At 36.8% G+C, this 118,046-nt stretch overlaps 4 protein-coding genes across 14 annotated transcripts; 3 read left to right on the forward strand and 1 right to left on the reverse strand.

Annotated features, from left to right (window-relative positions):
* Positions 1-3,205: 3,205 nt before the first annotated feature.
* LOC124157451 (NADH dehydrogenase [ubiquinone] 1 beta subcomplex subunit 6) lies at positions 3,206-4,088 on the forward strand. Its single transcript, XM_046532153.1, has 3 exons — positions 3,206-3,542; positions 3,622-3,723; positions 3,800-4,088. Exons 1-3 carry the CDS (start codon positions 3,297-3,299, stop codon positions 3,938-3,940), a joined length of 489 nt encoding a protein of 162 aa, XP_046388109.1. The 5' UTR covers positions 3,206-3,296; the 3' UTR covers positions 3,941-4,088.
* A 7,287-nt stretch (positions 4,089-11,375) lies between these two features.
* LOC124157450 (2-oxoisovalerate dehydrogenase subunit beta, mitochondrial) lies at positions 11,376-23,818 on the forward strand. Its single transcript, XM_046532152.1, has 7 exons — positions 11,376-11,578; positions 11,694-11,771; positions 11,853-12,055; positions 14,562-14,889; positions 17,026-17,171; positions 23,269-23,355; positions 23,449-23,818. Exons 1-7 carry the CDS (start codon positions 11,413-11,415, stop codon positions 23,587-23,589), a joined length of 1,149 nt encoding a protein of 382 aa, XP_046388108.1. The 5' UTR covers positions 11,376-11,412; the 3' UTR covers positions 23,590-23,818.
* A 5,243-nt stretch (positions 23,819-29,061) lies between these two features.
* Positions 29,062-52,907, reverse strand: LOC124157455 (vacuolar fusion protein CCZ1 homolog). The gene is made up of 11 exons (XM_046532167.1): positions 52,754-52,907; positions 52,573-52,673; positions 52,384-52,477; positions 50,059-50,328; positions 48,425-48,645; positions 46,753-46,899; positions 43,590-43,807; positions 38,550-38,833; positions 36,695-36,846; positions 36,189-36,331; positions 29,062-29,318 (listed from the first exon to the last, which is right to left on the reverse strand). The coding sequence occupies exons 1-11, from the start codon at positions 52,826-52,828 to the stop codon at positions 29,263-29,265; spliced, it is 1,761 nt and encodes a 586-aa protein (XP_046388123.1). The 5' UTR covers positions 52,829-52,907; the 3' UTR covers positions 29,062-29,262.
* A 316-nt stretch (positions 52,908-53,223) lies between these two features.
* LOC124157454 (golgin subfamily A member 6-like protein 6) lies at positions 53,224-112,071 on the forward strand. 11 transcript variants are annotated; one of them, XM_046532155.1, is made up of 27 exons: positions 53,224-53,485; positions 78,341-78,409; positions 78,509-78,577; positions 78,918-78,986; positions 79,126-79,194; positions 79,293-79,361; positions 85,268-85,339; positions 85,510-85,578; positions 86,058-86,126; positions 86,238-86,306; positions 88,675-88,764; positions 90,500-90,568; positions 90,990-91,058; positions 91,230-91,298; positions 91,709-91,774; positions 94,024-94,092; positions 94,212-94,283; positions 94,413-94,469; positions 96,638-96,703; positions 96,822-96,890; positions 99,136-99,195; positions 99,309-99,374; positions 99,495-99,563; positions 99,990-100,058; positions 100,203-100,271; positions 105,273-105,338; positions 108,118-112,071. In XM_046532155.1, the coding sequence occupies exons 2-27, from the start codon at positions 78,342-78,344 to the stop codon at positions 110,561-110,563; spliced, it is 4,164 nt and encodes a 1,387-aa protein (XP_046388111.1). In that variant the 5' UTR covers positions 53,224-53,485; position 78,341; the 3' UTR covers positions 110,564-112,071. The 11 variants fall into 11 exon arrangements, with proteins under 11 accessions (XP_046388111.1, XP_046388112.1, XP_046388113.1 ...); XM_046532156.1 differs by lacking the exon at positions 99,136-99,195; XM_046532157.1 differs by lacking the exon at positions 91,709-91,774.
* Positions 112,072-118,046: the final 5,975 nt, after the last annotated feature.

Genomic DNA, 118,046 nt, shown 5'->3' on the forward strand with positions numbered 1-118,046 from the left:
AGTAGGAATTCATGGTGTGGTATAATTTAAAAATTCTATCTACAGCTGACGAAAGAGGTAACTAGCGCGTTTTACTGTAACCAAGTATTTTCTTATACATGCGACTTCCGCATTTTCACAAAATTCGTTCAGCATTTGAAGACGCACAGTGTAATGTAGAAATAGAAATATATTTTAATGACAATATTTTCCACATCTGCGGGCAACAAAACAGCAGCTGTTTGAACGGCCTTATGCATCATGTGCGCTGCAAAACCGATTTGATAACTTGTGATGTACAGACCTTAGATCTGAAGGAATGACTATAAAAAATAGAATGGAAATACATCCTTCTGCTAATGCTAGTTTCTTTTCTTCGTTTTCATAAATTGTTTTTACTTAAAATTTCCGTATTTTGGAGGAAGATAGAGCAGTATTTAAGTATCTTTTATGGTCTTGCGTCTCCAAGTGCTTCGAAATATCATACTGCCGTGAAAAATAGAAATTTATCCGTTACATTTCACACATTTGATAGAGTAATCGCGTCTGGATTTTTTTAATAAAATGAGATTCACTTCTTAGATGATCTTTGAATCCACATCCTCTTTTCTTACGTATTGTGACAAGAATATAAAAAATTAAATTATGTCGTAAATTGTTTAAAGAATTTAATTGAAAACTCTGTAAGTACATACGTACAAAATTACATAAAAATATTTAATAAGTTATTCAATATATTAAATATAATTGATTGTTATAAAGCAAATTTATTTTTAAAATTATTTTAATCCAATCCTCTCTTTCTTTCTAATTTTAAATATGTTAATAGGTATTATTTATTCCCAGAATTTTCCGTAGCGTACGTAAATCGTAGGTGTCACTTGCAAAGCCGGCGACCTTTTTCCACCATCGCAAAATATATATAACACGAGAGCTGTCTGCTAAGTAAAAAATTATGCATTTATGAAATAACTAAATTACTTACCTAAATAATATGAATGCTGATTTGTTGACATCCCTTTTTAGTAGCGCTAGCGCGCAGCTCAATTTGCATCGCATAATTGACCGTTTAAAAATTACTATATGCGAAGGCGTTGCCGCGTTACTTCGTGGACGACCGGCAAATTCTTTACACCATGACCCTTTTCCTCTCTAAAATTCCCCCGGTTACAACTTTTGTGCAAGATTTCATGTTTTTATAACGATGTTCCGAATGATGCTAGATCGCTAACGAGATAAGAAAAAAATCTGCGGAAGTTTACAAAGGGCTTTGTCTTCATTTTACTGCCACAATATTTTTTCGTCGCTGCCAATGACGAAAAAAACCACTGTTCATTAATTGTAAATTCACCAATCCAACCATGGCTGAGAGAATACTTCTCGTACATAACGCAATATATATTAGTACTTTTAATTGAAAAATCGCGAAGAAAATGGTCAAAATACCGCAGTGATACAGTGAATCCCCATTCGTTGCCATGCGCTACGACGATGAGCGTCCCAACCGTTACGTCACGCCCCTTTAAAAGTGGGTGGGGAAGGAAGGGAGCGGAGGGGAGATGTTGGCCACACGGCGAGACATGGGTAGGGGTGGGGAATGGCGGGTCTAGTTCTTATATGGTCTAAGGACCAAGGGGGCGACAAAACTGCGATATATCGTATGGAAAACCTCTTTTGTTTTGATTTTTCCGGAGCCCCAGTGGTCCAACGGCCTACCCAACATAGAGGCGCTGGTGTAGCCTGTTTTTCTGAGCAGTAACGGCAGTAACGAACTGGGGGCTGCCATATTGAATCTCGCTGTAAACAAACGTGATATTGAGGCTTATTGATAGTCATTAGTGTTAACTGCAGACTTTTTTTATTGCTTACAGTGTCCCTTACGATTTTGGAATGTGCTCGATGAAGGATACGAGTCTCAATGATCTTGGTTATTGCTAAATTGCGTGGGTATGAAATGTATTTGGTGATGAAAATGTGAGTAATTCTGTTTCCTTCATTATTTCATTTTGATTTCAGCCTGTGATTAGCTAACCTTTTCTCATGTTTTCAAAATTTTATGGTGTCTTGTATTCCTTATATTTCAATATGTTTTTCATTGTACTTGCAGTTTTTCTAGTGTTCAAACTACTCATTTATCGCTAGTGCTATTCTTAGGTTTGTTTAATGCTAATCATTTTGTTGGTTATGTATGTAATTTGCTATTTCAACTCTGTCCTTTCAACTGTTTAATTGTCATTAATTGAGCATTATTCATTAAGTGTTCTACGATGTTTACATTTCTTAAAACTTTAATCTCTTTCCCTTTGAAGTAAGAACTTAATTTCTACTACATTGGTATAAAATATTCTTCACTTTTCTTGTTTTCTACTTTTGGGATACTTTCTTTCGTATAAGTGATGGATATTAACTTATAAGAACCTTTCATTTTAAGACTCCTCTGCCTACATATGCTATCTTAATGGGTACTCGTCATGAACTACCTCCTACGAAATAATGTCCTTCTCCTTTCATAATTAAATAATTATCTTCCATGAAATGATATTCAAAATTGCATGCTTATTTCTAGTGAAGTAATGTTATGGTCTATGGTTTCAGGATTAGCATTATTTTCCCTGTCCCAGAGGTGTTGCAAGATACATCTACCTCAAGGAATACTGGGTCACCCTCTTTGTCTGTAACTGTGGAGTGTTTACTTAAGTAATGGAATCTTTCTCCTATTACGCAAAGGCTGCTATCTCATGTTGTAATTGATATTTGTTGCTTGTGCATCTCATGTGCTTGTATAATTGTTAACTTCCACAGATTTCATCTCTAGTATGTCATATTGAAATTGTTATTGTTGTATTTCTTTTACCAGTTATTGTATCAATAAATACCAATGTCCACTAAAGTAAGTTTCCGAGATCATTATTCTTACCAACCACCAGATCGCCAGTTGACTTTGTACATGAATCTTGTATTATGGTTACTAGTTAAGTAACCTGGGGAAGTTCATCAGGAAGATTTTCCTACATTCATTGCTTTTAAGTTTCTCGCAATCGCAGTAGCATTATTAAGCCTGAATAGCACGCCCTATCGTGACGCGTAAAAGAACAGGCGCCGAGATGTCCATTCAAATTTCGCGGCAGCCTTGGACCACTGGCATAGATGGCACTGATGTATCAAAACCTATACGCATTATCCTTATGGGTATGTCGCCCCCTTGCTAAGGACATATACGAAAACATATGAGTGGCGATATCTTCCTGCTAGAACGAAGGACGGCCTGTTAACATCGGTCGGAAATTACCGTTTGAAAGCCAACTAAAAACTTGAAAATGGCTTCACCAACTGGTGGTGTTAGGCCTTTCCCTATAGAGGGTCGAGTGGGCCGTGAAAGGGAAAGGTTAATGGGTATGACCGATGAAGAACGAGCTTGGAGAAAACAGTGGCTCAAAGATCAAGAGTTAACTCCCCGTGAACCACTATATCAGTCAGAAGATCATCCAGATTTGATCAATCCAATAAGGAGAGTTTACCGTTTTCCTCTTGACAAAGCTTTCGGAGCACTAGCACCAGTGTTGGTGAGTATTGTGTCATATTACCGTAGTTCTATTACCCCCCATGTGTGAATTTTCCCTGATGGGTTTCAATCTTTTTCAGGGGAAGGAACGGGCGATGAAAACGCGCTGGTGGACTGGTAAAATTCTGCTGGGCCTTTTTTCAGTTTACGCCACTGCTTACTACTTCAAATACAACCAAAATGTATGTTCTTGGTCTCTTGGTATAAGATGTGGTAGTTAGGTTTCCAATGTAAACAACTGTGATTGCTATGTTCTAGGATTGGACTAGACGTGGAGGTTGGAGAGTAATATCAGCTCGTCCATCTGTATATCCAGGCGACCCTACTTTTCCTGCAAAATCCGAACGATCAGTTCCCTCGGATTATGCTGACCGAAAGTTCAAAACATCGGTTATATGAACTGTTTGGAAACCAGTGAAGTGGCTAGTACGCTGTTTTTCCCTTAATAGTCCGGTAGGTTTCATGTCCTGTGAAATTTTTATTGCGGTGGAATGCAAAGTGTGCGGAGAGAATTTAGTTTGTAAATAAAGAGTTTATTTAATATCAACAGGGTATGTCATTTATGCCACTCTTATTCCACCCGAAGGTAATTCAGTGCATTCCGCTTTTCATAATGATTTCAAGGTTTGTTGGCCGCATAAAATTCCTTGGGAATGCAATTGTGAATGTAGGTTGCTTTTTTCATAAGATGTGTGCCATCAAAACTTAGTTTAACGAAGGAAAATATTGCTTATTTAAATCGTTTGAAGGATTATTGACGAAATATTTAAGAGAAATTTATTGTTCGTCGAGGACTTCGCATGAGTATTCCATCTGCAAATTCATGAAGTGAGTGGGTGAACAGTTAAGGGTGTGATGTTCTTCTGGGACCCGTGAGGTGAAAGTCATTTACATTGCTAGTAGGAAATGAGAAATTCGTAAAATACGATCGAACTACAGTTGTAAGGTCAATTCACTGTTCTCTTTCAGGGTTTGAATTTATGCCAACTTTGCCTCTACCTTCCTGCTACTCTCACCTTCATCTGTTGTCTTTGTGCTCAGTCAGCCATTCAAAGTGTGTGGAGACTTCTCATGTTTCCTGCTGGGTCCATGGATTGATTGCTTCTGTTTTGAAACTAGTGATGTGTCTAGTATGAAGGCAGTTTGTTTTTCTGCAAATACGTGCATAGTCCTATATGTTTCAATTTCTTGAGGAATTTCCTCTGAATGGGCTCATTACCAGTTTTTGTTAATTGACGATTATATTACAGTTTTGAAAATTAAGTCTGGAATTTCTCAATGCCCTCAATGCTTCTCAAGCTATTTTCGATGAAATATCAACAGCCATAACCCTTTCACAGGTAAGTTGATGATTTCATGAACTCTTGCCCAGCTTCATGTAAATTGACGTGAGAAAAAATTCCCCAAGACCGGGAGTCGAACCACAAACATTTGGCTTTATTAACATTTTCTAACACTGTGTTAGAATAAAACCTGGATAGCATAGTGGTCTCCACTCAGGCCCGGAAAGCCATGAAGGTCTGTGGTTCGATTCTTGGAGTTAAAATGAATTTCACCACAGTTCACACAGCAGGATCGAAATGTTACACATCTTCCCTTCTCTTCAACTCCTCTAACTCATGCATTGGCCTCATATGGCTGGTCATTGCCTGCACACAGGCAAGCAATTCCATCTCTTGATGTGCGGCCCTCCCTGAAGAAATGAGTCTAATGACATTACCAACCCAAGTAGCGGCTACTTCACTTTTTTACTGTATACTGATGAGAGAATGGCTAAATGGGGCGATCGTGTTGGTATGGTGGCTAGTGTGTTGGCTTCCACTTCCTGTGGGATCCAGTTCAATTCCCGGCTATGGCTGAGAATTTTCATAGACTGCCTGACAAGTGACAACTCATGAAAAGTAGCAGCTTCTTTACTTTTTTAATGTGTACTCATGAGAGAATGGCTAAATGGGGCGATCGTGTTGGTGAGGTGGCTACAGTGTTGGCTTCCATTTCCTGTGGGGTCCAGTTCAAATCCCAGCTGTGGCAGAGAATTTTCATAGACTGCCTGATCCGCACTTGAATGAAGTGAGGAGGATACATATTTGAAATATCATCATATTTCAGTGTTGACTTCGTTCCTAATTATATGGAATTTTCTCTTCTCCTTTGCTATTTAATAGCTGTCTTAATAATATTTGTTCAAGGTGGTGATTACTTATTTGACTTACTCATTAATGCTCAATGCTGTGAATGTGGTAGTTTCATTGCAAATCATACAAAATTGGTCGGAATTTAAATCTTGTATAAATTATTATTAGTCTGCTGCAATGATTTCTTCTGTGGGTTATGTGAATTCTAAACCACGTAAGTATGTATGCCTATTTACATGTGGGCATACTGAGCTATAGGGGTGAATCCAGCCAGATAGGGAAGTGAGGAGGAGGTAGTACCCCCCCCCCTCCCAGGTATCCTTCCATCATTAGTTGTCGTATGCAAGTGAAAGTGGCTCTGTAAGTTGTACTGAAGAAGGACTAAATGGGCTGTGACCAAATGGATGGATGCACTGCATGTATAGGCCACTATACAGGTTGTTCCAAACCATTACATTGGCCATTTCTGTGACTATACATGCCATGTAGGCAGATATACGGCAACTACATAGTGTGTGTAGGTGACTACTAGGGCTGTGAAAGAGGTGTGGCATTTTTAAAGCCTCCATCACTTTTTCCTTGGAACTAAGTCTACTCTCCATGGAGCATGTCAGAGTTAGCCTCTAGAATTAGTCACAGGACTTCAGTAACAGACAGTGAGCAAGAGATACTGAAGAAAAGAGCATCAAATGAGACTCTGACTCAAATAGCCGGAGACTTAAAATTGACAACTGCAATTGATAGAAACTTCATACCCAGCCATACTGGTTGTCACGACTTAAATGAGAGAGAGGTCTATGCCTAACTTCCCTTCTTATACATTCTCAATGATGGAATCCATCCATAGGTCAATGGTCTTGGCCGAGAGGCTCCTGCCTTGATTTCCTTAGTAGTAACGAGAATTATTCCCCAATACTCCAACCAAAATTTCCCACTTCTTTCAACTGCTAATCCTCCTTTTCTTCTAGGTAACCTATGGCATACTTAAATGGATTCCCTCATTCCACCTAGCAATCAGGTATGCCAAATAAGCCAGAACTGTCAAAATTGTAAATACGTACACTGTCAGAAATGAAATGAACTTAGGGTCTGAAGTCACAATCCAATGTTATTAGGTTTTGGAATTCTTTTAATTTTTTTTGGCAAAAAGGTGGGCTGATTTCCTAAAAAATCATGAGGCCATTAGGCTAAAAGGAGAATAAAGTCATGGTAAACTCAAGCCTTCTTTGAAGTTGGCTGTTGTATGATTACTCTTGCATGGGGCCCATAGCTCTCTTCTTTGGGTTGCAAACACTATCGCTCCAATCCTCTCCAAAATTTTGATCTGGTTGACTTACCAATGCAGAAGTTTCTGACCTGCTTCTTCTCAGTCTGCTCATATCCATATGGTGCCTCTTCTTGGCTTTCCTCTGGTACCTCTCACAATCATCCTCCACCTTTAGATGAGGACAGTCACTAAGGGCGCTGAGAATATCTGGGATGGTGACACATGCAGTCTTGTGCAAATCTGCTTGGTCAACTTTCTCTTCCGAGTGCGCTCTACGTCTTTTACGTGTAATTCTCTTCTCCCCAGCATCACAATTCAGGAGTGAGGGACTTGGTTCATCATCATCTATCGTTAGGTCTATGATCTCTGGTGTTGGTGGCTTGTACATCCCTATCATGATGCAATCATTGGAAGAGGAGGTGCTGATTATGTCGAGGGTCTCCTCATTTCTCAGTTGTATTAGTGGGTTTAAATGCTGGTCCATCCTCACTATCACTACACGTGGTGTCCTGATTAGTAGGATTTAGAACAGAGCTTATTTTTACTGTTGAAAAAATATTTGGTAATTGTTAATTGCAGTGACTCACTGTATTTTTTCTGATGGCCTTCAATTTGGCTCTTGAGTATGTAATATATTTTTTTGGTGCAATGATGCAGAATAAATCAAGAAATGCAATTTTCCAGCAAAAAAATCTTTTCTTTTGGAATGGCTTTTTGGATCTATGGAAGCCATGCAAGGTGTAGAAAAGGTTGAAACAGCCACCTGTGTCACCCAAGAGATTACATTCATTCAACATAATCAGTACATATTATGATTTTAGCATCTCATGTTCTGTTTGATGAGAAAAATAGTAGTTCAGCTTAAACTATATGTATTCATGAATAAATAATGGGTTACATTACAAATGTGAAAATAAAGAGTCTAAACATGGAGTACATTAAAATGTATGAAGGATAATAAACAAAGGAATGAGAACATATGATGATCCCTTTAACCCAATTTGATGATTGCCCTGGTGATGGAATGAATGGACAGGTAAACTAAGTGAGAATATTAGTGCTACATACATGCTAAGACTCTCCAGCCAAAGCAATTTCATATATCATACCTGATACAATGGAGCAGAATAATTAATCTCCAACTCTCATCCACTGATATCTGGTTCTTATAGTTTAAGGTACCTATTAGTGTATGAAGCCAACAAGGGTCTTGAGGTCTCTGTCATAGGAAATTTTTATGGAGACTTGTCAAAGTATCCCTCAATGAAAGAGAAAAAATGAAGTGATGAAATAGGATCTTGGAATAATGTTGCAATGGTGAGGGCAGTTTGGCTATAAAATCTGAAACAGGAAATGGAAAATAGATACATAAGGATTGTTATAAGTTGAGATGGAAGGAGGGGTGGGGTTTACTGTAGTGATATAGTTTAATTTAGAGGTTTGGACCACAGTTAATGAAGGGTAGCTTTGGTATTAAATGGGAAACTCAGTGATAGTAATTGACTTGGAGCTGGACAGTGGTGTAGCCAGGAATTTCATTAGTGGGGTCCAAAACCAGGGGGAGAAATTTTTTTAAAACAGCATTTCCTATCGTACTGCCCATTTCGTATTGTTTCTTCCCACTCCACGCTGCTAATATGCCGACGACAAGTGCCCAAAAGGAGACCGATTGGTTGGTAAGAAAAAGAGAAGAGTTGCCTCAGATTATAAGGGTTTGCTCCTTGCAATACACTGTACCAGACTAGAGGGCAAAATATTTCTTGGTTCTCTCCCTCACAGAATGGTTTCCTATTATATTTTTATTGCCTAAATCGAAAGATTATTACTCCTGGAGTGCGTATTTCATGCTTTTAAATTTTTAAATGGTGAGATCTATTTTTTGCGATTAAATGAAAAGTGAAAAATTTCAAGCGAGTGGAAATGTCACGGCTAAGTATGAATGCTAGGAAAAGCCCATGTGACATCGTTCTGGTTCCCTCTGCCGCCGTGTAGGGTGACCTTGGGGCGAGGATATGTGGGCCGCAGCGATGCAGGCTGCTATCAGGTAGCAGAGTACCCTGCTAGATGGTAGCGCTTGGCTTAAATAAGGATTATTAATACCTTATCAAACGAAGGAAACTTTCCGACCATTGGCAATTTTAATAGGTGCCTATTAAGAGATGTTTCCCTGAGCTCTGTGCCTCATGCATGCATTGGTAATCTCAGACGTTGTAAAACTCTTATCTACTCGTATAGAAACTAGGTCCCTTTCACGTCACGTGGGGTGGCATCTGATGGGCGCCAATCTGGCCTTTTTCAAATGCGGTTAAAATTGACCATTGCCATTCGTCTAAACAGGGATTTGTAAAACCAAATAACTTGTATATTATGAATACACCAATGGTGGGTAACGAATCGCAATCAATGCCTTTCGTTTTCTTTGATGAAGGAAACTACCCTATTAAAATCATGTACTTCCGTAGCTAAAGGGTTAAATAATTGCAAACTTTAATTACTGTCTATTCTCAGTGATAGCTTCATTGAACTTTGGCCACTCACGATGGGTGGATATTTGTTGCATTGTGAATGCTAGATTTGGGAAAACCATGACAGCCAGCATCGAGTCAACATCAACTGGACATCAACTAATACCAGCTACTGTTGCTGGTGACAGGGAAAGCTGATGAAGTAATTTTCCATGTACAATCACCTCCTCCATTAAAATGCCAGTGAATGAAAAAAGTAGGTAATGCTTACGATAAAAGGAGAATTGAACATGCTGATTCTGAAATTTGATGAAGGATCATTTCTTGAAAGCTTTTCATTAACCCATCACTGCAGCTTATGCACTTTGTGAACTTAAAAGAGTAATTAAATTTTTATTCTTTTATGTCCTGCCAAGTGACTGGTCGTGTATTGATTGCTGAGCTCTATTCTGCCACTCAGCCGGGACTGAAGTGAATGGATTAAAAATTTTAGTGTCACACTCAATGACCCATGTTTCGATCAGTCATTAGATATACTTTGTATGGGGTTACTACGACTTTTTGTATCTTCATTTATCCAATAATTTACTTCCTTTACGTGACCAAACTGTGCCATGAATTCCCAAGTGTAATACACTCTCATGCATAGCGTCATGCGCGTACCCAGCGAGGGGCAGGAGGGCAGCTGCCCCCCTTAGAAGCAAAAATTGCAAATATCTTTAAGAAAATTAGTACTGAATTGAAACGAAAGCATTCAACAAACTTTCTTTAAACCCACGAAAAATGATATGTATTAGTATAAGATATGTAACTAAAATAAAACTATTTTTTCAAGGAAATAATCTCATAAACTAATGTCATAATTTGGTTTGCCCCCCCACTAGACCATGGCTTGCCCCCTCCCCCCTATGTTATGATCCTGGGTACGCCCTTGCATAACATGCAGATCAAACTTTGGTTGTTCTCTGCTTGTCTCCAAAATTCACTTATAAGGCCTCGTTATATGATCCATTCAGTGGCGCCGACTCCATGGGGCCTGAGGGGGCCTAGCCCCCTCAAAAATTCGTTGTGGGTGTGAGGAAAAATGTGTCAGGCTTGTCAATTTTCTCCGGAGTGTCCAGATAACGAGATTGGAGTTATCAGGGTTCTAATGTTGATCATATGACTCTTTCTAAAATGCTGAAAAAACTTAAAACTCACCACTTATAAAATTTCCCAGGACAGGATCCCCGGTTTGGGCCCCCCCAATATTTTTTGTAAGTCGGCACCCCTGGATCCATTAACACATACGAGTTAAAATCTAAATGTATGAATGCGTGAATGATCACAAAAATGCACCTTGTAACTAGGTCTTAACGTGCAGTCGCGTCTTGTTTGCAAGGCACCCACAAAACCTTGACTACTGAAATTCATGTTTTTGGTACCCTTGAAATAAGCAAGCAGTAATATCATTCATTGATTAAATAATTGGATGATTGAAAAAAATATGAAGTACCCACCCATTAATTATTTTATTCAACGAGCAATAATTCATCCTATTTATAATGTGCATCAAATAGCTTTAAAATTCCGCAAAAAAAACATGTAGTATGTACTCATTAAACTTGAGAATTTTGGATTATTAGCATCAATATTGCAAAATACTTCCTATGCATCGAGAAATATTTAAGTGGTAATTACGTTTAAACCTAGATTCATTTAAATTGGTATACTTACCGTTTGTTCCAGTCAACTTGCATCCTCAAATAAAAGTTTGGGCATATTTACAAGTTCATTTTAGGCGATTTTACTCAGATCTGTTAAAATTAAGTTAAGATGTATGAACTTGAAATCAAATATAAGTTACCGATCCTAATGTTATCCTAAATATTTTTTGTGCTTACTGAGTGCGTTTAAGCTTGATATTACACAGAAAGAGTTTTGGTGGCGCAATTGACATGAAATCAAACGGGCCGGGCAAAAATTACAAAAAAAAAGACAAACGGTATTAATTTAGTCGTAAATATGGCTGTTCATTTCAAAAGTTTTGCTCAAATTGGCTCTAAATTGCGAATAACAGGGTCGAATTGCAACCTTTTTGGAAAGAAGAGTCCTATAAACAGTCTCAAGACATATGTCCGCTATTCTTCACATTTTACTTTCATGCCGGACAAACCTTCACCATCAGACGGTGAGTTGAAGTTTTTGCAAATTTTACTTTGCAACATATGGGATCTATTAAATCATACGCAATTTCGTTTACCTCCTCTTAACACATCTCATTGTATGTAACTTTCAATTTTTAGGTGAGACTAAGACTTTGAATCTCTTCCAATCTATCAACGATGCAATGGATATTGCACTTCGTACCGACCCCACAGCTGGTGAGCATGGAAAAATTCGTTTTTGCCCGTAGATTGATCGATGTCGCTTAGCTGAGTGACCAGTTAATGTTCTCTTTTCAGTTTTGTTTGGTGAAGATGTCGCGTTTGGAGGAGTATTTCGCTGCAGTATGGGCCTTCAGGAAAAGTATGGCAGTGATCGGGTTTTTAACACTCCATTGTGCGAACAAGGAATAGCAGGCTTCGGCATTGGTTTGGCGACCGCAGGGGCTACAGCTATTGCTGAAATGCAGTTTGCTGATTACATATTTCCAGGATTCGATCAGGTGATCGCGTGTGTTGATAATAGCGTTGTTAAACGAGCTGTCGACAGTATATTAACATTAGACCAAGTATTAATACCAAAAACCTACGCATTAGATCGACGAATATTCGTCAGACAGAATATAACATGGTTATTATATGGCTTGCTTTGTGTTTCATTATTCAGAAATGTCACTTTGTTCATAACTTAAAACAATAGTGAACTCACCATACACATTATCAGTATTCAGGCTGGGAAATTACTGAAGCACTGGAATTATGACTTTGCCATCAATCCACACTATTATTACGACATGTCAGAGTTAAATGCCGCCAAAGCACTTTTATGTGTAGGAGTACAAGAGGTTAAAAATTGGGATTAAAGGAGAATACATTAATATAACAATTTTTTCGCAACAAATAACAGACTATATTATATAATTCTTCCCTGGCGAATTATTTTTATGAATCATACATTACACCTTAAGTCCTCATAAGATTTCCACTGGTTTAAATCAGTCATATCACCAAAGTTTCAACAAATGACTCAATCATTGTCTTGAGAGAGAGTGGAAGCTCATGTCGCCTTTGTGACGGTGTGGATATTCAATCATCCCTCTCCCTTCTACCCTATCCCTAAACCTATGGTGTCATCAGGCTCTCATCACGGCGGCGCCTCCTTTCCCCTTTTCACTTTGGCATTACAAAGGTAGTGGCTGAGGTGTTAACCATTAACTAATCACCGCAAAACAGCTGAATGCAAACAATTGTCTAGAATTTCAACTCCCTGACATGATCCACCTGGATTTCAAGGAATCTGATTGTGGCACAAATCTGCTTAAAGCCTGATCAGTTCTTAATGAAGGGTGTGTTGGGAAGAAGTGCTTTTCAATATGATTAACGTCGTGGAAAAAATTATAATTAATGGATTTTTATGACTTTATTTTTGAATGTGGCAAAGGTGTATTTTTTCTTAAAACTTAAGTAATTTCTTGTATTTCAGTTAAAAATGATAATGTTGGGATCTATGAGTTATGAGAATTTTCTGAATAAGATCACTTATTGCTGTGGCTTCTCAAGATCTTCTTTTGAGTTAAAAATTTCTCAGTGGATCACCAGTTTATATTTGTTGTGTGAGAGGCCATTGTAATGCACTTCCTAGGGTGAATATTTCCTAACATTCTTGCTTGTCACAAATTTACATAAATCCCAATAAGCAGAATCTTGATGCAGCAGCATAACACATGCTCACAGTGAGATATTAATAGGATACAGTGCACTCCCAATTGTTAGGGCCAATGATGGTGGAGATTGCAAAAATAATTGGAAAATATGGATAACCCAAATTTTCACTTTAATTACTTGTAATGTTCGTAATTTTCGTAAAACAAACAATGTATTATTATTTGTGCACTTATTGTTATTTTAGAGTGCTTCCCAGACTAGTTGAAAGCTTCCTTTGCCAATATTGCGATATTTTTAGCGGCGATAACATGATTGTATGTATCCGTATTCCTACTGCTCCATATAAGACCTGGCTTCGAAAACCACACATCCGTGGCTAATCATGGGTACAGAAAATTGGTTTGCACGAATGCTTCAAAACCAGCTACCACCATACCTTTTACATAACCTGAAAGTATTTCTCTTACTTAAACCATTGTACTTAGTCCATAAATTATATACACTGTGCTGGGAAGAGTCCAAAATTTGCCATCACTAAACAGATTAGTTTTAACATTAATTTCTATTTGTATCTGTCTTTTTATTTTTTCGTGTTTTATGTAACCTCAGAATTATTTTCTTTTTGGAAATTTGGCTTTTTTTGGTCCCGTGTAATGAAACTATGCAGTACTTTAGATAACAGTGAATGAAGAATTATTATTATTAATTATAGGATCGCCAACTCCTACTCAACTCAACGCCAAATATTTGTAGTATGTATCATAAATGTGCGTGGGCACAAGCTCAGCTTCAGTTGGTGGCAGATATTCTGGATGCACAAGTGCCCTTTACCTTGACTTGTTTGATTAAGTGTGTGACTTTTATTTTGTTATAAATCCCATTCTGTTATCAATTTGTCTCTGTTGGTGTTTGGGATTTATTAATCAGCTCAAAATTTGAAAGCTCATTTTTATTGCGTACATTTTTTTACTGATTTACCCAATCCTAGTATACCACCTTGTATACTCACGTTTACTAAGTTGTGGATTGTAATAAAAATCATTGTGTCAGATATGTATCATTTCTCGTGCCTGATTTGTAGTTAAATGGTAAGGTAATCTTAATTTTTTACTGTTTTACGCAACCTCAGTCCTTGACTAAGTATGCAGACATTCACTTTCAAACTCATGGATGGGAATGATTATGGAGATGTCCTATGTATATTATTTTTCCTGCCCTAATCTCATTGTATGGTGGGAGATTAACTTAATTGCAATGCTCTCTGTTACTTTCTGGGAAATATTTTGTCTGAGAATTTAACCCTAGACATGTTGTAATCCATATCATTTTCACTTTTTTTGACAGTTAATCAATGAGGCTGCTAAGTATCGATACCGCAGTGGTGGTTTGTTTGACTGCGGAGCTCTCACCGTACGGGCACCATGTGGTGCAGTTGGCCATGGTGCCCTGTACCATTCTCAGAGTCCGGAGGCATACTTTGCACACACCCCAGGGTTGAAGATTGTGGTGCCTCGTGGACCTATTAAAGCCAAAGGCCTGCTCTTATCTTGCATCAGGGATAAAGATCCATGCATTTTCTTTGAGCCGAAAACACTTTACCGTGCTGCAAAAGAAGATGTTCCTGTGAAGGATTATACCTTGCCTATTGGACAAGCAGATGTGTTAAGAGAAGGTTAGATCGAATTTTATTTTCTATGCATATTTGATACTATGTTTGTATTATTTAGGAGAAAAGGGATGTACCTAATTCAATGTGATGGTCAGTGTTTGATGTGAAATTGACTATTTCTATTTATTTTAATTGAATTGACAGTGGAAATTTCATTCCTGTGAAAAATAGAGTCTTCTGAGCCTTTTGGGAGATGTCAGATAGATAGTGTTGCAAGCTCATGCAGACAATCAGCAATGGCATCTCATTAAAAATGCCGTTGCGGGAATGATTTTCAGCTAAAAACAGTTTTTATAGTGCTTACCTCGATGATATAGGTACTGTGCTTTAATGAGAGAATTCTTTTCTGCATTATGAATTGTCCTACCCTTCGGTGTAATGGCATTGTAGTAAATAACCGGGTGTCGTACTTTGAGGCTTATATCACATCGATATACAGACTGTCCCACAGGTCGTGTGTCATTTTTGACCTTGAATTTTAGTAACTTCGCAGCGAGCAATATACATGAAAATTGGCATACTAATGGGGAAAGGTCCTAAGTTTTGTTGGGTGTAAGCAAAATTTTACAATTTTGACCTTTTGACCTCACAATGTGTGTCCAAACGAAAAATTTGAATTTGCCTTATGGGGTTTCAATGTTAATAAAATCGAGATAGAAAAAAGTTTGAATTTCATTTACCTATATGTCAGTTCATAGGCTTTCGGCCACGAGAAAACCGAAAATAGCACTTTTATGTACCAAAATTCAACTGTTGACCCAGTAAGGTCACAATCAAGGTCCTAAGCGAGGCAAAAAGAATAACCAACAAAGGTTTCAGTCCATGGGTTTTAACCCTAATATGGGCAACATATTTTTCTGACGTAATCAGGCAAGGTGAGTCCAATTGGACTCTTTCAACTTATGCTTTTAATTTAAACTATTAAAGAGTGAAAAATATTACTTTTCACATCTATATGTACATATTGTGCACTATAGAACCATTTAACATAAAATAGATTATTTTTTGTTTAACAAAAGTTTTACATCACTTATTAATTTCATACATAGTCAAAAAGCGAGTACAGTAGACTCTTTTGACTAATTCTTTCTGTTTTCGCTATATATTTATCGTTACATGTACATGGTGATAATTTTACATTAATTTGACAATTCAAACCAAATATTTGTAAAATGCGCATTGCTTTTTACATTTCGTGCAAATAGACTCACCTTGCCCGGATTTGAGGAAATTCAGGGAAAAAAATTATTTTTTAAGTTACTTTAATTCCGTAACAAGTTTGAATTACTCTAATGTATAGGAAATATACAATTAGAAGAAGTAAAAAATTTACAACATGCTGAAATTTCAATAACATAATAAAATTCTCAAAAATGTGATGCGATGAGTCCAAGAGACTCACCTTGCCCATATTAGGGTTAAAGGGTGCCCAAGTCAATGGTATTGTCCTATTACCCATATTATCCACTAATTGACCTCCAAGGTTAATACGGTGGTCAAAGGTTGTAGAGGTAAACGTCGTGCATACTTAGATGCTTATGATATTCTACATGGTTTTTGAGGCCACGAAATCCACTTTCTCTCACAATCTGAGCTTCCTATCATGAAACCAGAATCTAAAGCTTTTTATCCCTCTCCCTGAAAACCTTTTCCTTTAGTTAAAAATAGTGGAGTTGGCAGTAGGTTTGTTGCTATGTTAGTGGAAGGAAACTGATAGCTTATTCCCGACAGGAATAAAACATATAGTAGATGAAAACAATTGGTCCCTTTGCTATGCAGAGAAGCTCTTTTTTTCTGGTGGATTCCAGTATGATATGTTATACCTTAGCTTTGAGTAATGATAATATTTTTTGAAGATGTCAACTCATGTTCAGGCTTTCCTGTCTACAAGGAATCCTAAAAAATTACAATAATTTATATTATATTGTGAATATTTTTCACATGAGATGCTACTGTCTGGGAACAGAAATTTTTTGTTCAAAGATTAGCTAATTTAAGAGATAGCTAATTTATCGAGAAAGCAATTAGTTTTATTATAGCTTGTTCTGATGAATTTGTGATAATTGTATGTATTTTGATTTATGTAAAACTGATAGTGGGTTTTGCGTGAGATTGATAACATGTCATTCACTTTCACAGGTAGTCATATAACTTTAGTTGGTTGGGGTACTCAGGTCCATGTTCTCTTGGAAGTTGCTGAACTTGCCAAGGAGAAGCATAATATCAGTTGTGAGGTCATTGACCTTGTTTCAATCCTGCCATTTGACAAGAAAACAGTTTGTGAGGTAAGTGTATTCATCAGCAAAAATTCCTGTCCATTCAGTCAGAAATAATAATGAGAATACCTAAGATTATTGGATAGTATTCAGTGATTAAAAAATATACAATTACCCAATCTTAAAAAAACTAAAATTTATTGAAAAAAAAACTCATTGAAAAATCAACTGGCAAAGAGTATAAGAGTATCTATCTATACTAGACTTTACAAGAATGTTAAAAATGGGGGTAGGCAGTGATATAATTATAAAATCAAAGGTTGCATGTTAACAAGTTGAGGAAGATTTGTGTCTAGGAACCTTAATTAGTCAAAAAAATGAACTTGACACTGAATTTTACAAGAATTTATGTCATAATGAAGCAAATCTCCATGTTCATACATTGTCTTTGTGGCTGGGAAATAATTTATTAAAGGCCACTATCATCTGAGAGAAAATTCTTGTCTCTGCTTCTATGTGCATTGATGTGTCTATTATCAGATTGCAAATTTTAATAGAAAATAATGACAAAACAGGGATAGGAAAAGCATCAGTAAAAGATTGCACGACAGATTTGACTGTTTTTATATCCTCAGTGATTGAACATGTTTTAGACATTAGCTTTCAGCCAATTTTCAGTTTAAATTGACCAACAGATGTTTTACCAACTCTAAATTAAAATAACATTCAAAATCTTTTTATTAACCTTCGTAATGCTGACTCTTTCCATAGGTAATTAGTAAGAAATGTGGGGGGGGGGGGATTATTCGAGGAGATGTTGGAACTCAAGAAAATAATTGGGCTATGTAATTAGTTTAAGATTGTTGATCCAATTGTGTTTATAGATCATATTTAACCTAAATAAGCTTGTAATGATGTATCTATTTCACATCTTCAGAAACCCAAGTGTTATTTCTAGGGATGGTCGGATCACATACCTCGGATCCAAATATCCACATCCTTCACCGGATACTTCGGATCCAAAGTCGCAGAAGGCATCAGATCTAGATCCAAAAATTTTAAATTTATGCTTCAGTGAATGCAGCGTCCCATATAAACGAGTGGAAAGAGTTCCGATCCTCTCTTCACATGTGCTGATGCACTGCAAAGCTTGTTCTACTCATGAACCATTTTGTTTTATGCTCAGGTTCAAAGAACGATGAGACCAAACGCATAGCATTTCTAACATTCTTAAGTTTTTTTTTAAGCTGTAATTGATTGATTCAAAGTTTTTTTAGTTACAACAACACTACACTGATATTCAACATTGTCCAAACAGCACAATTTTCAAAGATACAAGCGTAGCATCAGCACCGTCAAACAAGAAGATACTGCCTGGAAAAACCAGCTGCATATATCACTAAGCTTACCTGGCTTCACTTTGAAGGCAACGACGTCACAAAAGGGCAAGATCTGACATGTTTGTCCTTGACTTTCTCATTTATATCCTCATAGCTTGAAAGAATGAGGGAGTGCACTCCTTTCTCTCCACCTATCCTTTACGTGCTTCTTCTGCTTCTTTCATAGAGTAGAAACATTTTCGTAGACTTAAAGAGAGCCATGTGCATGCACTGTGGTGTGAAACTGTCGCGAGGAAGTGAAAAATCTACCTCACCACAATTAAAGCATTTGCAGGTGAAACACAAGTATGCGCTGAGAAAGTGACAAAATTTGGGGGAAACTCATATGAGGAAAATTAAAATTCAGTCAATGGTTTATCTGAAGATTGAAACCTATTTTCATTTCCAAACGCAAGCGTAACAGTTTAGATCATGAGGGTGTATAAAGATATTTGTGTTTTTAAATAATAACTTTAAAGCTTGTAAAAATAATTTTTTATCAGTAAAAGTATTAAAATGTATGAAAATCTAAAAAGCATTCCTTTGATTGTACGTATCCTGAAGAAACTTGAACAATTACATCGTTGAATAGCAGGCTATTTCAAATTCATTTGGATCCAAAAATATCCGAAGATCGGACCCCTGAAATCAAGTATCCGATCTGGATCTGGATACAAAAAAATCATGAATCCATCCATCCCTAGTTATTTCGTAATGGAATGAAGTATTTTAGTAAGCCGATTATCAGTTTGACACAGTTCAAGTTGGGAAAGCCAATGATTCAATTTGCTTTGCTAGGAGGGTTAGTTTCTCATAATCATACATGCCAGTGCAAGTAATGACACCTGTCTCACCTGACACCTTTGGTTTTGAATTCTCATGGGAAACCTGCAATGTCATATTGAGTTATAGATTATCAATCATTTAAGTGATGAAAACAAATCTCAGTTAAGATTGCAAAGCTTACCAGTAAAAAGAAAATGCTTATCAACAGGGGCGCCGACTTATAAAAAATATTGGGGGGGCCCATACCGCGGGTCTTGCCTCGGGAAATTTTCTAAATTTTAGATGAAAAATAGTGAGTTTTAAAGTTTTTTAAAAGCCTTTTCGAGGGGTCATATGATCAATATTAGAACCCCGAAAACTCGACTCTCTATAACTCGACACTTCGGGAAACTCTACAAGCCTGACACATTTTTAATGTCATTCTTCCGTTCTTATAAAATTAGTCATTCTTCCATTTAAATCAACCGGGAGGCAGCTTACATCCCTCTTGGCCCGCCAGTTTGTACATGAAGGTTCACGCACCGGGAAAAGTTCAAAGTGTGTCACAGCCCCGAAACACTATCACGATTCACACCACTTTTTTCAAATAACCTGTTTACTACCGTAATAATTATTTGTTTTATATCATCACTGAATTTATTTTAAAAGGTAACTATCGTCAAACAAGGAAAATAAAAAATACCAACATATTTTTGTGATTTTACAAAGCATAACATAACTTAATTAATTTCTTGAATTATTGGGGGGGCTCCGCCCCCCCAAACGAATTATTGAGGGGGCTCGAGCCCCCTCAGGCCCCATGGAGTCGGCGCCTATGCTTATCAAATATAATTCTAGCCTATTATTGGCTGCATCTTTGGAGAGACAGGAATAATGTTCTTATAGGTTCTTAAACAAGTAAGACCTGTGTCTAACCTCTTTATGTGTCTCAATGGCAGTGATAATATCACTCCCATAGAGTTCCCCTATCTCTAACTTGGGAATTTATTTATGTCCAATGGGAACCTATAAAATATTAAGCGGCCATGAATGCATAGCAATACTTGAAATGATCTCTTCTAATTTAGAAACTCAATGCCCTAAGGGGGATCTGAATAGCATTTTGAAGAGTTTTAATTAATAAAAACTAGAGATGGGTCGAATAGCAGATTTCTCGAATTCGAATATCGAATTCGAATATTAAATCATTGCTCGAATATTCGAATACCTCGAATCTCGAATACCTCGAATACTAAATGATGAATGCTGGAATGTTTGACTCGGTTGCCTATGCAGCAGGTAACACAAGATTTTGGGGAGTAATTTTGATTTCCTTTAAATGATTCGAACAGGAATTTAGCTGATTAATGAATATTTTAATTTTATGGAAACAATTTGGCATATAATTAATTCAACTAACATCGCTTTACCCCCACTCCTGCTGCCAAGTGCTAGCTAACAATCTGAGGCATTTTGCAAAATACAAGCTCTTTTCCACCGGATTTTCTTCAATTATTTTCAGTCCATCTTTGGGAATTCTCACGAGATAAGAAGATGAATTGGAATTCCTATCAGGGAGAAACCAAATATTCTGAGAAAATATCCCTTTGTCTGGGACTGTAACAATAAAGATTTATAGCACCATTCATAAATTGAAACTTGATATATGTTTTCGGAAAAAAATACCGCATCAACTTCCGAGAAGCTCTGCTGCTCATATCGAGTTTCGCCAGAATGCTAAGTCTCCGTCGTATTTTGACATTTATTTCTTTGCGTAAAATGCTTAAATAAACTCAGAAATATGTCGTGTTTGGTCTTATTCTTTTTGAAATTACGCGCACGTTACTAATATTTCAATTCAATAAAGGTGTGACATCAATTGACGAAAGTCATTCTTAGACACCTTTTGTGCTAATAGATGACTCATGCAGCGGTTGACCTCCACAGAAATGGGGAACTTCGAAGCTGGTAGGAAAAAAAAGGTCAGTGGGGGAGAAAAGGGAGGGCCCGAAACACGTTTCTATTGTTCTCGTGTAACTTGGTATTTTTTCGAAGCTAAGGTCTTCGTAATATGATCCCTGCGCGAGCTGTGACCTTTTTTTTATTTCGAAGAAGAGGAAAGCCTCAGAGGGGGGGCTAGTGCTGAATGGAGGGGGATACCGGATCTTGGGAAATGCGCTAATGTAAGTATCCCACGGTACTCACGCAGCAGTTGACCTCCAGAAATGGGGAACTTCGAAGCAGGTAGCCAGAAAAAGGTCAGTGGGTGAGAAAAGGGGGGAGGGCGTGAAACACGTTTTTATTGTTCTCGTAACTCGATATTTGTTTCGAAGCGAGAGTCTTCGTAATGCGATCCCTGCGCGAGCTGGGACCTTTTGTTTGATTTCGGAGAAGAGGAAAGCGTCAGAGTGGTTGAGGCGAGTGCTGAATGGAGGGGGATAGCGGATCGTGGGAAATGCCCTAAGGTTGCTATCCCACGGCACGGAGGTTCTCCTGGTGGGGGGAATCGGGGATTTTTGGATTTTTTCACCCGACCATTTTCGGTTCCCCTTGACGAACTCTTTTCACCGCTAAAATCCACCAATAGGGTAGTTTCCTTCATCAAAGAAAACGAAAGGTATTGATTGCGATTCGTTATCCACCATTAGTGTATTCATAATACACAAATTATTTGGTTTTTGAAATACCGGTTTTGACGAATGGCAAGGGTCAAATTTTATCCTCATTTGAAAAAGGCCAGATTGGCGCCAATGCGATTCCACTCCGCATGACGTCACAGGGACCTAGTTTCTACACGAGAGGATAGGAGTTATACATCGTCTGAGGTTACCAATGCATGCGTGAAGCACAGAGCTCAGGGAAACATGTCTTAATAATCACCTATTAAAACTGGCTAGGTTCGGAAAGTTTTCTTCGTTTGATAAGGTATTAATAAACCTTTTTTAAGCCAAGCGCTACCTTGCAGCAAGGTACTCAGCTATCCGCTAGCATCCTGCGACGTATCAGCGCTAAGCCTCGCCTCAAGGTCACCTCACCGGGCGGGAGGGGGAACCAGAAATACGACGCACGGAGATATTTCCCGTCATTCATACTTAAGCGTCGCGTTTTCGCGCGCTTGAAAATTTTCACTTTTCATTTAATCGCGAAAAATAGATGTTGTCATTTAAAAATCTAAAAGCGTGAAATACGTACTCCAGGAGTAATAATCTTTCTATTAAAGCAAAAAAAAAATAATAGGAAACCACCCTATTTGATGTAAATCGACAACGTGAGTATCACGGCGCTGCGAGCACTAAATGACTATACAGTTCTCTACATTTTTCCGAGTCAACTACCAACGACGTGTGTGCGACAGTGTATGATGCGAAATTTAAAGTATTCGAGGTATTCGAGGCGGTACTTTTCGCATAACTATTCGAAACCTCGAATATCGAATACTTTCTAGTATTCGAGGTATTCGAGTATTCGCGGATACTATTCGCACATCTCTAATAAAAACACCAATCTGTGGCCTGCTAAAATTATTGCTTCATTCACAAATGAAATGGAATTTATGTATTAGAAATCGTGGTAGATTATGATATATACCAGTTTTTTTTGCACAGAAATGATTATAGGGTAATATTTATTTTAACTCATTCCTGAAATCTTTGCATCTGTTACCTTTATTCAGTGATCATCTCTTCCACCAGCCACTTTTCTGTAACTGGCACAGTGGCTGCTTAAGACAGGTTTATATCTTTATTGATGAAGCAAACATCCTGGAAGAGGATTATTTTAACTGCAATGGACCATAATTTATTGAAAATATATGAAAAAATAATTAGTAAAGCCTTGAATTCTCATGTGTAAGTGTTGAGCACCATGATTTGTATCATTCATAACTTACGGACTACCTATTACTATAATAATACCAACTGTGGTGCTATTTTGTGGAGGAAATCCTATTTTTTTAATTAAAACACCTGGGAAATGGTGTAATTAATGTTCTACACTGTGTGGCCATGTGTTTTTTTTTGCAGTCAGTGAAGAAAACTGGGCGTTTGATCATTGCTCATGAAGCTCCTTTGACTGGAGGGTTTGGTGCTGAACTTTCTGCCTCGATTCAGGTAATTCATGGTTTTCGTTGATTAAATTTTTTCTCAGCGGCACTTTTTTTAATTTCTCATAATGACGTAACATGACTCATTTGAATTCAACAGGAGGAGTGCTTCCTTTACTTGGAAGCTCCCATCACTCGTGTGGCTGGTTTTGACACCCCATTCCCCCATGTCTTTGAGCCGTTTTACATACCCACGAAATGGAGATGTTTGGAAGCAGTGAACAAAGTTGTAAACTTTTGAACTCATCCAAACAAAAAGTGCTCTCTCAAGTGAAGGAAGAAGGGTGATGAATCTGCATCTTATCGTGTGCCAATGCTTGATGAGTTTAGCAAACCAAGTTTGATATTGTTGAATTTTATATTTGTATTGTTAACTATATGTGGACCAATGAAATTGATTTACTCTAAGGATTTTACAATGTGGATAGAATTTTGTATTTATTATTAATAAATGAAATCTGTTTATGTTACTATTTACCTTATCATATTAACTGCCGCCATCCAAACTATTACAGTAGACCCTATATTATTATAGTATTATATATAATATATATATATATATATGTAGCTCACCACTCACCAAGGGAAGGAATGGACGAGGACACAAGGATGAAAGGAAAGGTACACACTCACACGATAGTGGGAAAGAGACAGGAACATGCATTTCGGGGCACGCAGAGCCCAAGTGAAATAAGCCAATATGGCCGATACACTACTTCATTCATTCACACGGCGCCTTAAGCGCAAACATACGTATAAATTCAGAGGTGAGGAAAGAAAGGGATAGGAACATATAATGGAAAAAGGACGAGGACAACGGTGCTGTGGTAGGTGGAAAAAAGCCAGAAATCAGAGGGTAAAAATGCGGCTATGTTCCTATCCCTTTCTTTCCTCACCTCTGAATTTATACGTATGTTTGCGCTTAAGGCGCCGTGTGAATGAATGAAGTAGTATATTGACCAAATATTGATCATCTGAGACCCTTCCTATGATAGTTACGTACTCGAGCAATGTCACCGACAATTAGTAAATGAATATGGAGGAAATACAGGGTCATTTGAAGTACTAAAGGGCGACATAATTATAAAATTTTGACATATAATTGTCTTGTTATTAATAGTGGAGCACATTATACCTTTTTAATTTCGTGATGCATTAAGGGATAATAAACTAATTATCTGTCTATATCTTTGGCATTGTGGAATTTGTAATGAAGACTGCAACCGCTGCGCCATAAAATCTGCCCGTTTGTAGGTGGAAGTCAAATGAAGGTGAAAATTAGGGAGGTTTTTTGGGAAATGCATGCGTACAATATCAGCCAAAGTTAAATCAGTCATATTATCACCCATAACATTACTTCCTGGTAATCGCGAAAATATAATGGGAAGCTAAATTTTTTTGAACAAGAAAACCAGGCAGAAACATGAGGAAATAAGTCACTCAAGGTCAAATTCCGGTAAGGTGTGGGGAAGAGCAATAGCAAGGAGTTGGTGAGGGTCAAGTTTGAGCAACTGAGGGACATATTTGCCAAGTAAAAATGAAATATGTAATGGCAAATATTTTTAACTTGGACATTTGAAAAGAGCAAAAGTAATTTAGGTATCAGAGAAGTAGAAATTATAAAAGGTACAAAAAAGAAAGATGAAAAACGTGAATAGCCCTTTATGCTTTTCCAACACAAAGTTACCGCTGATTTGAAATGGAGTCATCCAATCACATCTTATTCTACTGTGGTCAACATGCACTTACCTCAAACTATCTTCTCTCAACACAATCCAGAAATTCTCATTTGTCTCCTAACATTGCAGGCACGTTGAAAGAGAACTTTTGTAGCCCAAAGCAGCAATCTGCATTTTGAAAGTCGTAATTATCAACAAACAAGATGCCAGTTATTGCAAGGAGTGATATTCCCTAAATAAGTGTCATTCAATCCCAAAGCTTTCTTGGATTAAAATTTAACAGCTATGCTTGATGTGAACCTCACTCATCTCTAATTTCACCATTCTATCATATCACCCTTACCATGAACGAAGGCTAAAGGATGCTTCAAACAAGATAAGTAACTGTTAAAGGTTACATTAAAAAAATTAAGGAAAAATTTTTCAATGAAGCAACTATATTTGCAGTACTTGGTTTCCAACATTCCTCCTTAAGATGAACCGACGCCAGTGGTGGATACACATGGGGGGTGTAGGGTGTGCGAGCACCCCCCCTTGCGGGGCGAATTGGATTGCCTAGCGATGCAGAACCACAATTTTATTTTTTTAAATCATAAGATAGCATAATCTTGTATATGTGTATAATCAGCTTAAATGAAACTATCTCAAACTTTGCATGCGACTTATTTTTCATTCCTATTATAATTCTCAAGAAATATTTTGTGCCCCTTTAGTTTTCTCTGCGTACGCTACTGTCCTCACGGCAAGAACAATGTGTCAGAAGGTATGTATACAGTGGCGCCGACTCCATGGCGCCTGTGGGGCCCGAGCCCCCTCAAAAATTGGTTATGGGTGTGACGAAATAATGTGTCAGGATTGTCACTTCCCCCGGAGTGTCCAGATATCAGGATTCGAGTCATCAGGGTTCTAATGCTGATCATATGACTCTTCTAAAATGCTTAAAAAACTAAATGTCACCACTTACATAATTTCCTGGGGCAAGATCCCCAGTTTGGGCCCCCCCAATATTTTTTGTAAGTCGGCACCCCTGTATGTAAACCTAAAAGTTCCCCTAATTGACTTGAGCTGTTGACATTGTTGGACGACCTCTACTTTTGAAGGCTTTATTTCCATTTATCTGGCGAGGTAATACACTAAAAAAGGATGAGCGCAAGGGGGTGCATTATAACCATACATTGTGGGTAGTGATGAAAAGGTGATCAGTGGAAAAACGTAAAAAAATTCTAATGATACCATTTACAAAGATACCTTCTGACATAATATATGACAGTAATAGCTGGCCCTTTTTTTAGGCAAAAATGACGTGGCAGATCCAAAATCTTCGAGATTCACGGGTTGCATCCCCACGGCGAGAATAACGTGTAAGAAGGTATACCTGTAGGTTGCCCTACTTGACTTCACCTGTTGTCATTGGCAGACGACATTCACTTTTTTTAAATGGTCTGTTGGCCATTGTCATGAGTGGAACACAGCGGGAAGCGGGTGAGCGCAGGGGGTTCATTACGACTAGCTAGTTTTTGTGGGGAGGGATGATAAGGCGATCAGTGAACACTCAACAACGACGCAAGCTACGAAATGCAATAAAAAAAGTAAACAAAATATAATGATACCATTTACGAGGAGACCTTCTGACATAACATACGACACTAATACCTGGCTTCCAAAAATCCCTTTTATAAGGTAAAAATGACGTACCAGAGCCAAAATCTACGAGATTCACGGCTTGCATCCCAACGGCGAGAATGACGTGTAAGAAGGTATACTTGTAGGTTGCCCTACTTGACTCGTCACTACGTCACTAATACCTGGCTTTTAAAAAGCCTTAGAGATTTTTCCTTATGAAATGGGGGATACATATGGGAGATGCAGGAGGCGAGCTCCTCCCCTTCAGGAGGCACCTGCACTGCCTAATGTAATAGAACCATAATTCTAACTTTTTTATATCATATGATAGCATTATATTGTGTCCCTGTATAATCATTGAAATGAAACTCTCTCAAACTTTGAATACGACTTATTTTATATTCTGATAAAAGTTCTCAAGAAATATTTTGTGCCACCCTTGAGTTTTTTCTGTATCCGCTACTGACTGACTTCAAAGAAATTCCAGAATCTAATTTTGATAATTCCAATGTTTAGTGATATAGAATATAATTTCACTTTCAAACAATAATTTTTTTCAGACATTCGACTTCCATTATATATCTCCTGAATTGGTTTAACTTAATTCCTACATTACGGGCGTACCCAGGATCATAACTTGGGGGGTGCGAGTTAAGTAATGACATTTTGTATGGAAAAGGTGAATGAAACCAACATTTTAAGAAAATTATAACTGCGCTTTAATAGTTTATGAGATTATTTCCTTGAAAAAATAGTTTTATTTTAGGTACTTATCTTATACTAATACATACATGCAATTTTTCGTGGGTTTAAAGAAAATTTGTTGAATACTTTCATTTCACTTCAGTACTGATTTTGCCTTAAGACTTTTGCGATCTTAGTTCCCTCCCTGCCCCTCGCTGGGTATGCCCATGACATGTTTGGTTATAACTACAGATGAGTCGAATAGCAGATTTCTCGAACTCGAATATCGAATTTGAATATTAAATCATTGCTCGAATACTAGAATTGCGCAAAGCATATTAAACGTATGATTTATCTTCTATTGCACTTGATGAATGTATAAATAAAATATATTTCAATAATCAACTTTTTATTTTGAATTAATTCCCAACGTTGATTGTTGTTGCTCTACATCAGATATTTTCAGCTGCACTTTTTCTAAGGTGTCATGTTTTTACTAGGTGACTTGTTTTGTTGAACTTGTCATCTCCAAAGCCAACTGATTTTTTATCATCTCAACTTTATTTGGATCTTGGAAATCACTAGTTTTGAACCGTACATCAAGAATTTTGGCAAAAGTGAATATGAACCTAATTGCTTTTTTTTCCAGAAATTCATGCCAACTTTAAATGGAAAACAGCAAATCATTGACGAAACCTATTAGTCAACAGTGCGAAAACTTCTTAGTTTCTAGGAAATTAATAACGCAATTCACAAAGGGGACAACTTAAGAAACTGTGACTGCACTTCCACTAGCAAGAAATGTTGCTCCTTCAAAACATCAAGAACATCAATCAATTGCTTGATAGCATTGCCCTGTGGTGGAGTTATGTTTACATTAAAACTCAGGTTGGAGGCAGCTAATTTTATGGCTTATTTCTGTTACAGAAGATGCCTCATCATTTAAAAAAGGGAGTTCCATCTTGTGGGTTCATCCTGGATGAGCATAGAATGAGAAGTGGTGAAAATAATTTTTTGAATATTGGTCTATTGATGCATTAAGCAAGGGTCCCGTGCATTTGCAGTTTTTTTTACCATTATGTATTTTAATGAAAATTTCGATCCTTTTTCAACTTTGACGCATCATTGCGGAGCCGTCGTTCGGCATAAAGAAACAAAACTGACATAAGGGGAAGCCCGCATCCTTTCTGCCTTTGAATTCGTGACGATCTTCCCGATGAGTGGAATGGTTTGGGAATAGTAGCTCAATGCGTAACAGAACGTGCCCAAAAGTCGCCATTTTCAATTTTTTGAAGGGGTTTCGAGGGGGAAACTGGGAATTTTTGGATTTTTTCCCCCATTTTCGGTTCCCCACGTCGAGTGATATCTTTTCACCACTCTAATCCACGAATTTGATGTAGTTCTTAAACTTGCCTAAAACTGCACTGCATGCACAAATTGACTACAGTCCTCTTATGTTTTTCCAAGTCAACTACCAATGAAATGCATGCGACAGTGTATGATGCGAAATTCAAAGTATTCGAGATCACACTTTTAGCATCATTATTCAAGATCTCGGTTATTGAATACTTTCTAGTATTCGAGTATCCGTGGATACTATTCGCACATCTCTAGTTATAACCACTTTATATGCCATACATTTATCCCATAGGGTACCCACAAACCCCAACTTGCAAAGTCATCAGATTTAGCATACTTTCACCAAACCCAAATCAAATTAAAATACATATCTGCATATTTATACTTTATTATAGACATTCTATTTACATTCATTTTCAGCATGATGTTCATCATTGATCAATAAATATTACCACAATATACAGTCTTGGAATGTATTTTCTTAGAATTCTTTTATAGATATCCTCAGAAGGGTAAGATATCAAGTTATAGTTCTCGATCTCAAAGAATACCAATGGTGTGAAGCCAAGTCAGTCATGAAAGAAAATGCATTTGAATTGACTTTCACAAAGCCTTCGCACTTCCTCTGAAAAAAAAACAAAATGATATGAATTAGAGCTTTTATTGAAACTGTGAAATATCTCTGCATGATACTTCATTCAACTAGAATTCCCATTCACCTCAGAATATGATATTACATCAATTAACTCATGCAAGAGCTCATGAAAAATGCCATATGGCTCCAAAAAATTTATTCATACGGATGTGGTTAAATTAAATTTAAAAAGCAATAACATAGAGATATAACTGCATAGTATTCACAATTAACAATCGAAAACAAATTTTTGGTAATGACCAACTTTTTCATGAAAATACCTCATTTTTACACTTAAAACACATTTTCTTCAATCTGCTTTCTAGTCTGAGCATTTTTGGCAAACATTTTGTACGGCTACTTACAGTTGATGGTAAAACAAGCTTCAGTAATTAAATAAAAAAATAACAAATTTCATCTATTATTTAACAAATGAAGTAATGAGGTCTCAAACACTGTTGCTATAACCTTGAAAATATGTAACACGCGACACAGGAGGGCGAATGGGGTAACATATATTCATGGGGCTATCATGCTTGAAATGGAATATGATAAGTTCATACACTCAAGTTTGTTTAGACTAAAAATTATGTTCAAAAAAGCGCTATTATTCTTCATACAATCCATGAACCCTGTTCCCTTCTGCTTCCTACCTCAGTAACAGAACATCATTCACACTTTTTCACATACTCTCTCCCCACAATAAATACTCCAACCTCACCCTTCCCTTATCTACTTAACAGGGTGCACTCTGAATTTTCATTTTTGGTTTCTCTCAATTTTTCCTTATTCCCTGTTCGAATTTTTTAAAACTTCCCTGACTTCATATCAATGGTAAAGGAGTCGTAAACAGTTCAGCACACCCACATCCAGAATTCGCTAATCCAGGAACACCCAGAAAATGGCGATATAGTGAGTCCTCGTTCTACGTCACCCCGTTTAACGTCATTTCGCGATAACGTCATGAAAATTTTGAGACCGTCAATCGTTTATCGCACCTTCGCTTCGCGATAACGTCAAGGCTTTTAAATTTCGCGCTAGAAAAAAACACGAAGCGGCGGGCGTTACAGGTTGTTCGTTTTGCGGGCTGTAATACAGTCAGTCTAAACAAAGTGTAAAACGATGCGTTTATTGTTAATTGCAATTACAGTTTTAGCAAATTTTCTGCTAAATGAATTCTTAGGTAGGTGCGCAAGGTTTTACTTGACATAATGGTTTTCAGGAACCTAAAAAGTTATTTCAAAGAATTTTTCCGTGTAGAACTCTGGAGTTTTTGTCGTCACTTTTTTCGCCGTGTTCACAATAATTTTGGTTCCTGTAACTGCGACGATGTTTAAGCGATGATGATGCCCAGGCGACGCTCGCCTGGGCGACCACCATAGCGAAGCCGAAAAGCAAATGTAGGATGATACAAAAATGGAGAAGGATTTTTCGTCACTGCTGCTATTGTCATCGATGAAGACAGGAACACGTATTTATGCCATAGTTTGGAATTCCCATCGTAAAAAATGCCCCAGATATTATACGCTAAAATTTTTTCGCATAGGAATTGTGAGGTCTAGGAGCCGATACTCACTTTTTACATTGTTTCTTATAGGATATTATGTTTCGATTAACGTCATTTCGTTTATCGTCACATTTTTCAGGAACGGTAAGTGACGTTAAACGAGGACTCACTGTATATTCAAGGCGTACTACATTGAATTTGTTATAATTCATCAAATTCCCGAATAAAATTTCTCTATTTCCTTACTTTAAGTTGAGTGAACATATATTTCTTCATCTTATACATTTTATTTGTATCTAGAGTAATTTACAATTTTATGTAAAGGGTTTATCCCATTGATCTCAATGAATAAATAAACATTCATCCCAGACCCCCATAAAAACAATAGTAACTAAAATCTGTCAGATTCAGATGGATGGGATCCAGTGTGCTCAACTGTACAGGGATTTTAAGGAAAATTACAGCACGGTGTGTTGTGAAATAAAGTCAAGCAGGAGTATTAGTAGAAATCAAATCTAGTAGTCCCAAGCCTGCGCTACCCCATGCCGCCCAGCCAGGACAGCAATGATATTCCCATCATCTCATTCCGATCAAATTTGCTTGAATGCAGCAACATTCAGCATGTTCAGCCATTCATCTCTTTACTGCACCACTGGAGTTTTTCCCTGACCATAGTATAATTTCCCAAACATTTCCTTGACATTCCTGACTGGCATGGATCCTGATCAAGCAGATATATCCCTTTTTTCAAGGATTTTACCTCCTGCAATTGACTACAACAGGATTTAGTAAAAATACCAGTTTTTGATGGATGATCACCAAATTTAAGATTCGTCACTTACTTCACAATCTGTACAATATTAAACATGGATGAGCACACGGAGAAAATAATTGAAACATAGAGTAAAACCTCTTTATATCGTAACGGTGGGGACAAAAATTTGGGCATTTTGATGTATGGAGGTTCACTATAGAGAGGTTTTAGTGATAGGCACCATTTTTTCATATCATTCAGAAATGAAAGGCACTACTGTCTATAAAACCATTATATGTATGTTCTTAAACAAACATGCATGGATTAGTGAACATATATTTATTACCTATATACATAATAATTACAGAAAGCGTGTGCTATCACATGATTTTTACTACGATTTGAGAAAAAATTATGAGATCTCTCTTAATTCAACAGTCATTTAAAATGATTAGGATAGTTAGATACCTTTGTTCTTATTTACCGTTAGGTATGCTCTCATATGGAACAAAATGGCCACAACTAATGATTAACGTGAAAATTACAGCATATTAAAGGTACTATCATTTGCAAAAGTCTTGCAACAAATCGAGCGGCGCCACTTTCGCTCCATTGTCGATTTCTGGCCACCATTATGTTTGAATGATCACTATCTAGGTATGAATCTTCATGGTAGCTCGGGAACGACTCACGAACGGGTCATCGTGACACGGGAGTGAGACGTAGGAAATCATTACGATGTTCAGTTGAGTAAACGAGCGTAGATGTTGTTAAGTCGTCGCGGCGTTTGAGATTATTTTTGTACCCGTAGTTGACTGGAGTAGATAATTGAAAATATTTACCCGTTAAAAGAGTGGGTACCTATGACGCCTGGCTTCCAATGGTAAACCCCATAAGGCCGGCTGGGGGCACGATTTCGCCATTAGGAACACGGAAATCAACTCGCTCGTAACCCTTTTTTTAGGGATTCAACGTCGTTCAGGAGACTTTATATTAAGTTGTTGAAATATTTGTTCGATATAGAAGAATTAATAAATGAAAAAAAATTAACTGGCAATTTTCCGGAAAAAAAACACGACTCTGTCGTCTCCACCATATTTAATTGATTGGCATTAAATAGTTCTTTACGTAGGTTGAAGCTGATAAAGATAGCTCCATAAGCTTTCTTCTTCATTAATTACCAATTTTTTAATTGGATAAATATATTTACACCGATGGAAATGTTTATTCGGAAAAAAATGGAATTTTGATTGCCAAAAAAATCGCAAGGCCTCATCGTTGCTAGCAGAATGTGTCTCTATTTTTACTGTTTACATATCTAGGAGAGGCTTCAATTTTTACGATAGCACTAACATATTTAGTGATCACGTCGCATTAATCTTCTTATTGTTATAATAAATTAGTTATTGTTTCGATTTTAATATTTCGGCCATTATTATATTATTAAGGACAACCAACTTAAAGAGTGACTTAATAGTACGTCTTTTCCCTATCCATGAATGCCTCCATTGGTAAGGTTTCCATTAACAACAACGGACGGAGATTAAATTGAAAGTCAATTTAAACCAATATTCGCCCTTTTTTAGGGAGGGAAATACTTTGCGCATCTATTAGGGAGGTAAAATACTTTGCGCATAATTTAGCCGCTCCCTCAGCTCTTAACGCTGAATCGGGTGCTCCCGGGCCGTAGTTTTGGTCAGCTAATAGGCCCTGCACCTCGTCTTGCCCTACATCTTTATCGCAGCTTTACCAGCCAGGGACGAGGAAGTAGGTTACCTGGAGTAAAACTTGCAGGCCGTAAGTGATTCTCACGTACTTCCAAAATAGTGTAAATAGGGCCAATTTGTAGCACTATCATATACATGTTGATGTCACAATTTGCTTGAAGAAAGTACTCACTAGAAAAATAGTTGATAAATACCTCAAGATAAGCCTGTCCTATATTTAAAAATAAGCGCCGTGGTGCGTGCGCGATTAAGGATTACCATTACATAGGTTATTCCTAGGATTGTACTTAGTAGATCAGCTAGTCTCACATTCTGTCCCTTTCCAACAAAATTACTGTATTAAAAAACACTGATTGTAGAATACTGAAGCCTAAAGTTTAAAAATAAAATTCTTCACTTAATCTATATCTTTTTCTATCTCTAAGAAAAGTTTCCGTCACTGCTCATTTACGAAACGAAAAAGTGTAAAATTGTTCTGAAAAACTTTACGGGAGAAATTAACTTGGTAGGAAATGGCGACAAGTTGATGACAAATAGGCAGCATACTACATAGACGGACAGCATAATCGCTGCAAAATATCATTCATAATTTTCTTTTTAATCAGATAAAATTGATCTATTTAAGAAATTACGTATATGGAACCTTACATTATTATTGCGATAGATCTCATTCCAAAGGTTAATAATGTTGAGCAGTTACGGACCTGTAAAGGAAACCATATAGCACTAGTAATTACATTCACCAGTGATTCTGATTGGAGTTCCTTCAAGAAAACGCAATTGATTCGTCCTACCGCGCTAACTACGCATGATTCCCGTCGCACGGTCATTTAAATAAGAAATTGTTGCAAAAAATGCTCAAATTCAACAGCTGGTACCCTCTTAACATAAATTTCAAAAATAAAAAACTATAAAATAAAATACTGAGGATCAAAAATTTTCGGCCACGGGAAGGACTCGAACGCGGGCCCTTCTGTCACCAGCCCGAATGCTTATCCGCTGAGCTATTTCTATCTCAAGGTCGTCATGCAGTAATTTTGATTATTTAGTGTTATTGTAACACTGAGCTCCTTCATGTGCTTCTCCTACGGCTTCTCACTTGAACGAATTTGATCAAAATAATCACTTTCTCGGTATATTAGTCTTTTATTCGTTTATATGATTATAACTTGAGCACGGAGGCTTTCGCATACTCTATGTTTCGGCTGGTTAGTATATACAATAGGAATATTATGATGTTGTCGCCTGCGACTTCGGTATGGTATCGTCTTTGTAAGCTATTATTATTTGTTATTATGTTTTAAACTTGGTATTTGTATTTCTAATGAAGCAAGCGTATACATTCATTACAAACAGAGATTCTGTTAGGATTTGCTTACGTCCTTCTTACTCGACTTGAAAGGTTTTATGAAATGAGCTGCAGTTCCACTGATGCCTTAAACATAAAACGTATTGCCAACAAACACATTTCCTAATACAATGTAACCTACTCAATGCAAGTAGATAATTCAATTAATAATGCTAAGTAAGTATCCTACATTATCCCGAATTCATCAGTGTATATGTAAATGATTGCATCTAAATAAGATAGCTTAATCATCAACGACATAGCAGCTTAGAGTTATTATTCGCATTCACACTAATTCAGCAGTAGAACATTTTATCAAACAATACCTGTTGAAATCCGACAATCATTAAAAATGTGACTTTTACCTGGAATTAAGTTTTCCTCGTCATACTTTGAATAAGTGGAAAGGAACACATCTTTACCGATTGACGGACGTCGGAGAACTCTGTTATTACTTACGCAACGATTAATGCCGATCAGCTTAACTAATTCATATTTTACGTGTTTGCTCAGATATTTATATGATGAAACACTGGGAATTTCAAAGCTGCCTCGTATCATATGTCGTAGATATTGTATTAAAACGTCAACCCGAGTCGATAGATGTAAACAAAAGTCTGCCATGTTCACAGTGAACGACTCGTGATTTCCAGCTCTCTGAAAAGAGCTGAGATCACTCAAAAAGAGCCAAGCTACCAACATTTTAAAATCTCTCCGAGGAATTACCTTCGATCTTTCCTACTGCATTAAATGCTACAATGTGTTTGGGGGAATATCATGAACATTAATTTCACTTAAATGGAAGCGGTCAAATCCCGAGACTGAAAAGGATGACAAAATACCTCACCCATCCAATGACCTGTTCTCCATGCATTGAACCATGAAGACTAGTATTGGATTGTTGCATACACCCGAAAACCATACAATTTCCGGGCACAATCTTTGTGGAGCGAAAGTGGCGCCGCTCGATTTGTTGCAAGACTTTTGCAAATGATAGTACATAAGAAAAAAATAATAAGGGTGAAACATTTATCACTGAAAATGCCATTCCATGTACATAATCGAGGCTGCATTAATGGTGTCTAGTTGTCTCGGTTTGATTTGAAGAGGTAGTTAGGCCGTCTCGGGGGTATCTCCTTGGTATGATAAGTGGAGGTTTTACGATATAAAGAGGTTCACTACAAAGAGGTTTGCCTATAAATTTACATGTAAATCTGACGGGACCGTAGGGATGGTATGATGTACAGAGGTTTATGATGTAAAGAGATTCACTACATAGAGGTTTTACTGTATATCAATTGTATGGTACCTATTTTGATTATAAAGGGTGCCTTCTTTATTTCAGCTTCCATAACAGAGGGCAATAGACAATCAGTGGAAAAAAATGATTGGGTGATTCAGGCTTCATAATTATCTCAATAAATTGAATATGATAAGACGATAAGATAATGTGGTGCCCATCACAGAAGACATTCATAAACATTTCTTTAAAAAAAACAATTACAACTTGGGTAATAATACTCACCGTTGACAGCAATAAGATCTCCCTTCTTTGGGCTCAAGACCACATAAAACTCCCTCTGATCAGACAGTTTGCCCACCACCCACGCATCATTGTACGTCTTCATCATGATCTCAGCAGAAACTGACCTTGAAGAGTTACGCTCCCTTTAATGAAGAAATAGAATTCCAACAAATTACCAATAATTCTCACTTTAAAATATCCCTGAAATTCAATAGGCAATAAAAAATAAACTATTTCTGAAATGTAAATGAAAGGCAGGCTATAAAATGAATTGGACAGTCAATCAATAGACAATGCTTAATTAGAAACAAGGACATTTTTAATTGTAAATGAAGGAAAACTATAAGAAAATTAGGTTGTTCAAACCCATATTAATATTACACTGTGGCAAAAAAGGTACATGCACGTTCAAGCAATTATGTTTGCCAACCCTTCCTACATGTAGATAGTCAGATCAAAAAATCCCACAGCAGTCAATGACTTTACTTCCAATCTTAGTCCAGTACCTTTTCTGCAGATTTCTATCATGATTGTCATTCCGTCCAGTATCATCATAGTTATGAGGATAGCCTCGGAGATCAGCATTGATGTCAGCCAGCATCATCAAAATATCCCTAGACACAGCTACATTCCCAACTCCTCTGTTGTCCAAATGTATCTGTTACAAGAGAAAAAAACAACACAGTTACTCAAGGGGTTAATATTTAATTCAATGCACAAATCAATACAACTCTTAACCAAAGTAAGCCAAGCTTCCCTATTCTCTGTGGATGTGTACATAGGGCCTGAGGAGCAGCACCATGCTAATATTTAACAGGATGAAAAATGAAGGCAAACTTCGGTCACAAACATCACGAGTAGGGACAAAATTATACATATTTGCCTGGTCAGTCAGAAAAAATAGGTACTGTAAGAGGCGGCTGTCGTATTTCTCCCGTCATTTCCTTTCTCACCCAAAGTCGGTGTTTTCCCGTTCCTATCGCTTCCCACGTTCCCAACCACCCAACCCTTTCGGCCGCAGGAAGTGCTGGCACGTAAGGTAAGTCATGCTGTTAATGTGATCTTTCCATGCACCCGATTCAATAACGGAAGCGCTGACGAGAGGGAGACGACGGCTCTTGGGAAGTCGGCGTGGGATTGTGAATGAAGTAACAATAAAGTGTGATTGTTCCGACATGCGATTTCTTCCTTTTTCTGCACAACTTTCCCCATAACTCCATTGGATGCGAGGACGAGAGAGCCATGGTGACTTACAGTACAACAATTTTCAATGAAAGGATACAAAATTGGGTTTAAAAAAAACATTGACTACAGCAACCAACAAGACTGCTTGCTTTTACATCATTACAACAGAAAATGAATTGGGACCTCAGAAAGTAAATGGTAAATGTGGAAAAACATTAAATGCAAATTTTGAAAAAATGAAAAACATTAAATGCATTTTGTTTACGCCACAAAATTAAAGAGAATATAATTTTTAGATAATTGAATTATTTTTTTGTAACTGCAGGGAAAGAGCCATTTTTTATCACCACCTCCTAAGAGTAACTGTAATCTGTACTTTTAATGCTTGATTACTAAAAGACAGAGTCATGCCCCAAACGAGAATCACTCACTGATAACTTCCCTCTTCAACTCACAATAATGCCTATTCCTGTTCTTTCTATCCATAAATCTTTTTCTCTTCCACCCCCTTCCCTGTTTACCCAAAATTCTTCCCTCTATCACGGTATTGCACACCTGTTACACATTATTTTCCATGATCGATTACAGGTTGTTTATAATTAAAAAAAAATATTTTACATAAACATTTACAGTTATGCCCACCAATTTTATCCCATTAAGTCATTCCGTTTTATAATTCATTAAGTCCTCGGCATATGAACTCATAGAATTTGTTATCAAGATTAAAAACCCAAAGCAGGCATTGAAAAAGTGAAGTTTTACTGCTGCAAGTAGCACTGCTTAACAACTTTGCATTAACTCTATCAGTTTGATCTTCAATTCCTCCCAGCAAGTGAAAAGAAGTGAATGCCCAAATACTATCAAATGAGTGATGTTTGAATGAACTCAATAATATGCTGCTTTTGTAGAAGAAGACTATAGAGAGTGTAACATATACATATATCACATGTAAACGTCTTTCAAAAAAATAATAATTTCTTTTAATTAGCACAAAGGAATTATTTTCCAAAACAATATTCCATCTTTTTTCATAAATGCCCTGCTCACAAATCTAAACAAAACTTTGGCAACTCTATGCACACACATTAAATGTCTTCAAATGCAACCCCACCAACTCATCAAACACATCAGCATAAAAGAGCGTGCAGTCAGACATTACTTAAAGCTAAGACTCACCGATGACTTGAATGCCAAGTTCAAACGGTTGAAGTACAGGAATCTGTGAGGACCGGATGATCCATGGATGGTTGGCGGAGGCAAATGAGGTGCGAATCCTGGTGAGACAGATGCTGGGGAGGACGAGGATGCTGGTGAAGAGTGTGCCGATGAAGGCGTGGTAGGAGAGGAGGCCGAGAGACCTCCCCCAATCGTCTCTGCGACTTGTGATGCAAGGGACGTGAGACCAGGGCCCAGTGCTGCATCTATGTCCCGGAAGTCCTGCAGCGTAAGGCTGTAGGAATCTGAAACAACGTGGCATTGGAGAGGCAGAGAATACACAAGATAAATTAACCCGGAAACGTCTGGATTAAAAATTTCATCCCAACTTTTTCGTAATATTCAATTTTAAAATCTGATTGATTAGATGCAAATTTATACTTTTAGCACTAATAGTCTCGAAGACACAGCCTGGTACAATGTGGTACCGCTAGGCCCTTAAGGGGTCAAAAATTGAAATTAAATAGGCGTTAGTAATTTCACATTTTAATGCCAGAAACGTTAAAAAATTTATTTTGAACAATAAATTATAAAAATTACTCAAAAATTTCAAATCTTGCTTAAAAAAGCAAACTTTTCTGAAAAACGTAATTATGAATATGCTTATCAGTTTAAAACTATCAAAATCCCGAACAAATTACAATAAATAACAAAAAAAGTTCGTTTAGTATTGCACTACCAGCTGGTACCATACGGTACCGCTAGGCGTTAACGGGTTAACCCTTTTACTGCCAGCGAGGGCCGATGTATCAGCCCTCGCTGGTTAAGCGAAAACTGCCAGGGGCCGATTTATCGGCCCGAATTATTTTACTTTTGTTGTGATTGTGGCCTTTTCAATGGCAGTAATTTAAGTAAACCCCCATAATCTATCTATGGTTATAAGATGTAAATGTATCTTAAGAATTGGGAAAAAAATCTAGACGTATTAAATAAAATTAAGTAGCTGAAAAATTTATAAATCTGAAAGTTGCTAATTCCGGAAAACAGCCTTGGCAGTCTTCGTACATTCCACCTGAAATGGGCTGGCAGTAAAAGGGTTAACAAAAAATTGCAGGCTCATTAATTTGACATTATTTATTGATAAAATCACCCTTTAAACCATAGAAAGACTTTCGGAAAGATTGCTGTCTCACCTTCTTTTGCCATAAGTGCCCGTGAGCCATATTATATCCCTCCTTTTGCATTATTCAATTATGTATATATATGTATTACGTAGAAGTATATGTTCATACTTTTTATCATGCTCCTATTCTTTGATACTATGTATCATCTAGCAAAAACATATCTTAACAATAACACGTACGGTAAAAGGCTGCTGGACTATGTTGTACCTCATACCTTGAATGGTATGCCAAAATAACGCGAGAAAAAAAGGGTTAATTCACGGTGAGCATAATTTTTCCTTCTTCAACTCTCTAAAGTGAATCATTTGCTAAGTAAAATTCTTGAATTCAATTGATAAGTTATAAGATTAATACATGGCAAAAATGTGAGAATATTCTTCGTAGATCTACTGCATAAGCACTAACATAAAGACAAAAGGGGACGGTTGAAAGGCAAAATTTGAATTTTGTGAGGTTTTCCTTATCTTTTACACCTGCTCCCAAAAGTTGACAAAATTCAATTCTGAAAGTGAATCACCAATAGGGTGGTTTCCTATTATTTTTTTATTGCCTAAATCCTAAGATTATTAATCCTGGAGTACGCATTTCACGATCTTAGATTTTTAAATGAGGATATCTATTTTTCCCGATTAAATGAAAAGTGAAAATTTACAAGTATGAATGTTGGGAAAAGCCCGTGTGATGTCATCATAGTTCCGGGTGCTGCCGTGTGAGGCCACCTTGGTGCGATGCTATCAGTGGCGCCGACTCCATGGGGCCTGAGGGGGCCCGAGCCCCCTCAAAGATTCGTTTGGGGGGGCCGAGCCCCCTCAATAATTCAAGAAAATAATTAAGTTATATTATGCTTTGTGAAATCACAAAAATATATCAGTAATTTTTTTCCCCATGCTTGACGATAGTTACCTTTTAAAAAACATTCAGTAATGAATTTAAACGAATAATTAATACGGTAGAAGGCAGGTTAGCTGAAAAAAAGTGGTGTGAATCATGATAGTGTTTCGGTGCTGCGACACACTTTGAATTTAACCTCTTCCCGGAGCAAGACCTCCGATATGGGCCCCCCCAATATTTTTTACAAGTCGGCGCCCCTGGATGCTATGAGCACTACCACAATGCAGACTGCTAGCAGGTAGCGCTTGGCTTAAATAAGGATTATTAATACCCTATCAAGCGAAGGAAACTTTCCGACCATAGGCAATTTTAATAGGTGATTATTAAGAGATGTTTCCCTGAGCTCTGTGCCTCATGCATGCATTGGTATTCTCAGATGATGTAAAAATCCTGACTACTCGTATAGAATCTAAGTCCCTGTGATGTGGAGTGGCATCACATGGGTGCCAATCTGGCCTTTTTCAAATTAGGTTAAAATGGACCATTAGCATTCCTCTAAACTGGGATTACTAAAACCTATATTAAACTACCCTATTGTCTCTTTCAAGGCAGTTTTACATTATCAAATTCCGTTCCAAACTCGTTGAACAAGCTTTCTCGAATCGGAGTGACGTCATGCCAATTGACATTTTTTTTTTAATGCTCTTTAATTCCTTCGATTCTATCAAAGTCGTCTTGTCCAGAAGAGTTCTAATTTCCATTGAATCTCTAACGGTGTTGAAGCATTTCGACCAATTAGTGAAGATTTTCTAGAGTTCTCAGAGCTATCTTGGAGATGGGATGAGTATTGATATCATGGCCGCTTGGAAGAGAAATGTTGTGGAAGCCCATATTAAATTTTATAAGGAGCTAAAGATATAAGTTCGGCACTGCAAAAAATTTGTCAACTGTTAGTAATTATTATTGTACTTGTCTCGGTCAGGCTTTACGTTATTCCTTTGTCGATCATGTTGACCAATGTTATTCAAGTTGATTGAAGCTTTCTGCGACAGAGTGAAAAGCCATTCAACTCGGTCCAAGATAATTTAGCCAATCACTCTCGAAAGACCATCTCAAAATGGTCTTTAATCTGATTTTAGCGTTCATGACGATTTTTCCCAAGTTCCTTATTCGAGACATCTTGAGTAATTTGAAAGACGCTTCAGTAATGAAAAACTTGTAGCAGAACACAGTTTCCATTGAGGCAAAGGGCACACACACTGGAGCAAACACACCATTCAAATTTTCATGAGCGTTAATGAGCAACCAGTGGGGCCGACTCCATGGGGCTTCAGGGGGCCCGAGCCCCCTCAAAAATTCGTTATGGGTGTGAGGAAAAAATGTGTCAGGCTTGTCGATTTTCCCCGGAGTGTCCAGATATCAAGATTCGAGTTATCAGGGTTCTAATGTTGATCATATGACTCTTCTAAAATGCTTAAAAAACTTAAAACTCACTACTTATAAAATTTCCCAGGGCAAGATCCCTGGTTAGGGGCCCCCCAATATTTATTGTAAGCCTGTGAGCAACCACAGAGCATTATACTGAATCAGTATCTCAAACTTTAAATATGTATAGCTAATGTAGAACAGCACTAATTAGAACAGTGTTAATCATGAAGTGGGCACATTTCCAAATGTTCAATTATGAATTAAGGCAGTGTTAGGTAGAGTCATCGCTCGACCATAGTTTTCCCTTTTCTACAATCACAGGGTCTAACCTTCACTTACAACTGCTCAAATGATAAAATGATCAGAAAATCATGAGAATTTTTTTATATCACCATAATTTACAGAAGTAATCTGCCTCACATAAAAAATATGGTAATATTCCTGTCCCTACACATTGTAATATTACCCATGGCTAACATTCGGGTAAAGGCAATTAGCAACTACAGTGAGTCCTCGTTCTACGTCACCCCGTTTAACGTCATTTCGCGATAACGTCACGAAAATTTTACAACCGTGATTCGTTTATCGTCCCTTCGCTTCGCGATAACGTCACGTATTTTAAATTTCGCGCGAGAAAAAAGGCGGGCGTTGCAGGTTGTTTGTTACGTGGGCGGTAATACGGTCAGTCCATTTAAAGTGTAAAACGGTGTGTATATTGTTAATTGCGATTACGTTTTTGGCAAATTTTAGCATTAGAGACATTTCCACGACAATGTCCAAGAGAACAATGTTCACATTAATTTTGGTTCCTGTTACTGCGACGATGTTTCAGCGATGATGATACCCAGGCGACGCCCGCCCGCCTCAATTCGCAATTAAAACCATCTCTTCGATTTCATAATCCCAGTTTGCCCGCCCTCGCTCATTTCCGTCATTTTGATTTCGCTCCTGACCGGTCCGAAAAGAAATTCTCGTAGCGAGGGTAGGGCCTATGGACCGGAGCACCCGATCCCCGGTCTGTGGCGTCTGGTAGCATTCATTCATTCATTCAAGGTTTTACTTGACATAATGGTTTTCAGGAAACTAAAAATCAATTTCAAGGCATTTTTCCGTGTAGAACTCGGAGTTTTTGTCGTCACTTTTTTGCCGAGTTCACAATAATTTTGGTTCCTGTAACTGCGACGATGCTTCAGCGATGATGATGCCGAGGCGACGCTCGGCCGGGCGACCACCATAGCGAAGCCGAAAAGCAAATGCGGGAAGATACAAAAATGGAGAAGGATTTACGTCACTGCTGCTATTGTCGTCGATGAAGACAGGAACTCGTATTTATGCCATAGTTTGGCATTCCCATCGAAAAAAATGCCCCAGATATGATACGACAAAATTTTTTCGCATAGGAATTGTGAGGTCTAGGAACCGATATTCAATTTTTACATTGTTTTTATGGGATATTATGCTTCGATTAACGTCATTTCGTTTATCGTCACATTTTTCAGGAACGGTATGTGACGTTAAACGAGGACTCACTGTACAAGTACAAAAAAAACCATATACATATAATATTGATGAAAATGAGAACTCGTAACAACCCTAAACACCGTATTGAGTCACTCACCTGAAATGATCAGGCATAGCGTGGCACTCAGTGCACGGTAAACAAGGAGATGAAATGGTTCCTCTTTAAACTTGTTACCAGACCTCTCAGAGTTGAATGATCCAAAATTACTCTTCCCCTCTGAGAAGCTCTGTTTCGGTATTTGAGGTGACAGGAAGATCAATGGAAGTTTCCCAATTGGTGCCCCGTCACATAAACTGGATGGCCCAGTGACAAACCTACGTTGTTTACATGATAAAAAAATATTAAACGTTAGTCTCCAGTCCTAAGATGTGAAACAAAATCGTATATAAGATTAAAATAACAATAGGAAAGCCAATACAGATGCAAAAAGTTAAAAAGTATTAACGGTTTAGGTTTTCCATGACATTAACCCCTTGTGCTGTAATGATGAGTCTAGCTCGTCATGAACTTTCGACGTCCAACCATGCAATGACATGTGTATCTTGTCATCGAATTTTCATAAATTTAGCACTATTTAGAAGAATAACATAATTATATTGAAAGCATAACAATGTTAAAATATACATAGTATACATAAATAATTCATATTTCACGAAACATGATGCATTGGAAGGATTAAAATGATTTTATTAGAGTAATGATAGCTGTGTTCTCCATGTTTAATAATAACATTGTATATCACGGTTCTACCTTTATTACAAATTACAAATTATCATTTCATTACCTACCATTTAAAAGAGAACCACAGAAAAAAAATACATAGGGAATAGGAGCACAATATTCGGAAAATTATTCAAATTGGAAGGGGTTAAGATCACTTGCTGGCAACTGGGTGGTCACACTAGCCAATGAGTTAAACAAGTTCTGGGCGGTATGACTCATGCTATTTAAATTCTCGTCACACCACTCAAGTTACCATATAAAGTATAGATACACCAAGTTTTGTCTCTTATATCTCATTTCACTAAATTTTGACAGTACCAAAATGAAGAAAAATAGTAAATTTGCCGGAGCCCATTGGTGGATCATACCAAAGCAAATGTGAAAAGAATACTTCCCTGAGAATAATTTTTCCTTTTCACTGAATAGTGAAGTTTTTTCTATCCTTGGTTTTGCCACTGGCTTGGCTTGTTAAAAGTACCGCATGAAAATTAATTAATTACAGCCAAACTAAGGCCCATTCAATGGAACCACTACCATTTCAGAGATGTGTTCGCTATTCCAAATGCCATAAAAAATACGGCATTGAAAAAGGCTGAGCAGGGCATGTGGTCTCCCTTGTCAGTAAACTGTCAGTAACTAGCTTCCACCCTATGTGCATGTTCACAAAGGTACAAATTAGTGAGAGAAAATTATTCTATTTAACAATGTTAGTTATCATCTCTAAAAATTAATTTATACAATGATAACATTTCATTATTAAGTACTCTCTTAAGAGTATTTTTTTGTTGTTGATATCCAACATTTCATTCTGTATGGTGGTGAATTATAGATATTTGCATCAATTTTGGAGACTTTGGGAAATGAAAATCACAAAAATAACCATGAGATAAAATTTGTCCGCCTGCATGCTCGGTACAACAAGGTATATCTCTCCAGATTGGAACAAAACTAGACATCTTGAAAGTGATCAAGGGCTCCCATTTTACTAGTGACAGTGAAAATAACAACTCCTAACACAGTTGTAAGATGTTGATTTTGATAACCTCTAATGCCAGCTAAGAGAAGACTCAGTTTGCGCTCTGGGCTATGAGTCATCGTTTGGGCTGTTGAGAGCTTGCTGAGGCTGTGTGCAGGACTGATCAGCATAGCGCTGAGCCGATCGTCACTGTGCTGGAGCTGGGCAGAAATCAGAAATTACAACAGGCTTACGCATATTTTAGAAGGATTATTATTAATCAACAACATGTTAAAATGTAAAATGTTTCTTGAATGGTCTGAGCATTGCCTTAATATCGAAAACTTGTCTATGACTCGGTGTGACTGCTTTAGCATTACATTCAAATCCAACATGTGATGCTCACTATATCATTTTATCACTTGGAATTAATTTTGTTTTCCACTTGGTTTTTCTTGGAGCTATAGTCCTGGTCTTCAATCACCAATTCATGCTGAATAAATCCACGGTAACTGAAGTGTTGGATCATGCATAAAAAATACGTGGAGACATGATCCTCGCACGGAATATCTATAGAATTCCCGCGGGTATTCTGGATGTGATTGCAGTATTCTATATTCCTTTTTCAAGAATCCGAAGGCACGGAGTTTGAGGCACCCAGCCAATTAAATAACAGCTGAGAGCGATGATGCAGGTGAAGAGGAGCGTTGTGCCTGGTTTGCTAGACTGCTCATAAAACAGATGATCAGACAACAATCTAGTGGCAATCAGTCTGCACCTTCCCTACACCATCATTTGATTTGCTTTATAACTGCCTTCTGTCAGTTCCCTCCCGCAAGAATATCTGCATATTTTACGCAAATACACAAGTTAAGGCAAATGCAGTGTTATTCCTACATGAAATTGCAGCATTACAAAATAAAAAGCGGCAATATGGGAATTGAGAGGCATCATGCTCACCTACCAATATAACAAGTGCTCGGCATAGCAAGCAATAGTCTGCGGATTAAGAGCACTCACATGGGCATACCCAGCGAGGGGTAGCTGCTCCCCCCCTCCCCCTAGAAGCAAAATTTGCAAATGTCTTTAAGGAAAATAATATTTTTTCAAGCGAATAATTTTAAAAACTAATATAGAGCTGTTACAGGTTCCTTAAAATGTTGATTTCATTCACCTTTTACATGCTTAAATCTTACCTACAACTTGAACAACCATGGCTTGCCCCCCCCCCTAGTTTTGATCCTGGGTACCCTCTAGAGCACTCATTAAACCAATCTTCCACTGTATTCTATTTGTACTCGACGATTTATTTCATATACCGTATATCGCCGAATATAGTCCCCCCCCCATAATTTTGAGGCTTCAGCTTCGGGAAAATTTTAAGAAATGCGTTTGAATATGGTCCCCCCCTTTACTTTTACCATGGGTATTTTTGGATAAAAAGGGGGGACTATTTTCAGACTAATACGGTACTTTAAACTGACGAATCCAATACCTACACTTGTAAGGTCTGAAGAGAGTGAATTATTATTATTATTTCTATAAAATTCAACAAATGGATAAGAGGACAGACAGACCCACCTCCCATAGTGAGAAGACGAAGAAGGGTAACTGCCATGCCTTGGTATGGAACCTCCCTGCAACTCCGTTCTCTCCAGATGGGCTGGGAGCAGACTTCCAACTAAAAATCTGTAGAGCACTTGAGTCTCATCGGCACTGAGCCCACTCCTGAAGTGGATGAAAAAACAAATCACACATATTTTAAACTTCAATATTATCCTTCTGGATTTGTAGCAATGAATTATGCTCATCAATGCTAGAAAATTTTCCAGGATAAAAAGACTTTTTTAAATTTCCAAGGACCAAATTTTCAATGCACCATTTTTTACCAACCAAACAATAAATGTTGTAAGTTAAACTCATAGGATACAGTCAGCTTACAGCAAATACATTTGCATGGCAATCCATAGCATCAATATGACAACTGAAAGACTTTTAGCTATATCAATCTAAATGAAGTTCTGCCAATTGGATCAATTAAATGGGTAACTTAGATACAAAAATAAGAAAATTCAGCAGTGAAAATGCTTTGAATGAAACAGATAACAAACACGAACAAAAGTTGATATTAAAAGTGAGAATTAATGAAAACAATGTAATGAATTCCAACATACCAATACTGATTTGGAAGGACTATAAATAAAATTACTGAGAAAATTCATAGCACCTATTCTCCCTAAACCTAATTTCTTCCTTAAATTTATAGGGATACTTCAGTTTCCTTGGTTATCATTGTGCCAAATGCTCTATTACTTCAATACAAAGTGTAGGGAAGAATTTCCAATTACAACTTTATATGTACTAAGAGCAATTCTCATGTTTTCTTTATTTCATCATGTTCATGAATTCTTCTTACCTCATGAAAGTCTGAATCACACTATCATTTTCTTTCTTTCTAGTGCAATCGCTTTTAGCGACGGGAAAAGTGATTGCTCCAGTGATCATTTTTCTGAATCACACGGTCCCTCCCACCTTCGCCTTTCACATCACTTTCAATATCAAAGCTCGTTGTCATAGGACCGCATAACGAAAATATATAGTGAGTTTGTTTATCTATGTCGTTCCCACAATTGTCAAATGTTGTGCTGCAATAGCTCCTTACAGGCATGGGTTCCAATTGGCTGATATGGGGTTTTAGTGACGGTTTTAGCGACGGGAAAAGCGACCGGATGGGTGATGAAAAATGGAGATGGGAATCCTCATCGCAATCGTGATCGTGAAAACCAATAGCCAGCGATGATCATTTACGGATGATCACTCTAGTGATCGCGATAGTGATTACTATGAAATGATGGATAAAATGATCGTGTGATTCAGGCTTAAGCACTTGAGTTGGATTTTAATCTTTGAGGTACATAATAGTAAAGGACCATTACAGATATCTTATAGAATGAAATAAGAAAATGACTTATGTATCTGTGAGTTAAAAAAAGTGCAATAATAAAATATAACATAAATGTGTACGCATAAAAATGTTGAGTATCAACCAATATTGACACCCAATAACACACGAGAGCACAGTATACACATATAACTGAATACTTAAGAGGGACAGGATTAAAATCAAAATTATTGAAATGCTGTATAACATGGAACATTGTTAGTGCCATCATCTCGAGGCAAATAAAAGTTATAATTATCAGCACCGCTCATTTATCCAAGTCTTACTATGTACAGAGATATTTCAACTTACCATAAAAGCTGGTCATTGTACAGAAATAAGGAGGCAAGTGGGGTAGTTGAAGTAGATGACTGCTTCTCATATTTCTGCAGCACCCAGTCCACTTCTTCCTCTGCCCGTGACAGGAAGCATCGAACCCTTAGGAATGAACGCCTGTCCAATGGCAGGAATGAAACCCCTTGGAAAACTTCTAGCAAGTCGGCATGGTTCAGGTGAAGTGACTGACTCAAGTACTATGAAGAAACGAGGAGAAGCAGAACATGATATTCAAGTTAACCTATTCACTCACTCACTTTATACTTCAATAAGGGAGTTGACTGTGCAGTAATAACAAAGTCCCAAGTATTTACAGGGGAGATATGCTCGTTTTCACAGGGTGAAACTCAGTACAAAAAATAAGCATTTCTGGCTCATTGCTCATGGAGTAGAAATTTCAGACCACAATTTTTCACATTATTTAATGCTGTGCGCAAAAAAAAAATAGATTTTCTCTCAGTCCTAAGTAAAGTAAAACCTCTATGCAGTGAACCTCTTTACATGGTAAATCTCCATACTTCATACCACCTCTACAGTCCCGTTTGATTTACATGTAAATTTATAGGCAAACCTCTTTATCTCGTAAAACTTCCACTTATCATACAAAGGAGACATCCCCAAGATGGCCAAACTACCTCCGCAAATCATACCGAGACAACTAGAGACCATTAATGCAGCGGCGATTAGGTACACAGAATGACATTTTCAGCGATAAATGTTACACGCCCATTTTTTTCTTATACACCTTTAATATGCTGTAACAAATAATTATAACGGTTAAAAAGAAAGTAGTACCTTTCATTTCCGAAGGATATGAAAAAATGGTGCCTATCACTAAAACCTCTCTATAGTGAACCTCCATGCATCAAATTACCCAAATTTCGGTCCCCTCCATTACGATATAAAGAGGTTTTACTGTAATAACTTGCATTTGAACACCCTGGAGAAAAACCACTTCAGAAGAGACGAAGCCCTGTGACCTTTTCTGGTCGCTCTGCCAGTTTTTACAATTACTGTAGAACCCTATGATGCAACACCATATCTTCCTCTGTTGCCGAGATAATAATTCATGAAATAGTGAAATTGCAGGCTTTGGCCAAAATTAAGAGATGGGTCTGAAAATTCCTTTCTCAGCGTATCACATGGTCTAGATTAAAAAAAAAGACATAAAAAAATGATTTTTTGAGCCTAAAAAGTAGAGGCATAGAGGAAGCTCGTGACTAATACTGTAACAGATTTAAAATTTGGTATTTTCACAATTATTCCTAGGGTTTCAGATGAATAAAAAGGGGTCTTTCTACAGCTTATTGTCGTATCTTGTCTCATTCAAATTTGTATGAGTCTGTCCGTGGTCCAAAGTGGGTTACAAAGTATTGCGATAACGATTTTTCCACATGCAACCTAACTACTTCAAAATTTCCTCTCCTATAATTAGACGAACCTTAAATCTATTATCAAGAGTCTACTATAAAGTACCAATATAAAATTAATTTTTTAAGCAATAACAACCCAAAAATACCCATATAAAGTTTTCCACTCATTATGTAGCTTGGGGGCGACAACCAAGGCTGATGCCATGTTGAGGTTCTACTGTACTTAAATAAACTTACCGAAGAGAAAAAATGTTCCAAGCGATTCCTAAGGAGATAATAATGGTCATCAACATCTCCAGCAGCCTTGTTCAGGACTTTGATTTGACCCTTCTCCACGAGAGATGCAAATGACCCCGAGAAGAGACGAAAAGTCCTGTATGCATGACGAAGGATTCCCAAATAGACTCGATCTTGAACTTCCTCCTCACCCCTCACCAATGTGGGCTCCTTAGGATTGCCACTCGGGTTGTTCACTGTTGTGCGCGTCACCCACGGGAGGCTGACAGTCTGGAAAGGAAATGGCATGCACGAGTGATAGATTGACGGTAGGTGGGGTAGCTTCATGAAGAAGGTGCCAAGGCTCTAACGAGGGAAGGAACCCACGCATTACCAACAAATCACATTCAAACTCCGCACAGTGATAGAAAATATAATTTAGAGAGGAAAGTTTCCATGTTCAAGCATTCAATCAGCCATGGTTTCCAAGATATTAATGATAGAACGTACTAGAAAAACACCTAGATGCTACCTCAAATGAAATATTGAGTACTAAGTGTATTTGCTCGTGCACTTGTTTTGCACCTCATCTCTAATACTCACTGATGTGCTTCATATCTGTATCAATTTACTCATTGCTTTCTGATCACATGGCAAAAAAAGATTTATATTTATTATTGCAACATTATATTGATCTATATTAGCAATATATGTAGTCCCTTCCACATTCTTCCTTCAGTCTAGTCACAAAGAAGTCTTCATTAATATGGATGGGGAAAATTACACATGAGAGGAAAGTTTCCATGTTCAAGCATTCAATCAGCCATGGTTTCCAAGATATTAATGATAGAACGTACTAGAAAAACACCTAGATGCTACCTCAAATGAAATATTGAGTACTAAGTGTATTTGCTCGTGCACTTGTTTTGCACCTCATCTCTAATACTAATCCTAACTCTGAAATATACACTAATTCACAGCTAAACGATTTTAATTTCTCCTGGTGAATACTATTGAGGAATGCTTCTCGGGTTCTCAGCCGGGTTAATTCTTTCGTATAAGTCGATGTTTCGAGAGACAACTTGTCACCCATCTTCAAGGCCGTGCAATGCAAAACAAATGTGTAATACACAATATTAAAAAGCCAGTTCTGATTACAAACTTGTAATACATGCAAGGAAGATCTAAGACTAAATGGTAATGAGCCATAAAAGATGCCATCCTAATCCATTTAAATAAAACATATCTGGTAAAATATCCCTAACTGGTCCCATAGCCAAAAATATAAAAATAATGTGATGGAAATTTTGCAACTTAAAAATTTTCAAATTCAATATTTGATGAATAAAATATCATTTTCCATTTTATATGTTCACAGCAGCTAATAAGGAAAGCATAAATTGGTCATGGTCACTTCAAGAGCTATAATTCATAGGCGTTAATAATAAATGGCTAAGATTTAATTGAAGAGTTGAAAGCAAGCTATTACATTTGGCAATTAAGTCAGCATATCCAAAGATGTCATGTACTAACAAACTAGGTAAAACAAAAGAGGATACACTGAAAGACTTTTGAACCAGAAAATACCTATAGAGTGGAAGGTATATTAATAAAAATAAGGGTCATAGTCATGACTCTACAAAAATCTATATTGAGCCACAAAAATAAAATAATTCGAGGGAAAATTTGGTTACTTGAAAATGCTTGAACACGTAAGTTGGTAGCTATCATACAAATTATATGTACACACCATCTAATTGGGATATTAATCAAATTTAAACCCAAGATCCTGTTCATGACCGTTGAAATACACATAAATAATTGACACCTATAATATAGGTTCCAATAATCTGGTTATCCAAGACCATACAGGGGATATAAGAATAGAAGATTAATATTAAGACAGTGGCATATCTATAACTGACAATGACCAATTAAGTTATGATAGAAAAAGCAAATAACAAAACTAATACCGATTAGCCTATCCACTAATTCCATTCAGTATAGACGCTAATCTGGATGCACCATTTAATTTTTAATAAAGCAAGCCTTGCCAGTTGTTACTCATATATACAAGCTGTTACAATGATTAAAATATTCCCGAATGATATCAGTTTTTGCTTTCTATAGATGCATGCAGCCTCAACTTTCAGAGAAGATAACAAACAAAGAAAAATAGTATTCCCATTCAGAGAGAAAAAAGGATTACCCTTCCCAAACTGCATAAATGTTCACTTTCACCCCACGACAATATTCGACTTGAATAATACGTTGTTTACCAATGAAAATTAGATCAAAATTAAAGGTAACCCCAAAATTATTAAAGAGGAGCGGAGTTGAATATACCATCACAATCCAAAATCCTTTTTCGGGGTTGAGATACAGCTGACGGGTTTTCTGAGTATGAAGGGCTTCACATGGATGACCTGGGTTAAATGTCCTGGAAAATTTTTCGATATTTTTAGACCGTACTGAAACGGTAATTCCCAATTCACTTTTGATGCATGCTTACGAGGAAAATGAAAGGGCACTTACTCGGAAAACTTTATAATCGCTTCACTCAGACCAACATTTTTCATCTGAGTATCCAGATCTACATCTGATGGATAGTAGTACATTATCTTTTTTTCTTCATTCTAAATAAAGGAGTTAAATAATTAGTAAGTGTCCGACGTTCAACATTATATGATTACTAAGACAAATTATCATGGCAAACCTCTCCTTCGTTATGGCCCAAATTTGTGTTTATAACATAAAAGTTGAGCAATCGAATTTCTGTATCAGATGACATTTTCCATTTTATAAGAAATTTTTAATTTAGCACAAAACTCCCGTCAACTGCCATCACCTTGATTGACGCAGTGCGATCTTTACTTGTTTATCAAAAATAAAAAAGCAGCGAAATAGCCACGCGCAGTTGCGAATACAGTGCAAGGCGCTCTAATTAAACGTTGTATAAAAAACTAGAAAAAATATAAGTTATCTTGATTATGACGTCTTCTCCCCATTTAAGACACCTTTTTTAAAATCAAAGTTTTGAAACCCACTTCTTGCATAGAAAATTTCCCGGTGTTTCAATGGGCTAAAATGGAATTCTGACGGAAAGTCTTGTGTGTCGTCTGCTACCGGACCTTACCTCACATTCCTTATCAGGGGGATTTAAAAATAGCTCCCCAGAGAACTGAAAAAATACGACCCGCCAAAACTGAGTTATGCTGTCATTTCTTCTTTTTTCTTACATTGGTTTGGTTTTAATAATCGCATTGTGGCTCAATGACCGTGAAAGTCTGGCATCGATGATTATATAAAGGCTAGCCTTCGTCCACCCAAGATATAGCGAGACGTAAGAATTACTCTCCAGTCAAGACGCGAGATCGCCGCAACGATCCAACGACTTACTGGCTACCGCACTCTTATACATCGGGACATTTAGGATTGGCGGATAGAAGTGAGTAAAGATTTTCTGTCCTTTATCTATCAAATATCTAATCAAGAGTATCAATACTAATAAATAATAATCATAGCTACTTTTGATATCGCTTCAACTCGATTTTCAGCAAAGAGTCTTTTTATTTTATTGTAATGGTAAAGTGAAATTGAGAGATATGTTATGTCATACGATAATATTTTATTCCACTAGTAATAAAATAATGTTTTTACGTATTTTAAAAATCTAGGAACCTCGATCATCAATTTCATTCGGGAGTCTTTGAAAGATATGATCGGTTAACATTTTGATTACCTTGAAGCGATACGGAGTAATCTGGAAATCGGTTAAATTTTAGAACAAATAACTATGATTGCGATGATACATGAAAACGTGTAGTTCATTTTGAGGCGTGGTAAATTGCAAGGCGGCGGAAATAGCAGGCCAGGAAATAGAGATATTCCTCTCGAAGTAAGGGAGGGTGTACTTAGAAACTCACAGCGATAATTCGAAGAGATAAATCTAATTAAAAATGACATCTTAAATGACGTCTTCTTACCTTAAGCAAAAAATAATAGAACCATATTTTGAGGGCTTACGCCAATTTTATGCGACAGAAAACGTAGTTTCAAAGACTGTTTTTAAAAGCATTTTACACAATTTCTTCGCGACGCTTTCCAATTTTTTCAAACGCCAGGAATGAAAAATCTATGTGCTTCCTATAAGTATTCCGAGGGTATTATTTCGTATTGATATTATAAAGAATAAAATAAGCATAGAATAAAGCATATCCGTGGGAAAAAGTGGGAGATGGAGGGATATTCAGGGAAATGATGCCACTGATCATAAGACACCATGGGCGTAGCCAGGAGGAGGATGAGGGGGAGGGCGAAGCGGCTGCCCCTAAAAATGGATGTTGTTTATTCAGTTCAATCCAAATCTTCTGGACAAGGCCGGAGGAAGATTATAACGGGTTTATTGTTCTCCCCCATGAGGATACTGTTCAATGGTAATCCTGTGCGTACCAATTTCGGTTCAAACGCATGAAAATGGGAATCGCTATCGCTCGGGACTGCTGAAAGATGTGCTTTCGTAAGTGCGAGGATACTTTAGTAGGTGACTACATTCGCATCTCAGCTTATACTAGGATAAGAAAATAATCCGTGTACATTTAAATATTCTTTGCAAATACAGTTGATCTTTCTCAAAATTTACCTATATCTCATATATATAAGTTTAACGAAGGAGAAACTTAGAGGAATGTCAAATACGGTCAAATTTTGAAAAGTGTCTACTTTTTGAAAATTATAAAATTTGAATATGATAGCACACGCTTCAAAAGAGTAATATGCCATGAAAAAGGACATAAAAGTGTGAGAGTGAAGTGTCCTATAAATGGTAAAGTTTAGCTTCAGGAAATGAGATGGTTATTAGAAATAGAAAAAAATAAACTGAGCGCCATATTTTGAGCACACGCGACATTATAGTAAATGATTTTACTCGCCAAGTCAAAGATAAATTGTGGCTAGTGAATTTCGTAAAGCATATCCTCCGGAAAAATCACTGGGTTTCATCAACAGAGGAAAAACCGTATGGCTTTTCGCATTGCACACTTCCTTTCTAGGGCATGTTCCTCTGGTTTTATTACGAAAGTTTGCAATTTGAAATTTAGTACAGATGCCGCATTTAAATTTGCAGAAAACAGATAAATGTCCTTCAGCTTTCAAAAATTGAAACTGTTTCCACAAAAGAAACTTGTTCTCTTTGAATAATTGACGTATATTTTAAGATATTTTTTCATTTGTTATTACCGATTAGCTGCAGGAATGAAAGGGACGATCGTGAGGGAGAAAAATTGAGTGCCGCAGTGAATTGAAGAAAGGACGTTGCAATAAGTAATTTTACTCGCCAAATTTCTCAAGCCAAAGCCAAGCCGTTTTTGCTGAAACCATCTTTTTCTAAACGATGCGAATAGAAATTTAAGAGATTTGCTATTATAATTATTTCAACGGAAAAGTCAACACATTTATTGGTTCATGTACAACGTAAAAGGTCGACAAGAGCCACCTTTGTCGATTAATAGACTAAAATACGCTATATTATATAAAATATCGCTTTTTCTTCGCCTGCATAACAGGCTACGTCCTTCGGAAGCTACAGCCTACTTCCGCGAGAGGTTGAGGAAGCGGTCTCGTAAGCGAAATGTTTTGGATCGGCGGCATGTGAGGTTATTTTCGTGGATAAGGAAACCTGAATTAGTTAGATAAGTCATGGAGTTGGTGAAGGATTCCTGGGGAATGGAGGAAGAGGACGTTACCCGGTGTCTCAAGGCTTGAGAAGAACCCGCACCGGTACTAGTCTGTTCGTAATAAATTCTTAGAAACTTACGTGATGAATATTTTTCAAACTCTCCTATACAAATCGGCTTGTCAAGCCCAACGTTAGGCTTCAATTTGGAAAGGTTGAACGTATTGTTTTTTGATGAACTCGTGAAAGACCGAAATAATTTTATTGAAATCACTCAACAGCCGCAGGAATACAATTCAATAATTACATTACCCGCAAATATTCAAATAATTATCATATAACAGTTCAAATAATTCTATAATTATTTTGCTATCGCACAGAATAGAATATTTACCAACATCATTACTAGATCACGAAATAATTGGTTTTAAGCACCATATTTGCGTAGTTTCTGCGCTTGGAATTCTATCATCTTCTTTACGTTGCATGACAACAAACTTGGAAGCATTCGGTTGTTTTATCTTTTAATTTAAGTGCCAAAATGTCTTTCAACATACTCCATAGATGAAGCTAACAACAATAAGGGAACAAATTTGAAAGTATTCCACGCAATCTATTTGAAGTTTTGATATTTTTCAATGGATACTAAATATTAAGATACAGAATATTTTTTCCACAGATGTTTCACTAACCGACCTTTTAGGCTGCGACGAAATCAATTAATTAGGTATTTTCAATAAAGTTTCGACGGTGTTAGAGAAAATAACTCTGTACATATTTTCGTATTTTCTATGCAGTATATTTGTGTTACAGTTGTAGAATTCAACCATTGTGCGCTCAGTCATGCATGGAGAAGCAATAGCAGGTATTACTTTTCGAGCGCTGGTCTAAACTTGCCGCTGAGGTTGTGAACTCCTGAAATCCAGCCAAATCAGCAAATTAACTTTTAATAAATACCTACGTGTTGAAGACTTAAAATATTTTTAAATAATAGGGTAGTTTCCTTCATCAAAGAAAACGAAAGGCATTGATTGCGATTCGTTACTCACCATTAGTGCATTCATAAAACACAAATTATTTGGTTTTTGAAATACCGGTTTAGACGAATGGCAAGGGTCAATTTTATCCTTATTTGAAAAAGGCCAGATTGGCGCCCATGCGATTCCATTCCAGGTGACGTCACAGGGACCTAGTTTCTACACGAGAAGATAGGAGTTATACATCGTCTGAGGTTACCAATGCATGCATGAGGCACAGAGCTCAGGGAAACATGTCTTAATAATCACCTATTAAAACTGGCTAAGGTCGGAAAGTTTTCTTCGTTTGATAAGGTATTAATAAACCTTTTTTAAGCCAAGCGCTACCAGCCAGCAAGGTACTCAGCTACCCGCTAGCATCCTGCGTCCTATCAGCGCTCAGAGCCTCGATCAAGGTCACCTCACAAGGCGGGAAGGGGAACCAGAAATGCGTCGCACGGACTTTTTCCCATCATTCCTACTTACGCGTCGCGTTTTCGCGCGCTTGAAAATTTTCACTTTTTTAAATAATCGCGAAAAATAGATATCCTCATTTAAAAATCTAAAAGCGTGAAATACGTACCTACTCCAGGAGTAATAATCTTTCGATTTAGGCAATAAAAAAATAATAGGAAACCACCCTATTACGTACTAAATAATTACCTTTCACCACGTAAATGCTTTCAATTTGTTCCTCACCCTTTTGCTGTACTTGCAAAATGGGCGCGTATTATAGTTAGGGAAGTCGAATTACTAGTTTAAACTTACGTTATCATGTTAAAAGCTTGAGATCATAGGATGGAGTACGGTAATCGAGTCCACTTCCCTTTTCTACTGATAGGGTTATCTCTGCCCGGAAATAAATTTTTATAAAATTGTATAATTTTATTCATTCTGGTTATTTACAAAATATTGAGCATCAATCATAATGTGAAACTTGAAGATATCCCTAAGGCAATACCTTCGAGCCATTTCAGCAATAAGGACACATAATATGGACGTACAAATGTAATGGTACAAACAGCTATTGCAATTTTTCACACTTTTTAGCCCTTTCTAACCCAGGACTGCTTCTGGGAGAAATTAAATTTCAAGACTTCTCATTTTAAAAATGTGAAAAATTTCTAATTAATCATAATTATTATGGCAGGTGCATATATCGCCATTAAACTTTACAGCAAAGAGGGGCGCGTAGTTTAAATCTTTCCTGAAAAGCACTGAAAATGTACACAGTTTTGGTGTTACTTACAATTAAAAGCGACGTTGGGTTATAATGGGTTAATTTGCTCAATCGGTTTCAATTTACACATAGTTATCAAGAGCTGTCTCCAATTGGGAAAAGAAATAAAAGTTATCCACAAAAATTTATTTTAATGCCGTTAAAATTTAAACTTCAGTCGCCCTACCGGGAAGAGCGATTGAGATAAATTGTGTTTCGAGACTGTTATATCCACAGATACTTCGAGGGAAGGAAGGTATTTGAAATTATTTCCACCTGGACACGGTCCCCAAACACTTGTCACTCGACAGTGACTACGCAGGCTTGCCGAAAACTATAGACTAACAAATTCGACCGGTATACTTTTAAACCCTTCAGAGTGAACAAAAATAAGTGCGCGTTCCTCTTTCTACGCATACGACCATGATTAAAATGTCAAATCCCGAGATCACGTGATGGATTTGATTGGCTGACTACGACGATAGCGTTTGTTTTCACTTGTTTATCTCGCTTTTTAATCTAATTTGCATTAAAGTTAACTATAATGAATAACGAGAAGTATGGGGATTTTTAATCATATCTGTTTATGAATAATTCTTTGGTAGAATTTGTTCATTTCCCACGTTAATACTTAAGTTGGGGTGTACAATGTACATGTTAGCCTCAGATTTTGGTTATTAGGCTGTAGGCCGGCCCTTATTTTTCAGAATTTGGAAAATGTATACTTTCTCAGTCTCAAAATGATCGTGAATGAAGTTCTCATTCGTGCTCTAAAATTTGGTTCCTCTAAAATAACTGGATGCTGTGCCACAAGGGGCCCCCAAGTACCAAGTGACCAAATTTCGTATTTTTTATGGGGTGGCAAACAAGTTATTCAATTAAAAACGTGAAGGAGAAGTCCTTCGATATCGAAATTTAGTTTATTTCGAAGTATTTCAGAGGTTTTCTAAGATGCCCTCCACCTCCCCCCCCTAACCCGGCAGAATTAATGTTTCTTGTGCAAAATACTATCTAACCTCTGAAGGCTTGCGCTTATTTTGAGACGATTTAAATTGAAATTCCAACAACTTCAAGTACGATCAATGCATTTTCACTATGCCCATATACGATTCTACAATGAACCAAAATGAAGATTATTTTCACTGCATCACTAATGTAGTACTAAAATTCGATACTTGGGAGCTTAAGTTCCTCACACAAATTAAAGGTTGTGATGCGGTGAAAACTGACACTCAGAAATGAAATTTCTCTTCCTTCTTAGTCTTGAAATTTTGACGTTACACGCGCCTCTTTGTAAAATCTTTGGTTAAATTAAAACTTAACAACTCGCGAGGCGTTCTTGCCAGAAGTTTCATGCGTGGGGGCATGGACGTTCTCAGCGAGGGGCAGGAGGGGGCAGCTGCCCCCCCTAGAAGCAAAAATCGCATATGTCTTTAAGGAAAATAATATTTTTTCAAGCAAATAATTTTAAAAACTGAAAGAGAGCCGTTACAGTTTCCTAAAAATGCTGATTTCATTCACCTTTTCCATGCTTAAATCTTACCTACAACTTCCACCCCCTAGTTTTGATCCTGGGTACGCCCTTGTGCGTCGGTACATTAAAGAATGCAGTGAATTTCCAGAATGTAAAAGAGTTTCCTCGAATTAATAGAATAGTAGAGTGGTGTATAATTATAGTTATAGTATCAAGGGCGGATACTGGATTTTTTTCTGGAGGGGGCACAAGGGTCTGACGAGCAAACGAAAAATGAGATTATGAAAAATTTGAGATTAAGAGCAACATATTACAATGACTGTACGAAATATACTTTTCATTATAATATAAAAGTTATTTATATGAAAATATAAATAAGTTAAGTACCAATATGATAACGACAATCATCTTTCATGTTTCCTCTAGACAGCTTGTATTTATTCATTATTAACTCGCTATCAATCGGATGAGTCAGCACGGATTGTTTTAATCTTTGCATGGCATGCTCTCCGTCGCCTAGATGGTTTTCTGACTTTTGCATCATATCATCTCGGTTCGCCACCTCCTTTTTTATTTTACTAGGGAAATAACTTTTGATACGTGGATTTACGTTCGAAAGAAAAGCTTTTCGAGTACCCTCTACATTTAAATCTATTGCTGATTACACGAATTACATTAAGCGATTACATTTAAATTTATTACAAAAAAACGAACGTAATGATAACGGGACCGTATTAAAAAGCATGTCATTATTTTAAACGTTTTGGGGTGGGAGGAATGGAGGCCCTCTCATGTAAAATTCTTGGTAAGGGCCGTACATTCTTTCGGCAACATTGCAAAGTCGCGGTCGTCTGATTAGTTGAGTGACTTGCGTATGTGAGCTTGATCCTGCCAAATTTTCCCTTATATAATTTTCTTTCGTGATCATTTCTGCAGCAATAATGTGCACACCGCACCTAATTTTGACCAATATTGTTTTTTCCACGAAAATTTCGATGGAAGATTCTCTTGCAGCTACATATGTGCTCAAAGATCGTGCATTTAAATTGGTTTTCTAAAGTCACCACTGGCGTTGCGCTTTCGGGCAGAGCGGTCCGAACACCAAGGTGAAATAAACTATAGTTGGGGTTGTTAACCGTTATCAATGTTCAAAAAAAATGTGATCGATCGTTTTCATGCTTTCCGATGATATTCCTTGCGATTATGAATATGTTATCGCATATATCGAGAAAATAACTAATCGATCTGCACTCATCTTCGATCTGTGAATATTGTTGACGATCAATTACAACGCCTCCTTGGTAAAAAAATTTTAGTATATACCGAACGGACTAGGATGATATGGTCTTTGGAGGAGGCGACCGACAGCTGAGGTCATTTGCGCCGTGAGGGAAGAGTTGGTAAGGAAGGGTGGAGAAAAACAAAGTTGAACGATGGTATTAGCCTGAATTCATGGATTCTTCCGGTTGAAAAACAAAAATAATAATTTATTGTCATACCTAAGTAAAATTCATCATTGATGGACGCCAGTGCGATCAAGAAATATTATGTTGTAATTTATCAGTGGGCCTCAAGCTATTTATTTTCTTGAATTGCGTGGCATAACGTCGGCATTAGCCTGCTCTTAACGAAAGGCGCCAAGGGGACCACGGCTTAACGTCCCATCCGACGGACGGAGTGCTGAGTTTGAACTGTCCTCAACACAACATTCAAGCAGGGATCGAGCAGTCTCTGAAAATTCTCTGCCACCACCTGGATTTGAACCCGGACCTACGAGGCGGGATGCTAAACGGGCTAGGACCACCTCTATGTTGTCCCCTTTGTATTTTTCATTCAAGAGTATCATGCAGTGTTGGAACCCCAAACCAAAGCCCCAAACTTTCCGTATTATTGTGGAAAATGAGACAAAGTTAGCCAATGGAATTACTTTTATCACTCACAAGGTCAGAGGTTCTTGGCTCACTATCGACGCAAAAGGAATGGAAAAAAGACCGTGGCACAGGTAAAATTGTATGTTTAAAAGTTTGATACGCACTTCGTGGTGGAGATCCACAAGTTGACCACATTATTGGAGCACAGAAGGAAACGTATTTCGAAAGTGGAGAATAAGTCATTGAAATAATTCATTGAATTTCTAATACGGCATATAAAATTATGAAAACAGGGAAAGAAATAAAATAAATAAAATGTTGAGGTTATAATTCAATATAAAAGTAACAGAATCAGACGATATATAGTGGAATCACATCCTGTAAGCATTGAAAGAACAGAGAGATGGCACTTTTCCACATGGTTATTTTTGAAAGGACGACGCGTTTCGACCGTAGGTCATTATAAGTACAATGAGGATTTTTGGTTCCCGAGATGTATGTATGTTATATTATATTATGTTATAATTCAAAGTTTGCAATAAATTATCAGTCCTGAGCCGATAATCCTGAGCAATCGTTCACACGCTTTGGCGTTATTTTACTGAAAGAACAAAAGAGTAACCATTAGAGATATAACCATTAAAGCCGTGTCATGCCAATATCGAAGTGCAAATATGAGCATATGAACAAGCAATTCAAATGAATAAATAGCCTGAGGCCCTCAGATGTATTACATCATAATATTTCTTGATCGCACGGGCGTCCAACAGTGATCAATTTTACTTCGGTGCGGCAATTGAATTTTTGTTTGTGTTTTTCCACCGGAAGAATCCATGAATAGTTAACCTATTTACATTAGTCAACGTAATCATTTATCGTCTCGTCGTTAATGATTTGTAGGAATTTAAACCGACTACGCCCGAGGTAATAAAATTTTTGACGTAGGTAAGTAAGCTTAACGACTCGGTTAGACACGAGCAAGTAGATATCCTTCCATAATCAAGACATACCTTTGCAAGGAATTACTGCCAACATTATATGCGTTTCATGAGGGGCTTGGCAGGTAAATGGACGTCACACGATTTATTTACGTCTGCGAGCCGCATATGAATCCTCGAAGCTTCAGATTTGCATTTTTATTAGAACAGACGTGGGCTGTTATGAAACCAGCATCGACGAAAAGAAACTTACTCCTCTAACTACCTTCCATTTCAAAATAAGATGATAATGTGAATTAGCAGCGACCTTAGAGTGTATGGCGACCTTCAGAGTAATTATAAGATCATTCGCCACCCTTGAGCAGTACATAACCAAACGCTGAGACCAACTTGAAGCTTGGCGACTGTTTATTGATTATTAAGTGATTAGTATTTAAGTACAGAATTGAAGAATGGTGCCGTTTTCTGCCGAGATCGAACAAAAGGGTCAAGATCGAATTTGAAAAATCGAGTTTGGATCGAAACTCGAAGATAAGTACAATGAAACTTATTTGAGGGCCTCAAGCTATTTATTTTCTTGAATTGTGTGACATAATGTCGGCATTAGCCTGCTCTTAACGAAAGACGCCAAGGGGACCACGGCTTAACGTCCCATCCGACGGACGGAGTGTTGAGTTTGAATTCTCCTCAACACAACATTTCCACTATCTCGATTTCCTCGATCTTTGATTAATTAACGAAACTCGATTTTTAATTTTAACCGAAATGGATTTTTCCATCACTACATTCGATCGACTTCCTACGGCCCGTCGGACAACATGTGGCACTCAACGCTTTTATCTGATTACTATTTTAACGTTTCCAATCAGAAATCGGCAATCCCCGGGCCACATGCGATTCCCGAATCAATGGAGGTCATAGAAACTCATTCGATATAGAAACTCATTACACAATCAGATGGCGTAGGGGAAAAATCAATTACGACAAAAAATACCTCCTCCTTCAACCATTCTCACACGAGTTCACAATAAATCAAGACGTGAAAGTCGCCGCTCATTTATAATGAGTTGGTGACATCATTAAGAGTCCATTGACTCGTTGAGGAAGACCCGCTCATCAACGAAAGGATTCACTCAACAAAATGATAACTACGAGGAGCCACGCGAAACCGATGCGGGATGCGATAGAGGATCAGCTGGGACGAGATGACAAACTTGGTAGGAGCTTGTGACGTCATCAACTCAGTCTGTAATAGGGTGGAGGCAATTGATTTTTTGCCGCGCGAATAGTACTAGAAGTAATCGACGGGTTGCAAAAACGAAAAAATACGTGTTTCTATGTTTTTAAACTATCTTAATCGGTAAGTTAAAAAAATCAGGAAGGAGCCCATTGAATTCGGACGGCAAGATCAATAGACAACGATTATGTTTTTAGTCCTTGAGCAGTTCCGTGAGGTAAAATAACTAATAATGTACATAAATTTTTGCCGCGTTGTTAGCCATAGGGTGACAACAATTTCACCAGAATTCCACCAGGCGCCTTCAGGTCGAATGCCTCGTTCAGATTACGAATGTCCCAGCAATCGTTGGAGCTACTTACTACTACTACTTATCTTACTACTTATCATAATATTTATTTACTTAAATTAGGTCATTAATTATAATTTTATGAAAATGTCTCCGGAAAATATAGGTACTTGCGATTTGCGTGGTCAAACCATTGTGAAAATGAGAATGCAAATAAGCGAAAAGGTTTCAAACCTACACTCGATATGGAGTATCTAATTTACACTAGATTAAATGGTAATTTTGTTCAGTTGTTGAATAAATATAGAGACAATGGAAGCCCCGAAAACTATTAAATTCACGGATAACTCCATGCGCATTACAGAAAGTTACCGCGAGGTAAAATATCTAAAAATGTACATAAAATTTTTATTAAAAAAAATTAAATTCTTTGGAAAATAAATAAAGAGACAACCTTGTGTTGCGCTGCGTTATTTCAAGAATCGAAATTCTCAAAACTTTTATTTATCCTTCCGGACCCCCACAATAACTGGGAGATTATCCTTACCTGCCCCCCCCCCCCTCGTCCCTATTCTGGATCCGCCACTGTGAGAGAAGAACAACTTTTGAGCGATGTAACTTCATCTCGCGAGTGACAGTTTTCGGTGAGTAACAAGTTTTCAGGCGTGGTTGTTAGTAAGTACATTCACACTTACGAGTTTCTGTGTGAATGCACGAATGATTTTGGTGGACCGGAACGGAGCATGTAAGAATCCACAAAGCTAATGAAAACAGGCTCTTTTTTCTTTCGGTGATCTATCCATCTTTCGGGTTTTCGCCGCGTTGTTAGCCATAGGGTGACAACATTTTCACCGGAATTCCACTAGGCATCTTCAGGTCGAATGCTTCGTTCAGATTACGATTGTCCCAGCAATCGTTGGAACTACCGTGCAATCACACTACGATGGTTAAAACCTGTGCTGCCCTCGAGTGCTGAAATATAAAGTGAACGAGAAATTGACGGTTAGCAAAGCTGTTGAGGTATGCAGGGTCATGATATTACTGTGTTCAACGAGTATTTAACGAATAATTTTTCTTCCGCCCACATTCTTCCTTGCTTGGACAAATCCATGAAAAAAATAGAGCAAAGGGAGCTTAACGAACTTTTCATCTTTCTCTTGTCGCTTCCTCTTCCGGTCTCCCAGCGCCTAACCATCGTAAAGTGGCAAATGCCTCGTTTACATTACGATTGTCCAAGCGATCGTCCTAACGATATTTGGCCGAACTAGCAGTGTGAATGCATGTCCTGACAATATTTCACGTAGTTCCGAACGTCGCCACTTTACGATGATTAGGCGCTGGGAGACCGGAAACGGAAGCGACAAGAGAAAGACGAAAAGTTCGTGAAGCTCTCTTCGTGAAAATCGTCGTCTGAACGAGGCAGAAGTTTCGCTTACTGGCAGCTCCGAAGGCGCGAACGTTGAAACTGTACCGGTGAGCCAATCACACCTCAACCAGTCAGATAACAGAAGCACAAAAGGTGAAGTGCGCATAAGTTCTGTTGCCGTCTGTATTATTATTTGTGTGAAGATGAAACTTAAAAAATAAATAATACTTGAGGTATTTCAACAGAAGAAGAAACATTAATTTTTTTATTATCATTGCTTTTTTGGTAAAATTGTTGAATATTAACAATTGATTATTATATTTTTTATTCTTTCATTATTTTTTTGTGATATTTCATTCTTTTTTGTATTTGTTTCATTTATTTTTTTAATAAGTTCGCCGCAGCGAATTCAAGGATTTGAAAATGAGATACAAATGCAATTTTTTGATAAACGTGATTTGAAGGAGGGTGAGACATAGCAAATACTCATGGGAGAGACATTTGTTGAGGCAGTTGATGTCGAACTGCCGATGTCGGTATTTTAGCCGTGTTTATGCAGCCCTCGATCCTCGCTGGTGCATTGTAATTGGTCGGATTCTATCGCCCTTTGTGCTGTGATTAGCCGGTTACTGAAACACTCACTTACCAGCATTATTTAAATAGCATCCGTCTTCCCAGTTAAAATTTGTTGGCGATTTTGCTATTTCGATTGACTTCTTTATCGGCCTGGGATAATATCTTTTCTCCTTGATTTGATGATTTAGGCTTCGTCAAATTTCATTTCGTGCCCAAGTTTGCTCCAAGAATGCTCGGCGATTGTTGATAGGCTGAGTTTCTAGTTCGTGCATTCGCACAAGGTTGGTGGTTACTCAGTGAAATTTCGCGTATATTCTCGCGTTCGCACATTTAGACATTGTCTCGTACAGGTTAGTGTAAGTACCGTATAACCAGGCCTTTAGACTCGGTGGATAAACCATCTCCGCGGCAATGTCCCGAACCTGGCCTTCGAATACCGGGAAAAAATAGTGCTTTAACCTACTTCACGATCGCGATCTTCGTTTCGCGAAATACGAGGAAGACGAAACCACGTGATCTTGGCTACGGGGGTCGAAGATTTTACGTAACAAGCCTTGAATCACACATCGCAATGCCACTTCATCCGTGTCCAAGCGGGAGAGGGACACACAACATGTATTTGCTTAGATAACACCTGATGATGAAGTGACCATCGATGCCTGCCGCCCAGGTCGAAGTAGATGGTTCTCCTTTACCAATCTTTGGCACGTTTGCACTTGATGCGAACTCTTTTTCGCCAGTTCCTTGTAGGCGATAGCCAAGTCAGTTCCCTTCTTGTGCGTAATCAATTTACGTAACCAATGATTAAATTATGTAATGAGGTACTCAATTCTCCATTCATCGAAAGGAAAAAAAGTTGACAGCTCTTTTTTTTGGCATCGAAACAAGGAAGAGAGCAGTTTCATCGCATGAAAATGGGAATTGTTTGTAAAAAATTATTTTTATCTAGGTAAACGATAATCATATTAATTTTAATATAAGCCATTTAATGATTTATTTACGCACTCTAGTATCAATAATAACTCTTATTTTTCAATATTCAGCTTGCTCCATTCATTAATATTTTTCTTCGTCAAAGTCATAGATGCTCCAATATGTTTCAGCCAATGGAGATGATGATGAATTAATTTAAGATCCAATAGATTTGGCCTAGTTGAGGAAAAATTCAGAACGAAAGTTAACCAAAACATTAGCAAATATTATCGGGAAGCGACAAGAAATTATAAGTTATAGTAGAAGACAATCCCACACTTAATTTATAAAGTTATTGAATTTTTATTGTGAAAGATTTTTAATGTGATGAGTTACATCAATGAATGCTCACTTAACCAGATATCAAATGAAAGGGTTCTATATCTTACGGAAAGCCATACATAGTCCGGTAATACGGATATTGGAAACCCTTTGCTTCGTCAGCCTTTGGCCTCAACATCAGCGATACATTACGATGAAGATTTATGTCCACGAAGCAAGTTGCATTTGTTTACCTTTCCTGAGACAAATCTGAAGGAAACACAAGAATAATTTCAACGTACGCCACAGTTTAATAAGTAAAATTCCCTTAAAATGTTTTAGCTACGCTTTTGTTAACATCTATTAGCCGTGTATGAACGTGCACATGTGAACACACGTGGACATGTCAGGACGTGCGACGCAAAGTTTACCGCCTATTACCATCTGTTGTTAGGCCAAAGAACTTTGATATTACATCTTGCACCAAAATATCCAATGATGCTTTCAGTATAACATAAATTGACTTTAATTTCAATATTCAGCGTCAAAGACTGAGTTTTATAAATCACCCTTCAATTAAGTCAACAATTCAGATCATTAAAATAATTTCCATTCTCAGGACTGCAATTGATTTCTGATAATTGCAATTGGAATTGGAAATAAAAAAGTCCTGGATCAAGGATTTGATTTTTATTTTATTATCTTGACTGGGCCTTAAGATGTAAAACTAAGAATTTTTTGTTGACGCTGTACTGCGGAAAGTGTTCCTAAAAAGTTGGCCGTTTAGTAACAGGTAAAGATTCTAAAACGGGTATCTTGAGAATTTTTGTAGGTTTCTCTCACAATTTAAGTCTAAGAAACTGATGTATGAAGGATATTAGCGGATAAGAGGATATATTCGCGACTTAGAGATCTTTATACAGGGTGATAAATACCGCATGTGGATGAAATAGAGTACTAATTATTCTAGCTCGTGAGAATTACCTATTTTCTACTATCAATTTTTAATATCAGACTTTTACGTAACTTGCCGATCTTCAATGAGCGCACTAGAATTTAGTGGTTTCAGTTTACCTGATAAAGATACAAAATATTGACGTATTCTAAATAACTTCCTATGGGAGAAAAGTAGTACATTTATTTAACGCTATCATCACCACTTCAAAATATAATGTAAAAAATCATACAATTGACCATAGCGTATGGATTTAGTATATATTACCTAACATATGTTATCAAAGTTAATCAACTCACTGAGGTTTTACCATTAAAATAAATTCTTCGACTGTCCTTAGTGACCTAATATCTAAATTGAGTTATGAACGTATGCATTCAAATAGGAAAATCATTATTGATTCTTGGTAACATACCCAAAAATAATAAATACTGCTCATGATAATGAACACCGTTCAATTGGCTTATAGAACTAAAAGCTAAGCGTAGCTACGGTCTATCTCATTTTATTAGTAACGCTTCTTCTCTGAGAATGTTTTTAAAGACATAGAAAAAATATTTGTGGATTGTCCTTACCATAATTTATATTTCTATGTAATATCCCGATAATATTTACAAAATTCTTGTTTAATTTGGTTTGGATATATCTAGAATCCATATTTGGGAAATTTTTGAACAAGTATTTGAGAACGAAAAAAGAGAAAAATTGTCATCCTCGTGCATGGTTCAATAAATTTAATACATTAGCAATATAACTACGAAGTTAGGATTATATATGTAATGATTAATATAACAGGCCTGCTTTATAGCTGAAAAATGTATGATATCTGATTTCAAAGTTAGTAGATAAAGGCAATATTTGAACTCTTCGCGAGGTCCCAATGTATTTGTTATGTTTTTAAACCTTATTGCCCATGCTTTTACAATGTTACGTTGGAAGTATTATTTTAAAATTTTCATAGAGATTCTGCAAAAATGTATCGTTTGACATTTATTTCACTGGCAGTTTACTCTGATTTCATGGATTCGATTGCAATAAGTTCATTTTGGGCGGAGAGAGTAATTGGTCGATACCAAAAACAATAGTTTGTACGAAACACTTCAGAATTTATAATGTGGTTGGGTATTTTAACCATCCTGGTAAAAAAATTAACATTTATCCGCCAAATTCGAGATGAATTAGCTCAAGATAACCCCCCCAAAGCTTGATACTCATCGTCATCTAAAAGTATACCTCGCAATCTTACGTAAAGGGAATTACAGTGCTCTTGGCTCTCCTTACGCAAGAAAACGAAAGGTCATCTCAAATCCATTCCCACAAAATCACCTCAAAATGCGTATAAGGCATCATATTAGCGATGGAATTTACAAGAAATCCGTAAAATTTGAAATACTCCCTTGCTTATCCCATTATGCTATGAAATAGCGATATGTTTACCAGAGAATACAATTTAAAGTGACGAGTGAGTTGGTACTACATATTTTACCTGCAAAATGAAAAAAATGGAACAGTATACAGAATAAAGATAAATACTGAAATGAAATGATTTGTGAAGTGAAGGAACTTTCGTCAACAAATAACTGGTTGTCATGGAAAAGCTATGTCGTGCTAAAAAGACATCTTATCAGGTATCGTATTTCAAAGAATTTAGAAAAATTTGAAATACTCCCTTGCTTCTCCAAAATATGCTAAGAAATAGCGATATGACTACCAGAGAAAACAATTTAAAGTGACGAGTGAGTTGGTACTACATATTTTACCTGCAAAATGAAAAAATGGAACAGTATACAGAATAAAGAGAAATACTGAAATAAAGTGATTTGTGAAGTGAAGGAACTTTCGTCAACAAATAACTTGTTGTCATGGAAAAGCTATGTCGTACTAAAAAGGCATCTTATCAGTGATTGCATTTCAAAGAATTTAAAAAAATTTTAAATACTCCCTTGCTTCTCTAAATATGCTAAGAAATAGCGAAATGACTACCAGAAAATACCATGCAAACTGATGAGTGAGATGGTACTTCATATTTTACCCGCAAAATGACAAAAATGGAACAATACCAATAAAAGGGGATACTTGTTTGTCTGTCCACTAACTGTTTCCATACGGATAAACGGATTGCGACCAAAGTTAGTGCATAGGTGCATCTAATGCTCACAAACCCCGTAACGCTACTTTCGGTTGCATCCTTCGCGTCCTTTCCTCATTGCTGTTTGTAACGTCACGTCATACAACTTCTGCGGTTGGCCATCCTACCAGGTAGGCACACCTCTAGACACGCTCAAAGTAAAAACATAAAAGTGCTCTATGATCATGAAATCCATGTTTCAAGTTTCCCACATCTAGATGCAAATCTTTTTACCGGATTACACGCTCACACGACGTTTTTGGGCTACGTTCCCGCTTCTCTGGGTACTGCCCTTCCCGAGTGACGCCAGGTGGCCTGCTGGTATAGAAAAAAGAGAAATGTTGAAATAGAGTTATTGGGACGATGCGCAAACATGCGCGATTTTAAGATAAATCGTAGTCACATAACAGCGTTTGTAACGTAACCAAAACCAACCACTCGACTGCGGTTAGAGGTTCCCGCCGCCCGCGCCGTTGGGGCTATGGTTTTCACAAGCGGACGTGACCGTTACTTAGAGTGAGTATTGGATGGGAAATTAGTGGAAACAAGGCATCAATGACATAGTGGAATTACTCAGAGAAAATATACACCCAGAGTACCGGAAAACAAGCGATACTAAAGCGCGGATCATTATTCGTATCGCTATCAATAACATTAAAGTCTCCGCAGAGAATGGTTTGGTTCTCGATAATCCGAAGAATAGCTTGAAGTTGAAAACTAAATACTCTGATCGTTGCGCTCGAAGCAACGGCTGGTAAAAATTTGGAACTAAAATGACGTATAATAAATACTTATTAGAAAGATTCGCATCTAAGAATCATAACACAGATTGTTTAAGTAGGAGCATAGATGATACCGACATTTCGTCAACAACAAACTCGTTGCCATGGCAAAGCTATGTCATGGCGATCCTTTCGCCGCGCCGCCAACCACGTACTGAAAGCGTAAGTCGCGGGTATGCGATTCCAAAAATATACAATAATCAACTCAAGGCTGCTTAAGTTACATAAAAGTTTGCCCTCACTACACTGAATGTAGATTTTTTCAGTGACTAAAGAACTCCAAACAAATTATTTTCGTGTATTATTTAAATAAAAGGTTTATCTTTCATTTAAAACATCCAGTTATGTTAAAAAGAAAAATTTATGGCACCAAGAATGAGAACACTCGAAACTTTTTTTAAAAACTGATGGTCATCGATAGTATTTTAAACTGCTGTCTCGACCTTGGAGCCATTTCGATGGAACTCATGTTATTTGAGGTCAATTTTAGGATACTCTCTGATTACGAGATGCTTGCCGACGTATTAAAAGGAGTAAAAGCATCCAAATTTTTGCATGGCGTTCGCTAGTCTGATTAATAGTCGGATATTATTCCATCGATACCAAAGTCAGATAAATAATGGGTCAAGTTATCACCTTGGATGCATTAAAGGTTGAAGTACGAGACCACCAGATTTTAAGGAAAGTATCAGCAATTGCAAAGACAAGAATTAGGCAGTAGTTGTAACTTGTGAAGAGATATTACATTGCATGTCAAAAATTTTCTCGATTGCCGTTGATTGAAGAAAAGGCATGAAAATAGGGTGGTTTCCTATTATTTTTTTATTGCTTTAATCGAAAGATTATTACTCCTGGAGTACGTATTTCACGCTTTTAGATTTTTAAATGACAACATCTATTTTTCGCGATTAAATGAAAAGTGAAAAATTTCAAGCGCGCGAAAACGCGACGCTTAAGTATGAATGCCGGGAAATATCTCCGTACGTCGTATTTCTGGTTCCCCCTCCCGCCCGGTGAGGTGACCTTGAGGCGAGGCTTAGCGCTGATACGTCGCAGGATGCTAGCGGATAGCTGAGTACCTTGCTGTCTGGTAGCGCTTGGCTTAAAAAAGGTTTATGAATACCTTATCAAACGAAGAAAACTTTCCGAACGTAGCCAGTTTTAATAGGTGATTATTAAGACATGTTTCCCTGAGCTCTGTGCCTCATGCATGCATTGGTAACCTCAGACGATGTATAACTCCTATCCTCTCGTGTAGAAACTAGGTCCCTGTGACGTCATGCGGAGTGGAATCGCATGGGCGCCAATCTGGCCTTTTTCAAATGAGGATAAAATTTGACCCATGCCATTCGTCTAAACCGGTATTTCAAAAACCAAATAATTTGTGTATTATGAATACACTAATGGTGGGTAACGAATCGCAATCAATGCCTTTCGTTTTCTTTGATGAAGGAAACTACCCTATTATTAGTTAATAGCTTCAATCTATACTTCGGAATGTTGAAAATATAGCAATTCTAGAGAGAAAATTAAATAATGTTAATTAATAGCCGTTATAAAATAATAGTAATTAAATAACAGTTAATTAATGTGCATTCACAATATTACGTCGTTAAGTATTCTGTTTCTCGGGGTGTGTCTACTTTTATTAAAGCTTTTACGCCTATGTCGTCCTGTTTCCAGGCAGCTTGTCGTCAGATACTTACTCAAAACACTTGTTACGTATGTTTATCGGAGCAATAGTGCCAACGGCGGAAAGATTTTCTAACCGCAGTTGTGTGGTTGGTTTCTATTGACATAGGAATGCTGTTATGCGACTGCGGCAGATATTCCAATCACTAAGACTCACACATCATCACAAGCAAATTATCTTCATGTTTTATTCATATAGGTATTGTTCTAAAAAGAGTTCGTTACACAGGTGAAATACATAGTTACAACTCCATTTGGTCATCCAGTACCATCTGTGGTTGCTCATCGTCTCCCATCTCCATTTTTATTTTATGGAGGGCATTCTTATAACCTGGAATTCCATTAAAATGCGACTGCTCTTTCCAGAAAACATTTTACCTGAAAAAAAAAGGAGAGCAATTTCTCTTTAAAATTGCTCCTTTAGAAAATACCTACAGGATATGTCACCCACTCTGTAATTCAACCCATAAATTGGTATATCTACAAACTAATGAAATAGAAGAAGACTACAGTGATGGAAGTGAACAATATAGATGGCATGAGAGTTAAGACAAAAGAAGGCGAAATAGAGAATGTGAGAACCTACAGCTACTTGAGAACAGAGGACTGGGAGATTATTGGATGATAAAAAAGGATAGGAATGGCGAATGAAGTTTTTAAGAAGAAGAAAAGAGCGTTGTGTAACAAGGGATTGGACTTAAAATTGAGGAAGAGATTGTTGAAGTGTTATGTGTGGAGTGTGTTTTTGTATGGATCTTAGACTTGGACGATGGGGATGAGAGACAGGGACGGGATTGGGGCGTTTGAGATGTGGGTTCGGTGGAAGATGGAGGGAATACGGTGGACGGATCGAGTAAGGAATGAGCAAGTGTTGAACAGGGTGGATGAGGAAAGAACAATGATGGCTAAAATAAATAAAAGGAATCGTAACTGGCTGGGATATGTGAAGAGAGATAATGACATTTTGAAGGTAGCCTAGGAGGAAATCGTGGAAGGGATGAGAAGAATAGGAAGGAGAAGGCTGAAGTTAATTGACATTTTAAATTTGGGAAAATATAGAGGCTTAAAATAAATGGCTGTATACAGAAAAGAATGGAGAAAGCGTTGGTGCAAGGAACCGGCCGACAGGCAGATCACCAGAAGATGGCAAACTACCCCGTAAGCCGCCTCGATAGACGTTTGGCAGGGGGTGTTAGGACACCAGCCCTCAACAAATAAATAGGAAATACTCATACGAAGTCCTGCCAAGAATTATTTTATATTTTATTCATTTATATTAAAGAAAATGGCAGATCGCCAGATGATGACGAACTACCGCGTAAGCCGCCTCGATAGACGTTTGGCAGGGGGTGTTAGGACACCAGCCCTCAACAAATGAATAGGAAATACTCATACGGAGTCCTACCAACAATTGTTTTTTTATTTTATTCATTTATATTAAAGAAAATGGTACATATACATCAAGAATACCAATTTAAAGTGCACTTGTAACAAATAAAAATTAGGCAAATAAGCTAATTACAATTTCAAATAAAAAACAAAACAACCAGATTAGTATGGCCACAACCTCAGTGTTTAGCAAGTTATATAGTCATTTTTTAAGTATTTTATTGTTCGAAGGAAAAACGATTTCCTATACCTATCCGTTTGGCAAAATATCTCTCTTAACCCTCGAGCGGGCGGGCCTGATATTTTTACACGACCGGGCGCATGGCGTACTTTGTCCACGCTGCATGCATTTATATGATAACTCTCGATTTATGTTAAAATTCATCTTTATTTTTAGAAATTAGTTCAAGCTTATACATTATAAGGTTATACAGGTATAAAAGTATACAGGTGGTACAGCAGGTGGCCGATCGCGCGGCGTAATTTATACGCCAGGGGTGTTGGGCTGCTCTTTCCGATCTAAAAAAAAAATTTTTCTACTGTACTTTGTGCTTTAAAAGCTCACGATACAAACAGTCAAATTAAATTTTAAGAATACACGAGTCCATTCTAGACCAGAATATTCGTAAAATGTCTAAATTCTTTGTTTTAGAAGATTAGCGTACTTTATACGCCAGCGCGCTCGCTCGAGGGTCAATTTGTCATTTCTGTCGGACTTGTGATTTCATTCATGTTTCAGTCATTGCCTCCCTCCCTCCCGCTGACTCCGCCCTCAATCTCCACACCCTCGAATTGGCGTTCATTGGGCACTTGCAAGCCAATAGCTTTCCGGGTTAGAACGTCGCATCCTAACGTCTCTTCCTAACCCCCTCTCCCCTCTTTTCCCTTGCCCAACACACTCCTTTCCTCCCCATTCTTACTTAGGTTGATGAAGAAGTCACTACTTCGAAAGCTCCCGAGTTTATTTTCCCGTGTGAGTGTCAGATTCAGGTGAGATTGCGTGAAAACGTCACTCAAGAGAAAATCAAAAGAAGTGCTCCGGTCGAGTTCGTTTCCGAATGTTATTAGCTCTACGGTTATCATGTCACTCTCAAGAAATTTTAGCAGCCATAAGATGAAAGACGCGTATTTAGAATCGGTGATCCTATCACCCACCGGTGTGGAGTGACCGTTCAGTGGTAGCAAGAGTAAATTGATTATAATAGGATTAACCAATCGTTTTATCTACGGAAGAAATTACCTAACCGGCAATAAGAATTCAATTATTTGGTGGAAAATGAGCGACTTCATTGATAAATACTCAAGGCTGTAATATGTGTTCGAAAATATGTAGTGTGTTCACAGTAGTACTGAAAACGTAGTAGTTCTGACATTGCGCATAAATAGCTTGCTCATTAACATTCTCACCATTCTAAGTATTTAATTTTTAATTCTATCTCTCTCTCACTCACCGTTTCGAGCAGAATACCGATATGGATCGGTGAGGGAAGATCTAATCCCAAACTAAGCCACAGGCGTGCGAATTTCACATTCAGGGTAGAGTGTCCAATTACCTTCCGCGGGCCTCTTCGCACTTCGATGGTTTTTGTATGGACTCGTCCGAAGGCTTCAATCGGGATTAAAATTTTGTTTTACCTTGGAATTATGCAACATGAACTGATATTTTTTCTTAAATATAAATTTTATTGCACAAATTCATAATTTTTCACCATACTTCAAACCTACTCGTGGCAGTCTGCACGTTCGATTGAAAATAATATATTCAGGCCCCGATATCAGGTGGGATAATTGAGATGGAAATAGTGCGCAAACACGCACATGACCACGTCATAATGATTGGCGTTGATTATCATTGGCTGAGAAATGTAATTGATTATGTAATTACGTAGGTTTTTTTTGCATCTTAATGTTGATGACGAGCTGGTACTGCATCGTCATGATCTGGATGATCATCCTTATACCTCATCACCGAACTGTCATTTACAAGAAAACCGTTACTGCATGTAGAGAATGGAATAATCTTAACGTTTTAACTAGGAACTCATCATCATTGGTATCTTTTAAGAGAAGGCTACACAAAGCACTTTTCTCTACACAACTAGCTGGATAATATACGTTATAATATAAGTTATATGTATCACTGAATGTTTGTGTATATATGTTATATTTTATGTCTTACTTGCATGTGCAATATTTGTGTATACTATATACCTCATTAAATATCTTGCATTTTGTATGTAAAATGACATTAGTTTTCACTCACAATCAGTGGGGTTTCGCAGGCTTTTCTCGCCCCCCTTCTTGTGTGACCGTTTTCCTGCCGTGGGTTCTCTCGCTGATGGATACTACTCTCTTATCCTCATGTTTTTTCCCACAAACGGAAATCTTTTTTCCGACACGAATTTCCACACATACTTGTTTATCTTGTTTGACATTTCACCAATAATGTATATTGTATATTTTTTGCATTGCAAACTTTTATTTGCAGTTTTTAAATGTTTGCATTGACGCTATCGAGGGGCTAGGTGGAAGAGAGGACTTATTAATCTCAACCTCGCCCGTATAAAGACATCTTATTATTATTATACTGATGTGCTGTTCTGGACAGACGGATTGTAGTCGTTTCAACGGGGAGGAAGAGAGAATTTTCGATATAACGAGAGATAATATTAATGTATATTTAAATTCTTCTCCAGCATAGCTTTTAGTATATAGTATGTGTTAATTCGTCTAAAATTGTTTCCCCAACCTGTCTCCTCTACCATAATATTCCGTTTTGTCCATGTGGCATAAGTAAAGACTCTTCACTTCAAAGAGCCAATTATTATTTTAGGACTAACGGTTGGGAATAGTTATAAATTGGGCATAATGTTTTTGAAATTTTAGACAACGATCTTATACAAAAAGGTATTAAGTCCATGATAAATTTATCTCTTAATGATAATGATGGTAAAGATGAGCAATTTTAACGTTTTCAGGAATCAATTACCGAGAAATATAATTTCGCGGAATCTTTTAAACCCTTAAAAGTTTATTTTACGGAAATTTATTCGTGGTCCTAAGCATGCGGCATATTGAAACTGATAAAAACTGAATTCAGTTCTTTTTTCGGATCCTCAGGAAAAAATGCATTGACCATAAGCGGGAAAAGCATTTTGATAACAGTTATATGTTATGAGGATATTTTAATCAATTTGCGCCATCTACGCACTCGGAAGAGGGTGTATTATTCAACGTGGGCTTGAATATAGTGCATCTTTTCCTAATATCTTCTCCATTGATGTTGCATTAGTTCGCGGGATTGTTTAGGATACGTCACGAAAATTTAGCAAAACAACAATTAGGACCCGAGAAAGGATTAGATAAATACACCTCTAATGAATATCAATATTTCTATCTATATTCTATCGATATGAATATCAATATTTTAATTGGAACAATCGAGCTTATAATTCAAGAGTGATGTTGAACAATCCCACAATAATGCACTTTTATCCGCGATGTTACTAGTGTCTGGACCCTAATACCCTGATAAATTGGTGAGCACCAGCAGTGGCATAACCCTTGAGCCAATTTGTGACCACGCATAGAAAGCTTTAAAAAAGGAATTTTTGAACATTTGCATAAGATCTGGGAATAGGGTGGTTTCCTATTATTTTTTATTGCCTATATCGGAAGATTATTACTCCTGGAGTACGTATTTCACGCTTTTAGATTTTTAAATGACGATATCTATTTTTCGCGATTAAATGAAAAGTGAAAATTTTCAAGCTCGCGAAAACGCGACGGGTAAGGAAATCTCTCCGTGTGACGTATTTCTGGTTCCCCCTCCCGCCTTGTGAGGTGACCTTGATCGAGGCTCTGAGCGCTGATAGAACGCAGGATGCTAGAGGGTAGCTGAGTGCCTTGCTGGCTGGTAGCGCTTGGCTTAAAAAAGGTTTATTTATACCTTATCAAACGAAGAAAACTTTCCGACCTTAGCCAGTTTTAATAGGTGATTATTAAGACATGTTTCCCTTAGCTCTGCGCCTCATGCATGCATTGGTAATCTCAGACGATGTATAACTCCTATCTTCTCCTATAGAAACTAGGTCCCTGTGACGTCACGTGGAGTGGCATCGCCTGGGCGCCAATCTGGCCCTTTTCAAATGAGGATAAAAATGGACCATTGCCATTCGTCTAAACCGGTATTTCTAAAACGAAATAATTTGTATATTATGAATTAATGGTGGGTAACAAATCGCAATCAATGCCTTTCGGTTTCTTTGATGAAGGAAACTACCCTATTGTTAAGGATTTATTTTCATCGAAAACCGAAAGTCCCGACCAAGTTGTTAAATGAGTTGAATTTGAATGATAAAAAGTAAAATAAATATTAATGATCCAAATGAAAGAAAATATATCCGAGATCTAGTGGTAAAAAGGTTTGATATTGTGTGAGTACAATGATTTTTTTATTTTCAGGATGTCGAATAATCTGGACGTAGAAGTAATGGAACAGATGCAGACACAACCTGCATATGAGGAGTCAAGGTTAGTTTTTGATGAGACAAGCCTGAATATCTGGGTTTCTCATGAACAAGGTTTATGAATGTATTTGGTACTTGCCTGTAATTACGGTCTTATTTCCAGGATGTTAACGAATTCGGATGGGAAAGTCGTTAACGAGATACAAAAACCTATTGTCATTGGAGAATCAAGGTTAGATTTTTTGTAACACATGTCTTTACGTTCACAAAAATTCTCTTCACAATTATGACACTCATTCTATTTAAATTATCAATTATTGTCTGAGCAGAAATATCACTGAACAATCATTTTTACTTTTAAGTCATCCAAAGCTATCAATAATGAAATAAATCAAGATGCACTCAATACTTCACTACGCGGAGAGTCTAGGTTTGTTTAAATTTCATTCAAGAATTACCTATGTGAAAAATATAACTAAGAGCGTACATATTTTTGCATTGTTGGTGGTACGAAATTGGATAGGTTAGTGAGGATATTTTGAGCTTCAAAGTAAATAATATCTCATTTTTAGAACCCTGGAAAATTTAGATGGAAAAGTCATTGAGGAGTTGAAAAAACCTTCTGCAGATGGGGAGTTGAGGTTAGTTTTTCTGTATTCCAAGTCTTTACGTTCTCAAAAAATCATTTCCAAATGTATACGCTCCATTTATTTCTCCAAATTATCGATGTCTTTCTGACAAGTGAGATCAATGAAAATCTACGATTCATTTTCTTCTTAGGGCGTCCAAAAATGAAAGTAATGAAATAATCGAAGAGATACTCAATGCTGCAGAACATGGAGAATCAAGGTCTGTATTTGTTACAGTGGAGTATTTACTTCAGGGAAAAATTTCTTTTAACTACTTGTTGACTCTGCCTTATTTCGTGATTACCTTATTTTCTCCAGGATGCCCACTAAATTGGAAGTACAAGTCACGGAAGATCCAGGAAAAACTCTTGTTGATAGAGAGCCAAGGTTTGTTTCGCTGAGTGCCTCATCACAAATCCCTTTTAAATTACTTTTTATCTATTTTTAATTAATGATGCTTTCACAAGATACGTTGTTCAATGAGTTGAAGAAAAAGGCGTGATGCTTGATGATGGCCACTTCCAGCCGGATATTTTTGGCTTCATTTGTTTCAAATTTTCATGAGGCGACTCATTCTCCAAATCCAGCAGTAGCAGCATTGGCTTTTTTTGGATGCATCGGCAACTGAGGTCATTAATACCACACCTTCTATCGAGTGATATTGATCTAGAAACGAAGATTTATATTGTATATTATAATCGTTTATTACAGAAACCTCACAACCAACAATTAGTAATTTTTAGGGAAATCAAGAAAAAAATTTACTCTCTCCTGTGATGTAGGGGTAACTGCACCAAACGAATAATATGATGCTTAGTCTAAAGCCTTAAAAATGGTCGCTATTGTGTAGTTTCTGCAACAAACTATACATTTAAAATTGTAGATTCACAATGCACTAAAAAGTCAAAATCGAAAAAATGTGTGTAACAGGGTTTCTGTAATAAACGATTCGATTAAAACAAATATTGCGGGTTAGCAATTTTTTACATTTTATTCATAAGTCCAATAATTAAAAAAAGGGTGAATCACGAGTTACGTGATAGAGATAGCCTCGGAAAATGAATTCCAGCCCTCTTGAAATTCCTATTTTATTGCGTGCATCGCGATATTTGTCACACACTGTCAGAAGATGGCGCAAGGTAATAGGGCAGTCGCCCTTATCACAGACAGGGGGGGCATTTCTCAGCGGTGAATAGTTTGGAGAGTAGGTCAGGGCTAGTTAAATTAAAAATTTGAAATATTTTTTCCTCCTTTCTTGTATTACATAAATTTTTACTTGGAAAGGCATGTCTTCCGAGTATTTAGTTTATATTACTTCCAAGAACTATACACTGATATATTATAATTATTATTATTATTTGCAAGGGTTAAATATTTCATGGAAGTACTGAAATATAATATATGATACTATATCGAAAGGTATTTTCAATGAGATACATCGTGTCTGTAAAATCACGTGTTATCACTCATTGTCAGTGGACTTGAATACGTACATTTTGGGGACTCGTTATTGAGAAACTAACGCCTGAATCATACGATCATTTTCTTTCGCCGCGAAAAGTTTTCACTTTTCGTGACCGGAAAAGTCATCGCTTGAGTGATCATTTTTCTGAATCACACGGTCCCTCCCGCCGCACAGTGGGCTAGAATCGAAAAAAGCTGGCCAAAACCTCAAAATCGATTTGTTTGAGCTAGGAAGTTGAAACTTCGCATACACATTCTTAAATAAATTGTGCATTACTACCCAGATTATTTTGGTCCTGTGTTTTCACTTTAACAATATATGTGAGGTCAAAGTTGAGCAAATTTAGCGAAAAACGACCACCCTCGAATTTTTCTGAAAATTGCCGACTTTATCCTCGTGCAGTGGTTTTATAAATAGTTTTATCGAATAAACTGTTATACCATCTTAATTGGCACTTTTTATTCTTTCATTTGAATGGTTTTTAAAGATTTTGTTTCATCAATAACCATAGATACATAACAAAATGGCGGAGCCTGTTTTCAACCCATTTTTTTTACATACACGTAGAAAAAAAGTAGACATTGTCACCGGCTTACACTAAGTAACTTATATCATGTCGTTCTTTGAAGTTTCTATATTGTGAATCTAAAGTCAAACCTTGCACCAATTTGCAACCCCGAATTTTAAATCGTTTTTTCGAACGCACGGACGACTCCGGTTCTGGCCGGCGGCGGCGGAGAGTACGGCGACGCGGCAAGCGGGTGGATGCAATATGGTCTCATTCACTTTTATGTGTGGATAACAGATATATCAGTGACAGAAAATAATCACCAGAAAGTAAAATTAATAAATATTGCTACGAGTGACTCTCATTATGCAATCGCTGGGCACTGCAAGAGGTACACTGAAAGGTTTCTTTCGTTGAGTGCATTCCGTGGAGAATGGACTTAAATCGCGTGCTTTAAGTGGGGAAACGGACTCTTTTACTAACTAATAAACTTTTTAACAATAACAATTAATATATTCCTTAAAAGTGATGGAAAACGGCTCAATACAGTACTTCATTTTGCTGAATTTTCCCAAATCAAGTACTGTCTTGGTGCTTGAAGAGTTCATTATTCTTATACAGTAAGGTTATTTAGTTTATATTCTTGATTTAAAGCAATTAATAACTATTCCTTATGCAGCACAATTTACATGTTGCTCTGGTTTAGCCAGTGCAGATGGACGTCAATTCATGTTTTCAGGGTTGTATCGAGAGAACGAATAGGAGGAAAACGAATGCAAAAGGAAGATACAGTGACCATCCTCGGAGGCAAGAAGAAGTCTTGCTAAGTGGACAAAATGCAACCCCAAGTATTATGTTATGTCAGATTAAGAGGCCCTCTCACAAAGTAATTGTTTCCATGCAGCTCACACAATTTCGGTGTCTTCGAAAATCTGAAATGCCAGGGATATAATATTAACCCCAGCGATGAGAGAGTGACGCGAGCATATGATTTCATTTACCCGAGTGAAATAATTGTAGCAGAGGTTACATAAGAAGTTTCCAAAAATGGTTCTGCATCTTACTGCGACTCGAATCTTAACGTGCATTTCCACAGATCCAAGTTTCGCGTCGAATATAAAGTGCACTTTAATTTGCAAACACGGCTTTGACAGCAGTTAGGACATGCGCAATATAATCGCACGTGAGAACGAGGGCCTATGTCTCATGAATTATTGCTCGTGAGCACCTTTGTGCCTTCTTGTTTAGGTAAAAAATGCTGTTCGTTTGGCGAAGCATGAAAGAGGCACGAGTATTCAAAAGCCATCACAATTATTCTAGATTTCCTCTCCAAATAATTTAATTTTCTCTCTCTCTTACTGGCGCTTTAAAAACAATTTTGCTATGCCACCAACCGTACATAAGGTCTTCATTCACGGAGCTGACATTGCAAAAGAGTCCATTCTTAATTGCGACAACTGTCAGGGGAAGCAATATAGGCACGGTATAAGGACGTGAGAAAGTTCCGTGAATGGTTGACTAGAAAAATGGCACGAGTGGCCACAAATAGGGATTTATTCCGAAGACAACTCCTAATGTCATAACTGATAATGACAAAAATTACGCCAATTAAACTGGAGGAAACACACAGCTTGCCGAAAAATGTAATGGATCTGTTTTTGAAAAAGGAAAACTATGCTTTAGCTCAGACAATGAAAGTGATAAAAACTCGTCAGATCGTGAATGAAAAACAGTAATCTTTTATTGCTGACAGTGCTAATTGCAGTATGTTAGTTGGGAAAAGTGTAAATTGTGTTGCTTTTGTTTGTGTTATGTTTGTATGGTAAAATATTTCTGAAAAATAACCATTTTGTCAGCAGCGCAGTTTATTAAGAATAATGACGTCGATATATAGGTATGAGATTTAAATCAATACTTTAAATTGAGCATAAGACATAGATTAAAATGAACTGTATTTCTTAGAAAGAATAAATTATTCGATGTGAGTAATATGCCTTCCGAAACTTTTAAAGCTAGCAGGAGTTCAAACCAAAAACAAGTTCGAAGGGCTCGGCACTACAACAATACTATAAAACGACCGTTGTCAGAAGGCCTTTAAATATGTATGGCAGGTTAGGAAGTGGAGGCCATGGATCATCGAGGGCTCTTGCCTAGAAATAGAGCTTGTTAGTTAGTAAAAGAGTCCGTTTCCCCACTTAAAGCACGCGATTTAAGTCCATTCTCCACGGAATGCACTCAACGAAAGAAACCTTTCAGTGTACCTCTTGCAGTGCCCAGCGATTGCATAATGAGAGTCACTCGTAGCAATATTTATTAATTTTACTTTCTGGTGATTATTTTCTGTCACTGATATATCTGTTATCCACACATAAAAGTGAATGAGACCATATTGCATCCACCCGCTTGCCGCGTCGCCGTACTCTCCGCCGCCGCCGGCCAGAACCGGAGTCGTCCGTGCGTTCGAAAAAACGATTTAAAATTCGGGGTTGCAAATTGGTGCAAGGTTTGACTTTAGATTCACAATATAGAAACTTCAAAGAACGACATGATATAAGTTACTTAGTGTAAGCCGGTGACAATGTCTACTTTTTTTCTACGTGTATGTAAAAAAAATGGGTTGAAAACAGGCTCCGCCATTTTGTTATGTATCTATGGTTATTGATGAAACAAAATCTTTAAAAACCATTCAAATGAAAGAATAAAAAGTGCCAATTAAGATGGTATAACAGTTTATTCGATAAAACTATTTATAAAACCACTGCACGAGGATAAAGTCGGCAATTTTCAGAAAAATTCGAGGGTGGTCGTTTTTCGCTAAATTTGCTCAACTTTGACCTCACATATATTGTTAAAGTGAAAACACAGGACCAAAATAATCTGGGTAGTAATGCACAATTTATTTAAGAATGTGTATGCGAAGTTTCAACTTCCTAGCTCAAACAAATCGATTTTGAGGTTTTGGCCAGCTTTTTTCGATTCTAGCCCACTGTGCGCCGTCGCCTTTCGCATCCCTTCCGATATCACAGCTCGTTGTCACAGGCCCGCATCACGAAAATTTATAGCGTGTTTGTTTATCTATGTCGTTCCCACGATTGTCAAACGTTGCGCAGCAATCGCTCCATACGGGAATGCGTTCCGATTGGCTGATATGGGGTTTTAGTGACGGTTTTAGCGACTGAAAAAGCAACTGTACGAGTGACGAAAAGAAGTGATGGGAATCATCATTGGAGTGATCGCGAAAAACAATTGCCGGCGACGATCATTTGCGAGTGATCACTCGAGTGATCGCTGGAGTGATCACTCAAAAATGACGGATCAAATGATCGTGTAATCAGGCTTAGTGAAGAATCCGAGGAAAGGAGCTAATTGCATATAAAGGTATTAAAAATATGATAAAACATGGTACTAAATTAACATGATAGCTGGGAAAAGTGCTATCTACCAAGTTATTGAAAAAATAATTTTTTCGGCTCAAAAAGAACGAAAGAAGTTTTTTGTCATAAGTTTTAAACGTTTCGTTTTTTTTTTAAAGTGCTTATCTCTAGCTAGGGGCACAGTGTCCAATTGTCAGACGGGTTACGATGATTTTCTTCTTTGTGACTGCCAAGCTAACGGTCATATCCTCCAAATAACATGACTACAGATACGTGAAAATACCACTTTCATTTTAATTTTATAGCAATTTCAATTACAGTTTATAGCATTTTGTCGCATCTATTTTTTTATTTATTTTCATAATGTAGCATTAGTAGTAGACGACAAAGTGTGACGAAACACAGTTATTTGAAAAAATACGGAATAGTTTAAATAATTATGAATCCATAAATGCCTGAATTTGATTGTACGCCTGGAAAACCATCGATATTTTTTCACCGAAGAAAATGTTCAGTCTTCTATTGGCAACATTTCTAACTAAGATTTGTCCATCGGAAGAAAACTGGGTGAGCATCACCCAGAAAAATAATTTTCTCGGCTACTGCTTTCTTGTATAGGTGTACATAAGGTTTTAAAAACATATTTATCGATGCACTGTTCTCTTATTCATAAATTAGAATGTCAAAAAATTTGGACGAAGAAGTAAATACAGAGATAAAAAAAACTTCGCTGGATGAAGGGCTTGGTCATATTAATTTAGTACCTACCATGAATCTAATACTCATTTTTTAAATATCTATGGTTTTGGTCATTTCAACGAATTTTAAGTCTCTCGAGTATTTTTATTCTATTTAATTCACAATTTTCAATACTTTACCAATACTTAAGATATATATAAATACATGTATTCATTTTTCTCTTATGAGCTAAAATCTTTCTCCCCAGGGTGACAAATAATTTGGAAGAAAAAGTGATCGAACCAACAGAGAATACACACCTTCCACACAATGGGGAGAGGTAAGTTTTTCAATGAGCTGCTGTCGCGTCTAAATGAAAAACTAATGTACAAAGTACCTAATATAATGGCCTAAAGTCTACCAATTCAATTTTCTGTTTAGATAATTCTTACGTATGCATTTTGCAAGGTTTGTTACAACTTCCTTCATTTCCTGCAATAACTTTTTCAGAGAATCAATCAATCCGAGGGGAGAAATGCCTGAACAGATACAGAGTGTTTCTGGGAAAGAGGAAGTAAAGTAAGATTATTAGCCAGTAAATGCTTTGTCACAATAAAAAACCCATCATAATTAACATATCTTTCAAATTCCAATTTCTGATATTCGTGTAAGGTTTGATATGCTTCTCAGGACTTCACATTCTATTCCTAGATTACAAAAAAATTAAGATGAAAAATGATTAATTGAATTATTAATTAATTAGTATTATAATTTAATAAATTAATTTTTTTATAGTACCTATCTCTAGCTCAGGGTACAGTGCTCAATTGTCAGCAGGGTTACGATGATTTTCGTCTTTGTGACTGCCAAGCTGACGGTCATATTCTCCAAATACCATGACATACCTTCCAAGTATGGAATTGCTATTATATTGAATTATTATTAATCATCATTTATTGCATTATTAGTGATGAAGGCGAATGATTTCGATTATTGCGTAAAATATTACGTAGTTTTCCTCACATATGAAAATTATTATTTATCATGCTTCTTTACAGGATATCAGAAAGTCCGATTGAAGTTGCAAATCAACAGATACAGAAATCTTCGGTGCAAGAAGAGTCAAAGTTAGTTGATGTTTTGAACGAATTCTTTACGTCGAGCTAATATTTTTAGATGGTTAAAAATGCTTTAGCAGAAACTACCTACCCTCATTATGCTTCAAAATACTTTTTCAGATTCCCAAAGAATACAAATGAAGGAGCAACTGAAGAAATAAAAAGTCACAGTTTGCATGAGGAATCAAGGTTGGTTTCTTTTAAGCTTTGCAATTACTTCGCACAAAAAACTCGCGTCAAATTATTTATCAATGGAAATAGGATGCGCTGCTGGGATACATAGCCTCCCTCTCGCTTCGAAATACCCTCATCTTCTAGACTCCTCCTCAGCTACCCAATTGGCTAAATTTAAAATTTTAAAAATAGAATTAACGCAGAAATGTGCATAGATAAAAAATGTTGCTTTACCATAACATTGAAACAATATTAAAGTTATTATTAACATAAATATTAACCAATAAATTGCACAACTTTTATTCAAAAATAAAAATACGAACATCATTAAGTTATATAGCAGTGCTCTGTAGTGCTCTTATATAGTTATATTATTGTAGCCACAACTCTCGGCTATCAAAACAAAAAAAAATTAACCGCCCCAACCCGCCCCTTCGTGAATTAATGAAGAAATACGTAAGTAACCTCTAACCGTATGGACGCCGAAGCGCGCAGCTCGTTGACACGTTGCATGAAAGAGGGGGCACTTACTTCATAATCGGCGTAACAAAATGAGTTCTTTTGCATTAAATTGCCGCAACAAAGACTCAAGGCAAAGTATGTACAAAGTTAATGCTATAATATCTCGTCCAGTAAAGAATGATATCCCTAATGTAGTTTAACCACGTTGCATGCATGGATTCGTAATTTCGAATGCTGATTTGCAAGTGGCTTTCAGAATGTAAGTTAAAACCTGGCAGATCTGCAATACAAACGCTAAAAAATGGGTGGAGGAGCCGAAGAAGGAGAAGGACTTAAAAAGGAGCTAAGTTTAAACCGGCCAAAGCAGGTGTATGGTAGTAGTAATGACGACATCACAGCTCGAGAACTCTGAAATTTCCGCCAATAAAACAGGCCTCAATTTGGAGCTTCTTCAGAGATTTAATACTGTTTTACAAGCTGTCTTCTGGCTATAGAATAAATATAGATATCTGCGAAGTGCATTCTATCTAAACAGCACGGCTATTGTTGAATTATATCACTGGTTTTGCATGCCAACAATGTTTACCGTAAATACTGTTGCACGAAAGGAATGCCATACAAAATTCATTGTTACCAATCGGAAAAATGTCAGAGGAAGCGCAGGAAGCGTACAACAAATTGTTGAGGAAATTCAGGGAAGATTTTACCCGAAAGTGCTCGAGGAAAAAAACTGTAGTGGACTTCGTCGTGAGATTGATGTTACATTCCGACTCGATTAATGAAAGTCAGATTGTGATGCGGTCCAAGTCATCGACAGTTTTATGTTCCGGAGCCATGAATATTTTGTATGAATCCTACCTGATAGAATCAGGATCTTCATCGGAATCGGTAGACGATTCTTTGGATGGAACGAAGTCGGATTGAAATTTGTGTTTACGTTTACAAGCCTATGTGCGCAGCTCTTTTCATATTCAACGTAGAAAACCTACTATATAATAATGTGTGATGTAAATGTGTTTGTTAACTTTTTATATATTCTTAAAAAGACATTTAAGTTATTAGTTTTCATTTACTATTTAAAATAATAAGTGGGTTTATTCAATAATGCAGTTTTGTGCTTAGATAATTATTCATGGGACGAATTAGAGACGGATTATATTTAGTCTTTGCATTTTTTTAAGTGAGTGGTCGCGGGCCTGTTCATGTTTTACGCAGATTGACTGTTATTCAATAATGTTTTATAATTTCTTTGCTACCTTATTATGCTCCAGGATGTATTTTTAAGCCATAAGTATGAATACATGCTTATAACGTGTACAAACATTAAGATACATGTAGCAATATCCGAAATTAATTCGTTTAGAATGTTTGAAAATTAAAAATAGCCATAAAATGATATTTATTTAAAATAATTCATAAAATTATTAATCGGTTGCCTTAAAGCTTTGAAATGTTTTTCATATAATTTTCAAAATCAGTTTCATATTCGTAATATAATATAATTAAAAATATTCCCCCCTTTTTATTGGACATATGGAACAATTACTGTCTTATTTTAGCAAAAATTCCAATTTTTTGGCAAAATATAAATTTTCTTTATATTTCAATGTCATATTCGGAATTAGCGGCCTCGAAAACTGTTATATTCCAAATTTCAAACAAATTGCATGCTATTTAATAATTATAACCAACTTTTAAGCATTTGGCCCCACTGTGCGTCGGCCGAGATGGAGTTGGAGAACCTGACCTGGTGGAATGCCCGAATAACCTTCCAAAATGCGATACGCCGGGAGAGCCTGCGATTATTCTTCATTAATTACTTCTTTATCCACTTTATCGTTAAATAATGCTTTTAATCATTACATCCATTGAGATTCTTACTTACGTATTTATTTTTTTCCGTTTAACTGCTTATTTTCAGAATATCAACAACTCCAGATGAAGTAAATAGAAACACAGTTGAACAGACAGTTGATAAGATAGAAAACTCCTCAACACACAAGGACTCAGGGTAAGTCTATCATATGTTTTTATCTCAAGAAACACTCGTATTATTATGTTTTTAATTTATTCATACGGACACAGCCGGGGATTTCTCATTTTTTTAAAGCGCATGTCTTTCTATCATAATTAATGGAAGCAAAATTTTGTATTCAGGATTTTAAGCAATTTAAATGAAGTAATTGAAGTAATACAAACTCCTGCAGCACAAGAAGTGTCAATGTTAGTTTATCTGTTATATACATTGTTACTTTTCATAAGAAAATGCTCCTTAGTTGGATTTATTATGTAATTTATTGCCAGTTCATGATTTCTCAATGTGAATCATTAGTTATTTATAATGACTTACTATTTTTTATGTTTTGATAATGAATGAGAAGCACGTAGCAGAGGAATATCTTCTATATTATTTCTACTCTATAGATACCTTTTTCTCAACTTATACGCAACCAAACTCTAAAAATGAGATACCAAAATTCATAGAATTTATCAGAAAACATGCGACGGCATATCTTACTTCCTAAATATTGCTATTGTTTCATAAAATTGGTTTTTAAATAATAAAAAAAAGCAAAAAAAAACAAAAAACAAAAAAAACGGTAAATATTCCTGACGTTAACGGCGCACAAACTGATACATTTGTTCATTTGTAACAATGGGTGCTTTCCAATCACCTTGCGCAGATTAGCTCACATCGCAACAGATTAAAACACACTAGCGCAGACGAAAAATGGTGCAGGATGTGTTCCCATCTGTTTAGCGCAGATGACGTCACACCTGCGATTGGAACACGCTCTGAGCTAAACAGTTTAAAACAGACCAGCGCAGATACGCGATTGAAAAGCACCCAATATCTCGCATTCTTTAAATAACTTTTATCAAAATGCGGCTGATTCCACAAGTCCATTCAAGTCTCCTGTTGATACGTAAGTATGAGTCATCCTGTGCGTTTAACAGAGGATGGTGTAATTACTTCCAATGTTGCGTTTAAAGAGGTCCTCTGACCTCAATTTCTACATGAACATTCCAATTAAATTTGTACATAAGACCCTGCCTTTTTTCTACATTTTAAAATTAGAAACGCGCCTATCCCTCTGTGGACCTGCATTGAAAAGAGCGGGGGAAGCCCGCTGGGAGCGGGCGCGTCACGCTCGTCCTACAAATATTGTCATATTCTGGAAAGGACATTGAATTATTGCACGAATATATCCCAATAAATATATCTCAAGCAATGTTCTGCGAATATGCGAGGGCTTTTCATAGAATATACTACACCTCCGTCCTAAAAATATATTTCAAGGATAATATTTCTAAACATTGAAATCACTATTTGAACCTGGCTGAATGGGATATTTTTTGGAGTATAAATGCTTTAAAGACGTGCATAATAATCTCTAGTCTAAAAGTCAAGCTCATTCTAAAAATTATTGTGAAATATAATTTGCAAGCACTATCTATGGCGATTCCCAAATTCCCAAGTACGTTTTTAATAATATTATCGAATAAATGTATTGTACCAAACAAATAATATCGATATTGATAATACATGTATTGTACATTACTAATTATTGTCCTCTGCTTGAGATTCGTAATTTGCATGAATATTTGGGAATGACATTCAACAGTGCTTGCAAAATAGTTTATACAAATTGATGCGTAAGATGACAATATCATTAGAGATATGCCATGAGGTAGGAATATATCAAATCATTGCTAATTTCAATTCACTCAATTTCTATTTCCAGGTCGACCGAAAATCCCAACGACAATATAATTGATGAAATTAGCAATCCTCCTACACAAGAAAAGTCAAGGTTAGTGCTATGAAATCATGCACTAGATAAATCTCTTCAGGCATGATATCTAATATTTGAATTTTCATTGTGAAAGATTTCACAAAAAAGGAATTTTATAAAAGTTTATAATAAACTATGAAATCGGCCTTACTACTTTTAAGCGGTTAGAATAATTCAGATCCTACGGTTATTGGAATTCGGCAAACACTGTCCCTATGCGGGGATTGGAGTTATTTTAGCTGTACTCTCCCATTCGCAAACTGAAAATGAACATTTGGGAATGTAATTTTTTATCGAACTAATCTTCGGTGTTTATGACTATTCTCATCATCATAAGTAATAAAATTTACACTTCAGATGCACAATAAATAAAAGTGATTAATATGCTAAATTTTTATCAAATTTATTTCATAACTGAGCATGGTATTTCTCTTTAAAGTGGCATCTCCAATCCCGATCAAAAAGGAAGTGAGAATATACCAAAAACGTCCGTTCACGAAGAGCCAAGGTTAGTTGTATTCTACTTCAGTTCCTTAAGTGCTGTTAATAAGAAATTCAAATCGTATTCCTACCGTAGGAAATACGTTGCCAAGTCATTGAATGATTTTGGACTTTGAAATTATTATCCAGTTTTAAAGGTACAATTGTTATTACACTTGACTTTCCTCCTTCTTTATAGTGCGACCGCAAAACCCGCTGAAGAAGCGATTGAAGTGATTCAGAATACTTCTGAAAATGAACAATCAAAGTATGTAGCAATCCTTAGCGTCTAATATTGATATATTACGTTACACAGAATAATTCAGATCCACAAAATATTGATGTCTCATGAAACTCACAGATTCTGTAAAAATTGTAGATGCACCCTCAATGCCTTGTTCTTTCTTGCAACCTTCCTTGCTTTCTGTTTCCATAGTGACCATTAGTTCCGTTGAAAAAGCAAGGGAAAATATTCAGTCGAAATTTCCCACCGTGTCGGAACATCTAAGGCTAGTTTTATATCTAAGGCCTAAGCTGTGATATCTACGATGAATTTCTAAATTTTAATTTTACCTTTCATTTGAATTCCTAAATTTTCCAATACTATCTCATACATATCCATAGTAAATGCGTATCAAAATCTGGCTCTCTGAATTTCACCCACCTTATTATTTTCAGTGAGACTGGAAACCCCGATGCGGAGGTAATTGAAGGAACAAAAAATCCTGCCAAGGAAGAGAAAAAGTGAGTGCTTTTAGTTTGAGAATTTATTACGCATATTTCAGTATTTAAAAAATGATAGAAAATATATATTCTCGTATATTTATGAATATTTTAATTAATATATATTTTTGCGTATTTTTTACTGCATATATATTTCATCGATGTTCTCGTAAGAAGTCATAATTTTTGCATTATAGATAGGAAATATAATGAACATACAAAAGTGTATTTTATTATTTATTATTAAGTTCCACCAAATATCGCCTTCCAACCTTAAGCTGTGCATTATAGATAATTTCATATAATGCATTATTTTGAAAAAATATCATTAATTCATTAAACTCGGCCTCATGATTTTCATACCAAATTCTACTGGAGTCTTAATTGTGGAGAGTCTAGATTAAAATTGATTGTTTCAATTAAAAATTGAAGTATACGACATGCATGGTGTAACGTGTCAGACAGGTCTGCCAACAATCTCCCTGATTACCTCATTAACCAGTTGACGAAAAGGCTGTTCGATTTGTTTCAAGTAAGGACGCAAGGAATATGGCATGAAAATCATTTACAAGGAGACCAAAGTTATGCAAATATGTAGAGCACGGACGAGGCCTAATTAGTCCCACGTTTTTCCTATATTTTCATTCCTTCTAAATAAAAACTTTTATCAAGGCCCTCAAAATAGGCGTTCGTTTCAGTGATAACCTCTTGTTTCGACCCAATTCCTTTTCGTTCAGCCATTTATTCAGATTTGGAATCAGAAATTAGTCGCAGGGGGCTAAATAGTGTATATTAGATTTGATAGCAATTGGTAGCCTAATTTTTGTCATGTTGAGTACACACATATGCCCGCCCATAGTCTTGATGGAACAGAACTTTTTTCTTTTTCTAATGTGGTCGTTTTTCCTACATATCTATATATAGTATGAACGAAAGCTCTGAGTAATATTCGCCTGTGATCGTTTTACCCTTTTCAAGGTAATCTATGTAAATGACACCAAAAAATTGCGACCATGACCTTTTTGGCCTATAGAACCACTTTAGCTCTCTTCGGTGCACGTTCAACCGCAGATACCAATGATCTTGATTGTTGATTGGTCTTTGGTGTGCTGTGTTGGATCCATACTTCGTTTGCGGTTACGAAACGGCGCAAAAACTCGTTCGGATTGCGCCTGAACATCGCCAAACACTCCTTTCCAATGGTCATACGCAATCGCGGCACCCATAGCGCGGATGGCTTTTCCATGTCCACTAGTCATCTAAAATGTGATTTACCCGCTCATTTGAGATGCATCATCAGTCAACTCAAGCACTTTCATTCCTTGATCGTTCAGCATCATTCTATGGATTTTGCCGATCATTTCTTGCATGTAGATCTCTTTCGGGCGTACTGAACGTTCGACATCACTTGTACTGAATGATCGCAACGGAATTCGCTAAAACACTTCTTCACTACTGGTGCAGAGTTTTCATAGTGTTTATAAAGTCTTTTCTTGGTTTCAGTAACAGTTGTTTACGCAAAAAATTATGTTCAGTTAGCACACGAAATTCAATTCTTTCCATTTTCGTTAAAATTTTGAAGATTGTCTGATTTCAATTGCAGTAAAATGTAAACTAAACGGCAGAACTAGCTCAAAATTTCTCAGTTGTTTACTAATAGATGGTTACTAACGGGAGTGATGTTGTATTTATAGCTAATACGCGGGAAAAGCAAAATGCCATGGACTCATCAAACGACCCTCGTATTTCATACATCATTGCATACTGATTTTTAATTTTTGAGGGCCAAATAATTCAAATAAGACATGATGGAATATATACAAAAACGACCGTCAGGGTTAATTTATTGCAAGTTATGTCAATGCCTGTCCCAACAAAAGCTTTGAAAGTTCATCTAATTACATGTGAATGGGTGAAAAGTTGAGGGGTACAAGTGATTTCTTTTGTCTTTACAAAGTTAGGTACAGAAATTACGTATAGAAAACGATCGAGATCAATTAGATACTGCATTTGATTTTCCACTGGATGTCAGCACAGAACAGAGACTCACTCGTATCCCTTGGCAACCAAGTTTTTGTGTATTTCTTCCAACAATTAACTTTACGTAACTCTGTGGAGGAAAAAAAATCACATGTACCCCGTGGCTTCTCAACTCCTCATGTTTACATGGAAAGTTTATAGAAATAAGTTAAAGGAATACGACCTTGATTTTTAGCCAAATTCTTGCATTAACATATTTTTATCACTAAGAACTTACTTTTTACTTCTAGGGAGCCCATAAATACCAGTGAAGAAGAGATAACAGAGACGCAAAAAACTTTAGAACAACAGGAGTCAAGGTTGGTTTAAAAAAATGAGAAGTTCTTTGAAGAAAAAAGATCAGCGATTTTTAAGCTTTGATTCTTTTCAAAATAGATGGTATGTATTTTTTTAAATGAGCTGAATATATTTTTTTCAGCACTTCCACTATTCTAAAAGAAGGAAGGATTGAAGGAATTCAAACTGCGTCAGTTCCCCAGAGAGATACGAGGTTAATTTTATACCATAAGTCATTGCCAAAATGAAGAATGAATGATGAAGTTATCAATTACTTTTGTTTGAGGGTTTTTTCTTGCAGTTATCCCCGTGGTTATATTATAATTATCATTTTCATTTTCAGCGTACCCTTAGAGCTGATTAAGGAGGTGCAAAACCCATCTGATCATGAGCAGTCTAGGTAAGATTATTTTGCTATGCTATTTTTGCGTCTGAACTGTATCCATTATTATACTTGATTCTTCTGCACTGGAAGAGTCAAGGTGAGCTAAACATTTGCATGGAAGACTCTTCACTCACGATTGGATTTCATAGAATTTTTTTTAGTAATTTTGTCTTTAAATGTTCAGTTATTTATTATTGTTATTTTGTTACCTGAATAATTGATATCATCATATCATGAGTCAACAATAGTAAGATTGGCTTGACGCTTTTCTCCATCCCGCTCTCCTATTAGCTAACCTTTTCATTATGACGCATATAATCTCTTTTACATTCTTAATATTCATTCCAATGTCATTTCTCATTCTCGTCCGTCACTTGCCATTCTTACCGTCCAGATGTCCTAAGACGTATTTCATAATGGTGTAACAGGAAAAACCGGTAATAAATTTAGAAACTTTTATAAACTTGTGGAAGAAACAAAGTGTCTTTCATTAATTATTAATAAGTCCTAAGACGATTGCCATTATCATCCATCATGTCTAAGGCTACGGCCGACTAAGCTGCCCCGTCTTCTTCTCTGGGTTTTCACACTATTTTCTCCCACAGTTCTTAGCATTTGGTCATTACCGACTCGGTTGATCCATTTTTATCTTCATCATTCTTCGGTAATACCAACTTTTAAATGACTTGACTCTTGACTTTTCTGCTGCTACATCCAAGGCTTGTTCCTATCCAGAAAAATGCACAGTTAGTCCAGGAAATGAAGCTCAAAATAGTGCAAAACCCTGAAAATTTTTCAAACTGGATCAATTTGCATAAAAATTGGGAATTGGGCTAATCTTACCCTCTACTTCAAAATCTATACTATGCCAATGGGTACTTTTTATTTTTTAGGGGTGAAAACTACCAATAAAAGCAAAAAGTTAAAAAACTACATTTTAAAGCTTTATTTGGGTAAAATTTAGTTTGCATTGGTTGAATAATGATTTTTTATGATTCGAAACAATATTTAAGAATATTTCAACCCTTAAAAGTTAACGCTTTCTGCGTAAAAAAATTACTATAAAAAATATATAATTCGTCACACCGTTCTAATTTAAGAATACTGTTACTTAAAATATGTACTAATTTCATTTCGCAACTTTTCAACCCTTAAAAACCATCCCATATAACATCCCTCAATTCTTATGCTAAAGACTATTTTAATGTTTAGTAAGAAATTGTTTTAAAACAACTAAAAATGATGCCTAAGTTTTCCTCGAAGAATGCATAGTTTTTCCACTATTTGACATTGAATCTCTAAAATTTAGCGTTTCAAAACAAGCTATCAATTAAGAAGCCGTATCTCGGTTCCTATTGGTTGTCAAGGGATCATTAAAAAAATTTTCTTTGCTGACTTATAAGCTACAACTTTATAATCTACAGTTTTTTTTATTAATGCATATTTTTCAAGTTATTTGCGAAAAAACGATTAAAAACGTTGATTTTGTCGTCGAAAAACTGCAAATTTTACTCGCAAAGAACTCGAAAACGTTAATTTTACCAAAAATTTAAAGAACATTTTTTGTTTAAAGTTGGTTTTCCATCGATTCATATGATCAAAATGCTATTAAAAATGTCCACTCCCGAGATGGGGTGGAAACCACCCCCAGGGTAAAAGCGCCCGTCGGCATGATATTTATTTTGATCCTCGGTCTATTCCCTACCGATGCAATCGTTTCAGGCTTGATTTGGTGGAAGTTTGCTATATCCATGATGAAACACAAATGGTAATTTCTATACTATTTCATTCAACACCTACCTTGAAAATGACACAAAGTGTTGAAAATATGGTCGGTCGTTGAGTGTCAAATTAAATAGTGAGGAAATTACCATTTGTGATTCTATCATTGATATTCCATACCAACTGTCAAAATTTTAAGTGAATCGATTCAGTTTGAAAATATTGCAAACCAATGTGCTTCATATCCTGGACTATATAGCATCTGATGCATTTCTTCCTTACTTCTATGCTTAAATTCTCAGCTGTAAGTAGGCTCTTCTTTGTGCAAATTTCCTTCTTAGTCTGCACTATTCTACTGGCCATTTATTTCTCGCTTCTTCCATCGCTGGTTAATCAGCTTCATAGATAACAAAAATATTTCATATTAATACAACAATTTACTTGTTCTTTGTTGTTTCTAGAGAGTCTAAAAGTCAAGTAGAAGTTAATGACGATATAAGGAAGGCCTCCGCACTGGAACAGTCAAGGTTTGTGTACTGTGCTGCATATCATACAATGCCTTAATCTTCAGCTGACTTCTATCTTTGTATAAATTTTTTCAAAAAAGAAATTATGTTTACACTTCTTCACTTAATTATTTTCTAGGGCAACCGTTATCCCAAATCAAGAGGTTACTGAAGAGATTCTCAGTTCTTCTGCACAAGAAGTATCAAGGTGAACTAAATATTTGGAGCATGGAATGCTCTTAACTATTGATTAGATTTTCTTGAGCAATAATGTGATAATCTTGGATAGGGTTCATTACATTTTTTCCACTATCATTTTAATTGTCTATAATATAATAGTTCTATAATAATTGATATAATATAATAGAACTTCGGGGAGTCCCCAAATCTTGATGAATGTCTAACTTAAAAGGTAAAATTATTACAACACAATGAATACGCGTCAACTTTTATTCATTTTTATTTGCAAGTGGTTGAATGTAATTTCCGAATCTCCCTGCGAATTATTGATAAACAAACCGAGGATTATTTATGTACAATAAAATAATATTGATAATAGTATTATAAAAGTGCTTGAGAAGCTGGCAATTACGCATAATTTTCTTGCCAATGGATATTAATTATTATTTTTTAGGTTAGCTAGACATATAGAGTAGTGTTTATTATGAATTATAGCATTCCCACTTTTATACTTCAGAAATTATTACATTCAGCAGACGGGTATGAATATATGAGTTTTATATTCTTCAATGATGATCTCAATTTTTACAAATATCCTAAGGATATTTTTAGGATGGAGGTTTAGTATATTACATATTTAAAATATTTTTTTCGGCGTGCCTATTGTTTCCTAACATTTTTAACTAAATTTTGAAAATTTCAAACCTACATAGAATTATAGTTTTCGGTCAAAACATTTTGAAAAATCATAATCGTAGAATTTAATAGCTTCTAAATTTCAACATCAAGAAAGCGTTTTTCCAAAAATAAAAACGGAAGATATGGTCAAAAACTAAAAATCGTGTTTAAATTTTTTTGGTGTCAATTGCCATTATTAAGACCTGAAATTTTGGGGAAAAACACCATTTTTGTGCGATTTAAGCGTATATATTTTTTAATTTTCAAAATGATAACATCAAAATAATTTATGAAGTGAAAAAGTGGGAATGCTATAATGAAATTCATAGTTCATAATGACATGCATAATAATTCATTCATAATGACATTCAGGAAGGGTGGAAAAGCTTACTTCGTTCAACCATGGTGGCCAAAGTACAATTTATTACTAGTGTAGCTTTGGCTGTGTTTTCCCGGTGGGCGCAATAAATGACAGTAATTGGCCCTGTATGCGGTTGAAAAGGCCGGTGCGGAGGTGACAGATCATTAATGTGGCGCGTGAGGACGACAACTAATCGATGTAACGATAGGACAGGGTGGAGTAGAATTTTGAATGATTTTTTTTTCTGAATGTATTCAAGGTTTTGTATATTACAATATACTCAGGTGCGTACCTTTGTTCCGCAAATATTACCTTCCGCTGTAGTTCTTAGGAGACTATTAAAAGAGCATCAGCAGATGTAAATAATAAGTTTCGTCGTCTGGAAACCATTTATAGACGCAAAAATGTACTACTTATGAGAAGATTTACGAGTTATATGTTTGTTATGGAAAATAAAATATGCTAATTCATGCTAAAATATGCTAATGGTACCCATAAATATTGCATTTCCTCGAGCCCTACCACACGCAAACTCGGGCGCCGACCTCGTCAGCGCATTACATCATTATAGTTAAATCAATGCTGAGGTCAGAGTAGCAAATAGTAGCAAAAATATTCTCCACTGCTATGTTGTTTACACTATCCCCCTTGTATTAATGCAAATGACACCGCGATGGAAAGTGACGCTCAAAACGATATTGTCCATATTATTTAAAAATTCGGGTAAAAAAACACTAAAAGATTAAAAATATATATAAAATAGTAAACATGGTGAAACTCGAATGAAACATATTTTACCATATGCGCTAACGTAAAACAAGTAGTGGTTTTGTGAAGTAAAATCTGATGCTTTCCCGGCGAATATGTTCAAAAAAGGCTATTCGGGCTTCCAGCCGGGTGATCTCCCTCCATTCTGCCGACGTTTCGGAACACGAGTCGGGTTCCGAAACGTCGGCAGAATGGAGAGAGACCACCCGGCTGGAAGCCCGAATAGCCTTTTTTGAAGTAGTGGTTTTGCTAGTAGTTGGCCCCATTGTGCCCATGGTAACGCGGGTATTTCCCTATCCCCGACCTTCCACCCGGGGTCGTCTACGGGCCCCTATCGCGTTGGCGCCTCCCTCCGTTTTACTTCCCATTCCATCCCTTCTCCGGGTGACTGGGTGCATCCATTGAATTATTAGGACCCGGCCACGGTGTGTTGTATCCTTCAATGCAATCACATTTATTTTTCCAGAGAGTCCACAAATCCCTTTGAAAACGTCATCGAGCAGTCCCCTGAGCCAGAACATGCAAGGTTAGTAATTTATCGTTTAAGCCTGTAAACTCAACTATTATTTCTATTTCCTTATTTTTTTTTTAATTTGCATGTTTTGATCTAGCCAACTGAAAGATATATTTCCCTTCCAGTGTAGTTGCGGAACCCAGAGTGGAAATAGTTGAAGAGATAATAAATAACAAAAAAGAAGAGTCAAGGTCAGTGCAAAGTTGAAATATATCCCTTTATTAGTCATAAAATTTACACTGCAGATAATTTACCTAGGTAACATATTATCAAATTTCTTAAATAACTGTACATGGTTCTTCTTTTTTTAGTGGCATCTCTAATCCAGATCAAAAAGAAAGTGAAAATACACCAAAACCGTCCGCACATGAAGAGCCCAGGTTAGTTTCCTCCAACTTCAGATCCATTAATGCTGTTAACAGGAAATTCAAACAGTGCCGTAGCCAGGGTTTTGAAATGGGGAGGGTGGGGTTTACCGGAGATTTCGGAGGCCTTTCCTGGTGTATGGAAAACACCCCAGGACAAAGCGGTGACCGGAAAAATTTTGGGATTTTTGATGATTAAAACGTGATTTTTTAGGACTTAAAAATAGTAATTTTGTTCTAAAATGTGTTTTTGGCGTCTCTTTTAAAGGTTCATGGGGGAGGGGTGTTACTGGGAAACCTGAAACCCGCCACTGAATTCAAATATATTTCTCATAGTAGGAAATATAAGGCCAAGTCTTTGCATATGTTTGGACTATGAAATCATATTTCGGTTTGACAGGTATATTTATTATCACACTGAACTTTCCTCCTCCTTTACAGCACGACCGTAAAACACGATGAAGAAGCAATTGAAGTGATTCAAAATCCTTCTGAACACGAGCAGACAAAGTAAGTATCAAAGTGAGCTATTCCTTGACGTCTTCGATTATTATCTTCCTCTGTACAGAATATTACAAAAAAATTCGATGTACCTTCAATGCTTTGTTTTTTTCCACCTCCCTCGCTTCACTACACCCTGCTTTTTATTTCCAGAGAGACCATAAGTTCCGTTGAAAATGTAAGGGAAGATATTCAGAATCCCATAGTGTCGGAATATCCGAGGTTAGTTTTATGTGATCTCTACGGTTAATTCCTAAATTTGAAATCCACCCTTCATTTGATTTCCTCAAGTTTCCAATATTATCTTCTCTTCCATAGCAATAGAATACACAAATCCAGTAGATAATTTCTTTATTTAGGGCCTAAAATTGATAATAGTATACCCCGTTCAAGTGAACAGATAAATAGTATTAGTAATTTTTGTAAAAAGGCTAAATTTTGATTGTTATCCCGTCAGTATATTTAAGTCATTTTTTGATGTGTGATGATTTTACCATTAAAATTTTGTATTAAAAGAAAGATTTTACAGCTTCTAAAAGTTTTAAAAATGTTTTTGGTCTCAAAAGTTCAGGATTTCTACTACTTCTGTATTTTTTGCATGCTCTTTTTTATTCATTCGTTATACTTACATTTTCTTCACATGATATGATGTTTTGGCCACGTGTCATACTAATTGACATAATTATAATGTATGAAAAAATCAATTATTTCTATGTCGTGCATTTTTTTTAATAATTCACTCATTTATTCATTTTATAACTATGTACAAACAAGAAATAATGTTTATACAACAGTTTAAATTTTCAAATGAAAACAAACATTCTGGTCCCGCTAAGCCGAAATTGGCTTGTCAGCAGGTGCCAACTTAAGCATTACAATTTGTGTCTTGTAAAAATTACTAAATTAACAATTTCATTAACAAACAAATTAAACATAAAAAAAAACATTCTTAATAGCAAATAAGCATATCATTATATAAAATACTCTTACATTCCATTATCAACAACCAGTCAATATCCATGTCTTAATTTTTCTTTTTACTTCACTCAACGATTTTAACTCTTTAAATTCACTCTTCAAATTATTAAACAGTTTAGGTACAACAACTTTCAATTGCCTACAACCCTTATGCGTATAACATCGCGGAATCTCATACTTTCCTAAAGCCCTTAAATCGATATGACTATTATTATTTCTTTTCCTTTTGTATCTATTATTAAAATAATTATCAATTATTAATATGTACTGATACAATTTATCAAGTGGTAATGTACCAAGGTCTTTAAAATACGAGTCACCTGAATATCCACCATCTTCCTCAAAGTTTGTTTGATGAATCATTTTTAAAATCCTTTTTTGGTTGGACTTCAATCTTTTCATATTAGTTACACCACATGATCCCCACACAGTAAGGCCATATCTGAGAAGGCTCTCAAAAAGACCGTGATACATCATTTTGAGTACATTTTTCGTGACGCTATCCTTCAGATAATAAAATTTGTACATAATGCATCCGAGCTTTTGGTTCAATATTGATACATGAGAATTAAAAGTGAAATTACAATCAACTATCAAACCCAAATATTTATATTCGTTCACTTGTTCTAAAATATTACAGTTACAAGTTATCATGTTAGAATGTAGACATTCATGACCGTGAGATTTAATATGTATTGATTTAATATTAGAAGCAAGATAAGTGATGTGCATTGTTTTAGATTTTTTTTCATTTAAAATTAAATTATTGTCATGGGACCATTTTAACATATTATTGATATCATTCTGCATATTATTGACGGCATTTTTGAAGTTGACATGACTAGATATCAAGACTGTGTCGTCAGCATACAAAAGTAAATTACATTTTTTAATACATTCATGCATATCATTAACATAAATTAAATACAAAATTGGCCCCAGAATCGATCCTTGGGGCACTCCCATTTTTATGCTGGTAATATCACTAAGAACATTTTGAACTTTCACTACCATCTTTCTATTAAATAAATAATCTTTAAACCAATCAAGCAACAACCCTCTCACTCCAATATTGTATAACTTTTTAAGCAACAATGTGTGATCAACATTTCAAAAGCCTTTTTATAATCAATGTAAGTTATTACAACATTCTTTCCTCTATCTAAATTATTTCGAATATTCTCTGAAAAGTATTCTAAGGCATCCTTTGCACCTTTCTTTTTTTGAAAACCATATTGATGCTCAAAAAGTGCTCTATTTTTGTCCAAAAAATTTAACAGCATGTCTGCCACATATTTTTCTAATATTTTACTCATACAAGGTAAGATAGATATGGGCCTATAGTTCTGTGTTTGAAGGTGATTTCCACTTTTGTAAATCGGACGAACAATAGCTGTTTTCAATTCAACAGGAACAATGGAATTTTCTAAACTAGTGTTAATAAATTTTTTTTAAACCGGTATAAAGATGCTGTTAGATTTTAAGTCTTTAATTTTCATCCTATCAATTCCAGGTCCTTTATTTTCAATATTCTTGAGAATATTTTTAACATCTTTTTCAGTTGCATAATTTACCACTATACTATTATTTATTGTAACAGGACTGTACTCGTATAAAACTTCCGAACAATTTATTCTAAGCTCTTCGTTATCTTTTGAGTACTGCTTTACAAAGAGATTGACCGCAGATTTTAAATTCATCTTACCAGAGAAATAATTAACAATAGTATTATCAGGCCCCTTATTTTTATCTGCTCCGGTTATTAACTTAACTAGTTCCCAAATCTTTTTTGCATCATTACCTGCACGAATTATACTATGATAGTAAAAACTCTTTTTTGATCGGTAGATTTCTTTATTAACTTGATTTCTAAAAGTTTGATACTCCCTTCTATAACTCAAATTCGAGGGACTATTTTTCCATCTCTTATAGAGGCAGTCTCTAACTTTAATTTTTTCAATTATTTCTTTATTAATCCAAGTTTTTTTATTATCTTTATTATCCTTCCGAGAACGTATTTTCATGGCTTTACTGTATATTCCTTGAAACAGACGTGAAAATTCTAGATATATATCATTGGGAGATTGCGAATCTAACATTTGAAGATCGTTTAAATCAAGGCTTGAAATCAGCTGTTTCACCGTTCTTTCACAAACATACGTTTCAGAAATTGTATTATTTAAAGCAGTCAATTTCAATGAGGGAAAATTATCTTTTTTAACCATACCAACTGCTACAGCATAATGATCCGATATGCAAGCCTGAAACATCACCCCATCACAATGAAAGGCATTCCCTCGGTAGAGTATATGGTCAATGCATGAGGAAACTAAATTTCCATCTACTATCACCTCTCTAGTATTTTCTTTAATTAATTGTAGATATCCTCTTTGAGCTAATGCATCTTTGTAAACATTAATAACTGTGCCAAGATTGGACATGAAATTAATATTGAAATCTCCACATATAAGTACATCTCTAGTTCGTAATTTAATAATTTCATCAAAAAATTCCTCTAAAAAATCTTTAAATTTGAGGTTAGGTGGTCGATACAGTCCCGTAACAGTTATATCTACTCCTAATATATTTACAACACAAGAAATCGCTTCATAAGAAATACTATTAACCGAAATAGGATGATAAATTTTATCATCCCTATTGGAAAAAATCAGCCGATTCCATTGAAAATTCCAATTGAAATCAATTGAAAATGCCAATTTTCAATGGAATTTCCTTGTTTTCAATGGAATATCCAAAAATTCCATTGGATTTTCAAATTTACAACTGAAAATACGAATATTCCATTGAATATTAGGAAATTCAATGGAATTCGAAGAAAAGATACAATTGAATTTTCAAGTATTCCATTGGATTCTCAAATTTTCAATGGAATTCCCAAATATCCTATTGAAATCTCAAATACTCCATTGAAATCTCAAATACTCAATTGAAATCAAAAATACCGTTATACCGTTATTCATATGTTTACGTGCACATGGTTGACTGGGTTGTGGTTAATTTTTTGCTTGTGGAGAAAAGACTATTTAGTATCGTTGTTATTTAACCTGTGCTTGATCCCCACAGCGTTGTTTTAGGTAATTCGTGTGTTTCTTCCGTGATATATAGTGGAAGTCTTGATGTGATTGTTGTGCTGTAGTGTGTTCATTTAGTAATGTATCGTTTGCCTTCAGTTTTTTGACTGGTTATACTAACGTTTGTGTTTAAAATGTAAGCATATTTATATAACTTAATTATGCGTACGCGCGTTACGTCGCCGACAAAAACTACTAGCATTGTCGGAATAGTGTGTATCACGCAGGTTTGTTTGTGTGAAGTGAAATTCCCGTGTTCTTGTATAAACATGAGTGACATGTTTCTGTTGTGAAACACAAGTTATGTTGGCTTCATGTCAAACCAGAAGTATATTTATCAGTATTTTAAAGAAGCCTTTCTTAGATAAAGACGTGTGAGATATTTGTTGGTGAAGTTGTTATCGCTAATCGCGGAAAAACGTCTTCTTTTCGACCACTATTCAACGTTGTTTGAACTGGTAAAAGATGTGGCTCTCATGGTATAGTTGTTGTTCTGATAATCATGGTAAAACTATACAGATTTTCGATAACTATTCATGATTGTGAGAAGTGATGTAAGATGCGGAAAAGCCCAATTAAAGTTTTCATGACACTGCTTCTAAATATTTTTCAACTTTACTTTTTTTTCACATGTTTTATTTATTCAGAATTCGGGATATATAGATGTTAAGTATATTCTACCGAATAATAAGTTTACCATATTGGATGCATTAATGTATTTGTAATTTTTTCAATTGAACTGTTCCATTGAAAAGTGACAAATTTCAATGGATTTTTTTTGCAATTGTAAAAATTTTCATTTGAACTGTTCCATTGAAAATTTTTCAATTGAACTGTTCCATTGAAATTTGTCACTTTTCAATGGGACATTTCAATTGAATTTTTTCCCATTGATTTTTTCCAATAGGGATTAGAGACATTAACACGCCACCTCCTCTGCCAAAATTTCTAATTGCATTGCATTTTAATTTAATAATAATTGAATTGCATTTTAATTTAATAATTGTAGCGTTGACACTGGTATTAACCACTGAAGATATATAAAATTCCTTTATTTTATGTAAAAAATTTAAATTGGAGTAATAAATTTATTATTATTGTTATTGGATTGAAAAACGGCTTTTTTACATTTTACCCACCTTATTATTTTCAGCTTGACTACGAAGCCCAACGAGGAGGTAATTGAAGGAACACACAATCCTGCCAAGGAAGAGTCAAAGTGAGTGCTTTTAGTTTGATAAGCAATTACATATCCTTTAAATATTCAAACCCTTATTATTTAATAAATATTCTTGTACATTTTCGCATGTATTTCATTAATATTATGTGTTTTGTGTATATTTGTATTTGGTATATATACAGTTTTGTATAAAAATGAGAGCACGTTGCACATAATATTCACGTATCAAGTCACGAATGTAAAAACATTAACAATGCTTTTCCTCTCAGGAAAAATGATTTTCCCTTTAACTACTACCTCGAAAGCTCCAAGTCTGCCCAGGTTAGGCAGAAAAACAGAACGCAAAACTCACTGAACCAAATTTTCGGTGGTATACATCCATCTTCCTCAAAGTTATGTAGGTGACTTTTTATCTTTTTGTGTCCTGTGTTTCTGTCCAACCTAGGATATTTCTATGTATGAATGGGGAGGAAAGGTCTGTGTTGGACAAGGAAAAAGAGGGGAGAGGTATACACCTATACAGAGGTATACAGAGGGGGAGGCAGTAAGGATGAGACGTTCAACCCCGGAAAGCTATTGGCTTGCAAGTACCAAATGCACGCCAATTCGAGGGTGTGGAGATTAAGGGCGGAGTCGGTGGGTGGGAGGGAGGCAATGACTGAAACTTTGAACTATTGATTGAAGATGGAGTCGTGCGACAAACAATGTGTGGGTACTGGTAGAGATACGTGGGGGGATGATGGACAGCATGAGGTGCGGTGATTATTAATTCTGAGGTTGAGGGGGTGGTGCATTGGCCGACGTAGAAAGCGGGGAAGAAATTGCAATCAAGGAGGTAAATGATATTGGTGGACGTACAAGCAGTGGAGGGGAAAATCGGTGGGCATTTAAGTTTGGGGAGAAAAGAGGCAGGGGGTGGAGATAATTAAAAAATATAGTCAATTCATTGAACTTGGCCTAATGATTTTCATTGTGATACCAATTTCTGCTGGAAACGGCATTGAGGAGATTAACATTTTTTTAAATTCTGTAAAAATATCTTCAGATATTCAAGAGATTCAAGATCCTAATTATTGGAATGAAAGGATTGAAACTTTCTGAGAATTAGGGTGAGCATGCAAAGGTCGAAGTGTCAGGCATAGAGGTGGGCCAAACAGAGCCAAATATGCAGCTGCAACGTGATGTAACCAGCTGTGAGACAGTTCCGCGAGACGGTTCCAGTTCCAAACAGATCCACAGTTCTCGTGGTACTCTTATCGGACTGGTCGCTACGCCGTGTGGCACTACCAGTACTGGCTTCAATGTGCGCCATAAAGTGACGTGACGAATAACTCACAGGTCAAGTAGAGCTGCAACCGAGCTGAAGTGAAATGACGACAGTGGAACTAAGAGTTCCAAAATTTGGAGCGCTACTGTCGCAGTTACAGCCATGGAATAGTTTCAGTTATATCGACCCATTTCTAGTTAGGCCAGACTGCCGAAAATCTCCCTGGCTGTTTAGTGCGAAAGGAGATAGTAAGACAATGGGATGAGGTAGAGGTGGGAGTTTAAGTGGAGAGAATGCTGTTTCAGTGAAATTTCGGGAATAGTAGGAGTCGGAGCAGTGGGTAGCCAGAAGGCGGACACGGGGTACGTCCCCCAAAAAAATTATTTTAGAAGAAAAAGTTAACCTATAAAACAAATTTTTTCTACTCCACCAATATGTTTTAGCAAAAAAATTTCCCGACGACCTATATTGTGGAATTTTAAGTAGCATAAAATAGAATTTCTAGAGATAAAAACGCTAAAATTTTCTCCAGAGGTTCCATCCCCCCAACACATCATCCTAGCTACGTCCCTGAGTTGAAGGCCGCTGGATCTGTCGTATTCGCAAAGAATACGGGTGCGAGATATTTGGGATCAAAATCAATTATAGGAAGATCTAAGTTAATCCATTTTGTAAAGCATAGCTCGTTGTTAAGTCTGGTCACTGGTCAACAATCCTATGATTGATTTAAGGCAGATATCCACTCAATTCTCCAATCAGTTAATCTTTTCACACCTACGCATTTATTCTCTATCACATCCGTCTTTACCTGTTCTATATATTTTGTTCGAGGTCTTCCTTTTCGTTCTTGCCATCCATTTGTCCCTCAACGATTGTTCTAATCAAGCCATTATGCCTCAAGATGTGGCCTATAAGATTTTTCAGTCTTTTTATTAAGGTTTTCATGAGGCTTCACTTCTCTCCTATTCTTCTAAGGACTTTCTCGTTGCTAACTTGATCATTCTCGTCATCATTCTTCTGTAGCACCACATTTTGAAGGTTTCTATCCTTGCTTTTTCCACTGCGGTCATTGTCCATGCCTCACTTCCATATAGGAGCATACTCCAAATGTAGGTTCTTATATATTGTTTCTTTACTTCCATGTTTAATTTTCTTCTGTAAGCAAGTAATTAGAAGTAATGCAAGCATTGATACTAAAAATAATAATAATAATAATTCCAGCAAAACCATTTGATATATGAGTGAATGCTTTTAAAACTAGACTATATAAATAAGATTTTGAATGTTAAAGGAGTATATCTTTCATTTCAATATTTTTGTATAATCAAATATATATGCCTATTTCATGATTAGAATTGGGTATACATTAGGAAAAAACTTTTATATTGGTATAAATATAAGTCATTGGGAGAAAATATTACAATATTTGCGTATGATAATGAAAGATAAAATAAAGGTCGTCAGACATCAAAATGATACGTTTATGATCTATAAACCTCTGAATTTCTAGAATTATAACTTATTTGAACCTTTATTTGTGCAATATTTCAGTGATAATCAACAGAGTGAAAGTGAACCAGTACACAACTTCGACAACCAACAACGCTTGGAGGAATCAGAAGAGGCCATGAAGGAGTACCAACAGCTGCAAGTGAACCCCCAGACGAAGAATGTGGGGACGGAAATGACATCAGAGATGGTGAACGAGATTTCAGAGGCAGAAACGGCGACGATAGAGGGGCAGAAGATAGAGATGAGGGAAATACAGGAAAAAAGGGAGGAAGAAGAGAGGAGAGAAATAGCAGAAACGGCGAGGAGAGAGGCAGAAAGGATGGAGAAAGAGACGACGAGAAGGGTGGAGATGGACCTCAGGGAAGCAGAGGTGGAGAGGAAGGAGGAAGAGATAAAGAGGCATAAGGAAGAGATTAAGAAGGATAAGGGCGAGATAAAGAGCGATCAGGAAGAGATGAAGAGAAAGGAGGAAGAGATGGTAAAAATGGAGGAAGATATAAAGAGGAAGGAGGAAGAGATAAAGGCTGATAAAGAAGTGGTAAGGAGCGATCAGGAAGAAATGAAGAGAAAGGAGGAAGAGATGAACGAAATGGAGATGTATGTAAAGAGAAAGGAGGAAGAGATTAAGACTGATAAAGAAGAGATGAGGAGTGACCAGGAAGTGATGAACAGGAAGGAGGATGAGATGAGCAAAATGGAGGAAGAGATGAAGAGAAAGAAGGAAGAAATAAAGACCGATAAGGAAGCTATAACGAGGGATAAGGAAGAGATCAAAAAGAAAGTGGAGGAAATGAACAAAATAGAAGAAGAGATGAAGAGGAAGGAGACGGAGATAAATAGTGACAAGGAAGATATAACGAGGGATAAAGGAGAGATGGAGAGGAGAGAGGAGGAGATGAGAAAAATTGAGGAAGAGATGAAGAAGAAGGAGGAAGAAATAAAGACAAAGGAGGAAGAAATAACGATGAAGGAGGAAGAAATGAAGATAAAGGAGGAAGAAATAAAGATGAAAGAGGAAGAAATGAAGATAAAGCAGGAAGAAATAAATATAAAGGGTGAAGAAATTAAGATGAAAGAGGAAGAAATAAAGATGAAGGAGGAAGAAATGAGGATGAGGGAGGAAGAAATAACGACGAAGGAGGAGCATATGAACAAAATGGAGGAAGAATTGAAGGCGAAGGAGGAGGAGATGAAGATTAAGGAGGAAGAAATGAGGATGAAGGAAGAGGAGATTAACAAAATGGAGGAAAAGATAGAGAGAGAGGGGGAAGAGGTAAATAGGAAGAATGAGGAGATAAAGAGGAAGGAGGAGGATATGAAAAAATTGGAGGAAGAGATGGAGGCGAAGGAGGAAGAGATGGGGAGAAAGGAAGAAAATATGAGGAGAGAGGAGGAAGAGGTAAAGAGGAAGGGTGAGGAGCTGAACAAAATGGAGGAAGAGATAAAGAGAAAGGAGGAGCAGATGAATGCGAAGGAGGAAGAGATGGAGAGGAAGGAGGAGGAGATGAAGGCGAAGGAGGAGGGGATGAACAAAATGGAGGAGGAGATCAAGGCAAAAGAGGAGGAGTTGAATACGAAGCAGGAAGAGATGGAGGAGAAGGCCAAGAAGATGGAGGAAATTCTGAAGAAGAGGGAGGAAGATCTGACGACGAAGGAAGAGGAGAGCAGAGCAGAGTGGGAAAGGAAGGAGAAGGAATGGAATGAGATGGAGGATAAGAGAAGGAGAGAGATCTTGGAGGAGGAGGAGTTGAGGAAGGCGGAGTACCTGAGCAGGGCACAAGAGTTGAGGAGGATGGATCAGGACATCCAGTTGGACGCGTCCTCCAAGTTGAACAAGGCTATGGCGGAGGTGGAACAGGAGAGGAAGGATCTGCTCAAGGCCGAGGAGGAACTGTACCAGCAAAAGGAACTGTTGGAGCGGAAAGTCAAAGAGGAGATCGAGGAAGGCCTCAGGATGGGGAAGGCCTTATTGGAGGAGGAGGTGAGGAGGCAGGTGGAGGAGGATTTGGAGTCGAAGTGGGAACAAAGGCTGGAGGAGGAGAGGTCGAAGGCCGAGGCGGCGAGGGATGAGTTGAAGTGCGAGTATCAGTCGGAGAAGGAGCGGCTGGAGGAGGAGAAGGCGAGGAAGGAGGCGGAGTTGGAGGAGGAGAGGGAAGAGCTGTGGAGGCAGAAGGAGGAGAAGGAGCGGAGGCTGAGGGATGCTCTGGAGGTGGACGCTCGCGACATGGAGGAGAAGTGTGAGAGGACCCTGCGCGAGGAGAGGGAGAAGATGAAGCTGGAGATGGAGGCGTGCCGGAAGGAGTGCGAGGAGGAAATAGAGAAGATGAAGAGGGACTTGGAGGTGACCATGAGGGATAAGGAGCAGAAGGTGTTGGAAGAGTCCGAGAGGTTGGAGTTCTTGAGGAAGGAGCTCGAGAAGAGGGAGACGTGCGTGGAGGTCGAGTTGAGGAAGGACAGGAGCGTTCGGAGGTGCACCTTAATGTAGGGGCCATCTCAAGCAGTGAGGTTAGTCTGTTTCCGAATGAAAATTCGGAGTGCTGTTGGATCAGCGTGCACTTTCCGGGTGTACGTCGCGTCGGTTGACTTTTCGTGACAAGTTTCGTCCCCTGTCCTTGAGGAGAACTCTGGTCGATTCGATTGTCGTATGTCGAGTCGATCGTCTTTGGTCGAGTCGATCGTCGTTGGTCAAGTGAATCGTCTTTGGTCGAGTCAATCGTCATTGCATTCTGAATGCAACGACAATCGATTCGACCTGAGGGCGCCGTTGGTCGAGTTGATCGCCGTTTGTCGAGTTGATTATCATTGCATTCAGAATGCGACGACAATCGACTCGACATGAGGGCGCCTTCAGGACAGGGGACTGTAGTCACAAAAAGTCAACTGAAACGATGTATACCGGGAAGATGGACGCTGATACTTGTCGCGGAAGACTACTGGATAATATGCTGTTGGATATTGAATGAATCGCTCAGTGAGTCATTCATTGGTCGATGTAACGGCGATAACTCAATGGAAATGAACTGTTCTCGCGGAAAGGAGGGCCTTTTAGTGAGCCGTTAATCTGACGCCGAAGGTGGTTCTTTTATATTAAAGTTACAAAAAATGTAAATATTGGGATAAATTAGCGCCCAAATTCGGAGACACAGAATAACCCTCGAGGACAGGAATAAAACATTGCAGTGTTTGTGTCTGACACAGCAGCATGAAGAAAAAACGGGGGCTAGGGTATGGAAGCAAAATGGCAATTTCACGATTCCAAAAGTGCTTGTGCCACCATAGTGAATATTTCCATCTCATTTTCTCACTATACCATATCAGATAGTTATGTAAAATTGTGCACAAGCCCATTTGCTTACATTATGCAATCTTCTCCAAACAAAAGCAGATGAATAGCATATCAATGTTGAAAACTAGACAATATTATGTGAGGTGAAAGTGAAGCTTTTTAAGGTGATGATTTTTGTTATATTTTGGAATCACAAACACGGGAAAGATTTTCTGCTGTGAAAAATGACTGAGAAAAAAATTTACATATGAAAGCAATATGATTGTATTTGGTGTGCAAATACTCATGGGACTTTATATATTACTTTGCTCTATAGCCGTGACACAAGCAGTGTCAAATAGCAAATATGTGCAAGCGCAACATAAAAGGATAATTGAATTACCACAATCCGCGATGAAACCGCCAAGATTATGGGTTCAATGAGTATACAAACTCGAAATTCTTGTATCTCTTTACTGTAGCTAAATCGGTTTAAGTGCGAGACTAATGTTTTGAGAAATTTTGGGTAACACCCATGGTAAATGGCTTTAAATTTTAACTTGAATTGATGTTCATTATTTTTCTTACATCACTGTATTGATAAAAATCAATTATTATGCATTTTAAAAGTTATACCCAAAAATGTATTAAAATATTACAAAATATCTTAACCATTGTCATTTCCGAACAAAAAGGGTTTAAATAAAGAGTTCTACCTCGCAGTAAAATGCAGTAACCAGACTTCATTTAAAATGAATCCCAATGTTGACTCACTACGGGAAAAGGGGTAGAAGAATTTAAGTATACCAAGACTAGCGACGGTGATAACTATATGGAGTCATTTGTAACGAATAAATTGTGCGAAAAATGCACAGAAAAAATAATTCACCTTAATGGGATTCGAACCCGGATCTCCCAGTTTCCGGTCGATTGCTTTAACCGGTTCGGCTACCTAGGCGTCATTCTATTCTTCAGGCGTCATGCTCAGCAGTACATATCACCTTGTCCATTATAGTCCGTAAATTTCCACAGAGGAGAATGGCACCTCGAACCCCGGTCGAGGCGAATGATTTTTTTCTCTGCGGATTTTTCGCACAAGGGGTAGATGAGATTAGCACGGGAGAAGTTGATGGAAAGGCAATGAAAAATTTGCATGGTAAATATATTTACCCCATGATAAATGATTGAAACTGTTTTAAGGAAGTATTTGGCAAGATAAAATTTGAGTAGGAATACAATTTTCATCGACATTCCCAACCAAAATTCCACTTTTGGATATTCCACGCAGTTACGATGAATATTCAAAATTTCAGCAATCCAAAAGTTTAAAAAAACCAAGAATTTTACGGATATTATTGCCAGGTTTTTACGGATTTAAATGGATCACTCGAGTTATCATTTTTCAGGTAAGTCTACGCTCAACATGATTTTCTGTGAGCTGTGCAGTGGTCAGCGTACCAAGGTATTACTTTATCAACACTATCTCAAAGCCATGCACGGTGATATATTGATTTGGGCGCTTAAAGATTTGCAAATATGTGGTTTTGTTAACTTTTCATCGTTAGAACGCTGCATAATATGAAACAGATAAAATAACAAGAATAATACAAATTAATTTTTTATAATAATTTAATCATAAATAAATACGTCACTGCCAAAAGAAAAAACTGTGTCTATACATTATCTAACCAATTAATGGCTAAATTAATATTTTTCTTAAATTGTAAGTGATTTTTGGACATTTTTTTACTTATAATGGACCTATAAGACGATCTACAATATCTCATTGTCCAAAACAATCATTAAATTCGCGAAATCATCAGAAGTCGTATGGCATCACCAGGCGTTCAGTGTACTCTAAGGTCCTAAAGAGTATCCTTCAATGCATGAAATTGGTTTATTTGCAACCACGACATAACAAGGGGTTATTAATTCGTATGTAATAATTTGCAGGCCTAATACCCCTTCAGCAATTATCCTGCGATTATCAAGCCTACCAATCCTTGCTTTTTCATTTAGTGTGCATGGAAACGTTCTGCTCACAAGAATATTTATTTATTTAATGAGGCAACACTTAAAAATCTAATTTATGGAGGTAGTATAAAATCGTTTCAGGCTTAATTTTGTGGAATAATGCTATAACCATGATTAAAGCACAACAAATATGTGATAAATAAAATAGTGTGGATATTACCATTTGTGCTTTAATCATGATTATAGAGATAGATAGGCATTTCTCTTTAAAATATTTTCCGATACGGTGAATTGACTCCTCAATAATCAGTGTTTCAAAGTTCCAACGCATCTTAAATGCCCTTATTTACTCCTGACAATAAAAATTGATAAAGCGTGCATGATTATCAACTTTGCTTTTGATGCCCACAGTCCTAGTCTCGCTTTCACTCAATCAAAATCCACGCCTTGTGGAAGCCTAAAATGTTCTCTAAATCTGCTTTTAGCGCATTAATTGAGGCGGAAGCTTGTACAATTTATCCACTGTGTCAAGTTTTGTGTTGTCAGCGCAATAAATGAATCTCATTATTTGGGGAAACCTATCTCAATGTAATTTTCAATGTAATTTCTCACATCGGCGTTATTCCCCCAGTATTTCTGTTTTCCAGGCATCCAGTCATATGCTGAAATATCAGTATTCCAAGGAAAACCTTCATATACTCTAACCCGAAACCCAGGACACGAAAAATAATCTAGGTTATTAATAAAGAGTGCATTGCGCCTGGTTCCAATTACTAGATGATTTATAATCGCATCGTCTAAAAACATTTGAAAAACTTGTATTGGTGATTTTCCTCGGTATCGTGAATAATCAGGTTGAGGATTGGCCCACTGCTGTTTTATATGCTGTAGTCTACCCATTGGCGTTGATCCATTGACCTTAGGGATATTCCATTGGGCCGCTCGAAATTTCTTTCTTTCACAGTTCTTATTTATTTATTCATTTCTCATTTATTATTATTCACAACTTATAATGACAGAAAGATGGATAAATCCGTGCAATAAAGTTGAGGCCTCAAACACAAGAAAGAAATGAAATTTATAAACCAATTATTTATTTCACCTTACAAAAATCATGATAAGTAATAATGTTCAGAAACGGTGCTGCGAGAACACCCTTCAGCTTTACATCTCATTCTTTATCCCCCATTCTAATATTTACCCGTTAGCCAGCAAAAATAAATTTTATGCGTCATCATAAGGCATGAATTAAATAATAAATTCTATATACAAGAATTGCCATGAGAAAAAATTCCCCTGGACCGGGAATCAAACCACGGACCTTTGGCTTTCCGGGCCACTGCGCAGACCACTACGCTAACCAGGTTCTTTAATTCTCATGGCAATTATACCGAGGCTCATGGTACTAGGTTAAATTCTATGCTCATGTAAAAAAACCTAAATGAAATATTTTGATAACGCTAGAATGACGTTTACCTTCTTACGGTGGGATTGAATCTCGATGTTTTGATGTAGAATGGTACAAAGATAATATGTCACAAGTCAGTATCAAAATTGTATATGCCACGATACAGATATATGAAAACCAAGGGTTTACAAAATCAGTATAAAACTTTTCAAAACCGATTTCTACGTGATATAAACTGCCGACATGAACATATATGCTGCACATTTTCTAGGCTTAAAAGATGTCCCGTGCCTTTATAAATTTATAATTAATACATGCAAATACATCTAATCAAATTATAGCAGGTAAGAATTAAATTTTGAAAACCTTCCCAAAAAAAGAACACAAAAATACAACACAATAAATTCTTGAAAGTTTCCTCTTAAAGATTTGATTTCTCAATTTTAAATTGCAGTTACACAATTTTCGGAACTAATATTTATGACAATTGAGGAATATCATTTTTTGTGGGACAATGTTATATACCTCACGATTTTCAGATATATATTTTTTATAGATAGATATTTTCAGATTATAAGATAGCGTGTTTTTATTTCCACGAAAAGCGCAGAAATCGGATTAAAGTATTATTATATAGTTCTTATATAGTTATAGTTAATTTGAGGGCTAAGGAAACTGTTTTTCATAACCAACGAGGTGAAATCATTGTCGAATTGCATTCGATCCTCTTTCCTGAGCATCCTGTTGGTGCGGTGACCCTGATTTTACAAACGTTATGTGGGTTGCATAAAACAGTATTATTCTAGACCACCCAAGTAGTCGAGGACCCATCCTGAAAAATGTTCGACTTAACGAAAGGAAGTTTTCCATCAGAATGCAATACGCCTGTATCTAATAGGTCGTTTAAGAAATAATCCAAAATTAATAGTTCACTTAATGACTTAAGTCGTGGGGTTAACTGTAGTATTTATTAAATGAAATTGACAAAATTTAAAAGATCGTAGATTCAGGATAATTTTGCAGCAGAAACAAAATTATTGAGATTTTCATGCGAGAAAAACTTACATTCAAAGAATAAACCAGCAATACCAGTAAAATCAAACCGTAACTTGTTAATAGGTTGCCAAACGTGCAGTGCCATTCCTCTGGAACACACAACAGCTCCAATCGATTTTCAACTGAGCCATTAGTCTCGAAGCTTGGAAGGATTGGCGTTGTTCACAACAAATTGTTTGATTTAAGTGTCATAAATAGGTATCTATTTTTAGCAAACAGTTACGGATAAACCTGGGTGTTAATATGGCAAGCTATTTTGATGGAAAACATGAGAATATGCTGTTGGGTGGCTGACTTTCACTCGAAAAAACCGTAGTATTGTGAGACAAAAATTAGTGCACGAAAGGCTATGACAAAAAATAATCGCAGATTTCAAGCTACCGTATAACCGCTGTGTGATACAATATAATGGGTGGGAAGGGTTAGGAATTCAGAAGTGCTGGGCAGACTGGAAGCACGCCTATTGAGACTCTTAACTGGTTAAGGAAAAAAGGGATTACCCATACTTATACATTACAAGGGATTACACACATACGACAAAATGAATAAGTAAATACAACTCTGGAAGGGAAAGAAGAAAAGAAAATGCAGCAGGGGATGACTCAGGCGGAAGTATATAACAAAGAAAATCAAGGACAAATACTACAACTATGGTGGACTATAAAGACTGGTGGCTGACAGAACACGATGGAGGATGAATACCTTTCAGGATATGATCTCCAGAAGGAGTAAAATACATATTTTCACGAATAGAGTTGCAAATTTATAGGTTACGAACAGTAAAAAACAAATCAAATAATTTATTCAAATCAACTGATTTCTGCGTCATTTGATGGAAGGAATCTGTACTCATGGTAAAATAAACAAAGTATGTTTCCACAAATTACTCATGAACAAGTCTGGTCGTAGAACCGTAGAGCGTCGTAAAAATTTTTGTAGAACCATTCTTCGTTTTGCTTTCTGAGAGAAAGAGCTAAATAAATTTAATCGATTATTTTAAATCGTTAAATATTTTTGGTTGGTAAACGACAGCATCGAAGGAAGGTAGTTGGGTTGACGGCTAATAAAGGGATCCTGGGTGAAGTTTCGGACTCCCCTACATTAAATTTTCAAGGTAAGAGGTGATTGTGCTTGGCCCTGATGAGAATAATTCCGATCGTTTTTAATTCAGAATAGTCGATTTTAAAATAGTTTTACAACGTGATCGATGTTTGTTGAATTTGAAAATTTTCATTCCCATAACGATATGAGCCCTCGCAGCGAATCTTCCATGTTCTAAGTTTCAATCACAGAAAATTTCGATCGCAATCAACCGTCCCGGAACATAAACCTTTCGTTATAATTTCGGACGAAGTCAAGGACACCCCAGATGTGTGTGCTTGAGAATGATCGGAATTTTTCCGATTGGTTTCGCTACGCGATCGATGTTTGTCTTTTCAAAGTTTTCATTCCGAAGAATCACTTCAACGGCTCAGTCAGACTTCGGGATGATAGACTTAAAAAACAGCACGTTTCGATCGCGTTGCTTACCAATCGGAATCAAATTTTCGGATTCAAAACCATTCGGAATAATTCCGATCAGCACACTCCCCTTGGAAAAGGAACTGAATATGAGGGGGAGAGATGCCAAGGAGTATAAGTTATTATCCTTTCTTAAAGGAGTTAAATACAGAAACTAGACAAAGAAAACTAAGGAGATCAACTAAATACTTAGTGGTGCTTATGATTTTTCACTCAATGTCAGTACAGAACTGAGACCTACTCGTATCCCACGGCCACCAAGTTTTTGTATATTTCTCCCACTAGCAGACCACCTCGGGAAGGATAGTATCTAGAGAAAAAGGAAACTTGGAATTCATGGTCACATGACGGGAAATTTAAGCAAAGTATCAAAGCAGGTATGATTAAGTACATATAAATATAGTGTACACATCAAGGCAAACAATAGAAAAAAAGATTTCCATATATTTCAGCTTATACGCCGCTCCAAAACATTGGTCGCTGTGTGTGTCCTGTAGGCCAAAAGCATCGTGTGGATGCATACCTCAGCAAAAAGATTTGAAACGAGTGGATAAATAGTTTAGTTTAGAATCCTTTGAGTTTTCTTTTCACTTTGAGCGTGTGAAGAGGTGTGTCTACCCGGCAGGATGTACAATCGCAGAAATTGTGTGACGTGACGTGGAAAACGTTATTGAGAAATCGACGCAAAAAACATGTCGGACACAACCAGAAGTAGCACTAAGGGTTTTGAGAGCATGGGATACA

The sequence above is a fragment of the Ischnura elegans genome, chromosome 4 (genome assembly GCF_921293095.1).
Source record: "Ischnura elegans chromosome 4, ioIscEleg1.1, whole genome shotgun sequence".
In the NCBI taxonomy this organism is placed as follows: Eukaryota; Metazoa; Arthropoda; class Insecta; order Odonata; family Coenagrionidae; genus Ischnura; species Ischnura elegans.

Bases quoted from the DNA above. Each gene is read 5' to 3' on its own strand.
- LOC124157451 (XM_046532153.1), top strand. From the start codon at position 3,297: ATGGCTTCACCAACTGGTGGTGTTAGGCCTTTCCCTATAGAGGGTCGA. The intron at 3,543-3,621 runs GTGAGTATTGTG...AATCTTTTTCAG, and splicing joins GAGCACTAGCACCAGTGTTG to GGGAAGGAACGGGCGATGAA. The intron at 3,724-3,799 runs GTATGTTCTTGG...GCTATGTTCTAG, and splicing joins ACTTCAAATACAACCAAAAT to GATTGGACTAGACGTGGAGG.
- LOC124157450 (XM_046532152.1), top strand. From the start codon at position 11,413: ATGGCTGTTCATTTCAAAAGTTTTGCTCAAATTGGCTCTAAATTGCGA. The intron at 11,579-11,693 runs GTGAGTTGAAGT...TTCAATTTTTAG, and splicing joins CAAACCTTCACCATCAGACG to GTGAGACTAAGACTTTGAAT. The intron at 17,172-23,268 runs GTAAGTGTATTC...TTTTTTTTGCAG, and splicing joins ACAAGAAAACAGTTTGTGAG to TCAGTGAAGAAAACTGGGCG.
- LOC124157455 (XM_046532167.1), bottom strand. From the start codon at position 52,828: ATGTCATCTGATACAGAAATTCGATTGCTCAACTTTTATGTTATAAAC. The intron at 52,674-52,753 runs GTTTGCCATGAT...TCCTTTATTTAG, and splicing joins TGGGCCATAACGAAGGAGAG to AATGAAGAAAAAAAGATAAT. The intron at 38,834-43,589 runs GTGAGTGACTCA...ACGTTGTTTCAG, and splicing joins GCTATGCCTGATCATTTCAG to ATTCCTACAGCCTTACGCTG.
- LOC124157454 (XM_046532155.1), top strand. From the start codon at position 78,342: ATGTCGAATAATCTGGACGTAGAAGTAATGGAACAGATGCAGACACAA. The intron at 99,196-99,308 runs GTTAGTAATTTA...TTTCCCTTCCAG, and splicing joins CCTGAGCCAGAACATGCAAG to TGTAGTTGCGGAACCCAGAG. The intron at 100,059-100,202 runs GTAAGTATCAAA...TTTTATTTCCAG, and splicing joins TCTGAACACGAGCAGACAAA to AGAGACCATAAGTTCCGTTG.